The 135,097-nt window shown below is 35.0% G+C and overlaps 4 protein-coding genes across 8 annotated transcripts; all 4 read right to left on the reverse strand.

The window, feature by feature from the left end:
- Nucleotides 1-44,347: 44,347 nt before the first annotated feature.
- LOC120074284 (ribonuclease II, chloroplastic/mitochondrial) lies at nt 44,348-52,141 on the reverse strand. Of its 3 annotated transcripts, none has more exons than XM_039027362.1 (16): nt 51,674-52,139; nt 51,215-51,380; nt 50,958-51,071; nt 50,793-50,870; nt 50,591-50,722; nt 49,288-49,509; nt 49,017-49,199; nt 48,743-48,805; nt 48,431-48,537; nt 48,209-48,358; nt 47,419-47,578; nt 46,784-47,179; nt 46,010-46,234; nt 45,370-45,555; nt 44,890-44,965; nt 44,348-44,610 (listed from the first exon to the last, which is right to left on the reverse strand). In XM_039027362.1, exons 1-14 carry the CDS (start codon nt 51,973-51,975, stop codon nt 45,433-45,435), a joined length of 2,421 nt encoding a protein of 806 aa, XP_038883290.1. In that variant the 5' UTR covers nt 51,976-52,139; the 3' UTR covers nt 44,348-44,610; nt 44,890-44,965; nt 45,370-45,432. The 3 variants fall into 3 exon arrangements, with proteins under 3 accessions (XP_038883290.1, XP_038883291.1, XP_038883292.1); XM_039027363.1 differs by having other exon boundaries at nt 44,348-44,613; XM_039027364.1 differs by lacking the exon at nt 44,348-44,610 and having other exon boundaries at nt 44,704-44,965; nt 51,674-52,141.
- A 9,279-nt stretch (nt 52,142-61,420) lies between these two features.
- Nucleotides 61,421-63,911, reverse strand: LOC120074032 (UPF0161 protein At3g09310). Of its 3 annotated transcripts, none has more exons than XM_039027006.1 (5): nt 63,622-63,905; nt 63,476-63,535; nt 63,175-63,356; nt 62,978-63,067; nt 61,421-61,692 (listed from the first exon to the last, which is right to left on the reverse strand). In XM_039027006.1, the coding sequence occupies exons 1-4, from the start codon at nt 63,812-63,814 to the stop codon at nt 62,981-62,983; spliced, it is 522 nt and encodes a 173-aa protein (XP_038882934.1). In that variant the 5' UTR covers nt 63,815-63,905; the 3' UTR covers nt 61,421-61,692; nt 62,978-62,980. The 3 variants fall into 3 exon arrangements, with proteins under 3 accessions (XP_038882934.1, XP_038882937.1, XP_038882935.1); XM_039027009.1 differs by having other exon boundaries at nt 63,216-63,356; nt 63,622-63,900; XM_039027007.1 differs by lacking the exon at nt 63,476-63,535 and having other exon boundaries at nt 63,622-63,911.
- A 986-nt stretch (nt 63,912-64,897) lies between these two features.
- On the reverse strand, nt 64,898-68,948 carry LOC120074713 (uncharacterized protein At5g02240). The gene is made up of 7 exons (XM_039027933.1): nt 68,614-68,948; nt 66,731-67,002; nt 66,617-66,653; nt 66,434-66,531; nt 66,053-66,114; nt 65,528-65,651; nt 64,898-65,304 (listed from the first exon to the last, which is right to left on the reverse strand). The coding sequence occupies exons 1-7, from the start codon at nt 68,879-68,881 to the stop codon at nt 65,185-65,187; spliced, it is 981 nt and encodes a 326-aa protein (XP_038883861.1). The 5' UTR covers nt 68,882-68,948; the 3' UTR covers nt 64,898-65,184.
- Nucleotides 68,949-71,397: 2,449 nt separating this feature from the next.
- On the reverse strand, nt 71,398-77,119 carry LOC120072819 (uncharacterized protein C24B11.05-like). Its single transcript, XM_039025330.1, has 8 exons — nt 76,895-77,119; nt 76,462-76,527; nt 76,266-76,363; nt 76,118-76,155; nt 74,505-74,592; nt 74,109-74,393; nt 72,977-73,042; nt 71,398-71,783 (listed from the first exon to the last, which is right to left on the reverse strand). The coding sequence occupies exons 1-8, from the start codon at nt 76,956-76,958 to the stop codon at nt 71,622-71,624; spliced, it is 867 nt and encodes a 288-aa protein (XP_038881258.1). The 5' UTR covers nt 76,959-77,119; the 3' UTR covers nt 71,398-71,621.
- Nucleotides 77,120-135,097: the final 57,978 nt, after the last annotated feature.

Below are 135,097 nucleotides of genomic sequence, written 5' to 3' on the forward strand. Positions count from 1 at the left end.
GCATGAGTAACTAAATTTATCGAATGGGTTGAGAAGAACTAAGCTAACATAACCTAGGATCTTCATTGCATGCAATTATCTTGTTTTATGTTGTGCCCAACATCCCTTTAGAGCTACTCGAGAGAGAGTCTGAAGAAAGAACCTAAGACTTGAGAGAGCTAGGTTAGAATCTAGACTCGAGAGAGCAAGATTAGATCTGCATAAGCGAGAGATAGGGACTTAGAGATAAGCTCTATTTGCCAACCTGCATTGCATGCACCCTAGAGATAGGTTATGATATTATGTGGTCGTCTTATTTGTGTGTGTGTCATATTGTCATTGCATAGATAAGAATAGAGGTTTATGTGTAGGGCCTATACACTCATCGCATATATCGCATGCGTTCTAGTACTAGAAGCCTTAGCATCTTCGTTGAGAGATGATTTGCTATTGTATGTGTGTTGCACGATCGCATAACATGAACGCATCCTAGGAAGTATCAGCCGAACCCCTTCTCAACCTGTTCACCGCATACTCATCGCATCTTCCGTATTATAACCTCTTTTCGAAACTCCGTCGCATACATTTATTTTCTATCGCAAACAACAACCCAAAAACAACTATTTGATTGATTGGTTACCACAAAGTCTTCTTAGAAATTATCAGCGCATACCGTTTTCCTTAGTCTCTGAGTTCGGCTCTAGACTTACCAGGAAACTCAGTGGGATTTATACTTGGATTCCGCTGAGAAAACTTGTTGCTCAACGCATTTCCATCACCGCATATCATTCCATTATTTCATCACATAAAATAACGCATCAGCGTCCAATACAAAAAGTTTGTATAAGAACTGACCACGAAATGTTAACGTCTAGTTATATAACACCATTCATAACAGAGACTTCACTTCATTAGGATGACTATAGGTAACAAGACCTCAATCCTGAGTGAGTTGGGAACTCCTGCCATTGAGGGCGGTCCTTTGATTTGTATGGGTGTGAGTGGCCAGGTCGCCGATTTAAACCTACCATTTTGGGGATTCGTCTGATTTAGGAGCTGGGAACTCAGCTACACAAGATGGAATTCATTTCTTCCCCGAGGCAGTGGTAAGTAGATAGATGGCTCCCTTAAGAGCTGATTTCGGGGCTTGAACGATGTGGCACCACATACCTTCTCTTGGCCCAAGAGATGTTCACACATAGTTGGACTATTTTGTATTATTCATTAGAGGAATCAGTGGTACTTAAGGAGTAAGATGTAACTACAGGGGCAAAATGGTAAATTGGCCCAACTGTACTTACGAGCATCTGTGAAGGGTCATCGTTCTCATGATTGGTTATATCCGATGGGCACAGAAAAATATTTGTGGTAAGAAGAGTTCTGCTGTTGGTCTTTAGTGGAATCATTGACAGATTAACGGATGGTGGATCTCGTGGCTAAAGAATTTAGTCAGCTATTCACATACCGTTGGAGCTTCGAGCCATAGGTCCATTAGGTCAGCTGGGTAGCTTGGATAAAGTCGAGAACCAGTGTTTGGGTTAATTTGAAATGTTCAAATTGACTAGAGGAAGTTCAATTATATATGATATAATTGGACTGGTTAATTATTATGATATAATTGACTAAATGTATGAGATACATTATTTTGGAGGAAATTAGATATAAATATGATTTATATCAAGTAGAGGAGAAAATACTATAGTAGATATATGATATCAAACTATAGGATATAAATATAATATGATAATATTTATTAATTAAATTATTTGATATTTAATGGATTTATCCACGTTCGGACGTGGGAAGTGGGGCTGCGATGGTTATGGTAACCGGCGAATTAAAACAATGAAAATCGTTTTCATTTTGATCAATCGTGCATTCGTATTATTGTGCGCCCAAAAGAATCCATGAAAGCGATCGCGAGAGCCTATACGATAGAAGCTCATACGTCTAAACTATCGTCTGCCTCACGTTTTCTCTAAACGACCGTACACGTTTTTCCTAAACGATCGTTTAGTTTTTCCTACACGATCGTGTAGCTCTATTATACGATAAGCATTTTCGCTATACGATAGCAGAGTTTCATCTCCCACTTCCTTATCGTCTACATGATGTATTCTCCTCCATCCTCTACTAAACTCACCAAAGCCCACTTTTTAGGTTTTTGACGCCGAGGATACCTTTGTTTCTCTTGTGGTGGTGTGTCCCCGTTGCATTGTTCATGTACGTTCTGATCGTGCTGTTGCAGTCGATATGCTTGCCGGGTGCTGGTAGATCCGTTGGAGGTTGTCCGCTACTTAGGGTTTAGACAATCGAAGAGTGTCTTCATCTGGTATGAACCCTTGCCATGGTTATTATTGTATTTTGAGCATGCCGATAATTAGATTATATGCATAATTATTTGTGTTGAATGTATGTCATTTATGTTTCAGTCACTACGAAATCGGAGCGATCTAAACCCACTCATGGAACTCTCGGTATGAGATCATTCAAATGGAATCAGAGCCAAGTTTCTGATACTCCGATTTTATCTGTTGCAACGAAATACTGTATACATTCATGGTGGGTGCATTTCTACACTATTTTAAATGTTAATTCTGTTGTGGATGTGCCATATTAATGGATGTTTTCGGGATGAATTGCCTCGGTGTGTTTAATTCCTTTTACATTTTCGGTTGTTTGTAAAGGCTCCTGCGTTTTTGGGCATAAATAATCGTAATCGAGTCTGTATTCAAAATGTTTAAAGTCTTAAGTCATTCATTGAAGTCCTAGGCAAAGGTTGCAGCTCTTCGAGGAAGGGGATGATATAGGGTTGATCGCATCGTGCAGAAGAGGTTCTATGCGATCGTTGTCCATCGCATCGTGAAGATGAAGGTCTATGCGATCACGGTTGAATGCATCAGTTAAACGATGGGGTATGCGATCAAGAGTTGGTTGTATCGGGTTGACGATCGGGCACGCGATCGCAAAGTATCGTTTAATGCACGCGCGCGCTAGACGATAGTTTAGGTTAGCAAGCTTCATCGCTTAGTAACTGACTAAACGATCACTTAGCATCGCAAGGTAAATCGTTTTCCAAGTTGAACGCATCGATTAGACGATGAGACATTCACATATCGTTTAAAGCACGCTAGACGATCGTTTAGGTTAGCAAGCTTCATCGCTTAGTAACTGACTAAACGATGCTTAGTAACTAAGGGTAAATCGTTTACCTATCGTCGCGCTACGATCAGGCTTCCAGCCTCCTCCTTGTCTACACGATCATTTGTTAATGTTCCTATCGTCTAGTGCGCGCTGAATGATTATCTACCTGCTAGAGTTTGCTACACGATGAAGACCTCCTGGCGNAGTATGCAATCAAGGGTTGATCGCATCGTGCAGACGATAGAGTACGCGATCGTTGTTGTTCGCATCGGTTAGACGATGGAGCACGCGATCACTGTAGATGATGGGAGGCTCGCGTATCACTTAACGCGCACGTGCACTAGACGATCGTTTAGGTCAGCAAGCTTCATCGCTTAGTAACTGACTAAACGAATGCTTAGCATCGCAAGGTAAATCGTTTACTAAGTTGCACGCAATTGTTAGACGATCAGACGCTCGCATATTGTTTAAAACGCACTAGACGATCGTTTAGGTCAGTAAGCTTCATTGCTTAGTAACTGACTAAACGATCGCTTAGTAACTCAAAGGTAAATCGTTTACCTGCTAGAGTTTGCTACACGATGAAGACCTCCTGGCGATTCAAGACCTGGTTCGCCTGTGAACCGGTTTGCTCGAAAAATGTAATAGATAGGGTTTTTCATTTCGGTTTTTTGGTTTAAAGGCTCATCCCGATCCATTAATCTCTTTGTTTAATACATGCGATGTATGTTTTATATGTCATATGGTATGCACATATAGTAAATCTCACTTTAGGTTATGCAATGATCATGCATCATCTCTTTATTGTAATTGTTATAATTTAGAGAAGCATGATTTTTAATTATGTAAGTACATGCTCATGCATCATATAATATAAGAGTTATATTTATGCATGCATAAAAAGCATTGACATACATCATCTTTTTATTATAATTGTTATAGTATAAGGGTGAATGATAGCATGTTTGTTTGGTTACTACGCGTAATATAAAAGTTATATAGTAATGACATGACATTGCATGAAACATGACATATAGATTACTTTATAAATGTTATAAATGCCTCGTTATGCGCAATGCTTTTTAGTTGTTTCTTTTTAAGAGTTAAAGAGAAATTAGAACTAAAATAAATAAGAAAGACATGCATGCTCACTTAGGTTTAATTCATGGTTTTAAAATGTTTAAAACTTGGATCACATAGACCTAAGATCACGGTTCTAATATGATTAGCAACCCTAAGGCTTTAATCTTTTAATCAGTTTAATAGGATTAAATTGGCTAATAAAAGGTTAAAGTGTAGCAAATCTATCTATAAGGGACCTTTTGTCTAAGGCGGGTTTTGTCTAGGTTGGGGTATTTAAGTTGACGAAAACGTAACACCCTACCTGGGAACTTACCTAGAAAGGTGAATTAGATAGATTTGATGCATGCATGCAAGTTAAGGACGGTCCATTAAAGTGTTTAAATGTGACTACTTGAACCTATTTATATTTCATAAACAAACGTTGTTTATGAGCAGGCTTTAAAAAGACCACTTAGACTAAAATCAGTAGCTGGATTGTCTAGGGTAATGAATTTCTAGGTAGAACATTCAGTGGGAGGTACTTGAGGCATAAGATGCTTCACTTAAACCTTTCACTTTTCTCCTAAAGTCCACACCGTGAGATTTATCCTCGGCCTCGCGGCACCTTTGGCGTGTCCCCCCAACGGATGGTATCTTGGTAGGTCAATATCAAGGTGGATGGAGAAAATGTTCATAGTAAGTGGGAACGGGAAGTGCGACAGCATATCCCTCGGTCTCCCTTATTAGGTTAAATAAAGTTTCTGCGCATCGCCTTGAGGCACCCTGAGAGTGTCCCCCTAAAGGATGCCAGTTTTGCACGTTTCTTTATTTGATCTCCTGGAAGAGGATACGGTAACTTAGTCTCTTGTCCTAATCTGTCTTTTTCCTACGGTAAGCGCATTAGGGTGGGACTCTGGCACCAAAAACGAGGGGTTACACTTACACAGAATAGTTAAAGGTTAACTATTCTAGACCGAAAAATAGTGGTCTTTAGGTTCAGTTCAAAGAGTTGGTTCTGCCTAATGGTTGAAAATGTCTTATTCCGGTGAAGGGACAACTGATAACCCCACCGGTGGCATTTGTCCTGACTCACTGGGGCATCATTGCAAAATAGAAGTCTATAACTTAGGGTACTTGAAACTGTTTTACAAAAAAAATTGGTTTAAAAGTGGTTTACCAAAATCTAATAAAGATTTTTTCATATTTTCAGCAACTTTTTCAAATGGCTACAGCCACCTTATCATTGTTAAGCGCCGAAAAATTAACTAGCGACAATTTTTCAACATGGAAACACATGATCACAACGATCCTAATCATCAAGGATCTCATGTTCGCTCTCACGGAGGCTTGTCCTCCTATTCCAGCTCCAAATGCCGCTCAAAATGTTCAGGAGGCATATGAGCGATGGACAAGGGCGAATTAGAAGGCCCAAGCCTATATCTTGGCAAGTCTTTCTAACGTCTTGGCCAAGAAGCATGAGTCTATGGTCTCAACCCGTGAGATCATGGAGTCCCTGCGGGGTATGTTTGGACAACCGCCTGAATAGTTTATGTATGAGGCTCTTAAATACATCAACTCCAAAATGCAAGAAGATACCTCTATTCATGAACATGTGCTAAACATGATGGTCCATTTCAATGTGGCGGAGTTGAATGGGTCTACCATCGATGAGGGCAGCCAGGTTAGCATAATCCTACATTCTTTGCCGGAGAGCTTTCTACACTTTGTTAGCAATGTGATTTTTAAAAAAGTGAAATATAACCTTACAACTCTCCTCAACGAGTTGCAGACATACCAATCTTTACCGAAAAGTAAGGAGAGGCAGAAGGGTAAGGCAAATGTTGCATCATCTTCAAGGACGTTCCATAGAGGTTCGACCTCATGAACGAAGTCTGCACCTTCTACTTCTAACTCTTTAACGGGGAAGAAGAAGAAGGGTGGTAAGGGAAAAAGGAAGGCACCTGCTAACCCACCGCCTGTCGCCCCGGGGAGGCGTCCACCAGTTGCTAAGGGAAAGTGTTTCCATTGCAACCAAGATGGACATTGGAAGAGAAACTGTCCTCGGTATCTGAAGGAGAAGAAAGTAGCAAAGGTGGATAAAGGTAAATGTGATTTACTTGTGCTCGAAACTTGTTTAGTGGAGAATGATGATTCTGCCTGGATAATTGATTCAGGCACTACTAACCATGTTTGTTCTTCTTTTCAAGGGATTAGATCTTGGCGGTAGCTGAAGGCTAGTGAGATGACGATGCGAGTAGGCAACGGACACATCGTCTCAGTTGTGGCAGTGGGAGGACTCCAATTAGCTTTACAGAATATGTTTCTAATTTTAAATGATGTATATATTGTTCCTGAACTAAAAAGGAACTTTATTTCTGTAAATTATTTATTGCAATGTAAGTATATTGTTTCTTTCAATTTGAGTAAAGTGTTTATTCATAAAGATGGCGTCTTTATTTGCACAACAAATCTGGAATCGAATTTATATGTGCTAAGGCCGTTAGCCATTAATTCCCTCCATAATACTGAAATGTTCAGAACTGCCGTAACTCAATCAAAACGTCAACGAATTTCTCCAAAAAAAAATGCCAACTTTGGCATCTACGTTTAGGGCACATAAATCTCAATAGGATTGAGAGATTGGTGAAGAATAGATTTCTAAGTTAGTTAGAAGAAAATTCCTTACCCGTGTGCGAATCTTGCCTTGAGGGTAAGATGACTAAACAACCTTTTACTGGAAAAGGTTCTAGAGTCAAGGAGCCTCTTGAGTACATTTTGACCTTTGTGGTCCTATGAATGTGCGAGCCCAAGGTGGCTATGATTATTTCATCAATTTTACTAATGATTACTCTAGGTACGGGTATGTTTATCTTTTGCAACGGAAGTCTGAATCTTTTGAAAAGTTCAAAGAGTTCAAGGTTGAAGTTGAAAACGCATTGGATATACGAATTAAAACACTTCGATAAAATCGAGGTGGAGAGTTTTTGGACTCCGCATTCTAGGACTATTTGATAGAACATGGAATCGTTTCCTAACTCTCAGCGTCGGGTACACCTCAGCAGAATGGTGTAGCGGAGAGGAGAAATAGGAACTTGTTAGACATGGTTCGCTCGATGATGAGTTATGCTTCCCTACCGGACTCGTTTTGGGGCTTCGCAGTGGAGCTGCGGTATACATACTCAACTGTGTTCCCTCAAAGAGTTTTGCAAGAATACCTCTGGAGTTGTGGAATGGGCGTAAAGTTAGTTTACGTCATTTTTGCATTTGGGGTTGCCCTGCACATGTACTTAAGGCTAATCCCAAGAAGTTAGAACCACGGTTGAGGTTATGCCTCTTTATAGACTACCCCAAAGGTACACGGGGGGGTTATTTTTATGATCCAACGAAAAATATTGTATTTGTTTCAACAAACACTACTTTCCTAGAGGAGGATCATATAAGGGAGAACAGTCCACGAAGCAAAGTCGTGTTGTGTGAGCTTTCCAATGAAACTACTGAAACTTCGACAAGAGTTATTGATAATCCTATTGCATGAACAAGAGTAATTGATGGGAGTTCATCCAGTCGGTCGGATCCACCTCAAGAGTTGAAGGAACCTCGACGTAGTGGAAGGGTTGTAAACCCACCCGTTCGCTATCTGGGTTTCACGGAAATCCTTGCTATGGTAGTAGATGGCGACGTTGAGGATCCGTTGTCTTATAAGAAGGCAATGGAGGATGTTGACCGGGATGAATGGGTCAAGGCCATGGATCTCGAGATGGAGTTGATGTACTTTAACTCAGTATGGGATCTTGTAGATCAGCTTGATGGGGTTCACCCTATAGGTTGTAAATGGATCTACAAGTGCAAACGGGGTGCTGATGAAAAGGTACAGACCTTCAAGGCTTGACTTATGGCAAAGGGTTATACCCAGGTAGAGAGAGTTGACTATGAGGAGACTTTCTCGCCTGTTTCCATGTTAAATTCGATCCGCATCCTCTTGTCCATTGCAGCTTATTATAATTATGAGATCTGGCAAATGGACGTCAAGACGGCCTTTCTAAATGGAAATCTTGAGGAGACCATTTATATGGTGCAGCCCGAGGGATTCATAGCCCAAGGTCAAGAACAAAAGGTTTGCAAACTGAATCGATCCATTTATGGATTGAAACAGGCGTCTCGATCTTGGAACATACGATTTGATGCTGCGATCAAGTCATATAGCTTTGACCAAAACGTTGATGAACCTTGTGTCTACAGGAGCAAAACGGTAAATTGGCCCAGCTGTACTTACGAGCATCTGTGAAGGGTCATCGTATTCATGATTTGTTATATCCGATGGACACAGAAAAATATCTGTGGTAAGAAGAGTTCAGCTGTTGGTCTTTAATGGAATCACTGACAGTTAACGGATGGTGGATCTCGTGGCTAAAGAGTTTAGTCAGCTATTCACGTTTGGAGCTTCGAGCCACAGGTCCATTAGGTCACCTGGATAGCTGGGATAAAGTCGAGAACCAATGTTTAGGTTAATTTGAAATGTTCAAATTGACTAGAGGAAGTTCAATTATATATGATATAATTTGACTGGTTAATTATATATTGATATAATTGGCTAAATGTATGAGATACATTATTTTGGAGGAAATTAAGATATAAATATGAATTATATCAAGTAGAGGAGAAAATACTATAGTAGATATATGATATCAAACTATAGGATATAAATATAATATGATTATATTTATTAATTAAATTATTTGATAATTAATGGATTTATCCATGTTTGGACGTGGAAAGTGGGGCTTGCGATGGTTATGGTAACTGTTGATCGGAAAATGAATTTCGGAATAAATGGAATGATGTGCTTTGTTGCGCTGGACTATAGGGTTTTGAACGCATCCATGCGTTAGACATGGCTTAAACTTATGCATTTACACTCATGCGTTGGAGGTCATGCGTCGAAGTGAAAATGCACTAAATCTAGTATGTAATGACCGTGTGTTCCTATCACAAGTTTTTCTTACGCTCGTGCCAAGTATAATGCGAACACAAGTTTCTCGGTAATCCAAGGTCGAACACAGGGACTGTCACTCAATAACGCTTAGTGAAGTAATGCATTTGAGGCGATGAATAAAAATGAAAAGAATTTGAATGGATTTACATGCTACTCCTACTCCTAACTACTGAGCGATGGAAGATATGCAATGAGAAATAGGTAGAGGTGCAACAACTTTTAACGCCGTGACAATATTTATGATATTAATCGCTCGAGAAATCCCAGCTCTCCACACTAACGCATCACACCTCTCGGTGTTCATCCGCATGCTTATATCTCTATAATGCACGGGTGCGTCGTGCTTAAGTTTGTGTCTATCTCTAGGAACAACGCATACTTTGCTTCAGTGCGTTTCACTATTCACCCTCTTAGGCTTCTAGTTGCGGCCCAATAGCTCATGGACAAGCTTTGTAACAGCTTATAGACAAGTGTTGCCACAGGCTCACATTTGAGCAAAGAAGATTAACTCACTATACTCGCACAACTCACACCTCTTGATGGGTTCTTACATGCTTTCTATCTCTAGGCTACACAAATGAGTATGCGATTGTCTTTAATAATCAAACGATGGAAGTGAATGATGATAAAGATAAAAGAGGATGAAGGAGATGGCAATGAAGGAATGAAGTTATGCATTGATTACACAATGAATTAATGTCTTAAATCAGAATGCAATACAATATTGTGGTAAGGAAGAGAAATGGAAGGTTTTAGATGAAAACAATCTCTTGCCTTTCATTTATTAGCGCGTCAAGGATGCTGGTGATGCCATGGATGAATGACGGAGAAGTCTCTCTCGAGCTCTATCTTCGGCGAAAGCTCCGGTTGTCACTCGGAATGGATTATGGAGGTGAAGAATCCTCAAAGAAAATCTCGCTCATGCTCTCATTTGTGATCACAAATATACTTCCTAAGGCAGAAGTTCGGATCCCTTGAAGTGAAGATCGAAAGGGGCTATTTATAGAAGTTGGACGCCGACAGCTGTAATGATGAAGGTATGGCTCACTGTTGCTGTTGTCGCGGTATGGGCATTGTCACATCGTCTTATCTTATTGATACTCCTAAGGCGTCATGCGTCCGAGCTTGGTCCAGCTGAAGTATCAATGCATCCCATCTTGCGATCGCCCTTCTACTATGGTTATTGCTCTGTGGCCACAATTTCCAAGTGATTACCGCATTTGCTTGATCACTGAAACTTTGGTGCATTGGACGCAACTTCCATGCAATGGACGAATACGATCACAGTGCTTTGTTGCGTTGGATGTATGCGATCGACGCAGGCGTTCATCTTTAAGGTAACTCGGATTCAGCTCATGCGTTTGTCTACGCGTTCTCCTGTCTTTAGCGCATGCGTTTGTTTGCGATAGCTTACTTTCATCGCATGCATTTGACTCCTACGATAGCTACAAAAATAGGCACGTTGGCACAGAATAACGCATAATATTTAGGTTAGTGAGAATTTAGGTGCTAATCGACGCAAAACTGAATTTTACATGAATTCTAAGTATCACCGTATTTTCTACTTATCAGCCCTCATAATTCTAAATAAAAGGCTATAATAACTTGTATTTTTACGAGTTATCAGTAACCGACGAATTAAAACAATGAAAATCGAGGGAATGTGATCGTCATACAGGTAGCTTCAGAGCACAACGTCGCTAATCCGTTTATAAAGGCCCTCATAGCTAAGGTATTTGAGGGTCACCTGCAGAGTATGGGTCTATAGGACAGGTCACATCTCGACTAAGGCAAGTGGGGGATTTGTACAAGGCACGTGTTATTATGCCCTAGTTTATTATTTGTGTACTTTGTATTTTAATTATATTGTACACCCCAGTATTTTTAGGTCAAGTGGGAGATTATTAGATTGATGCCCTAAATCTCGTAGGGTCCTATAGTTTGTAAATATTTTGTATAAACTCATTGTTTATTTAATAAAATATATGATATTTTGTTCCTTATTTTAGTTTCATTAACCACAAACCAATAAACTAACATCCAAGGTTAACTTGTAGCTTAAAAAACATGTATGTAGAGACATACGGGTGGATCATGTTTAAATGATAACCTAAATGGTCTGTAGTAGATGGATAAGGTTGGGTACTTTATCCTTGTGACACTATGAATATGGATATTTTATCAATACTCGTAAGGATAAATTGGTTAAACTAGCATACACTACGAGTATGGATAAATTGGCACTGTTGATTGGTTATATCCAATAAACATAGAAATATATCTATATTGTGAAGAGTGCAGCTGTCAATCTTTAGTGGAGTGGCCAGCATTTAATGATTGTTGATTAATTTAATTAAAAAGTTTAATTAATTAATCAAGTATCATTGAAGCTTCAATCTATAGGTTCATAAGATCCCGTTGTTAGCTCCATAAGAATTAATGAGAATCAAATTAATTTTGAACTAATTTGAATTGTTCAAATTAATTAAAGAGAATTAATTATATAAGATATAACCAATATATTATATTTTATAATATAAAGGTTTGATGAGATAAATAAATATTTGTATTTGATTCATATTAATTATATGAATGTGATTCATATAAAAACTATAGATTAAAATTAATATGAATATGATTTATATCAATACTATAATTTATACGAAAGAATATTAAACTATAGATTATACGATAAAATGAACTATATGTTATATATTATATGAGATATAATATATAGTTTAATTATATTAGGTGATTAATATAATTAAATCAAAATTGATTTTAAATTTTGAATTTAAAATCAATAACTCCTTGTGGAGTTATTTTGATAGAGTGGGGAGTTATTCTCATTCTTCTCTCATATACGTGAAATACATAGAAAGTTCAACTGCATGATTATTCTTCATTATCTTCATATTCTTCCTTGAGATCTCTATGGAAAACATTCTTTCAAAAAATTTCCTCCTTTCGTAACCAAAACTAATCAATAGAAGCCCACACCTCTTTATTGATTCTCATCATAGAGAATAGCTCGGACTCCTACTGTGTTCGAGGTTTTGGTGTCGATTTCCAGAGATCTAAAAAGCCGAGTTCTTGCTGTGAACGAGATGATACGTGAAGATATAGTTCTTTAAGCGTGTGTTTCTAAATCCCTTATCCTCTCTGTAAATTTGGTAGAAAGCATGCTTAATTATATTTTCTGTTTATCCATGTTTTCTTCCCTCTGAATTTTATGTTTTCTAAAACAAAACTAGAGACATAATTTTATTCGATGTCTTCCCCTTCAGGCTATTCCAAACCCTTCAATTGGTATCAAAGACATCTCATGTCTCTAGTTTTCGTTTTTGAACATCATTTAGAGTTTTTGATGGGTGTATGTTCTGCATTTTGAATGTTGATGGTTTGCGCTTGGATGTTTCGAAATTGGCATAGTTGTTTACTACTTTAATCAATCGATTTGTAAGGACTCGGTGTATTTTAGGCGTTTTAATTCTGCAATCGACTCTATAATTATTTGTGTCATTCGTGACGAGGTTCCAGCTTCAATTTGGAGTAATTTGGAGCAAAATAGGAGCAATTCAGATGAAGAATCGAAGCAAATGAAGCTTTTTGCCTCCAAGCGTAACGCACAGCATAATTACACTATGCATTACGTTGTAAGGCAGAACGCCAGTGTAGTTACATTCAGCATCACTATTGCAGTGCTGATGCGAAGCGTAGCGACGCTGCATACAGTGTAACACTATGCTTTAGCAAGGAAAAAGGCAACCTAGCTATGTTACATGCAGCGTAGGGCTACCTACGGCAAAGGAAAAGGCAATGTAACGACGTTGGCCCAGAGCATTAGTATGCTTTTGAACTTGTTGTGTGCACGTCTAGCAACCTCCAGATCGTGGCTTCGAGTGTGACAAGCAGTTTCAAGTAGTTTTTTATCGTTTATTTAATTATTAATCTGTAATAAGTATTATATTAATTTAATTAATGGTTAGGATGTCAATTTTTGTCCAATGTTGCTTTTATATTTATTATATATGTGATGTATGGTTTAGTTATTATATTGCATAGTGTATGTCATATAGTATAAAAATCCCACCATAGGATAAATATTATTTCATGCATTATTTTAATATAAATGTTATCTAATATAGTTGCATATTTAATTAAGTATGCCCGTGCATCATATTTAATATAATTGTTATATTATATGATTACATGCATTTATAACATGTTCATGCATCATTTATATTATAATTGTTATAATATATAGTTTAGATGATGGATGTATGATATGTATATTTTCGTTACTTTATTATATCAATTTTATATTTAATGTAATAAAAATGGAGATGCATGAAGCATGACACAACTTTAGAAAAGTATAATTGTTACATTTTTAAAGTATGTCATTAGATGCATATATAGGTTTTAATTATTTTATTAAACTTTATAATTGTTATAAGTTAGTGAAATTTAAATTAAAATCTATAATCAAGAGTTGCATGTAAACATAGGTTAAATTAATTATAAATGGTTTTAAATTGATTTCACATAGAACTGTGTTAATAATATTTCTATGAGGTTAAAAATAAGTTTGATCTTTTAATTCTCTTTTAATAGGATTAAATTTGTGTAAATAAAAGATTAAATTTATAATATAGTATCTAAAGGGACCTTTGTCTTAGGAAGATTTTGTTTAGGTTGGGCTATTTAAGCTGACGGAAACATGATACCTCTACCTGGAACCACCTGGAAGTTGAATTAGATAAATACATTATAAGCATGCAATGAATGATTAAGGTTTATTAAAGTATTTAGTAAATAGGAATCATTATTGTTAAACTATCCAATATAAGAGTTTTATTGGGAAAAATTTAATATTCACATAGTAAAATTAATTAGTTGAATTTGCTTCGTGGGAGGAAAATGATGTATATGATACTTTAATTTCTTTTCACGTTTCTCCATAAATAGTTCACACCGTGAGATCTATGCACCACCTCGAGGCACTTTTGATCGTGTCCCCTTACAGATGGCATTTTGCATAGGCCAATAACAAGGTTAATGAAGAGAGTGTTTATAGTAAGTTGGAAAGAGACGTGTGTCAACACAACCCACTGTCTCCTTCATTGATTCGGTGTAAAGTTTTATGTTCGGCCTTGAAGCACCTTTGCTAGTGTCCCCCTACGGATAGCATTTTGCATAAAATTTTACACTAACTCCAGAAATAGATAGGACTCTTTTAGTTTTTGCCCCAATCAATTTTTCCCTACGGTTGGCTCATTGTGGCGGAACTTTAGAATCTAAAATGAAGGGTTACACTTACAAGAAATTGTTAAGTTAATGTTTTCTGGACCGAAAAAGGGTGACTAATCGTTATAGGAATAAGAGTTATTCTAGTGTAATGATTAGTTGAGATTGTCTCAATTCATTGAAGGGATAACTGATCACCCTACGGTGGCTTTTATCCTGACTCACTAAAGCATCATTACAAAATATATGCCACATAGGGTACATTAGAATTTTGCTAAATTGATTGGTTTTTCATGGATAATGCCTTAATAACTAATATAAATAATTTGTATGTTTCAGCAATTCGCAAGATTAATAGCGCTGCATTTAATTTGATAAGTGCTAATAAACTAAACGACGATAATTATACTAGTTGGAAGAACATTGTAAACACTGTGCTAATTATCGATAATCTAAGGTTCGTCCTTGTTGAAGAATACCCTCAACAACCCGCTACTGGAGCATCACAAAATGTTTAGGATGCATATGAAATATGTGTCAAGACGAACGAAAAGGCTCGAGTGTACATCTTGGTTAGCTTGTCTGAAGTTTTGGCCAAAAAGCACGAAACCATGGTCATTACACAACAAATCATGGATTTGTTGAGGGAAATGTTTGGACATCTGTCGCCCAACTCCAACACGATGCTCTTAAATTCATCTTTAACGCCCATATGAAAGAAGGGACATTTGTTCGAGAACATGTTTTGAACATGACGGGCTTTAACGTGGCTGAGATGAATGGGTCTGTCATCAAAAAAGCCAGTCAGATTAGCTTTATTCTAGAGACTATACTTGAGAGTTTCCTCCAGTTTTGTAGTAACGCTGTTATGAACAACCTAGACTACAACCTAACCACCCTTCTTAGTGAGCTACAGACTTATCAGTCTTTGATGAAAGTCAAGGAGTAGAAGGGAGAGGCAAATGTTGCCACTTTAAAAAAATTTCATAAAGGTTCGACCTCTAGAACGAAGTATGTACCTTCTTCTTCCAATACCAAAAAGTGGAAGAAAAATAAGGGAGGTCAGGGGAAAGCTAACCCTATTGCACACAAAAGGGCAGAAAGGCCAAGGTTGCCAAGAGAATTTGCTTCCATTGCAACTAAGAAGGACACTGAAAGAGGAATTTTCCCAAGTATTTGACAAAAAAGAAGAAAACCAAATAAGGTAAATGTGATTTACTAGTCCTAGAAACATGCTTAGTGGAGAATGATGTTCAGCCTAGATAATTGATTCAGTCACCACTAATCATGTTTGTTCTTCTTTTAAGGAAATTAGTTCCTGACAGCAGCTCAGGACTGGTGAGATAACTATGTATGTTGGAACTAGGCAAGTCATCTCAGCTGTAGCAGTGGGAGGCCTCTGATTATCTTTACAAAAATTTTATTTATTATTAGATAATGTATATGCAGTTCCTAATTTAAAGAGGAACCTGATTTGTGTAAAATGTCTACTTGAAAAAAAACTATTATATTAATTTTAATGTAAATAAATCATTTGTTTACAGGAATGGCGCTTTTATTTATTTAGCAAACTTAGAAAATAAACTTTATGTGCTAAGCCCGTTAGCATCTAAGGCCCTTCTTAATACTGAAATGTTCAGAACTATAGTAACTCAAAATAAAAGACAAAAAGTTTCTCCTAAAGAAAATGTCCAACTTTGGTACTTAAGATTAGGTCACATAAATCTCAATAAGATTGAGAGGTTGGTTAAGAATTGTGAAATCCGGATTTCCATTTTCCCTACTTATGCAGGAAATAAAAGGGATTAACTACTTATAAGTTAAATCCTATGTTAAAGAGTAGGAAAATTCTAAATGTTTAAATAGATTGTTTAGTAGTTTCTAAATAAGCCGTAACTAGTGAAAATTTGGTTAAGTATGAATCCAAAAAGAACTATGCGTTGAAGGCTAGAAAAAAAAAGCTAAGTATTAGACAATGCGTTGATCTTGTGTTGTGCCATGCGTTGGCCATTAGAATTTGAGAGGTTATTTGGGTATTGAAAGAGGCTAAAGTGTGGCTGAGAGAAAAGGCTATGCGGGGACAAACATGCGGCAGCCAATGTCTTGAGAGGTTAGCAAAGCATGCGGTAGCCTCAAGTTGCACGGACATAGGCGTTGGGCATTGGAGTTGTGTGCGCTGGTTGATCGTGTACTAAATAAGCAGTGCTACACGATAAGGTAGACGATCGTGTAGCAAAACGTGCAGCGCTACACCGATGGGGTATGCAATCGTATAGTAAGTGAGCGGCGCTACACGATGAGGTAGGCGATCGTGTAGGCGGGCATTAGACGATCGTAATACCAAATGCATGGAACTAAGCGATGCGGTAAGTGATTGTGCGAAACGGTGAGGCGCTAAACGATAGCACTATGCAATGGACGATAGTGCTATGCGATGATGCGCTAGGCATTGCGATGATGCGTTGTACGATAGCCATGATGCGCTACACGATGAGACAAGCCATGAGCAACAGGCGCTATGCGACGGTGTTATGCAGCGGCCTTGCTAAACGATGAAGCTAGGCGATGAGACAAGCCATGGGCACAGGCGCTGTACGATGGTGCTATGCGGCGGCCTTGCTAAAAAATGAGCTAGGCATGAGACAAAGCCATGGGCACAGGCGCTATTAGCGATGGTGCTATGCGGCAGCCTTGCTAAACGATAAGCTAGGCGATGAGACAAGCCATGGTGAACGCATGGTGAATTGTCTTTTCGTTGCTAAGCCAAGCGGTACATAAGGCTTGTAAGGTTAATTGTGTTGGTCTTGAATAAGAGACTAAAGATGTTGACAAGCAATTAAGACATACATGCGATGGTCATGAGGGATGCATTAGCAAAAGGCTAGGCGATGGTAAGTTATACCATGAGGCGTTGAGTTGAGACTTAGCTTGACTCAAGGGTTGACATGCATTGAAGATGTGCTATATGCGTTGGACATCCGAGGGCATGTGGGCGCATAGGATAAGGCTAATACTATGCGTTGGCATTGAACGTATGGTGTGAACTATGCGACCTACTATATGCATTGGACATCCGAGGGCATGTGGGACATAGGAAAAGCTAATAATATGCGTTGGAAGAGTGTTGGTCATAATCCTAGTTGAGCGCATAGGCCAAAGGTAAGCCATGCGGGAGAGGAAGGTATGCGGCCAAGGATGTGATACCTTGAGTTTTGACTCAAGTGATGCATTGATGAGAAAGCCACAAGTTGATGATGGCTAACCAAGAAAAGGATATGAACGGCAAGAAATAAGGTCAGGATGAGCCTTGCGAGCATCTAGCATATATGACCAAGATGCGACAATTGGATGCATAAGGTAAGGTTGCGTTAATTAGAAATGGCACAATCAAGGTTTCTAGGTCTCATATGGGGAAAGATGCTAGGCGGCAATGGCTTGAAGGGTGTTACGTTGAGATTTAAAAAGACACTCAAGGGCGCAAAGATGGATGGACGCATGCGCCCAAGGGGTGGTTCCGAACATAGATATGTTGCAAAAAACGATTGGATGGACGCATATGAGGTTGGATGGACGCATTTGTGATGCATATGAGGTTGGATGGACGCATTTGTGGTAGATGGACGCATATGAGATTAGATGGACGCATTTTGTAGACAGGCGCATTGAGGTAGGATGGGCGCATTTGAGGTTGGATGGACGCATTCAAGGTCGTCATTCGGACATGTGGCCTGTTGGGGAGAAATCTTGGTCCTTAAGCAAATGAGGTGGATGCACAAGAAGACATGCAAATTTGAACGTATGTGTTGGCTAATGGAGAAGAAGACACCTTAGATTGCGATGGCATGAAGGTTGTGTTGATAGTGTGTGGAAAAGACACTTAGACATGTGGCCAAGTAGGAGGTGTCGGCCTTGGAGAGATTTTGGATGCCTATAAATAGGCCAAGGACCTCTTCAGACCATAACTCGAATTCTCTTCAAAGGACATTAGGAAGAGCATACGAGGGTCGAGTGGGAGGAACTATGCGTTAATGGAAGAATGCATGCGTTGGTAGCAAAAACCATGCGTCGGTCAGGAAGTTCCAAGAGGAGGAGATGCTGTCGGACAAGAAGGTCTAGAAGTAGCATCAATTTGGGACGAGGATATCTCCCCGAATACTCATGAGTTTGGAGTGATTTTAAAGCCACCTGAAATCTCTAAGAGTCTAGTTTTTAGGGTAGGGCTTCTAGAGAAGAAGCTTCAAGGAATCGGGCTGAAGAATGAGGAAAAGACAGAGGGGTCGAGCTGTTGGGTAAGCTTGGGCCAGCCTTGATGTTTTGATGATTCCAGCCAAACCACGAGGAGTTCTAAGCTAAGATTTTAAGGTAAGCTTTCTGAGACATTTTAGAACATGTTTCCAAAATAAAGTATCTTAAAATAAGTTCTATAACTATGAATAATCTAAGCTGATAATTGAATCTGGAATTTAGGGGTTCAAAAGGGAAACCAAGGAAATCTAAGGAACTTCGAAAAGGAAAGTTCCTAACCAACCAAGGTGAGTGGTTATTCCATTGTTTGAATGGTTGATTTCTATATATATATGTGTGATTATATATATAGGTTGTGTTTGAAATATTGGCATGATTGGGAAATTGTTTGTCTAGATATTTGATTTGTATTGTTGTCACAAAGCGTGTATATTTGCATTAGAAAATGGGATACATACCCAGGATAGTGTTAGTGTGCTTGATGGGACACTTGGCTGGGATTGTTAAAATATCTGGCTGGGATTCTCAGCGTACCCAAACATGGCTAACAAAGAATGTCGACATGTGCACAGTCAACGAGTTATAGGGTATTGAGCTTGTGTCCACGAAGGTCATCACGGGTTATTCGCGGAGAAAACCCGGGAAAAATACATAAACATATCAGGATTGTCCAGCTGACAGGCTGGGGAGATTACATTTTGCTATATGATTGTTGTTGAATGTGGAATTGTTTTCCCAAAGATGAATTTCTAAAAGCAAACTTATGTTCGTTTAAAATTGCCACTCACTGAGCTTTGTAGCTCACGTTTCTATGTTTTATGTCTCCCTCCCCCCCCCCCCCCCCCCCCCCCCCCAGTAGCGGAAGGTGAAGAGTTCCAGGGTGCTGCTAAGGTCAAGGTCTACCACAAGCCACAGTTACACTTCCGAAGGGTTTTAAGAATGGTTGTTGTAAACTTTATAATTAAGTCTTGGAGTTGTATGAACATTACATTGTTGTAATATAAAATGGGCCTACTTAATCAGTTGTTGTTATCTCTTTGACTTAAATTTATTGAGTGTAGTAAAGAGGTTTAGTTGGATAGTAGGTATCATAAAAGGGTGGTATCTGTGGTCCCTCACGCGTCTCCTCGGGCTCAGGAGTGCGAACACAGGGCGGGGTGTGACAAGAATGGACATCTAAACGAGTTCAAAAAAAGTTGAGGCAAAATTACTAAAAAAATCTTTTACTGGAAAAGATCAAAGTGCCAAAGAACCCTTGGAATTCGTACATTCGAGGCTATGTGTTTCTCTAAATATTAAGCCAGATGAGGGTTTGAATATTTCATCTTTTTTTTATAGATGATTATTCTAGGTATGGGCATTTTTACTTAATGCAACATTAGTCTGAAGCTCTTGAAAAGTTCAAGGAGTACAAAACTGAAGTTGAGAATACATTAGGTAAAACAATTAAGATACTTCGAATTGATCGAGGTGGAGAGTATATGGCTTTGAGATTCCAAGACTTATTTTATAGAATATGGAATCGTATCCTAACTCTCAGCACCTGGTACATCTTATTAGAATGGTGTATCAGAAAGAAGGAATAGAACCTTGTTAGACATGGTTCGGTCTATGATGAGTTATACTCATTTACCTGACTCGTTTTGGGGTTATGCGGTAAAGACTACAGCTTTATTTTGAACTATGTTCCATCAAAGAGTGTTTCTTAAACACCTGGAATTGTAGAATCGTTGTAAAGGTAGTTTACGCCATTGAAAAATTTGAGGTTGCTCAGCACAGGTGCTTGAGGCTAATTCTAAGAAATTGGAACCTCGTTCAAAACTATGCCTATCTATAGGCTATCCCAAAGGAACGAGAGGTGGTTACTTTTACGGTCCTTAAGATAATAAAGTGTTTGTGTCAACAAATGCTTACTTTTTTAGAAGAGAACCACATTAGGGAGCATAAAACATGTAGTAAGAAAGTGTTAAACGAACTTTCTAACAGAACTACTGAAACTTCAACAAGAGTTTTTGAAGCACCCAATACATCAACAAAAGTTGTTGATGTCGGTTCATCTAGTCAATCACATCCACCTCAACCGTTGAGGAAGCCTCAAAGCAATGGGAGGGTTTCGAACCCACCTATTCATTATATGGGTTTTAACAGACACTCTGACCATCATATCAGATGACGACGTTGAGGATCCATTATTCTATATACAAGTAATGAAGGATGTGGACAAAGATGAATGGGTCAGATCCATGGATCACGAAATGGAAGCTATGTACTTCAATTCAGTCTGAAATCTTGTATATTAATCTGATAGTGTTAAAACCATAGGTTGCAAGTGGATCTACAAGAGGAGAAAGGGTACATACCTTAAAGGAAGACAGATGGCAAAGGGTTATACCCAGGTTGAGGAAATTCACTATGAGGTAACTTTCTCAACTATTGTCTGGTTACTTCTGTTGATTTTTGCATATTATAACTATGAGTTTTAGTAAATGAACATCAAGACTGTCTTTCTGAATGGAAATCTTGACGAGACCATCTATATTCAACAACCATGCGGATTCATTTTCAAGATCAAGAGCAAAAGGTTTGCAAGCTTAATTGGTCCATTTATGGAATGAAAAACGCATCTCAATCTTAGAATATAAGATTTGATACTGCGATCAAATCATATTCTTTTTATCAAAATGTTGATGAATCTTGTGTTTACAAGAAAAACATAAACAGTTCAGTAGTTTTCTTAGTATTGTACGTAGACGATATCTTACTCATTGGGAATGATATAAGTCTACTGGTTGATGTAAAGTAGTGGTTAGCGGCTCAATTCCAAAAGAAAGATTTGGGAGAGGCGTAGTTTGTTCTAGGAATCGTAAGAACAAAACGCCGCCTTGTCTCATGCCTTATATATTAACAAGATGCTTGTCCAATTTATGATGCATAATTTCAAGAGAGGTTTATCATCTTTCAAACTTGAAATTATCGTGTCTAAGGAACGGTGTCCTAAGACACCTCATGAAGTTGAGGAGACGAGATGGATCTCATATACATCGTTTGTTGGTAGCCTGATACATGTAATGTTATGTACTAGACGTGACATTTGCTATGTAGTGGAGATAGTCAGTAGATATTAGTCTAATCCAAATTAGATCACTAGAAAGTAGTTAAAACCATCCTCAAGTATCTTTGGAGAACAAGGAACTATATGCATATGTATGGGTCTAAGGATTTGATCCTTACAGGATACACTAACTCTAATTTTTAGACTGATAAGGATTCTAGGAAATACTTCAGGATCAGTGTTCACTATTAACAGAGGATTTGTAGTCTAGAAGAGCACTAAGAAAGGTTGCATAGCTAACTCTACCATAGAGGCAGAATGTGTAGCGACTTGTAAAGCTGCCAAGGAGGTTGTATGGCATAGGAAATTTCTGACTGATCTGGAAGTTGTTCAACACATGTCAAAATCCATCACTCTTTATTGTGATAATGGTGGTGTTGTGGTTAATTCCAGCGAACCTAGAAGCCACAAGCATGGAAAGCAGATTGAGCGCAAGTATCACCTGATACGGGAGATTGTGCATCAAGAGGACGTGATCGTCATAAAGATAATTTCCAAGCACAATGTTACTAATCCATTTACAAAGGCTCTCACACCTAAAGTGTTCAAGGGTCACCTGAAGAGTCTAGGTTCACAAGACAAGTCTTCTCTAGTCTAAGGCAAGTAGGAGATTTTACTGGTCATGTAATGTATGCTCTGGTTTCTTTTCTTTTTTTTTTTTTTGTGTATTGTACCTTGTAATTTTACTTTTTATTTGTACGCCCCACTAATTTTCGAACAAGTGGAAAATTTTTTGGGTTGATGCCTTGAATCACATGGTCTTGTAGTTTGTAAATTGTATTTGTAACAACATATTATTTATCTAATAAAATAAGTTATATTTTATTTGACATTTAGTTTTCATAACCCATAACCAACAAAACTAAGATCCAAGGTTATTAGATGTAACTTAAACATGTATGTGGAAACATGGAAGTGTATCATGTTTAAATAATAACGTGAATGGTTAGTAATAGATAGATAAGGTCGTGTACCTTATCCTGGTGACATTACGGATACAACTCACTTTGTAGTTGTTACAATTGAATGTTACCTTATCCTGATCATTCATATGAATGTTGGGTTGATTCCCTATATCACGTAGGGTTCTGTAGTTTGTAATTGTATCATACAAAGATTTTATTTATTTAATAAAATATGAGATATTTTATTTGACATTTAGTAGCATTAAATCCACAAACCAAAAAAGTAACATCCAAGGTTCTCATTTGTAGCTTAAACATGTATGTAGAGACATACAGGTGGATCATGTTTAAGTGATAACCTAAATGGTCTGTAGTAGATGGATAAGGCTAGATATCTTATCCTGGTGACACTACGAATATGGCCCACTTCGTAAATGTTACAATTGTTGTAAAGTGCTACAAATGATCTAATCTTGATCATTCATGTGGAGACATATGAGTGAGGGTATTTGATGCGTTGTGAATATGATGAAATAATGGTGTATATTGCGATGGTGGTGTATGCGTTGTGCATGCAAGTTTTCCTAGCAGAATCCAAGTATAAACCCTACTAGGTTGCCTGGTAAGCCCAGGGTCGAACACAGAGACTATGGAGATAGTATGCGACGGTGATTTCAGATTACTTTACGGTGACAAATAATACAATGAGTTGGTTGGTATTGTTTGTTTAAGGTATATATTCTATGCGGCGGACTTGAGAAAAAAGTTAATAACAACGAAAGTTACAATGAGTATGCAGGGGAACGGGTTGAGAAGGTATTTAGCTAGTGCTTCCTGAGATTGCGTTCAAGCTATGCGATCATGCTAAACACATATAACAGCAAATCATCTTCCAATGCAAATGCTATAGCTCCTAGTTTTAGGACGCATGCGATGTATGCGATGATGTCTATAGGACTTATTCCTAAGTCTCTATTTCTTGCCTATGCGATGATGAATGATACACACAGATACAAGGTGACCGCATACCATCATATCCTATCTCTAGGGTGCATGTGATGCATTAATAGCAAACAGAACTTATTCCTAAGTTTCTATCTCTTGATTATGCGGTTCTAATCTGACTCTCTCGAGCCTAGATTCTAATCTAACTTTTCCAAGCCTAGAATCTATCCTTAGACCACCCTCCCGAGCATCTCTAAAGGACGAATGATGCATACATAATACAAGATGATCGCATAAAGTGAAGATCTCAGGTCATTCTAGCTAAGTGCTTCTCAACCTATTCGACAGTTTAGTTACTCATGCATAATGTAAAGAGAGTGAACAGATGTAGAGATGTAATTTCCATTTTATAGATAAGATCAGAATACCGAATGACAATGGAAAATAGAGATATAGAGCCTGGTAGCAATGTCTTGCTCCCCAAGGCTTTTACACTGAGTTTTTCTTTACTCTGCTCAAAAGAATGTTCTTCTTCCACAAGAGTCGGCCCTCTCTCTGTTCTCAACACTTCCCGGCACTCTTCTGAGCTAACCAGGACGATCCTTCAGCGTTTTCTCTCTTCACTCGCCTCCGTCTTCTAAGTATATAAAGTTACAGACTACGGCTATCTATGTATATGGCGAAGAAGAACTCTAAATTCTGAATAGCGGAACCCCTTCAACGAAGGTGGCCTTTGGTATTTATAGAGCTTCAGGGTGAAGATCTTTTCTCTCAAATGACTGCACTGATGGGATGTCATTAATTCTCTGTCTGATGCGCCGATTAATTGTCACCGAAAAGTTCAGTGTACTTGCTACAGTGTGTCGTTAACGGCTTGTCAACTTAATTCGGATTCGACCGTCATCAGCTTTCTGTCCCATCATGATTTATTAAGCTTCCACCTTGATGTGCCATCTCTATGCGGCCACCTTCTTGAGGTCGCAATCTTCTTGACCGTCATCAGCTTCTTCGCGAACGCATACAATCACATAGCCTTGCGGTCGCAATCTTTTAATGCACTCGGACGCTGAATTCCTTGGATCGCAACTCTGCCTTGCACCAATGCATTTTCCTGCACAAAATACATAACTTGGCTGCTTTAATGCGATGGGCGCATGCGATCGCAATGTTCTAAAATTAATGCTTTTGGACACGATTTTATATATTTTTACCGTCGCAATCCTGCATTGTTTTATATCTTTACGTTGTAATAATGTGCATTTTTGCCCGTTATCAGTATTTTATATAAAAGAGTTTGTATAAGATTAGACCACGAAATGACTAGTTTCATTATATAACATCGTTTATAATAGAGACTTACATTTCACCAGAATAACCATAGGTGACATGACCTGAATCTTGAATGAGTTGTAAACTCCTACCTATGAAGGCCGTCCTTTGATTTGTATGGGTGAAAGTGGTCAGATCGCCGACTCAATAAGCCTACCATTTTAGGGATTTGTCTGATTGGGGAGCTGAGAACACTCCTTCCTAAAACGGTACGGAATTCACTCCTTCCTAAAACGGTACAGAATTCACTCTTTTCTCGACGTCAAGGTAAGTAGATAAATTGCTCTCTTAATGGTTGATTCCTAGACTTGAACAATGTGGCACCACACTCTCTCCTAGCCCGAGATGGGTTTTGTCATAGTTGGACTATGACTTATTATTCATTAGAAGGATTAGTGGTACTTAAAGAGTTAGATGTAACTACAGAGGAAAAATGGTAATTTTAGCCTAGCTGTACTTATGAGCAATTTATGAAGGGTCATCGCACTATTGACTGGTTATATCCAATGGACACAAAAATATATCTGTAGTGCGAAGAGTACAGTTATCGATCTTTAGTAGAATGTCTGCTAGTTAATGGATGTTGAATAATTTAATTAAAAGAGTTTAATTAATTATTCAAGTACCATTGGAGCTTCAATCTACAGGTCCATGAAGTCCCCTCTATAACTCAATAGGGATTTAATGAAAATAAATTTTGGATTAATTTGAATTGTTCAAATTAAATGAGGGAATTAATTATATGTGATATAACTTATTTAATTTAATTACATATGATATAATTACAAAAATATATTTGATACATTATAATATAAAGGTTAGTTCAGAGGAATAAATATTTGAATATGATTCAAATATTAATTATATGAATTAAATTTGATTTATATTAAATACCATTAATCTGAAAATTAAAACTATAGGTTATATTGTATATGGTACAATATTAAACCATAGGTTAAATGTTATATATGATATAACATATATATATATATCTGTCTCTTATACACATCTAGATGTGTATAAGAGACAGTATATATATATATATATATGTATGTAATTAAAATTAATTTAATTATTATTAATTAATTTTAATTTTGAATTTTAAAGGGAGGGAAATAACTTCCTTCCCTTTAATTCTCTCTTGATCTCACGATCAAAGTGGTGGAGTAGGATATACCATTTCTTCCTTCCTTTTGCAGTTTTTACATAAATCAAAGTTCTTCTTCACATAAGGTTTTTGCAAAAAGTATTCTGAGAAAAACTCTCCCTCTGCTCTCCTCTCAATCTCCTTTTTTTTTCCAAAAATTCTAAAAGCCCACAAAGCTCCTTAATGATTCTCATCCTAATAGAGAATATAGGAGATTCTTTTCATGATGGTGGCCATTAGGGTTCAAGTTCGTGGCAGTATGTAACCAATTTTGGAGAAAAGGAAATACGTGAAGAAATTCATTCTTCAAGATAAGGATTTCTCAAATCCTAATTTTCCTTTTCTTTAATTTTATTAAGATGTTGTAAATTTAGTTTATGCATGTTTTATTTACTATAGAATTGATATTCTGTGAAAATAAAATTGGGACTGATCCCCACGTTTTCGCTCAAGGCCTTCACAGGTTCCTTTAATGAAGACATGTGAATAGGGGTATTCTATTTAAAGAGTTTTTATAAGACCAGACCACAAAATGAATAGTCTTTATATATAACACCGTTGTTATAAGAGACTTACATTTCATTAGGATGATCATAGGTGACTTGACCTTAATCTTGAGTGAGTTGTGAACTCCTGCCTATGAGGGCGATCCTTTGATCTGTATGGGTAAGAGTGACCAGTTTTCCTGACTCAATATACCTACCATTTTGGGGATTCGTCTTATTGAGGAGCTGGGAACACAGCTATACAAGAAAGAATTTATTCCTTCCCTATTGTTAGGGTTAGTAAATAAATTGTTCCCTTGAAGGTTGATTCCGAGTCTTGAACAATGTGGTGTCATACTCTCTCTTGGTCCGAGAGGGGTTTAGTTATAGTTAGACTATGACTAATTGCTCATTAGAGGGGTCAATGGTACTTAAGAAGTTAGATGTAACTACAGGGAGAAAACGTGAAATTTTGGCCCAACTGTACTTACGAGCAATTTGTGAAGGGTCAACACATCGTTGATTGGTTATATCCAATGGACACATAAATAAATCTGTAGTGCGAAGAGTGCAGCTGTCGATCTTTAGTGAAGTGACCGGCAATTAATGGAAGTTGGTTAATTTAATTAAAGAGTTTAATTAATTAGTCAAGTACTATTGGAGTTTCAATAGTATGTTCATAAGGTCCCCTCGGTAGCTCAATTGGGATTAATGAGAATCGAATTAATTTTGGATTAATTTGAATTGTTCAAATTAATTAGAGGGAATTAATTATATAAGATAAAACTAATATAATGTATATGATACATTATAATATAAAGTTTTGATAAGATAAATAAATATTTGAATTTGATTCAAATATTAATTATATGAATATGATTCATATAAAAACTATAGATAAAATTTAATATGAATATGATTTGTATTAATACGGTAGTTTATATGAGAGAATATTAAACTATATGTTATATTCTATGTGATATAATAAACTATAGGTTATATATTATATGAGATATAATACATAATTTACTTCTATTAGATGGTTAATATAATTAAATCAAATTTGATTTTAAATTTTGAATTTAAAATCAATAACTCCTTAGGGAGTTATTTTGACAAAGTGGAGAATTATTCCCATTCTTCTCTAAGGAGTTCAATTCCATGATTATTCTTTATTATCTTCATCTTCTTCCTAGAGATCTGTGTGAAAAAAAAATCTCTTAGAAAATTTCCTCCCTTGGTTACCAAAATTAATCAATAGAAGCCCACAACTCTCTATTGATTCTCATTCTAGAGAATAACTCAGACTCCTTGTGGTGGTGTCTCCTTACTGCTGTGTTCAAGGTTTTAATGTCAAGTTCTAGAGATCGAGAAGGTCTAGTTCGTGTTGTGAACAGGAGGATACGTAAAGATATGGTTGTTCAAGGATGAGTTTCATAATCCCTTATCCTCTCTGTAAATTTGGTACAAAGTATGCTTAATTATATTTTTTTTGCTTATCCATGTTTCTGTCCCTCTAAATTTTATGTTTTGTAAAACGAAATTAGACACACAATTGCACTTTATTGCTTCCGCTTCGAGGTATCCCAAACCTTTCAAAAAATAAAAGCTTTTAGAAAAAAACAAAAACAACAAAGAACTTTTTATTTGTGTTTAAACCACCCCTAATATTTAAAAACAAAAAATTAAGTAATCAAATCCCAACAAAAATGAACTTAACAAATTTAAAAACTACCCAAAAAAAATTGCCTAAATTTGTGGGAAGATATTCACCCTCCTTATTTAACGCCACCAAGAATGAAGGGTAAAATTAAATAAATAAATAAGTATAGAGATGGGACCATCTGCACAATGCAATGGTCATGAATCTGAAATTTTAAAAAGAGATTTTTACATAAAATATCCTCTTTAGATCATATATTTAAAAATGTCTTTAAATTTGAATTTTTTCAATAAAGGCTTTTAGTATTATTTTAGGACAATTTTACCCTTTTTTATTATTTTTATTCCCGATTTTTATATATATTTCTCTGGAGAGAGAATCTGCATTTATTGTGGAATTGTGGAGAGAGAAAATTTATTTAATATAATTTTTTCATATTTTCAAATGGAGAGAAAAATGCATTTATTGTTAAGATTTTTCCCTTTATTTAATTTAATTGGAGAGAAAAAATGCATTTTATGATATTTTATTTTTTATTTATGTTGGTTTTACATTTTTTTTTAACGGATTCATGGCTATTTAAAATATACTTCAAAACATTTTGTTAGGTATTTGAAAATATTTTAATCAATATATGAAATATACCACAGTATATAAATTAGAGATTGATTCAATATTTGACATAAATCACCGTATAATCTAAATATGAAATATACCACAATATATAAATAATATTGACTTAATGTTCGACATAAATCGAAGTATATATCATAAATTTCATTTACAATATATATATATCCATTTAAGTAATCAGAAATCCCAACACATCAAAATTTGTATATATCATAATATACATAAAATCTAAATATATAAAAAAAAAAAAAAAAAAAAAAAAACTATCAAATAATTTTTATATTCTAACAAATACCTTAAAACATTGTCAATATACCTTGGAACATATACAAAATTAAGATCAGTAGATATTACAATATACAAAATTAAGATTATATATTGTTTAATCGAATTTCTTTATCATTTATCGTACAGTATATAAATCACATATTGACTTAATATTCAACATAATCACAGCATATATCAAATAAAAAAATAGTATATACAACAATATATAATTCACATATATCAAGTAAAGGAATGCATATTCCCTTGGGGTTTATAACATATATATTTAGGGTTTAAAAGAAAAAAAAAAAAAAAAGTTCTCCTCTGTCTTGGTGCGGCGAATCTGTATAGGCTGTGACACCCCGCACATATTTTTAGTAATAATGTAATTTCAGTAACTTTATTATTTGGAATTTCAGTGATTGTTATTAGTTGGAGGGTATTTTTGGAACTTTGGACTTCAAGTGTAAGCGCAGGAATTTAATTGTTGGCGTGAAATTATTCAATTTGAAAATTAATGACAGGAATTAATTTTCTTTTTAAACGGAAAGGAATTTAATAGTATAAAACAAAAAGGAATTTAATAGTATAAAATGGAAAGGAATTAAATGTAATTATATTTATTTCTTCTTCTTCTTCCTCCTCCTCCTCCTCCTCACGCACCCGTCGGCACCTCTCCCCCTTCAATTTCTTCTTCCTCCGGCCGAGACCCTTGCCGTCGTTCCAGCTGTCCTCGCTTGGCTTGTCACATCCGGTTGTCGATCTCTTCTTCAGCCTATCACAGCAACCGAAACCCGTGGCCAGTCGCCAGAATTTTGGACCTTAGGAAAGATTCGAGCACTGGTGGAATTTTAAGACCTTATCCTTCAACCTAAACAAATAACATATTAAGACCTTAAGGTCTTAATGTGTACCTCTTTCGTACACATGGTTACGTATACACCTTTTTCGTATACACATACACCTCTTTTGGGTTGAAGGATAAGATCTTAAAATTCCACCAGTGCTCGAATCTTCCTAAGGTCCAAAATTCTGACGACTGGCCATGGGTTTCGGTTGCTATGATAGGCTAAAGAAGAGATCGTTGGCCGGACGTGACAAGCCAAGCGAGGACAGCTGGAACGGCGGCAAGGGTCTCGGTTGGAGGAAGAAGAAATTGAAGGGGGGGTGCCGGCGGGTGCATGAGAAAGAAAGGGAAAGAGGGTTTTAAAAATAACAATAATAATAATAATAATAAAACAAAAAAAGAAATAAATATAATTACATTTAATTCCTTTATGTTTTATACTATTAAATTCCTTTCCGTTTTATATTATTAAATTCATTTCCGTTTAAAAAGAAAATTAATCTCTGCCATTAATTTTCAAATTGAATAATTTCACGCCAACAATTAAATTCCCGCACTTACACTTGAAATCCAAAATTTCAAAAATGCCCTCCAACTAATAACAATTACTGAAATTCCAAATAATAAAATTACTGAAATTACATTATTACTAAAAAAATGTGTGAGGTGTTACATAGGCGGCACGAACAAAGTCCATCTTCATCTCTCCATCTTCATATGAGGTTTATAACATATAACCCTCCATCTTCATCCCTTATCTTCTTCATCCATGGGCACCACAGATCTGTATAGGCGATTGGATCTCTGTGCACGACACAAACTAAGAGAGCAAACTGTGAATGGGAGAGAGAATCAATGAGAAGATGGCGGCTTACATCAGCGACTCATGGTCGGCGATCGAAAGTCAACGATGATGTAAAATGGTTGATGAACAAGGACAAATGATCGATTTCGACGGGCAAATGACTGATGAATGAGGACGAATGGCGCATAGTGGTCAAATCCGACGAGAGAACGACGGACTGGTGGACGGGGACGACGACAGTCGACCAAATCCGACGAGCAAACGACAATAGCAAAGGGTTGAAATCGCCAAAAGGAGAAAAGAGAGGGAGGAGGAAGAAAGAGGAAGTGGAGGAGTCAATGATTTTTCTTTTTTTAAAACATTAATGGGTATGAAGCCTTAAGCCTGTGCATGGAGGAGAGAGAATCACAATTATATATGTGTGTGTGAGACCAAGGGGTTAAATTTTAAATAGCCACAGACATTAGTGGGAAAACAAAATCAAATAGGCCTTTTCTATTAAAAAAAATAAAAATTAAATGTTCAAGACATTAATGTAATATAACCCCTATTTTAAGGTCTTTTACGTCAAAATCTCTTTTAAAAATGAGTCATTTATCCAAATCGGAGTCTTGTGGCCATTATGTACAATTTCTCCCGAAGATTTTGCATTTGAGCCCATCCAAGGCCCAAAATGCATTGGATTCTCTCAGATTGGGCTTTCTACTCTGGCCCATTCTAGCTTTTCTACTTCATAACACATAGTAAACATCGCATGCAACTACAAAAAAAGAAAAGTGCCTTTCAATTTCACTTTTTTTTCTTTTATTCTTTTTTAGAATGAAAAAATAAAAAAGGTTGATTCACTTGTTTGATTTGTATTTCTCCAATTTTTAATTTGATAATTTTAAACTACCATTATCCACTATGAATTATTGTGGCCTCCTTTCTTGATTTTGGTATAGTTTTAATTTATAGATGCCTAATAAAGTAAATTAAAAATGAAAGGAACTTTTTAATTAATTTTTTTTTAAAAAAAAAAAAAAAAAAAAAAAAAAAAAAAAAAACCAATGCCTTGATCATCATGAATTTGGAGGTCTATGACCAACATCCAACATAAATGTAGTTTGGTTGTTATGTAATTGATATATAGTCATTTGTTTGAGGTTTGAATATATATATATATATAAATAAGTAATTGATGTATATATTAATTAGCCTAAAACTTTTACAAAATTGAGAGATCCAGTGGAATAATGAAAATTGTAAGAGGCATAGATGGGATGCTACCAAATCCAAAAATAAAGTTAAGAGATTGATCAAAATCTGTCCACATATACATGTTATCATTTGGAGATAATTAACTAGCTTTTGATAGGCAGTTTAGCGTCAAAAAGAAAGTGGGTTCCTTTTTATTTATTTATTTAAATTTGAGTTTTTGTTTGGAATAACTTTGCTACCAAAGAGATTTATATGCTAGGGCTTTCAGGGAAGCTTTCAAATTATAGTTGTGGTGGAAGTATGGTGAAAGTAGAAACTTTTCCTACATGTGTACTACCATCGCTACCCATCTAGGCTGGTGGATTTGGTTAATCATGCTCGCGTATAGAAGAAAATAACTTTTTACTATTTTTTTTTTTATTACCATTTTAATGATTTAGTGGATCCGAATAAATTCTTAAAATTAATCCTCATATCTTAAAAACAACGTTTTATTTTCCTTTTTCATCAAGTCTTTGTTGTTTGGTCTCGGAGATATAGAAATTTCAAATTTCATCATCTTTTTCTTCCTCTCTGTTTTCTGAGCTTTCTTCCATATGATTTCAATCCATTCTTCGATGAGTGCACGTCAAAGTCTGGCTGTTGTGTTGATTTTTATGAGAAATTAGCTTCTTGCGATTTAGCACTAAGGACGCATCGCTTTTCCTTTCAAAGGTAGGGATTCTCCGGGACACAACAATATGCATTTGGTCCTATCAATTTGAAAGCAAAAAATCTACATTCGTTATTCGTTTCAAATGTCGATCAAGAATAGTAAGATGCTTCTCAATCTATCAAAGTTGGAACTACTAGACGAATCCAATTATTGGCACTGATCTCAGAAGCTCCTGATTTTCTTACGTCCTCACCTTCGACAGATCTAACAAAGATAAGGCTATCGTGGTGATCAATATGGACAAATCTAAAGTTGCAAATCCGATAGATTAATTAATCCAAATCTATTCCCATCACAAATCTAGAATTCTACGAGAAAGACAACAAAACAATCTATGATCATCTCCTCAACCAAATTAATGATTCACTATTTGATCTGTTCATGTTCCAAAAGTCTGCAAAACCAATCTGGGACACTTTGGAATCTAGATATGGAGGAGATAATGCAGGCAGGAATAAAAATATGTCAGCAAATGGCTACAATTCTAGATGATGGATAAGAGATCGATTATGGATCAGGTTCACAAGTTCCTAATTTAAAAAATGGGTTAAAATTGTCTTCTTAAAGACTATTTTGATGTGTGAAAAGTACCAACCTCACATTTTTTTATTATGGAATAAAAAGTCTCTAAGAAGATGGAGGGGATTTTAACTGTAAAGGAGGTGTTTTGCTCACCAACATGAGTTGAGTTGGTATAACTCAATGTTTGGCTTACCAACATTAAATAATGGTGGAGTTGAGTTGGTATATTTTACCAACTCACCCAATTCTCCCTTCTTTTAATGTTTACAATGACTACACCCATCGGTCACTGTCGACGATTATCACTGCCACACTCCAGAAACCAACTTCGGGCTTCGACAACTACCTCCAATGACAACTCCGACGACTAATTTTGGGCTCTAGGAACCACTTTCGATCACAACTTCGGTGACCCAACTCCGATGACCACCTTCACGCGACCAATTCCGACGACCAATTTTGGGTTTCGGCAACCACATCCGACAACAAACTTCGATGATCAACTCCGAAAACCACCTCTGACTACAAACTCCGATGAAAATCACCTTCAATTATCAACTTCGATGACCACCTTCAAGCGAGCATCTCCGAAAATCAATTTCGGACTTTGATAACTGCCTCCAACAAAAAATTCCAACAACCAACTCCAATACCACCTTCATGCGACAAACTTCAGAGGCTTCCAATTTACAAACTTACAATAAAAATCATCTTTATGATTGAATCAACTTCGACAACGTCCTTCTCGCAAAACCAACTCTGTACAGCCAACTCAAGCTCCAAAAAACCACATTCGACAAAAAACTCTAGTGATCAACTCTAATACCACATTCTATGACCAACTTCTAGACTCCGACAACCACTCCAACTACAACTCCAGTGAAAAATTCATTTTTGGTAATCAACTTAAATTGTTTAGGGTTTGGTTTGAATTAAATAAATAATAGTTTTTGTCTTAGATTAAGTGCAATATTTATACATAGAAATTTTGTAAAAATTATATTTATTTAACTGAATTTATCATATAAATGAGTGTTAATAATTATTTGAAAAATATATATATCTGTAGTTGTGTAATGCATACAATTATATTATATATATATATATATTATATATATATATATATATATATAATGAGGAATTTTTTTTCTTGAAATATTTTCTGGCAAGAATTAGTGAACAATGTAAATTTGTTCTCTGATAATCCTTTGAATTTTGAAGAATTGAAAGTGAAATTGTTGGAGAAATGTGGTGGCCTTTCATTGGCTACTAAGAATACGGGAGAGATTCAATTGAAATTTGGTCGTGATAGAATAAAAATAGAGAGCAACAACATGAAGAAAAAGAAAAAGAAGAAAATGATGATGAAATTCATAGAGAAAGAATAGGAATCAAAAGTTTTGATTTCTCTTTTGTCTCCTATTTTATTTAACTATATTGCTGCAAGAAATGTAATGATCGTTTAATTATTGTTCATTACCAAAAAAAAAAGAACGAAAGAAAAAATTTTAAAATTAAAAGAAAAATTGCAGTTCATATTTTATTCAACACAAATATCGATATAATTATTGAATACAAAAGTTTCAAAACAAAAATAGTTATCATTCAAGCAGGTTATTTAGAGTTCCAAAAACTGCACTAGATACCACAAACATATGAACCGAACTCTACACCCTAAACGCAGACAAACATATGAATACCACAAATATATAAACTTCAAATATTATATCTCAATTCAACGCCCCAAACAACCACTAAATAACAAAATTCAAACATGTGATGAATTATAATAGGCCACTCCATCCACTTGGAGTCAAATATTCAAACACGCCTTAATCTCTATCAAGTATCAACCAGCCAGCATCTCGTAAAATATGTATCCTAATAGTTATGAAAATGTTCACTTCCTAACTTCATTTGCACTTGCCTTCAATTACCGTTGATGGTGATTAAGAAAATCTATCTATCCCTAATAAATACAAAATATAAATTTGGAGTAACATCAGTGGTGAGAAACTACTAGCCACATTGTGGCGGATTCAGCTAAAAATTTCTAAAATCACTTTTTATTTGTCTCTTCATGGACTTAGTTTGTGGTCAAGAGTGTTACGAATTAATATTGTTGTTACAATTTATTTCATTCCAAAATAATAGTCAAAATCATTTACATAAATAATTGTTGTGCATCAATTGGTCATGTCAATTTATACGAATGATGTTAAAAATACTTGTCATCACATTAATTTTATCTTATTTTAAAAAAATAAAAATGAAACTTTTTCAAAGTCTAGAAATATAATTGATACTTAAAAATAAAATTTCAAAAAAAAAAAATCATGAATATTTTATAATGTCAGGTTTGTTAAGAAAAATATGGAAATAAGGGAAGCTATGAAGCTGAAGGGTTTTGATGGACAATATCCAATAGTTAATTCCTAGACGTTTGAGATTAAAATCTACTTAACAAAAAATTTCCATATGTTACCAGCAGGAGAAGCAAGCAAATTTTTTCCTATGCCTTTCTCCCTTTGATGGCTTGGCTACACCTTCTTGTAAACATACAACATTTCTTGAAGTCCCCACTGTTTTACCTTTTTAGTGAATTTCAAATATACCTCTGTTTAAGATGATTTCTTTTTCTTCTCCTCCTTCAATGAGAAACAAACAAAATTTCCCTCGTCTTCCATTTCAGGTGGTAGAGAGAAACAGTGAGAGAGAGTTTCAGTGGTGAAGAGAGACGTGTGACGACCAAAAGATGGAAAACCCTAACTTTAAGGGACAAACGAAGGTCCGATCCGAACCAAACCAGCTCGACTCAGATCAGTTCGGTTTCGTCCTACCCTTTAATAAAAATGACTCAAACAAAACGGAAAATTCGGGTCAAGTCGGTTCACTTATTTTAAAACCATCATTTGCTACAGTATTTACTATTTACTACAGTTTTTACTATTTTACATTCATCATTTTTTTTATTATTTGCTACAATGTTTACTATTTCCTTCTTAAACTAAAACAGTTTACACCTCACACACATATTATTATAACCCAAATTAAAATAATTTATACCCCACACGCAAACTATCATAACTCAACTATAATAACCTAAGACTAATAACTAACTCATTGTCTCAAATGTCCCTTTGTTTTTTGTCATGATCAAGTGAGCAAATCTATTTTAAGGAATATGTATTGAAAATCATAAATTTTCTTTTTGTTACTATTATATATTTCATTGTTCTCTTATAATTAGTATAATGTTACTTCATTTATTGTAACGATTGGATCCTTACACATTATGATCTGACCGCTACGACATGCATACTTAGACTTTTCTATAATGAGATGAGTTTTGGTAAAAATCTCAAAAGAACATTTCTAAGATTTTATTAATTAGATAGAAAAACTCTATAAATAATTTATTTATCAAAACACCAGGATCCATAAAACATTAGCGTGGTGGTACAAAATGCATGTGCCTATAATAGTGAGTTTGATGGTTAGCCATTTGTAGCAGGACGTCCAATTTCTGTATCTAGGCTGTGTTCCTTACCTACAAAGTCTGTAAAAATATGAGATGAGTTATCTATAATTATACCTTAGTTAGTAGTTCTCAGTGTAGGTTTAGTTTACCAAATGCAACAATCCACAAGCAATGTCATTGAAAAATATGTGGTGGACGAAAACGTTATAATAAATTGTGGTGGTGGTTATGCTTCCACATAATCTCTCCCCCTGATAGGAAGAATGAGGACGCTAAGCGAAACTTAACCCATCTGATGATTAGCGGGTCATTGGCAGTCAGTAAGGGCTAGAGTCGCCATCCCACATCACCATATTAGCATAAAACGAATATTGGACATAGAGGGTGCAACATCATACCCTGCTAGTCCCTAGCATAAACATAACGTAAATTTTAGGCCTGGAGGGGTGCAACCATACATGCCCTTACCATCCCGAAAGCATAAATTTTCTCCGCCCTGATAGGAAGATTGAGGACTTAAGTGGAAAACTAACCCATCTGATGTTAGCGGGTATGCAGTCAGTTAGGGCCAGAGTCGCATCCAAACATTCAACCATTAACATAAACGTAAGATTAGACTGGAAGCATAACTTACACTTAATTAAAAACTTTGATTTTAACGTAATCGTGAACAAACATAATGCATGGGGTCCCTTGTAGAGAAACGTGTTCTAAACATGTAATGCATATAACAAATTAACAAAACCATGCAACATAATAAAGGTACACTACCATAGAACACTTAAAAGAGAGGGTGAGATAAACTACTTACTGTGATCTAGTTATTCTTTTTTATTCTTTATGATTTGATCAGTAGAGCTTTCCCTTTTTAAACTAGAAGGAAATTTGGGCAGCACCTTACCCGAGCTTTTCTCTTTTAGCCTTACAGAACTTCCTCACTCACATTTACTCTTTCACACAATTCTTTGTTACTGAAATTTGTTTGAGAATAGGTTAAATCTTCGGCAAAGGGTTCTATTTATAGTAGTTTTCAGCTCTTCTCAATGTGACAAATCATAGTACAGGTGGCTTCTTTAAAATTACTTAGGGTTTAAGGATTCCTCTCAATAAGACACCTAATCTTGGCTAACGTTTGCCCTTACGTCATCATTCTTTGTTTGTATTCAATTTTACGGTTTCTCTATGTATAATCTATAAGATCGTGGCCAAATTCAACGCATAATCCACGCTTCTGTCCAAATCTAGCTCTCTTTGTTCTCAGAATCTCGCTCTCTCCAGCTTTCTCGCTGGTTTGGCTCTCGCGACTCCCGCTCTCGCTCTTGCTCTTGCTTTCACTCTTGCTCTCGCTAAGAATCTCGCTCTCTTTACTCTCGCTCTCTCCAATGTTCTCTCCAATCTCGCTTGTTTTCACGCGTGGTTGCCTTCACTGCTTGTGGATTCCACTTCCTCTTTTTAACTCTTTCAAATTTTAAAAGTATATGGACAATTAATTCACCTCCAATTCTTCCAATGAGCAGTGCCCAAACAAAAAGTTATCTACTGCCCGTTGTCTCCTGAATTAGCTAGCGTCCAACTTCTAATTAATCTTCCTTGATTCTGCTCCCTTATTCATTATTTTTTGGATAATGAATAAATTTCCAATTTCCAATTATTCATTTTTTTCCTTCTAAATTTCTGCCCCTTTAAATAAAATTTTGTCCTGCTTATTATTTGACATTTAATTTTCTGTATGCGTACAAATCTAAAAACAATTATTGATTAATCAATCATATGTTTATGTTTGTTATGTCGAAATTAAAATATATATATATATGTGTGTGTGGAATCTTATGCTTAAAAAATTGTTAATCGACTATAAATAGTAAATGAATTAATTTATTAATCATCAATAATGAATTATAAATTAAAAGGTAAAAGTAACTTTTAATATAATATGAAATAAAATTATTAAACTCATTTTTTAATGCGTTTGAAAAGTTCATCACATAAAAAATAAAAATAAAAATTAACTTGAAAATCTTTAGAATTCAAGTAGTTAAAAAGTTAATGCTTCCGAAATGAGCCAAATAATTTAATAGATCCTTTAAGAAAAACATTTTTAAGATAAAAAAATGTTAGTACTATATATTTTAAAAATGTTACATTAAAACAAAAAATGTAAACAAAATGTATGATGATGTGATTTTAATAATTCTACAGAGATTAAATAATTAGAATGTGAAAAGCTATAATAAATTAGTTCTAAGTATAGCTTTTTTATCTAATTGTATTTAATCATAGCATACGAACAACTTAGAATTAAGTTATAATCTTTTAAGTTTCTAAATTTATCTGTTCTATTAATTTAGAACAATATGAAAGCTGAAGAAAATATTTAAGACTTTAATGACAGAGTAAAAGATAAAATTCTTATAACTCTTGTTAGTAATTATTTATACATAAACAAAAATTTAACTCTATATACTTTGTACAAATTTATTTTTCTTTTTGTTCATAATGATGATGAGTTATAATATTACATTTTTACAATTGCATTACTTATTAATAATAAAATAATTTTATCTATTGTATAATATGTAGTGACTTATATACATAAAACTACAATTTCTTCTTATAATATAAAACAAAGTAATAGAAATATATATCACGTAGTTAAGCAAAAAGATTGATTTTTTACTAATAAAATTAAATGATAAACTTATTTTTATGGACTAAAATGAGTCATTTAAGAATGAAATCTTCCTGCATAAATTTATGTATTTAAAAAAAAAAAAAACCTAACGTTTAGGTAATAAATTAATTAGAAAATAATTATTAAATTACATGTTCGGAAATGATTTTAAAATCATCAAGATCACTTTTGTCATTGTTCGACAAGATTTCCAGAGAAATTTAATTCATGGGATTTGAACTTTGCATTTATATTAATTTTAGTATAGTATAGTGAGTATCATCTCTAATACATGATCCTCTTATACTTTCTCTCGAAAATAAACTTTAATCTTCAAGCTCGTTGATCTTCCTGGATGATCGGCCTTCGGACTTGTTGATCTTCTTGGAGGATCAGTCTTTGGACTTGTTGATCTTGTTTAATAACTTGGACTGGCCTCTAGCTTGTTTATCATCTTGGAGAATCAACCTTTGGACTTGTTTATCTTGTTGAACACTTTGGATCGGTCTCTGGCTTGTTGATCAACTTGGATCGGCCTCTGACTTGTTGATCAGTTTGGATCGGCCTCTGACTTGATCAACTCGAATCAGCTTCTGACTTGTTGATTAGCTTGGATCGATCTCCAACTTGTTGATCGGCTTGTGAACCTTTTCTTAAGTTTGAGGAGATTGAACTTCAGGTTGTGAAGATATAGTTAATTTGTTGAAGTCTTCTAATCTTTGAAGTTTCAAATAGTTTAGATCTTTAATTCTTCAGAGTTTGAGTGTCTTAGTTTTCGAAACTTGAGAAACTTCAGTCTTGATCCTTGAGAGCTTGAGAGTGTTGGTTTTCAAGACTTTGAAGCTTCAAATTTTGGAGCTTGAGAACTTAGAAGCTTCAAACTTTAGAGCTTGAGAACTTGGAAGTTTCAGCCTTCAAAACTTGAAAGCTTGGAAGCTTCGATCTTCAATTCTTCAAACTTCAATCTTCAAAGTTTCTAATCTTCATAGCCTCCTATCTTCACAGCTTCCAACCCCACAAAATGAGAGGGAAAAACCTCTATTTATAGAAGTTCCTCATGGGCTTTACATGGACTTGGGTCTAGTTGCTTGTTGGGCTTGGGCTAAAGTTGGGCTTGGGACCAGTCTTTCCTTTGGCCCAAGTTTTTGTCATCGGCTTAAATTGGGTGTGGACTCTAGACCCAAGTGACTTTAAATTACTCAACCCCATCCAATTTATAATTTTCAAATAATTTTGAGCTTTCGTTGTGATGAGTGGCAAAATTTAATTGGTTGAAATTTCTTATTCAACAAATGTCCCTTTTCGAGATTTATACATAGACAAGTGAATCTCAAAAAAGATCCTTTGAAATCAAAGTATGATTTTGACTTCTTTAATTTGATGCATCATCTTGATCAAAATATGATAATTCAACTCAAAAATTTGATTTGAAATTTTGTTTGCTTGACAGATTTTTCGTCAAATAAATAAAAGATGAATTTTAGTGTTTGACTTTCTTATTACCAAGTAAACTTTAATTTGAACTAAATTAGAATTTATATTCCACTTTAATTGCAAATTAAATTTTGAGTAGTATCCCAAATTCTACCAATATTTTTCTTTTTTTGACTTTGGAATATACTCAATTCTTGATGCAAATTTGATGTAGAATTTCACTCCAACTTTGGTTTGGAGAATTTTTGGAGTGTGTTCATATTTTGATTTAAGAAAACACTTAAATTACACCAAGGTTGTGACATTAGGATAAAATTTTGTTGGTACCCATATCTTAGGCTTGGATTTGAAATGCTAATTTTTGTATTATTCCAATTTTGACTTGACTTTGTCAAACTTTGACTGGAGAATATTTAATTTCGAAAATAATTTGAATTTAATCCAAAATTTGGCTTGAATTTGAAATAAACTCCATGAAGCTTTGAAATGTTGTAATACATCTCCGTTTTGCCTTGAGCTGAGATGAAGGGTCAAGCAGAATTTCGGCTTGGATTTAATTTGAATTTTACTCCAAAATGAGTGGAATTTGTGACCTACCAGGATAATTTGAAATTTTTCCTAAATTTTGGCTCAGTAAATGAAAAATATTAAACTTTTAATCTTGAACATTTGACTTGAGAGTAGAATCACAATTTTAACTCAAATATAATCTCAACTAGGGTTGGCAACAGAGTCGGGGCGGCGCAAGGGGACTCCCCGTCCCCGTCCCTGCGAGGGTATTTCTCCCATCCTCGTCGGGAAAACGGGTCCCCACGGGGACCCATCCCCCGCTTTTATATATAATAAAAAAAAATTAATCAGGGATGGGAACTTAGGGACCCAATTAGGAGATCGGGGATTCCCCGTTGTCAACCCTAATCTCAACTACCCAAACTTTGGAAGATTTGGTTGAAAAAAAAAATCTAGTCCAACAATTTATTAGAGTTCAAATGTTGGTTGCAATTCAATACTCCCTCCTATACTATGAAGCACAGATACTTCATGTGAGGCAAAGAATCCGTATCAGACATGTATCAGATACCGATACTTCCAGATACTTTCCAAATACGTATCTAATATGTGATTTGACGTATCTATTTCCACGCATATTTTTTTTTAAAGAAAAAGACGAGCAACTCATCTAATCTATTTCAATCTAAAACTAGGCAACCTATTTAAAAACCTCAATACTCGAGTCCAAAACTAAAAGGAAAAAAGAATAACAGACCAAACCCTAGACTAGAATCATCTAATCTCCATCTTCACATTCAAGTCCCCACAAAGTCCACCAAAATACAAACCATTTGGATATCTTCAACAATTCAATGGAGAAGTTCTTCGTTTATCTTCATATTTCTCCCTCTAATCTTCTTCTTCTTTTTCTTCTTTGCAATATGAGTCATTTTTCTATTGCATTTTATTAACTATTATACTTCAACACCTTAGATGTTGGTTTTTGTATTGTATTTCAATATTTGTATTCTATTTTGTACTTTTGTTATTAATTTGTATGCTAAACTTATCTATATCATGGATTTTTTTAAAAGAAAATGTATCTTCAACATATCAGTATTCTCGTTTTTTAGAAATATATATATTAAAAATATATATATATAATGACGTATCCTTAGACGTATCCATATCTTAGTATTTTAGAAATTGACGAATCGTCATATCCGTATCGTATAGTCATATCTGTGTTTGTGCTTCATAGCTCCAATATATAGATGTCTACATTGGTATTGAAATCTCAAATGAAAAGGGAGTTCTTCAGCCATTTTATTTGGTTTGACCAATAAACATTTTTTCGATTCTTTTGTTTCAGAACTTCTTCCACTACTTTTTTAAATCTTCTTCTTCTTCCTTTTTTTTTATTTCATCAGCAAGCTTTCAACCCCTTTTTTTTCTTCATCATCTCTTCTTTTTGTTTCAAGATGTTTATTTTCTCTTTTCAATTTTCCCTTTTTTTCTATGCTTTTCATCATTCTTTGAATGCTTTTTTTTTTATTTGAGTGAAATTTCACCGGGGTCATAGTTTGCCTGGAGGATTTGGTTGCGATTTCATATCCACCATCTATCAATAGGAATGGATACAACCGAAATTCTTCAATTTTTCAAGCAATTAAAATGTTTGATCCTTGTTGAGAAAAAAAGAAGGAAAAAAAAGACTCCCTCTTTACTATTTTCTTTTTCTTTTTTAAAAAATTTTTCTTTTATACAACTTCGAAGCTTGCTACCGAGAAACTCATTCACCTCTCAAATTTTCTTCTTCTTTAGCATTAATGTGCAACCTTTTCCTTTTATTTTAGTCTTTTTTGGTTTCTTTACTGAAAGTGAAGCTCGGCCCTTGGGAACTTTGATCTTCAATTCTTCTTAACTTCAATCTTCAAAGCCTCCTATCTTCAGAGCTAGTCTCCACATTCAACTCCCCAAAATGAAAGGGGAAAGCCTCTATTTATAGAAGTTATGGATTTTATATGGGCTTGGGCCTAGTTGCTTGTTGGGCTTGAGCTAAAGTTTGGCTTGAGGCCAGTCTTTCCTTTGTCCCAAAGTTTTTGCCATGAGCTTGACTTGGGTGTGAACTCTAGACCCAAGTGACTTTAAATTACTCAACCTGATCTAATGTATAATTTCTAAATAAGCTTCGGCTTTCGTTGTGATACATAGCAAAATTTAATTGGCCAAAGTTTCTCATTCAATAGTCATTTTTAAAATCACTCAACAAAACACTTTTAATCACTCAAAATTAACTTAGTTTTCAAGTTCACACATCTAAATGCAATTTTCATGTCATCAAAATTAGTTTTGAAGGATTAAAAATATGTTTCACGATGATAGAAAATGACAAAAATGATTTTAGCCATTTTAAAATCAAGCATGCCATGAAATTATATTCACATTAGCTCACAGAAAATACAAAAAATAAAGTATTTTAAATTTGGTATATTAGTTGACTAATATATTAAAGAACGTGGGTTTGTTAAAAGGGCAAAATTGAAATATAGAATAAATTTAAATTTAAATTTGAGAATTGTCATATCTACAATTATCCGCGCCCCTAATTATACATTTAAAACTTGCCGCCCAATGCAATTTCCTTAAAATTAATCTTATCTAATTTTAAAATAATATATTAAATAATATTTTGTCCAAATTATTATAAAATTATATATTTCAATTTATTTAGAAAAAAAAAACTACACATGCACCAACACGTTGTAAAACACTAGTAACATTAAATGAACCAAGGTACATAAAATGGAGTTATTCAAGCCCCGTTTGATAGTCATTTGATTTTTTGTTTTTGTTTTTGAAAATTAAGCCTATTTCATCCACATTTCTTATAATAATTTACTTCTAAAATATAATTGTTGAATTCTTAGCCAAATTCCAAAAATAAAACTTTTTAAAAGCTATTCTTTTTAGTTCTCAAAATTTGGCTTGATTTTTTAAACCATTGGTGAAAAATAGAAATGAAATGAAAATAATGTCCATAAGTTTCATTGTCAAAAACAAAATAGTTACTAAACGGGTTATTATATGACACCCATCCCGTTATTTAAAATTATTATATATTAAAGCAGATGAAGAAAAGATGAACAATACCCACACAAATACCTTTGAACGAGATTATGAGAGCATTGAATCAGCAATAGCAACCGTCTGGAAAATGCTGTCGCCTTTGACTGTCATCTTCTTTCCACGTTTCAATTGATCTCCAAAAGTCGGCATGGCACCTACTAATTTTTTATTAGCTGAAAGTATAATTCCCTTTATTTTCTATCAAATATAAGGCAATAAACTATTGAAAAGCTCCATGCAGTTTTCAGTTACCTACAATAACAATATCGATATGTTTTCTTCATCAAAGATAATTCATTTACAACCTACTTAAGAAAATACAGTTGTAACTCACGATTTTTGTGGTTGTACTTGATCTAATAACAAAAATCACCGTGTAACAAATTAGAAGATACAAAAATGGCAGCATGGCTAATAGCCCAAGTAATTCCCACCTCCTAAACGTCCCAAATTTCTACAGTACGGCTGGACATAGGGTCTCTTGGTGAATCCCTCATCATCGCATCAACCCTGCAGCAAACGTTGTTGAAAGCTGTCTAATTTACTTGATAATAGCACGAGCACTTTTAAGTAATTTAATAGAGTAGCCCATTATGCATAGTTAAGAAAATCGGACAAAGTAATAGGACTCCGATCTAGCATGGTCCATAAATATTTTGTTCTTAGTTCATGGTCTTAGAAATATAAAACATATCATTAACCATGTCGTAGTCAAACTAAACAAATGGTTTTCCGTAGTTTTTGTTAAATGCGGCTAAAGTTTCACAAGGGCTACTGACAAGTACAAAAAAAGTAGATAAAAGATTATTAGTAAACAATTGGTTTTCTAAAAACAGAAATAGAAGCAAAAATTGCAATCAAGTTCATTCATTTTTCCATGAAAAGTGGCTTCAAATTTGGGGAAGAGTACCAACCGTGCAAGTTCGGGGAGTAACACCTTGTCTAAAATATTTTTGACTTGAGAGAACGTCATATATCTACTGAATGATCTCCTTCAGAGAAAGAACATCATCACGTGGATGGGCGTTCTCCACTCGAACTTGTACTTCATCTCCAATTTGTGCTCCAAGAGATACCCACGCAGATGCTTGAATGCCCACCTACAAATTCCGAATACATAAGATACAAAATATGATGATATTTATATTTAGAGAGACTATACGCACCTATAAAACTTTATACACGTTTTATTTTATTTGAGCAATGGATAAACGAAGGAATCTGACAGTGAAACTGATGATGGGAGAAAAGAAAGTCATTTCTGCATGCATTTGATATTGTCGTATGCTTATAAAGCATCACGTGGGGGCAGTTTATCTCTTGGTTCATGGGCCAAACCCATTAACCAGGAGAGGCTATTGACAGTTGTCAATAATCAGCAGGATGCAAAGAGGCGAGCAACCAGTGAAAGAAAAAAAAAATCAGACGAGGATCAAATCAAATTCAAACATGTGGAAAGATGAGAATTTCCTTTTTTTCTTCGTCAAGTGCAAGTCAATCTTTAAGAATGAGGCTTACATCAAGATCAGAAAGCTGTTATCAATCAATCCTCACCTCAACCAACAGCAGGGCTGCAATTCGATCTTTAATAAACCGAAGAATCAATGCCCGATATCTATTTTCTTTTGGTTGCCGTCTCAAGTACTCTAATACCCAATAACGAAGACTAATGCTTGAGAGCTTCTTTGCCAATTTAGTATTTATATTTACAGTTGATGCCATCCCTTCCAATTGACCATGGGAGTACGGAGGAGAGTCGCCTCTTAGGAATGCCTTAACCTACGAATAAATATAAGATCAAAACCAAGTTAAAAGAACATAAACTCCATCTACATAGTCTTGAAATGAATGATTACTAATTATGCAACCAAAATCATACGCATAACAAGATGATATTATGAGTATGGTTGCAATGGTAGTTAGTGAATCAACGATTGTAAACTGAAATTCCTGACGGTAATGAGCAAGTAATACAAAACTAATACGTTAAAAAAGATGACACTACTAAAGCTGCAAGCTTCAACAGTTAGTTCCCCGCAGATTGCAGGTGGCAGAGAGAACCAGGGAACCATTAAGTGTGAGCAATAAATGTGTTTCAGACAACAGAATCGTCTATGAGGAATGAGGTCCAATAATATATAATATTTACATAAATGTACATGCATACATCTATTACTATATTGCAATGCGGACAACATAATACTGTTCTCATCTTTTCTCAAGGAAGGACAGAGCATGTCCACGACAAACGGACATTGCAAGCTTGATTTCCAAAAAAAAAAAAAAAACAAACGGGGTCCGCGGACCATAGGAAATTAGAAGAAATACCTGATAATGTGCAAGAAGATCCAAATACCTACGGATGGGAGATGTAAATTGAACATAACCAGGTATTCCTAAAATCCCATGGCGTATAGGCTTCCTGAAGTCAATTTCAGCAGCACGCATTGTTCTAACTATTGCAGAGCTCCTAACAGGTCCTTCTGGAAGATGTGAAAATGCAGATACATCTACGTTTGTTTGAGGTTGTCCTCTGTAAGGTAACGGAATGTTATTGCGAGATCCAAAAGTGGCTATAACTTCTCCACATAGGATCATCATCTCAGAAACAAGTCGCATGGCAGGGTCAGCTTGGTTTTCCACATAGAGATTGATTTCAGGATCCACGTCTTCTGGATTTGGTACTTTTATTCGTGTCTCCAAAGAAGCCATGTCGATTGCACCCTGAAATTTTTATAATATGACACCAGAACATGGAAGGCAGATAATAACTTGCATCAAAAACTAACAAAAGTAAATCTTCTAGGAACAAAATCCCATCAAACTTGTCTATAAGAAGTCCAAAAGGGTTTCTAATTAAACAGTCCTTAACAGAGAACAATTATTAAACAACCAACATTCTCGCCAATACTTTAAGCCACTATGAACCCTTGAATGAAAATGATATCTGGCTATTAAGGTACCTGTTGCCTCCGCCAAGCTAATCGCAAAGTTGCAGCCTCAGATAGAATTTTAAGTTCGGCCTCCTCTTCCAAGTTCAAACTAAGCAGCTCCGACGCACTTTCATATGTCAGCATGTAAGTTGGTTTGATGATTGAGTTTTCCACAGAGTATTCTGCAATGCTATTAAGGCAAAAAGTGTTATCGTTTACATGTTTGCTTCCTTAGTAAAGACATCTTCATGAATGCCATAGTTTCAAGAAAGCAAAAATTCCATTCTACAGTATGAGCAGATAAAGATTTTTCCCCATCTCTCTTAAATAAAAACTCAAACAAACAAAAATGGCAAGCACGAACAGGAAGAGCACGGCAATAGAAAGTACACAGATAAATGCAATTAAGAGATCTCTAGAAAGAAAAGGAAAGAACAATAATGTGCCAGCAACAACAGTAAAACTTTCACATATGATTTTACTATTTGAACACATAGAACCACGAAATCTTCTAGTTATATGATATCAAAAACAAACTTCACAAACTGCAAAACCCAACAGAAAAAGTAAATGGCCAAAAATAGCTTCTGAAAGGCATACAACCATAGACAATGTTTCTTTTTTTCAAAACTGAAATTTAGTGGGACGCCACGCACCTTATGAAAATTTGTTCCCTAATATAACATTTCCAGTAAAGTATTCTCACATATTAAAATACAACAAGTTAAGCACAAGCTTTGTTTTCCATCAGAATAGCAGACAACAGCATTTCTTGGGAAGAAGTCTCATAATAAAAACTAGGCACGTAAACAAGCTTCACCTTCCATCAGAATGAAGGACAACAGATACAGTAACTGCATTGCAAATCTCTCCCTGTTTTAAACTCATTCCATCCATTGCAAGTTTCTCTGGAAACATAGGATATGTGGCTGTTGGAAGAAATATAGAAGTTCCTCTTTTCATGGCCTCCCTATGAATGATAAACAAAAGGAAAGTCAGCATGGTGAAAAACACTACAAGAAGTTTAAGCTTTAAGGATCACCTGTCTACTGTGCTTCCTGGTCGAACAAATCTAGCTGGATCAGCAACATGAATCCATATTTTAATTCGACCATCTGATAGTCTCGTTGCACTCAAAGCATCATCAAGCTAAAATATAGCATGATAAGAACGTGAGGTGGAAATCTCCGAAAATTTCATGCAAGAATTATACAAAAGTAGAAATTCAAAATCATCACATTCAGAGTGAATAGACTAACTAAATGAAAATTACAGAATAAATTATAATTGAATTAAAAAAGAAAAGGAAACAACAATCCAAATAGGATATACTTTATAATTTTAATACTATCACCTCATCTGCTTCATCAACATCAATGGCATAAACCTTAAGATGTGTGAGATTCTTCCTGTCAACCTAAACAAAGAGGGGAACGTATGAAATTAGCAGTAAATCATGAACTACTAATGAAGATTTACAAGCCTTGGATGGGATTTAACAGTTGACAAATTTATAAGGTTCTATCATGTAACACACAGGGAAGCAAGGGAGAATCTCAAATGACACAGACATAACATATTATATTATTATCACATGTAAAAAAATCAGTGATGGAACCTGACACTACCTCATCGGGATCAGATGCCTCCAGTAAAAGTGATTCTGCAGCTGCTATAATCTCATCTGAATGAACTGTCCGAATATTGAGCTTCAGAAGATCAAGATTAACATGGCGAGGGAAATACCCTATGTCTATGAGAAGATTTACTGCTGATAATGCTGTTTTCACCAGTCCCATTGCCTTGAGAATCTAAAGAAGAGATTATCAAACATACTAAGGGCAGTGAATGATAAAAATGTACTTTTCAATCATCAAGCAAATCACATTAAAGGAGTACCATCCCAGCTGTTTTCCTTTGTTCAACATCCCTGCAAGCATCAATAGCATAAGCTTCAAGAGACTCAATCTTGTGTCTGGTTTTCTCTTCAGCTGCCCAGAATGATTTAGGTAGTTTGGACTTCAAAGGCATTGCCTTGGCAGATTTCAATAATTCTACAAACTCTTGTAGTTCTTTCTCAGCTGCCTCCTTCACAAGCTTTTTACGTTGAAGTTCTTCAACCTGGCTTTCAAACAAAAAGTTAGAAAATATGACTCAGAAAAACACTGAATCATCAACGGATGATTGATAAACAAATGCATTAGCCCAAATATTGTCCATGTGACAGATAATTTAATGTAAGACAAAGAAGAAAGAGTGAGATGTAAAAAAGGATAAAGACGATTCATTAATGCAACTAAAAACCTGTTTATCACCTATAAAAAGCTTCGAGCAAATTATCGGTAAAAAAAGAGTACAAAAATAGTTGAGCTATCATAAAATTCTAATAAAGTACATTGACTGATGACTCTGCATTGAGGGATGAAACTACACAGGGATTGGACTTAGGGCAGTATTATCTGATATCATTATGGATCCGTTCTACTGCACCACCATCATGTCAAAGGAGCATAGAGGAGGTTATGTAACAGGAAGCAATAATGTGACAGAGCTTTACAAGCAGAGAGTAACACCAATATGATGCAAATGCACAAAATACCAAAGAAGAATGAGAAATTGAGAACATTAGATTTAGTAGTAGGGCACACGTGCGGACGTACCCCAAGAGACCTAAAATTCTTAAGGGGAGTGTGTGTGTGATTTCCAGAAGTTGCTTTGAACATATTGTTTTATATGGTAATAAAAATCAATTTCTATATAGCCTTTAACTTAAATTATTTTCAAATATACCTTGTTTAATGATCTTTGAAACAGGTAGCAGTAAAGTAAACAGGCTTGGAATCAATGATATTGCCAATGGAGAGAGAAGAACGAAGAAAAATTATAAATCTTACATTAGAAAACATCTCTTTAATGGGTACGAGAGATGGCCTTGGAATCAATGATATTTAATTATCCAGGATTGATAAATTGGCACCACATAAACTTAAGAGTAAACTCAAGAAAGCTCTAAATACTTTCTACCAAATTATCATCCTTTACAATCTGCATTTGAACATTCTATATCTTTTGAAAGAAGCAATTATTAGTTTCCAATTGTTCTTAGAGCATGTAAGTTTCAGAAAGCACCACCATAAGAATCTAGTAGCTGGGATCTAATCGTTAAATAAAAGAAAGTTTTGAATTAAAATATAATGCGTACTTGGTCAGTAGGCCTTGGACCATAAAAAGATCGCGAACCTTTTGTCTGCAGAACAGTGAAGTATAATTCATCTCTTGATAACAACAGATGTGCACAATAGCTATCAAGAGGCTCTGCACTCCCAAATATGATCTGTCGAAGGAGCTATAGTTAGTGATAGAACGATTGCCAAATGATCTAGGACACCCAGAAAATAGATAACCTCAGCTAATTCTTCGGTAGTCACTGCCTTATTTTGTTCAAGAAGCTCAAGCCATGCAAACTCCAGTAGTGTCGGGTCCTGCACTCATAATTATTGGCTCAAATCAGACTGTAAATCACCACCAGTCAGCATGACATTGGGTTTATTTTCAGGCAAAGAACAAACCAAGTTATCCTGAGCTTTCTTAATGAAGTCTGCAATTTCTGTATGCTCAAAATTTTCAACACCTGGAACAATGTATGTAATTTGTTGTGGCTTTATAGATGATGTGACACCATTCTGCCAAAGAAAAGTGATGGACCAAGAGAAAATTAGATTTATGGACTGAATAATTTGCTGCAGCTTTTAAAAATTATAATAATAAGCCATGAATCAACCTAGTAGCCTATTCAAAATGGTGCGCTAGTTGTTTTTACTAGAACCTGATCGAACACCGTCCAGTTTTTTTTCCCATCAGGTTTCTGAGCAACTGCAAGTAATACCCTCTCCGAATCCTTCTTGAACTCCAGCAACAGTCCCTTTTCCAATGTTCGGTTCACAAGCTTATCTTCAATAAGCTCTCCACTGCCCATGCCCACCAATCCCATTCTGGATACATAAATTTTCTCTTGCTCATTATTGGGAAATAAATTGGGGGGAAAAAAACCTGTTCTAAATGCTCAATTTCCAGATGATCATACGAAACTCAAAACAGTATACTCTTACTTTGAGAAATTTATTGCGGTTATTTGACAAAATAACAGAGGGAAGATGAAATCCAAACCATAGCACATATTTCAGCTTAACTATATAAGAAGAAATAGAGAATGTATCATCAAAGCAAAAACTGAATGCACAAGATACTAGAAGGAAAATACAAGAATTGAGGAGCAGAAACGTACTTAGCGAAAGCGGAAACTCTCTGTCGCCTGCGCAAAGCTTCAAGCTCTTCGTAAACGTTTTCGACAATACTGTACAAGGAGTAGAATCGACCTCCGCCATTCCTAAAAACTTGGTGTTTATGCCATAATACAGGAGACCTACATCTTAATTTCGAGCTCCAACGGAACTGAAGGTTGCTGGGATTGAAGAGGCAGCATCGGAAGGCAGAGAGAGGCGGAGATGATGCAGAGCGGATGACCGAGCAAGTGTTAACAGCTCGCAACGCCATTATCGTTTGTGAAAGGAGAGAATCGAGGCTCATGCAGTTAAGAAGATTGAAGAATAGGGATTTATCGTTGTTCGGCGTCGGCCTGGAGTTGACATGGATTTGATTTTCTACACACAGAGAGAGACTGAGAGAGAGGGAGAGAGCGAAAATGTGAAGCAGAAGAACCGAGTTTGCACAGCTGATGATAAAGGCGCGCGATGGCTATGGTAGCTTTTGTTTATTTTTATTTTATTTTTCCGAAAAATGGATTTTTCCCCCCTTTTAGTTAAATCATCAAGGCAGCTAATTAGGTGATTTTTTTATCCGAATCACCCCTTTGGTACCCAAATGAAAATTAGTCTAACCTTTAAATACAAATGAATTTTGACTCTCTTTTTTTCCCATGTAAAATTACTACTTTGATCATACTTGAGGATTTTTGCTCTCGCTTTTCACTTCTTACTCCTTGTTATCCTCCTCAATTCACTTTTCTATGATCATAAATATTCTCGCTTCTCGCCTCCCTCTTCTTGTTTCTCGCCCTTCGATCCTCCTTCTCAATTCGCTTTTCTATGATCATAAATCTTCTCGCTTCTCACTTGTTCTCATTATTTCTAAAAAAATGCAGATTGAGCCTAAGAAGAATCGAAAGAATCAATTAAAGAAGAAGAATGATATTATATATATATATAGATATAGATATAGATATATTTTAATAAAAAGTTGCATAGTAGATTTAAAAGGGAAAAAAAAGTTGCATAACAAATAAGGAAGAAGCATAAGTTGAAATTTAGAACGAAGAACAATTTTGGTGAATGTTCACTTTCTGGTATTTTTCCACATTGCTAAAGGAATGCGGGCCTTTGGCCATTTATACAAAGAATGCCTGGGGCTCAATAATAATTAAAATAAATTTACAATAGAATAAAAATATCACAACAGTATTGGTAGAAAGGAATATTCTCTTTAACCAATTTGTACCCGCAAATCCTTCCAAAAGAATTTCTAAGATTTATCCCATTTGATTATTTTGGCATCGTGGCATTCTCCAGGTAAGTTGTTGACTATGTAGCTGATTGGCTTAGGTGTGTCGACATTCTTGACATCCTTGATACCTTCCCTCAAACAAGTGGATACTTCCAGAACACCGAGTTCGGAACGAAAGACATAAGAACTGGGAATGTGTCAATGGTCTCTACCAATTGACCTGAGGTAGGTACACATCTCACATCAATAAGTCCTTTGAGAACTCGATCTTGAATGAAATGGATATCTATCTCGATATGTTTTGCCCGGGCATGAAACATAGGGTTGACAGCTAGGGCCCCTACACTCAAATTGTCACACCATAGCACTGGTTTACCTTTTGGAGATATGCCTAATTCATTGAGGAGTTGGATCATCCAAGTGATTTTCTGCTATGGCATGACCTAACATCCTGTATTCAAATTCCGTGCTCGACTAGGCCACAATTGTTTTCTTTTTGGATGACCAAGAGACTAAATTATTCCCTAGAAATTTCAGTGAGCAGTTATCGATTTTTTGTCATTAATGTCGAAGGTCCAGTCAGCATTCGAGTAGGCTAATGTCACACCCTCTCCCAGACTACTCTCTTAGCGTAGGAAAAGACATGACTGCAGCAGTTATCAACTCTTTTATGACACTTACTGCCTACTAACTCTAGCGAAAAATAATCTGATACCAACATGCAATCTCATACACAACGGCTGCCTCTATGGCCAATATAAACATTAATTATTAAACACAAAACATTTACAGAGATTACAATACAAGTCTCATAAGTTTCGACACCCAAAATCTTAGTTCTTACATGAACAACTATAATATGTGTACAATATTTACAGTAACCACCTAGCTGACGGGTTACAATAACTCTTGTCTTTGAGTGACAGAGCAGATGCAGAGCTACCTTCTGAGGATTTGACCGCTACCTGGTGGAAAGAAAAACATTTGAAAACGGAGTGAGCTTGCTAGCCCAATGAGTGGCTTAAGAAAGAAAATTGATTCTCATGCATAAGTCTCAATAAAGAGATTATACTAAAACATAAATCTTTACAGTAACCTTGTACTAAAATAAAAAAAAAATTCCAAGCATAAAGCATGTAAAGTTGTTTTCATCATGAAACATTAAATTGTTACTTAGTCGATAATAACCCTGTTGTGGTTAAATCCCAACATCAACTGCTTAGTCAAGAGAGAACCCTTTTACTCAATCTCTGACTTTAAACTACCTACATGTACGTGATTATAAGTATCGTCATACCTTAGGTACTGCTGCTAAGATACCTTCTCAATGTCCCTCAGTATCGAGCTGCTCGGATACCTTCTCAATGTCTCTCAGTATCAAGCTTAAAGTATACTAGTCATACTATGACTTTCTATTTAAAGCATGCAAAGCAAAACGCATAGAAAACATGTCTTTAAAGGTTCTAACGCATGCTTTGTGTATTTAAACACATAAATAGTTTTTCAATAAACTTTCATACATGGCATGCATTTGAAACATAACTCATAGTTTGCTTGGAGAACTACTTTGTAAAACTAGCTAGCATGAGAATAATCTTTCTTAAAACATAGTTTCTTTAAAACATTGTAAATATCTAATCACTCACAACTTTTAGGATTACTCCTCAAAGGTTGATATGCTTCTAACACTAGTGTCAATCCTATGGACACAAAAGTATATATTTAGTTACTAGCATTGGTCTCCCTTTTGAGACTAACCCTCAAATAAGCTTTGCATTTTGCCTTCACCTAGAAGACTTTCACTCAAACGAATACCTTGTTGTAGATCTAGTACTTAGAAATTTCCTTGAGATTTTGGCTCTTGTCAAGCGTCCAAACACACTTCACAAACGCATCCCACTTGTTCAACCAACACTTGCTCTAAGTGTTCCTTCAGCCGCACATGGTCATCCACAAAGGCTGCTTATGCATCCAATACTTCAATGCAAGCCTTCCTCAACCCACATAGCAGGACCAATGCATAGGAGTGTTCAACCCTTTGGTCTGTCCGAGCGTCTACTTTGAGCTTCCAACTTACTCAACCCAAGCAGTTGTCTGCTTGTCCAGGAAATTCCAGATTCAACTTATGGAATTAATAACTCAAATTCTAGAGCTCATCTCAAGAAATTTCCTTCTATAAACTTGTTTAAAATTGTCTTAGGAAGCTTACCTTAAAATTTCAACTTCAAAATATTTGTGGTTTGTCCTGGAGCCTCAATTCTTCATCGACGGCCCGGATTCACCCTTGAACTAAACCTCTAGTCATTTTTTCCCGTCTCTGCCCTTATTCCGGTGAGACCTTCTTCCGGCAGCGTCATCTCTGAAACTAAACTCTTATAGTTTTCCAACAACACCAAGATCTCTCAATCTGCACGAAGGAATTGATCAAACTGAGCTTTTGAAGTTCAGCCTCCCTTTTTATACAGCTTCCTACCGCTTATCATTAAAGTCTGGCATGACAACTTCAGCTTAAATGGAGTTAAATCCAGTGCTTAGGACAGTTGTTGCCCTTAATTGATGGTTAAGACTGATCAATGCATGCTTCAATCATTTAGCCCAGAGCCCATCGCATAGCTCATCGTTCAGTGATCTCTCGTTGTCGCTTATCACCCAACGATCTCGCTGTCGCTCATCATATAGCNTAGCCCAGAGCCCATCGCATAGCTCATCGTTCAGTGATCTCTCGTTGTCGCTTATCACCCAACGATCTCGCTGTCGCTCATCATATAGCGCATAGCCTATCGCATAGCTCTCACTACCACTCATCGTATAGCTCTCGATGTTGCTCATCATGTAGCTCTCGTTGTCGCTCATCGTGTAGCGCTTATGCCTATCGTCTAACACATCACCCATCGTTTAACGTATCACCCATCGTCTAGCGCTCACGTCTATCATGTAGTGCTATCGTCTAGCGCATCGTTTAGCGCCGCATGTAGCTACATGATCGTCTGCGCACGCAACACTCCAACGCCCAACGCCCAACACCCACGCTTGTGCACACCTAATTCTGCTGCATGCATGCTAACCTCCAAAACTTGGTTGCCGCATGTCTTGTCCAACACATGGCTTTTCTTCACTCGGCCACACTTGCCCAACTAACCTCTCAAATAGGTAAAGCCAACGCCCTTGACTCAACTCCAATGCCTAGCACAAGGCCAACGCATGGGCAAACAATTAGCCAATTTTTTAGCTCCACCCAAGAGTCAAGCTTCCAAACTTAAACTTTTCTTCTAACATTTTACCTTTTTCCCTACAATTAAACATTAATTCTCACATTAACCTACTCACCATACTGGTCTCAGTAGAGAACATACACAAATAGAGAAATTAGGGCTCAGGGTTTACAACTAAGGTATCAAGTCCCGTGTTAGGTTGAAAGAGGATACCGAAGGGTTTAGTACTACTAACATATCACAATACCCTCTTAACAGATTGTCAGTGGACATCAAAGGCCTTTTGTAAGAATTGGCTTAGGTGATTTATCATATAGGCTACGTCAAGTCGTGTATTTGTGAGGTATTACAATGCTTCGATGGCACTTCGATAAATGAACAGATCATCCAAGGGTGTCCCATCTATGATAGAAATATGCTTCCCCATCATACTTGGAGAAGGAACAAGTTTCAGATCAGTCAGTTTTAGCTTAACAAGGAGATCATCAACATATTTTGCCTGATTGAGGACCAAGCCAGCATCCAAATAATGAACCTGTATTCCTAAAAAGTAATTCAGAGTACCTAGATATTTTAAAACAAACGTTTTATCTAGTTCTTGGATTAGCTGATCATTAGAGAGTCATCATTTCCTGTTAAGATGACATCGTCAACATAGACTAAAAGCAGTAGTGTTTTACTGGAGAAATTGAAAATATATAAGGAAGTGTCTGACCTGGAGTTTACAAATCCCTATTGTAGAATAGTGGTTTTTAATGTGTTGTTCCAAGTGCGCGATGCCTGTTTAAGGCCATAGATTGCTTTGTTCAGCTTGCACACATGCGTAGGAAACTTCACACTTTCATATTCGGGTGGTTGCACCATGTATACATCTTCTGTGAGAACACCATTTAGGAAGGCATTATTAAAGTCTAGTTGTCGTAATTGCCACCCGTTCGTTACCGCCATACTTAGAACAACTCGAATGGTATTTTCCTTGTCGATGGGACTAAAGGTCTTGAAGAAATTGATCCCAAGGATTTGATGAAAACCTTTTGCAACTAACCTGGCTTTTTATCTTTGAATGGACCCATCGACAATATGCTTTATCCGAAAAATTCATTTGTTTTCTACAACTTTGAAGTTGTCGAAGGAGGAACAAGTTGCCAGGTATGATTTCTAACAAGGGCAGAGTACTCACTGTCCATAGCTTCCTTCCACTGTGGAGTAGTAAGAGTGTCTTTAATTCGTGTTGGTTTAGTTGTGGTCCAATCACTCTTGGTCGTTAACATCCATGCCTTGGGTTTAAATATGCCCGCCTTTTCATGGAATATCATCAGATGAGAGGGCAGAGGAATTGTCAAAGAAAGAACCACAGGGGTACTCAGAGAGTAAGGAATAGGCTTTGAACAATAAGAGGTTTGGGTGGGAGATTCGGATGTATGTTCAGTGGGGCAGCTAGACAAAGGTGAGTGTGTAGGTGTTCTTGGATTATGTTCTGGAGGTGGGCTAGGACAATGTATTATTGGGCTGGGGCATGAGAAGCCCATGTTTAATGACGAGTCAAGTGGGAGTTGGGTTGGACTGGGCGTGATTTGAGTTTCTTGGGCTAAGGAGTTTATGGTTTGGTTGAGTTGGGATTCGTGGGCCTCAGGTGGGGATAAAGGTGGAGTTGGGCTTATTGGTATGGGCTAGTTGAGTGTGTTGGATATGATGGGTGGATTGTGTTGGTCAATTTAGGGTTGGGCTTGAGATATATTGTTTAGATGACTGTCGAACCCATTTGCAAAGGGGAATTCCTCCTTATTGAATTGGATATGCTGAGCGATGTAGATTCTTCTAAATTCATCAACACACTTATATCTTGTGTGCAGGGGACTTGGTCCTAGATACACACATTTCATAGAGTGATTTTGAAAGTTGTGTTTTCTGATATGGTCATAAGCAAGGAAAGCATGTGCATCCAAAAATTTTTAAACCTGAAACATCAAACTGATTGTTAAACATCAATTCAACCAGTGACTTACCTTGAATAACAGTAGATGGTAGTCCGTTTATTAGATATATTGACGTCTGAAATGCATCCTACCAGTAACGAAGGGATAAAGAACCTTGGGCTAAGAGTGTAAGACCCATTTCCACAACTTGTCTATGCTTATGTTCAACCTTTCTATTTTGAGCCAATGTGTACGGGCAAGTCAAACTAGACTTAATCCCTGGTGAACTGTACATTTTATGATCTTTAGTTTACTCTCCCTCATTATCGGATTGTAATGGTTTACTCATGGTATTAAACTGAGTTTGCACAACCTTTGTGAAGTGAAGAAACGCATCTAAAGTGTCAATTTTTTGTTTTAACGGATATATCCACATGTATCTACTGTAATCATCAAGAAATAATGCATAGTATTGAAAGCCAAAGGTTGACAGAATAGGGGCTGGTCCCTAGAGGTCAATATGAATTAGTTCAAACTTAGCCTTTGTTCTTGAAACGAAATTTGGAAAGAGTAGGGGAACTTACCAATTTGGCATAAATCACAAAAACCGAGTTCATTATTTCCTTTAACAGAGAGATTACACTTTTTAACTATTGAATTCAAAACTTTAGTGGATGGGTGACCCAACCTTCTATGCCATACAACTTTAGAAACTACAATATTAGCACTCATGTTGGATAGAACTAAGGCTATAGTTGCATTATTTTTGTTCAAAAGCTACAATTCCTTTTGTATTCCTCCTCTACAAGCATCAACTAACTTAGGCATCTTGAAGGCAATATAGACCATCTCTAAGCACTCCCTTCAGCATTGTGTTTCCCGTACCCTTGTCCTTAACAAGACAATAATTCCCTTGAAATTCAATGAATATATTATTATCATGAGCTAGCTTAGATACACTGATCAGATTTTTCGCTACTTCAGGTACACAAAAAACATTTTCAAGGCTAAAAGTGTTTATCCCATCCATTAGACAAGAGTTTCCTACACATTTTATCTTTAATTCTTTACCATTACCTACTGTTACAAATTTGTTACCTCTATATTCAGTTGGATTAGCTATTTTGATGTAGTCAACAGTGACATGATTCATGGCTCCGCTATCGACATACCAACTAGGATCATTCACCATTCCAGTGTTTGTTAGGAACCAGCTCCTTTGAGTGGACACAAGAGCTGTGGGATTTGAATTGCTAGAAGAGCCTTGACCATAAAAGTTTGAGGAGTTGTTGCGTTTCCCTTGATTTTGTTGACCACCAAATTCTTTGTTATACCTATTGTAACATATGTCAGCGGTGTGTCCAATTTTATCACATACCTAGCATATAGTTTTGTTGGTACCTCTTCCACCACCTCTGTTTCCATTGTTATTGCCTCTGTTCCCATTAAAACGTTATTGATTATTGTTTCATTGAGATGTTTGTCTATTTTCACCTGAATTTCTGCTATAGGCTACATTCACAGCAGCATTGTGACTAAAATCACCACTTACCTTTTGAGAATTTTGGTGATCTAATCATTTTTCATAAGACAGTAAATCACCTTGCATATCTAACCAGGATATAGCACCCTTACCTTAGATTCTAACTACTACTGGATTGTATTCCTCATTGAGTCCTAGTAAAACTTGTGACACCAAGGATCATGTACTCATAGGGCTGCCAGCCTGCCCTAGGTTGTCAACATGAAACTTCATTACATTAAGGTAATCACCTATCTTCATGTTACCTTTTCGTGTCTGTTGGAAGACTTGTCAAAGGAGTCTTCTTCAGCTCTCGATTGAACTTCGAACAAACTTTGAATAGCTTCCCATAGACTCTTTGACATTTCATGTCCTATCAATTGGATAGTTACTTCTGGTGTCATGGAATTGTACGACCACCCAAGGAGAAGTTGATCTGTGGTCATCCAAGCTTCATATAGAGGATTCACAATGTAGGTGGTGCTCGAGCTTGATGCTCCACTGCTGACTATCGTTTTAGAGCCTCCAGCATCTTCAGTGTTTCCACCAATAGTTGGGTTGGGATTCTCACTTGCTGTTTCTGTAAACATTGGAGGGCACTGTTTTGTACTGAACAAGTGGCCTTAGAGACGATAGCTGCGAAGGATGGGAAGAGTTAAGGTTTTCCATAGAAGATAGTTTCTCCTGCTCAATTTGATTTAGGAGTTGATTCAGCAGTGGGATGCTGAAGGATGTCGTCCTAGAGTTTTTGGTGTTGGCCATTTGTGAAGCTCTGATACCAAGTTGAAATTTAGAACGAATAACAACCTTGGTGAAATTTCACTTTTTGGTATTTTTCCACACTACTAAAGGAATACGAGCCTTTGGCATATATACAAAGAATGCCCATTATTGAGCTCAACAATAATTAAAATAAATTTACAATAGAATACAAATGTCACAACAATATTGGCAAAAAGGAATACTCTCTCTCACCAATTTGTACCCGCAGTTCCTTTTGGAATTTCTCAGATTTATCCCATTTGATTGCTTTGGCATCGTGGCATTCTCTAGGTAAGCTACTGACTGGTATATGTGTGTTGACATCCTTAACATCCTTCATAGCGTACATTTGAAGTTAAAATGGTAATTTCACATGGCACTGACATGCAGAAGGCTAAAATTCCTTCATTTTCAGACTCATGATTAATCTTTAGAGGCCTTCTGTATAATTTTCTCAAGAATTAGATGGATGGAGAATTCATCCGAATGACTATGGTTAACAACTGAATTTTTTTATGGAGTACTTTGAAAACTAGTTTAATTTTAGTCCTTGTAGAAAATCTGAAATTCAGTTTTTTTTTTCCTTTTTTCTTCCAAATTTGGTTAAATAACAATGATGATTTTTAATTATATATAAAAATAAAAACTAATAGAAAAGTTTTAAAAATCAGCAATGGCTCCTGCTAAATTTAAGATCTATTGAGATTTATTAGAAATATAAGGACTAAAATACGACATTTAAAAATTCATAAACTAAAACGGAACAAATTTCAAAGCATACTAACGATGTTTTAACGTCAAGTTAAAAAGACCTAAGAAATGTCATAGTTCTTTAATTCTTTTTCTGTCAACCATAACTTATTGGTTAAGACTTACAGTCCACCAAAATCAGGTCAAATCCCCACTGGTTAGTTGTTATTGATCTAAAAAAAGAAAGAAGTTTATTTTGAAGGAATTTAACTACCTTTCTTAATTTTTTAAATCTAAGTTCAATTTTACATCATAGACTACCTTCTCCTGGTTAATTATGCAATTATTATAATAAATAATAATGATTGTTGAACTAACTCCTCAAAAATCGAAAATGTCAAATGTTGAGCTACTGAAAAATACTATATAATGTACAAATTCTAATCAAAATCAGATATATTATACATTAAATATGATTTGTATAGCTAAAGTGAACATGAACATTAATTATATGTGACATGTATTACCTCCATGGAGGTTCAAATTTCCGCATTCCCTAATTACAAAAATATTGGTGTAACATGCCAATTTCTACAACATTCTTCATTCTGCATAGGGAATTAGCTCCCACAGATTCACCCCCAACAGCACGACAATCAACCAACACATTAGCCAATACAACCTGCATAATTATTTGTGTGATGAGATTGAAAGAACCATAAAAGCTCAGCAAAAGAACCGAACTAAACTAACTCTCAAAATGGCAGAAAAGAGGAAAGAAAATATGGATTTTCCACAATAGCTCAAACATTTGATCTAAGAGTGATTCATCCTCGCTTCAATTTTATGTGCCGATGTCTATTTTAAATCTAATATCTATGTGTGAGTGAAGGTATTAGAAACATGTTAAATCATAAATAAACACCCAGAGTCTGTTTAGGTTGGTTTTTCAAATGCTTAGAAATGAAGCTGTTGGAAAGTCAATCTAAACATGCCCCAAATAGCTAAGCTATTTGATCTCACCAAGTCTAGTGGCAGTGTAATAGCCCAACAAAAGAGCAACAAAGCATAGGAAGGGAAGATATCTTCCTTTCATATAATCTCCAAGGAAGTCATCATCATATGTAACATTTAATCTAAACCTATTAGTAATGATAGGATTACTTCGAGATTCCATCAATCAGATTGATTATGGAAGGATTACCAATTATAACCTCTTTGCATCTGAATAATGAATGATAATTAGTACATAATCCATGGTTTTAAGTTCGTCAAAGACAGCAATTGGACTAGCTTCTACAGAACTGTCTAACATATGTCATATGAAGATGGGAAAGCTTGCGCCTGCTTCATTAATCAAGTGTTATTAAAGGTCTAGCGAGCCTAAATAAGGGAGTTGCAAGGAAAAATGGCTCTATTTTAACACCTGAAATTGTCTATTTTACAGGTGGGGATACCATGATACTGTGCATTGTGCAATCTATTCAATACAAAATATGTTTATCCATGAGTTGAATCGATTTCAATGGGAATCTTTCACCATTTTCACATCCACACTATCAATCCTTCTGCAAGTCGTTCCACCGAATATCAAAACCCTCCCTAATTTGTTGTCAGAAAATTAACTTTCATGAGGACATATTTAGAAGTAATTTTGAAATTGTTAAACTACGTAATGTTCAAAATCACACTGAAATATGTTTTCAATTATTCAAACTCAATGTCCGTTCTATTTAAAATGTGTTGAAAAATGTAAACTCAAACATCAAGTCGATTCTAATCTAAATAATTAAAAGCGCGTTTAATAGTGATTACAAAAATGATTTTAATCATTTCAAAACTACTCCTAAATGCACCTTATGACTGCAGCAATTTTCATCACTTCTTCAAAGAATGCAATTTCAGGAAAGAAAACTGAAAAACTCATCGCAGTGAACTCAAATTATTGGTCTGCATCATATACTTACAAATTATATGCAACATTTGAAATTGTCAATCTTCTGGTTCGGGCAAGCTTTCTTCATCAAACCACCGAGGAGGATCAAACCCAGATCCACCTACAAGGAAGGAATGGCCTAGAATGAGTATTGCACAAAATCAAAAACCAAAGATAAAAAAACACGGACGAATTTCCTTCCTGAAGGTTCAAGAAGATGATTCTCACTCGTCTCGCGAGTTCCCTTTGAAGGAGAGCAATGTCATTACCAAGGGGATTGCAGCGACAGAGACGCCAAGCAGTCAAGATAGTACCCTTCGCAACACCATATTTCTTGTAAGCTTGCATGGAATACTCACTACATGTAGGTAAATAGCGACAACTATTTGGCAATAGCGGCGAGATTTCTCCTGCACACATTTACCAAATCAGAACTTAACGGTATGCGTTATCTTCAATTGTATCGAATTGTGACATAGTTCTTCGAATTAGAAGCCTAAAACCGAGCAAATAACACCACTCTACTCACGTTTGTAGAATTTAAGCATGGATAATGCAGCTTTAACACCCAAATTGTCCACTTCGCCATCTGTGAAGACGATTCAAATGCCCTAATTCATCGAAGTCTATATGTTGACTTTATAAAATACGAAGGAATGAAGAAGAGGCAAGTACCTTGGTCGCTGTTTGAGCTTGAGTTCGATGTGGCGCGCGTTTTGCTTAGGATTAACGGCCGACGGAGGTTCCGGCGATTATATTGAATACTGAAGTCAGCAGCAGAAAAGGGCCGTTGATGGCAGCGGCCGGCGAAGAAGCTTGGATTTTGGTTTTGGAGTTTGTGGCAGTTCGTCGTGGAAAGAACCGCCATCTCAATCTGCTTCGGTTGTTCTGCCAATGCTAATGGAGGTTGGAGATGTAGCCCAGTTTTTGTTGATTAAAGGCAAATGAGGTGTGGTTTGTTAATTATATTCCTACTATATCCAAAATTAAAACACTTCTAAAAATATTAAACCAAATATTGAATTAACTTTTTTTTTATTACAAGGGGTGTACATCAATCTGACCAAAACCGATCGAATTAAGGTCGGTCGGTCGGAGTTAGGGATCGTTTGGTTGGTTTTCTATTTTCTTAGGAAAAAAATTAAAAACCGACCCACCGATGTTTACATATTTGTTTTGTTTTTTGTTTTTTTTTTTAAAAAAAAAAATTAAGTATAAAAGCAAACCCATTACCATCAACCCAAACCCAAACCTACTATTTTAGTATTGATTTATTATTATTCTTTATGTTACCTAATTTTCAAATCCATTATATGATTTATTTAAATTTTTCCATTAAAAAATGATTGATATAAAATTAAAAAAGTTGCTAATTTTATTAACCTAAAACTCATTATCAATTCATCTTTCATTTTCATTCATCTTGACTCCTCTTTAAAAAAAAACCCGATGGTCGGACGAATTTCACACTCTTTTTTTGGTCGATTTTCGGTGCCCGTTCTCACTGATTACAACATATTCAAAATTGAATATGATATCGACAAGTTTAATTAGTTAAAATTACTTTCAAACATGGTTAACTTTATGATGTGAAAAATCAGTTGATATCTTGACCTTGAAAAGCAATATTAATATATTACACTTATCACATGGTTGATTATGATAACCCTTTAATTGTCCAAAGATTTAACTTTTTCTTTCACTCTAGAGATTATAATATAAATACTATACTAATTAAATTAGTCATTTCCTTCATTTTTGTCTGAAACATACAATCAGCTAGATTGATGGTTAAATTACATAGACGTATGCCAAATTTGTGTTCGACTGTTGCTAGAGGACACTCCAAATCTCAAATCTAAATCCAACGTCTTTGACGGCAGTCACATCATAGCAATCTTATTAAATAATTTTTCAAGACTAGTACGGCCGACCGGAGAAGAAGAAAAAAGAAATTAATAAATCATCCAGTTCATTAGAGAAAAAAGCAAAGTCATACATTACGACATTCTCCGGGACAATTTATCTGAAATGCAGACTGATGGCATGCCAATCAAAGCCGCAAATTGAAAGAGATTAAGTAACCTCTAGTTCTAATGCATCATTAACCTAAGATCCTTACAGCCTCTCCTCTCCCACACCTATTGAAAGATCACAGTTCAAAATTTAATAGCAGCACAACAATTCAGGACAACAATGCTTCATTCGGAAAGATTGATATTACAGACTCTACCCAAATCAGAAACTCGTTGTCACTTGAGCGAACAAGGCCTTGAAATCCTTCGTCGGCGTGCCTACTCCCTCAGGCTTTGAGGCTAGATCAAATGCCTTGAATTTGGCCTCCTCAAATTGCAGTGCCTATTCAAGAGTTCAGAGCTTGGATTAGATGCTAAACAGGAAGGATGATGGACTGTCCTTTGAGGAATAATGTAAGTAGTGTTAGATTTTGATTTGTCAGATTCCGAGTGTAAAAACTAATGAGTACATTTCCTAGTTGTATTGATGGTTCAATGCCTGATTGTTCTTTTTAAGATCATTCTCGTTCACTAAGTTCTTGATACTAATTCCTGTAGACAAGTACCTGAAGGCAGACTTCGGCAACATCGGCTCTGGCAATGGTTCTCGTCTCGGTTTGAAGAAGTTCATCGTCCTTCCCGATCAGCAGCTCTCGGATCCCACCATCCTTATCCTGCAGACCTCCAGCCCTGAGAAAGGGTAGTCCAATCGGGTAAGTTGACAGGTTTATGGCATTTACTTGTAGTCAAATATCAAACACTCTAACTAGGGACTGATAAAAGAGGAAAGTTTGGATTGAAGATGAAACATTATATTGACATCCACAAAACTAGATAAATTCGTAAACCATCGATCAAATCATTTCAGGTCAGGATGTATCTAATATGATAAAGACTTTGAACCAAAGAAAGATCTTCAAATTCCCAATAAATGCTTTAATCATGCTTAATCCAGTAATTTTAACAATGATCCCAACTAAAGGAGAAGACAAGAAGAAGCAGTTTCTGAGAATTTCAAGTGTTTATGATTTGAGCGAAGGCACATAACTCTTTGTGGTGAAGATGAATATGAAATGCAATCAACGACGTACCTTATAATGGTGTATGGAACACCGGAGTCAGCCAAATACTGCTCAGCCTTCCTTTTCCAAACCTATTGTATAATAAACAGTTTTTAGACTCTTTTCAGGGGAAGAATAAATTCATTTGGCGAGCTAGTTTCTTCGCTAACAATAAGATTTTTAGAGACGTGGAGAGGTTGTGTGATGAACTTGAGAGGTGACAAGGTTCAATACCCTTGAGAGCGTTGGTCAGGAATCCTTTTTGTAACCATGATCTTAGTTTGATTATGTTGGATTGGAAACTCTTTAGCTCCTTTTTCTGCTGGGCTTACTTTTTCTAAGGCCCTTGTTCATTTTTTCATTTCTCTCTATCAAACTCGGTTTTGAAGCAATTGGAAAGAGAATACTAACCAATATGTTCCCATTACCCAAACTGTTCAAAGGATGGTTGATATTTGTTCCACCCATAGAGCCGACCAAAACGATTTGTTTAACGCCAGCAGCCTTGGCTATTTTGAATCATTAGATAACTTTCAGCATTTTAAACTCGTGAAAAGAAAATGGTAGCAAGAAGAAAGGAGCATCATCACTCACCAGCATCAATCTGATTCTTCTGGCCAATCCAGTCAACCTATGGCAAACTTCCATCAGAGAAGGAACTACATAAAAGATAGGTAACCAAGAGAAAGGAAGAGAAAGTTGAGGTACCTGTTCAGGATATGCTCCATCCTCGAAGTAGAACTCAGGCCTGCCCCCTTTGGTAGGATCAAAACCCGGCTTCATCTTTGGCACGGCACTCGTAAGAATGATGAGAGCGTCAATGCCTTGAATTGCAGGACCAAGGCTATCTGCATCCCTTATATCGCCAACAAAAAGATCGTCTGCTCCACCAATACTTTGCTTGCTCTCTTCAGTTCTAACCAAACCTCTTGCAACATACTGATCCGATCTCTCCTTCAATTTCTTGTAAACTATTTGACCTGCCAAAAAGGACCAATAAAGCCATATTGAGAATTGGTCCGATAGTTTTTTTTTTCCCTTGGAAATCTAGATAACCGAAATCAGCCTGAAGTTATAGATAGCATAGATGTTTGTCCTGAAGGAATTTATAAGAACCTTTGAGAATAACAAAAATTCAGATAAACTATGTTTGTTTTCTAGGATTTGTGTATGAGAATATTTTAAAATTATGTGTTATGATTATAATGCCCTCGTTGAATGCTAAAGTATTGTGCAACTATTAGAAAAGTAGAATAAAATGAATATTGCATTTTAACTTCCGATTGAAAATAAATCGATATATTCTTCAATTTAACTAAAGTTTATTTTATATCGAAATGTAAAAATTATAAAAATAAATAATTAAATATGATCGTTTTTTAATAGATAAATACGTTGATGTGAAATAAAGAAAATAGATGAATATATATATATATATATAAAAGAAAAATGAAGGGCAAACATGTAACGATCTGAGTTCAGGAGGGGTATATGAATGAACTAATATCACATCCTAATGAGAGGGATCATGAGGACATGGATGTATAGTTAAGAAAGGCTTAAAAGAATTGAAAGTTACTACCTATACCAACAAGGTGCACCTTTCTTTTTGGTGGCTCAATCATAAGAGCTCTAAAGTTAAGCGTGCTTAGCTTTGAGCAATCCTATGTTGGGTGACCTCCTGGGAATTTTTTTAGGACGGGGTGTTACAAAAAATGTCCCAAGACGATTCTCTCGTCATGGGTATCTCGCAATATCTTGCAAACACATGATTCAAAAGCACATCCAAAATTGGTTCCATGCTTCACGTATGAACATCTCAAAATAATGACTTATCATATCTTCTTACAAAAACAAACAAACATAGTATCTAGATGCCCATCAAATGGAAATCTTGAATTCCCACCAAACAAATGACCCATTCGAGAGAAAGAACATCATCCAAAGTCTTCTCTCATCTTTGCCATCTCAAGTAAGCCCTATGCGTAAAGGATATATCAACCCTATAGAATACGAACTTAAAAACATCATCCCTCAAACGTACGTGGTGAAAACTTGAGAACTTCAACATCCATTTATGTCAAATTGGACTTCCATGACCTCCACAAAGTCGAGCTCATAAACACTCGAAAGACTGAGAATTAAGATTCTAGCAACCAATTTCAAAGTCTAATGTTTGGGAACAAGCAAAACTAGGTGCACAGCTAAAAAATGTTTTAATCCACGATGGTATCGGGATAAGAACATAATTTGAAGCCTTTCAGTAAAATCCAAAAAAAAAAAAATGTTGTTATATAATGGTTTGCCCTAACAGCATCGTTATCCTGTAATATGAGAAGTATTAATATTGGATGTCCCAGATTCCCATGTGTGGTGTGAAGGAATTAAGTCAGCGGCTCCAATTAATATATCGGAAATCAAATCGTCAACAGGGAAGATAACAATTATAGAATATAAAATTCCACACCCAGAAGAAAAAATCGAAACCCCATTACTCATTTCGTCTTAAATTTCCCTAAAATTCTCCCAGCAGCCAAACAGAAGCCAAACCAACGATAAACATGCAAGCAAATAGAAAACGGCAGAGTTACCGGTTCTGCCACCGGCTCCGGTGACGAGGACGGTGGAGGGACCAGAATCCGCCATTGCAACAACCGAAAGAGCAGGGACTCGGCGCCTTCTGAAACTCTTCTGGGAGGTCGGGGAAATGGAAGAGCCAAGGATTTGAAGCGACGGAGATGGGATTGAATTAGAATTGGGTACGAAACAACATTTATGGCATTGATGAAAAGCTAGTGGTGGAGAAGAGGTAGACCTTGAGGCGGAGTAGACTAATGGGACACGTGTAAGCATCGCCATGGCCCGAGACTTGAGGACGCTAACAGGGACTGGTTTCCATCTGGAAACCTCTGGTTATGACATATAAAGCTCTTTCCTGAAGCAGTGCGCGCAAGAGAGAGATGGAGACATTTTTGTACGGATAATTCAAATTTCACGGTCGAGATAAAGTTTCATCCTTTCACGGTCGAGATAAAGTTTCATCCAAATTTTGAAAGCAAAGATGTATAATTTTTGCTTGCATCATGTATTGGCATTTACGTTCAAACTCAACTAATTCAATAGATTAGTATTCTCACACCTTAGACTCTTCCTCTTTCTCTCACACTTCTCATTTCTTGTTCGAGTTCATGTTCGCAAGTAATTTGTGAAAACAACTAAAAAAAGATGTTAAAATAGTTTGTGAATAATTATAATGTGAACAAAATGAAGAATTCCATTCAATAAAATAAGAGTTACAAACTTTCTTTCTTATAGATAAACTGCAAACTTGGTCGGAACGGATTTCGTCGTCCAAATTCAGATCAAATAATTTTACTATAGTCACTCAAAATGTGAAAACAACTAAAACAATGATGTTAAAATAGTTTGTAAATAATTATTATGTAGAAAAAGAAAAGGAGAGAATAACATATAGTGAACAAAATGAAGAATTCCATTCAATAAAATAAAAGTTACAAACTTTCTTTCTTATAGAGAAACTACAAATTTGGTCGGAGCGGATTTCGTCGTCCAAATCCAGATCAAATAATTTTACTGTATCCACTCAAAATTGATGTAGTAGTGGTAGCACATATCGAACTCAGGTAGTCCTCGAATTTCTCAATTAAACAATTTGCAGTCTGAGGGTAATCAAAAGGGGAGTTTGTAAGTTGTTTTGTTGCAAATAAATTTAAATGCATACAATAAAAAGCATAAAGTAGAGCGTTGAAAGTCTATGTGAGAAAGTCTAGCTTGAGTTATGACAGAATTCTCCTATTCAATGTATTTGATCATAGAATTCTCATTACCAAAATCATGTAATTGTTTATACCTAACCAAATTAATTGGAAAAGCCAGTTAATTCGTCCAAATCAACTAATTAGTCCAATTCAAATTGATGAATGACATGCAAATTCAATTTGGCCTAATTGCATCAAGGTCTAAGACAAAGTTAGTTAAATATCTAATAGAAAAAACCTTAATTAAATATTGTTGGTTTAATTCTAAGTCAGTTAGAACAATACTAATCTAAATTGATTCGCAAGCTAACCCAACTTATTGATTCTAGATTGATTAACACAAGATTATATATCACGTATCAAATGTTAATAATAATAAAAAAAACTATAATTATAAAAATTTCCAAATGTCCAATAATATAATCATAATCAATGAGGAACAAAATTGAATCCCACAATTACAATAATCTAGTTCAAAAACTCACAAATACATAGGAAAAATCTTAAAACCCAAGCAAGAAACGAATATCTTAGCCCATAATATTAATGAATAACGCCAAGGAATTGTTTTGATACATTCTCATACTAAAAGAGAAGATAAGAGGAAAGAAATCGTGTGGGAATTAGCTAGAATCGGCAAATCAAGCGAACTCCTAACCTAGGTGGCTAAAATCATTATTTAAAAAATCGTGGCAGTGTAGCGTCGCAATGCTAATGGAAATATTTGTGCGTCTAAGTTTGGAGCATTGCGGTGCCATAGAGCACTAAATTTAGGGATACTGGAAAAAATGCCATGCGCTAGCACCGCTGTGCTGTACATTGTGCCTCCAAGAGCATTTTGGTCATTTTGGCCTTCTCTTTCCTGATTTATACAATTAAGCTTTGTTTTGACATGTTTTAACTCCACTTCGTTACTACGTCCCATTCTACCTCTTTAGTGCTCAAAACCTATAAAATAGTCAAATAAACACATAAAATCCAAGAACAAACTCAAATTAAGCCGAGCTAGATAGCACATTTTTGGTGCTATCAAAACTCTCTTACAACTTATAAGAAGACACTTTCTTTATTTTATCTTACAACTCATTTGATTTTGAGGTTTGAGATGTAGTGCCAACGATTAGTACCTATTTATAATCCACATTAAACTTGAGGGTAATTGTTTTAATGACAAAATTGCTTAAAATATTTTCAAATAGTGATAGACAATGGTAGATAATGATAGACATCTATCATTGATAGACATTAATAGATATTAATAGATGTCTATCAGTGTCTATCACTGTTAGACAATGATATTTTGCTATATTTGTAAATAAATTGACTCATTTTGCTATATTTGAAAATAACTCTAAACTTGGTCATCAAGCAAATATAATAAGTCCAAATTGTCCTTGATCAATGTGAATCTAATAGTCACAAAATTGCCTTGGACAAAGTGGAATGGTTTATAAATTGATGTTGGACAACGTGTAAGATTTAATAGCCACAAACAACCTTCAAAGAAGCCTCTTAAACTAACAATCTTAAGGATACTATTTAACCGTCGTTTTGAAGAGGAAAGCATCTATAAATTTTGAGAACTAGAACAATATATTGGAGCTTAGGAAGGCTATACAACATTTCATTTATTATTGTTAGAAAAAAGCCAAGAACAGAGGATGGATTACATTTGATAATTTGTACACAACAAACAAATCACAACCACTAGAAAATCATATTAAAATGTGAAGGACTGAGGATTGAACAGCAATTTTATTCAACTTTTGACATAGAATATTGTTATTATTATTATTAAGTCCAAATAAAGATATGATTTGTTATGCTGTCACAGAAGTCTCCACTGCTACATTATTATTGGCTGAGTAATTGAGTTCTGATTTCCTTAATTCAACTTCACCAAGCTCTGGTATTGCTTCCTTTATGTTGTGAATGCTTTCAACTGCATAATCTACTGCTTTACTTCTATGGGAAGTGCCAACCTATACATACCAAAAAATATATATATATTATATATTACGCCCTCAATCTTGAGATTTATTTGTAAAACGAACCGTTAGAAAATCAATCTAAATACGCTCCTAATTTTTATTTTTAAAGTTCTTTGAAAAACTCGTGAAAGTTAATGTTATTTTGAACATTGAAATTATTATTTACAAATCATAACTTAAGAATCAATAATGACTTCATTTATTTTTTTTTTAAAGAAAATAGACGTTAAATGTTAGGAAGATCATAAATGTGGAGTAAGGAGGGCACTATATCTTTATAATATAATAGGTTCTTCTAGATATTGTCCAAAAGAAATGATAAATTTAGACAAAATAAATAACATTATAGCAGAGTCGTGTCTAAAGGGCAAAGAGTTGTCTTCTTAACTATGGAAATTTAATCTAAAATAAAAAGAAAATTTTCAAAAATGAAAGATAACGAAAACTATTTGCGCAAAATAGTAAGATTTATTCTTTGATAGAGGTTGATAAAAATTGATAGAAATCTATATACTGTGTAATAGACGCGGATTAAAATCTATCAATGTCTATCGGTGTTTTTTTCTTATTTTTTTTTTACTATTTTACAAATAGTTTGACATTTTTTTTATCGGTAAAAATTTTTCAAATAAAAAGAATAGTTTTTTTTTCCCTTTTTGAAACTGAATAAAAGATAGATAAGATTATTATACAAAATGCTCCTTAACTTTTGGATAAGTTTCAATTATGCATCTAAATTTTAAAGTGTTTCATTTTATACTTGAATTTTCAAGTTTGTTTAAAAAAAATAAAATCCCTAAGAGAGTTTTTTTTTGTTAAAATAAATTAAAAAATTAGCATTTCGGCTAATGAGTAAAAATTGTAAGTCATACATAACATCACTTATAATATCATTTATGTAAATTGACATGACAGTTGATGTGATGATTTTAACGATAGCTTTTGATAATTGATAATAATGACCTTAATCTTATATACGGTTGTAAATAATATAATGTTTACCTTTGAATTTTTATTTTTATACTTCAATTATCAGGACAATTTTCATTCTTTAGTTTAACAAAAAAAAAAATATATTTTTAAAATGGAAAGATATTTTTTCGAACAAATTTCAAAGATCAGAGTTTAGAGTATTGTGTATAATGTAAGCTAAAAATCTCACTCTTAATTCACAAGCAACTTACCAACACAGTTTGAAGCCCAAGTCGCTTGCCTGCTTGAATGTTCCGAAGGCTATCTTCAAAAAACAACTGAAAAACAGAACAAAAACAACATAAAAACAACACAAAAACATGAGAATTAATCCAAAAGCTTTTAAGTAGATAATTACAGTAAATTTAATTCTATAAATACTCGTGACTTAGAAAATTTGTAAATTATCTAACTAATACGAATCAATATTAATAAAGGTAGAATGAACCATTATAGAAGTTTGAACACAACATCTCATACTTTGATACTATGTTAAATCACAACCTAATCCAAAATTTTTAGCCAATGGATTACGGTAATATAAGGTGTGTTTGAAATACCTTTTCAATTGTTTAATTAAAAAATTAAGTGACTTTGGAAAAAATTCAAGTGTTTGGCAACTACTCAAAGTGGATTTACAAAAAATGAGTATAAAATAAGTTGGTTTAGAATAAACACTTGAAACTACTTTTGAAAAATGAATTTTTAGTGTTTAATAGTTATCTCTGATTTGTATAATTTTTAAAATTACCATTAATGGCGGCCAACTTTGATGACCACCGTTAGCGGCCATTTTTTGGCAACCACCTCTGATCAATTCCGGCCACAACATCCAGAGATCGCCACTGGTCACCACTTTCGAGGACCATCGCCGATCGACCTCCAACCACCACTTTTGGCGACTGCGACTGGCCAACCTTCGGCCACTATTTCCAGAAACTGTCATCATCCAACATCAACCATAGTCGCTAACAAACTCCAGTGACGGCCATCGTTCAACCCTAACCACCACAACTGGCCACCAACTCCAGTAACCACCCTTATACGACCAACTTTAACGACCATTATTTTAAAATATTAGTTCATAGTATTTTATGGTCGTCTTAATTTGACATTAATAAAAATCCTTTTCTAACAAACTTACATACAAAAATATTTTTGTATTTTTGAGAAAGAGTTGTCAAACACATGTATATTTTTATTTTAAAGAGTTTTTATTAAAAATATTTAAATAAAAATAAATTAAAAAAAAACATTTTTTTATGTCATTCCAAATATGCCCTTACTTATATAAATATCTAACACAAATTTTACCAAATCTAAATTTCAAGATAATTTTCTTACTGTTGATTGAGGGTCAATGTTGGCAATCTTGAGAGCCCATTCAATGGCAGCTTCTGATGGTTTGCAGACAATAGGTGTAATTGGCAACTCCATTAGAGGATTTGGTTGAAAGAAATGGCCAATTATGTCAAATATTTCAGTACTTGGATGCTCTTTTTCATCTAAAACAGGACTTTTTTGTGTAGGATTGAGGGTTTCAAAGCATATAATGCCTTCAAAACAGTCTTCTAATCCAAGTTTGTTAAGTACTTTGGCAGTGTGATCTTTGTCTGCATTGGTAAAGATCTAATTTTTCACACAAAAATCAAAGAAGGGTTTGTTAGAGAAAAATGAAAATATGAAAGAACATGTGAATTAATTGGAATATCTAGTTCCTTTTTTCTTTTAAATACTTACAAGTTTCCTATAAGGGAGGCTGAGGAGAAGGTTTCTTAAAATGGGATCAGGTTTTAGGTTGTCATAAGGCAATCTTCCATGGACAAACCTGTCATATGAAGCAATTAATTGATGGTAAGAAATGAAGTAAGAAACTCTAAATTTCTTGGAATATGGGTCGTCTAGCATCATGTTTGGAGTGATTTTGAGTGACTAAAATCACTTGATAAATATTTTTAATCATTCAAAACTAATTTTAATAAAATGAAAAATACATTTCAGAGTGTAAAATTAAACATTAAATTGATTATGTTTTAGAAAATGACAAAAGTGATTTTAACTCTTTCAAAGTCATTTATAAACAAAAGTTTCACATAAGTTAGTAGAGAGAATGAATCTAAGACATAAACAAAGGCAATTATTGAAATCATAATATTATTACGGAGCACCACAACTTTGAAGATAAAGTTATGAAATTCACATTTTCTAGGACTATTTTTAAATATAGAAAAATAAATCAAAATATTTACAAGATATAGCAAAATTTTAAAACTATCGATGATAGACTCTGATAGACACTACTAGACTTCAATCACTTTCTACAAGATATAGCAAAATTTTAGAATTATCAATGATAGACACTGTATTTTCAACAGTTTTACTATTTGAAATAAGGATAATTACAATTGGTAACATTTTTAAAAATAATAACCAAATGTATAACATCATTTAAAAAAATTGTAAATATAGATAAGTATATCAACGGTAGACTTCTATCGTTGATAGACTCTTACCAGTGATATGGTTTATCACTGATATATTCCTACTAATAATATGGTCTATCACCTATTTAAATTTGATCATATTTGTAATTTTTTTTATATTATGTTATATCTGCTAATACTTTGAGTCTAATGTCTATATTTATAACTGTCTCTGGAAATAATTTCCCTTTTTTTTTTAACACATTTTATTATTATTATTTTTTACTATTGATATAAATTCTTCCTTTTTTTAATATGGGATTACAATCTTACCTCTCTCATATTACATAGTGGAATTACTTTATGTAATCTGAATGACATTCTTTGCCCTTTTGTAATAATTCAATCAATCAAATTCAATTTCATTGTTTCTCACTACAAAACAAAAGCTCAAAATTTCGTTACATTCAATTAAAAAGTTATATTTATTTTTTTAAAAAAAAGGTATCAACAAAACTATAGTCTAATGTGTTTTTTTTTGTCTAATTAATGATGTGAGATTCTAATAACACTAAAAAACTCCGTTGATTTGAGAATAAATCTTGAATATTAGCTAGGCTGCAACCATTTTCTTTTTTTGCTTGCAGCCCGACCCAACCACACAGCAACAACAACAAAAAAACTTTAAAATTTTCATAAAAAGAAAGTGTCACGTGGCACCATGTGATTAGGCCACAAGTTTGGGTTACAAAAAATGTCAACTACCCAGCTAGCAGCTAAGTATTACTCAAGAGGTCTTTTAGATAAAATCTCAAAGTAAATTTAATTGTCAATAGATTATATTACCAAGGGTTCATGAGCTAGAAGAACATTTTTCTAAATAGTCAAAACAGAGGAAAGAAAAAGTTGACAGTGGAGGCACAACCATACCTGTGATATTCATCATAGTCAAATTCATAGCCAATGGCCTGCAAAACAGAAACCAAAAGAAACATAAACTTGAGATCCTTTTTGATAACGTTTATGTTTCTTATTTCATGTTATTAGATGGATTTTTAGATAGAACAAGAAAACTTACTCTGAGACCAGCCATTGTTGTTCCATAATTCTTGTAAAGTAAGTTGCTCAACTCTGGGATTTTGCTGTTTTCTATCTCAAGCTTTTCAGCCATATAAGCTACAATTTAAAAAAAAAAAAAAACATATTTTTTTATAAGAAAAATGAAAAAAAAAAAGAAAAAGAAAAAAGAAGAATATTTGAGACAGGGAAGTCACCATGTATGTTGTTTTTGCAAGCTGTTGCTAAGCCAGAGCTTAATGGATACAGAGTGTCATCAAGATCTGTAAGGTTTTAAAACACAAACTTATTAAAATTCTATCCCTTTCAATCAATTTCCAATTGTTATGAAAATGGAGAGGGAAAAAAAAAAAGTAGAAAAACTACTATAATAAGGACCTTACATTACACTACAAGTTTTTCAAGATGGATTATAAAGAATTCAAAACTTGGATATGGGACTTTTGTCGAAATGGAATGGTTTTATCTTTTAATTACTATTTCTTCGTTAACGGGTAAATGGTGATTCCGTTATATAAATTAGAGTCAATATTTTTTTACGCTGCATAATTCAGCCTAATTTGGACAGAGAATCATCGAGCAAGTACAAATTTTAGAAGTATATCAAAGTATTCATCATATCAAACTTACCAAAAAGAAGACAATCAAAATTTGGAATTTGAGCCTTTGATTTGTAACACTTATCATATTCCATTTTTATATTTTTCTTGGTGGTAATGAATTGTAGAATGAGAGAGAAAATGTTCCTCACTTGAGAAAATGGGGAATAAGGAGAGAGATAGAGGAAATATAAGAGAGGGTTTGAGAAGAAGAAATTAAAGAACTTAGAGAAGTTAGAAGGAGAAGGGGGAGGAGAAAGAGAGGGATATGATGGTTTAAATAGGCAAAAGTTTGCTTTTTTTAAAAAAAAAAAAAATCAGGACTCTTGTTTAGAAAATTCAACTTGTTTTTCTACTCATAATTAAAGGGTTAAATGGTAAATTTAGTCCATATGATTTGGCTATTTACGAGATTTTTATCCTGGACTAAATTCTAACATTTAAACCTTCTAAGGACTAAATTCTAACTTTCTTCAAATCATAGAGATAAAATTTACAATTTAACCTAATTAGAGCTGTAAGCTTTGACATTTGTTTTAAAACTATCTCTATTATTTTAAAAGTTGCAATTTTTTTTTAAATGTTTCAAAACTATTCTTGGAGTAGAATTATGCAACCTTAGAATGTTGAATAAAATTTGAACTTGAATAAATTTTGTTCTAAATCAACTGTCGCACTATTTTATATTTTATTTTTTATCCAATATTCTAACAAATATCTAATGTATTGTAAAAAGATAAGTACAACCTAAGAAGCACAGACATAGATACGAATACATGATATGGATATGATACGATACGACGATACATTAATTTCTAAAAAATTAAGATATGGATACGTTGAAGATACGTATTATATATATATATATATATATATATATATATGTATTGTCTAATTAATTTCTATAATACATATTTTAAGTTAGATTATAATAGATTCAAGAAGAGAGTGAAAACTTGAAAAAAATCCAGTAACATCGAGTAATTGTTGAGTGACTAAAGTAGACGATAAGAAAGAAGTAGAAGATGAAGATTGAATAATGAAGTTGAGGATGAAGAAGGTGTGAATTATGATTTAAATAGTGAGAGAGAATGGAAGAATGAAAATTTAATTAAGTTTTGGGTTTTTTTTTTTTTTTTTTTTTTAAATTTTTTTATGTTTTATCATTTTTAATTTATTTTGTTTTGGATTGCTCAATTTAAGTGGACTTTTATGTTTGGAAGTAATTTTAAAATGGTTGAAATCACTTTTGTCATTTTCAAAATCACCGTGAAACATATTTAATTCTTCAAAACTAATTTTGATGATATGAAAATTGCATTTAAAAGTGTGAAATTGAAAACTAAATTAATTTTGAGTAATTAAAATTGTGTTTTTGAGTGATTTTAAAAATGAAAAAAGTGATTTTTGATGATTTTAAAATCACTCCTAAACATGCACTAAAATAAAATGGGTTGTAGGTTGGGCTTTTTAAATGGTTGGGCTTAAATTTGAAACAAAAAATTAACTCACGTATCCCCTTCACGTATCTAGAAGTAGATACGCGTATCTGAAAATTAAAAATAAAAATAAAAAATCAGATACTTCAAATCACGTACAGATACGTATCTACCACGTATTCGTATCTGATACTGATTTTCTGCACAATTAGAAATATCTGTGCTTTCTAGAGTACAACCTAAGATATACTTTGTATTGAAATAATAAAGAAGGGGAGAGAAAACATCCAAGCTGTTTCCTCATGGTACTTAATTGGACTTTGAACTCTCTTTTCTTCCTTCTTAAAGACCCCAATACTTTTCAACCCACCAAGGTCCTAAAATATTGCCCTCTTTTCAGTCATTGGAGGCCAGCTATTTCTAAAGCATTGCTTTTCAATGCAATCTTTGTCACATCTTTCATTCCTAGGGCTACTTTTCTTCAATATTATTTAAAAAAAAAAAATTGAGAATTGAGATAGTTGGTTGATGTTATCATTATTTCATTACTATTCAAAGACTCGAGTTTTTTTTTTCGGTTCAACGGAAGTTGTTGTTCAAAGTTAAAGTGGAACCTTTTCCTTTGAGATCGAAAGTTTGACTCCCTTCCATAATGGTTGTACTAAAAAAAATGTAGTAAAAAATTTCTCGAGTTGAATAAGCTTTTCTTCCTCAGAAGAGCAAAGAGTATATTTCTCAACCTGCCAACCTATCTGTCTGTCCCTAATATGCTTGCCAACAACAGTTTTTTCCAAGCAAGATGCTTGAGGGGACGAGCGTGTCTCAGCTCTTAGACAAGATGAAGAAGATTCGAAAAAACTTAAAAAAAAAAAAAAAAAGTTGTTCAAAGGAAAAACGTGTATAAAAATGTAACTTATAGTATATTTCACCAAATGGATTTTTATGAATAGAAAAAATCACATCATTCTATCCCGTTATTTATACGTTACAACAATTTGATTATCTACGTCTTTATTAAAATATAAACGTGTTTAATTAACTAGTAATTTAAATACTTCATAAAGATTCAACAAATTATTGGAACATTATCTAGAAATAATTAAATGAATATTGATTGTGTAATTTAATTATAATATACATTTTTTTATTAATATAAAATATTTCTTATCTTAATTGTGAAGGGTTCAAGAGTTTGAAATGCATTATAATATAATGAAGATCCAATTTAGATAATTAAAAAGAAAATTACATAACTATTTAAAGATAAGGTTATACTCTTCTAAGACAAATCATCAACCACTAAATTCAACTCTATAATTGATATGGAAAAGAAAAGGAACCACAGTTACTTTTTAGTACATAAAAAAATCTGCATCAATAATATCATTAGCTTTTAAACAATAATTGCTTTTCATTTTTTCTCAAATAATAATAATAATAATAATAATAATAATAATAAATAAACAAACAAATAATTGGTTTCATTTTCTCTAGAATAAATTCTATCCACCAATTCAAGAAGCCCTTGTGTTTAATATTGGAGAGATATCTACTATATTATTGGTAGACTTGTCGATGGGAGATAGGTCAATCCAATTAATATTTAATTATCCGCTCATTTTTTAGTGGTTAATAATTTATTTATGATACTTTGTTTTATTTAAAAAAATATATAAATTATTTCAGTTGCTTTACTTTTACATATCAATAGAAAGATTTTGAAGAGATTCAAACTACATACTTGTGGAGAATATATATTTTATATTATATTATATATATATATATATATATATATATATATATTATTTATTGGTCTAAATTTTACATTAAATTAATTCATATTAAACTTTGATATAGTATATCATATACTCTTATAATTTGAGTTTGAATCTGAAGTCATATGTTTATTGATTTTTAATACATAATGAATTAAGTAACTACATAAAAATAAGAATTTCCACCTTATTTTTGGACCATCAAAAGAGTTCAAAATTATTGGTTAACTTTTTTTGGGAATTTTATTTTTCGATCAAAGTGCTGAATGTTGACACATGATAACACTTCCAATGTTGTGTACTACTCCATCCTAAGATACATTTGGCTACGAAATCAAATATTTATGCACACATCACTATTACCAACAATTATTGGTGACTTTACTCCTATCCATAAGTAAAAGTGACAAAACAAATAAACAACACGATAATAAAGCTCGTAATTGACATGTATTCTATTCTTTAAGGTCAAATGGTCAAATCTTCAATCTTTCACTAAAAAAAAAAAATCAGATAAACACCATATGAATGATAATTCCTTTAAGAAAAAGTTTCACGATAAAAGTACAAGAACAACGTAAAGAAAGCGGTGGATTTTTTTAGATGGAAAGTCTAGTTGCATATTAATTTTTTAAAAAACATCATTATGAATAATATACCGCTAAACACATTTATGAAAATCTAAGTTTAAACTAATAAACCATATTAGAAATTGATTGTTTTTTTTTTCTCTTTTTCCATAGACTACAATAGAGAGAGAGCTCTATAGTCTTAAAAATGTGTATGTTTTATAATGAATAAATGGTGGGCCTTTATGAGACGACAAATTCCTTCTATGTCATGTCATTTGAGTATGAGGTCCATGACCTTGTAGTATTTTATGTAATGATAATTGAACTTCATATAGAGCCCATTTGCTCTCCATAATTATCATAAGATTTGTTCTCTTAAAAAAATATTTATTTTACTTTTTAAAAAACTAAAGTCATAAGTGAAATTGATAGTAAAAATTGATAATAGATATATTAAATTTATGAAAAATGAAAACAACTTGTATTTTTATGTTTAATGATAGTTTAATATGATATGAAAGCAAGATTTATTCTAATGATCTAAGACGTAAACGTAAAAACAAAAGTTAAAATGGTAGATAGTACTAATTTAAAAGGGAAAAAAGAGCTAATAATTGATAGATTTATAATTAGAGTGTTGAGGTTGGAGATTAGGTTTGAGCTGTGGAATTATTATTAGAAGGAACACAAAGGGGTTTTGGTTCCTTGACCCTTATGGGGAAAACTTTACAAATAATGGAAGTTCATAATTATAGTGTATATGTGCAATGAATGATATAACAAGCCATTATTTTAATTATTTGAATATTATGAAAGCCTCCATTTTTTTTTAATTCCTATATAAATTTTAGAACCATTAATTTTCTAAAAATATATATAAACATTCTTAAACTTTTGTTGTCTTCAAAAAAATTACAGATTACTCTTAATTTTATAAAACTTTCCTTGAGATAGAAATTCCTTTGAATTTAAAAGTTTTTGTTAAAAGGCCACCACTACACATCCTAATTTTTGCCTAAAATCTTTAGGATTTACTTGGTAGGTAATTCAAAATTTATTTTATGCTTCCAAATTTACTAAGTTTAACGAATAATGTAGGTGACATATATGTTTTCTTAAAAACTTGTTAAATTTTGTAATTCAAATTGTGCAAATTCATATCACAACATTTCTTTTTTATTTTTCATTGTATCCAAATTTTGAATTTAAAATTTTAAAATAAATATTTATATTTAAAAGATTAAAATTTTAATAAATGTAGTATTTCAAGTTATAGATTCAATCCTCTTTTAGTTTTTCAAAAAATTATTTTTTGTAAGATCTAAAATTATTTTTTGTAAGATCAAGATATCTTTAATATAAAAAATGGTAATTCCAGGTTATAAACTCAATCCATTTTTAGTTTAAAGAAAACTCAATTTATTTTTTGTAAGACTAAAATATCTATAATATAAAAAATCTATGATGTTGTGAAATAACAATTATACAATTTTTTTTTTTCAAATAAGCACTCCATAAATTAATTAATAATAGTTTATAATCAACCTATTATTTATTAAATAGATGTACTATAGCTAATTTTATGATTTATAAATATATTATATTAATTACTATTTAAACAAGTTTAAATTGGGTTCAAATTTTTGAATTGATTGCTAATAGTACATATTTGAAAACACTAAAGTAAAATATTGTTTACATATCAATAGGCTTTAAAGGATTTCTATTCCAATGGTGATTTTTAGACTTTTATAAAATGTCAAGGGGAATATTGAAATATTTTAAAGTATATGCGTACTTTTTAAACAAATGAGAAAGTTTAGGAGTTTTTTATTATGGGTGACTTTTCAAATAAAATCGTAACTAAAAGTCTAAATTGCTTGGCCTTTGTAAGTGTAGATGTTCAATGGAAAATTAACAAATATAAAACAAATTTAGGGGGTTAAAAGAATTTAGAGGGAAATTTATACAGATAACCTCTATTTAAGGGCCCACTTGAAATTTGGTCTCACTTTAAAAAACGCTCGAAATTTGGTCTTCTGTTTATGTCAGTCGCGTATGAAAGTACCGTTTTGACCCCATAACGCATGTGAGGCCAGGCGAAATCTAGATTTCTCGCTCTTTCCTCTTGTTCCTCCATCTCATTCCTCTCACTCCATCTCGTTCCCCAATTCACTTTGCTCTCCTTCATTTTTTTCCTTGATTTTTCCTTCTTTTAAATTCTTCTTCTTACTTCTTCCTCTTGCTTCTTCCTCTCACTTCTTTCTCTCGTTTCTTCCTCTAGCTTATTCCTCATCAATTTTATAGTTTTTTCTTTGAGTTTTTTTTTTCCTTTATTCGAATTCTCACTCTTACTTCTTCTTATTCATGCTCCAACTTACATCTTTGTTTCGAGAAGAAAAAGAAGACGTTGACATAAACAGAAGAAATCATCGGAAAAGGAAGGCAACTGAAGAAAAGAGGGTGGGAAGGAAATCTCGTCAAAAAAGAAAAAAGAAAAATCGCTGAAAAACAAAGGGTGTCATTAATAGAAGAAATCACCGGAAAAGGAAAAAAAAAAGAAGAAGAAAAAGAAGAAGAAAGGTAGAAAAAAGGGGGGAAATTTTGCAAAAGGGAGGAGGAAGAAAGAAGAATGAAGAAGGGTTAAAATGGTAAATTCACAAGATGATGACAACAACAGAAGGCCAAAAATTGAGCAAATTGAAAAGTAAGGCTAAATTTTGAGATGACTCTTAGGCCATCGGTACCAATTTCCCGAGTTTTGGGATGAGTTTTTAAAATAAAAATTTTTGGGACAAATAGACACATGAAATGTCCAATTGTCCCTTAGGTGTATTGAAAAAACCTGATGACCCAAAAAACCAATCAATCCAACCCAACCCGTGTGGTTTAGGTTGGGTTGGGTTCAAATTAGGGTTTGGCAATGGGGCCGGGGCGAGGCAGGAGGCGTCCCTCGTCCCGGCCCCGTGGGGGAAATTCACCCCATCTCCGCGGTGGGGACGAGGCGGGGATTCCCATACTAGTTTCCCCACGGGGAATCTCCTACCATATTCAATTTAGGGCCTTTTTCTTTTTTAGTTTTTTAAGTTTGGGCTTGGCTTCTTGGGCTTAAAGTTAAAAATTGGATATTTAATATTGGGCTTTAATCCAACACTATACATTTAAACATATATATAAATAAATTATTTTATATATTATAAATATATATTTATAAAATATAAATATATCAAATTGGGGTCGAGGATTAATCGAGATCGGGGACGAGGTCCAAATTTTTTTTCGGTTTGACCCATCCCCAGTCAAACCGGGGATTCCCTGCCTCGATCGAGGCTGGTTTCCGCGGGGAATTTTGCCAACCCTAGTTCAAATAAATAAAAAATTTATGGGTTGGGTTGGTTCATGGGCTCATCTAAATAACCTGAACCAACCTGATTAACTTTAAAACGTATATTTTTGTGTACTTACGAGATATATATATATATATTAGTTTCATTTAGTTTCTTTATGCTTTTTATAATTTATTCTTCAACAACTCCTAAAGTAGGTTTGTAGCACATTGGAAAGAAATTTTCATTATGTAAATTGACATTGAGTTTTGAATTTTAATTCAATATATGAAAACAACTAATTTTTTTTACATATTAACATTTTACTTATTTTTAGAAAAAAAATTAAATAAATAACCTGAGTAATCCGAACCAACCCAACCTAACCATTTTCATGGTTGGGTTGGGTTGGATTGGGTTTATTTTTTTAATAAGGGTTGGTTGAAGAAATTTAAAACTCAAACAATTGGGTTGGGTCTAAAATGTCCTGAAACCCAACCTAATCCAACCTGCGAACACCCCTAATTTGATGTTTGAATTATGCCTAATTTTTAAGATTTTGTTGGATAATAAATTTATTTTGAATTATTTTTAGATAAACTTCGCTAGTTTACTAATTATTTCGTTGTTTAGATACCATTTGTTAATCATTTGGATTTTTTTTCTAGTTTTGAAAAATTAACCTAGAAACATTCATTTTCACCTTTAAATTTTTTGCTTCGTTGTCTATTTTTTTTATCAATATTTTAAAAAACATAGCTAAATTTGAAAATTAAAAATAGTTCTAAACAACTTGTTTTTGTTTTTTGAAATTTGGTTAAGAATTAAATTTTTTTCACTTAAGAAATATGACAATCGTTAAGGCAATCATTATTAGGCATCCAATTATTAAAATGATCGAAATTGAAGGAAGTGCACGTTTAGGATAAAGATTGGCCACGACTACTTCATCTTAATTTTAATTTTTTAGAAAATAATTTTTTTTAACATATATATTACTGTGTGCATTTACACTCTTGGATAATGAGATTTTGAGTTAAAGTACCAAGTTGGCTCCCAAATTTTCAAATAACATTTTTTGCCACGTCTTGTGACCATTTTGTTTTGTTTTTTTTTTTTGGAAAAGAGTACGCTTACTTTAAAAAAAAAAACACCAAAAATAAAATAGTTAAAAAACCGTAAAAATAAATATTATAAGGTCAAAATTATAAAGACAAATTGTCAGAGATTTAATAAACATTATTTTTATTTCTTTTAAAGAATTTTTATCAAGTGAACTATAAATTTTCAATCTTTAACCATTTTTTTGGTTATTAAATAAAATTTCCTAAATTTTAATCTTTGTCCTTGTTATTATTATTAGTATCAACATTTAATTAAATAAGATATTAGGTCCCCATGTTATTTTTTTTTAAAAAATTGATTGTTGACTGCATAATCTTAAAAATAACATTCAAGAATGTAAAAAAGTATTAAAAATTTAATTAAATAACATAATAATTAAAAGTGATAGTTTTAATTCCTTTTTTTTTTATGAATTATTATTACTATTATTTTATCTTCTTATTCATGGAGATCTATCTTCAAACATGAGCCACCTACTATTTATGAGTATTTTTCTATAGAAGGAAAAGTCAAATCAACACTATTGTAAATGACATAAAAATACATACCACGGGAGGATTGAAAAGAATCACATAAAGGGCAACAACTGCCCTTAAAAAAATGCCCCATATGGCCAAGTGTCATGGGCTGGAAGCGCGACTATGCATATAGTCTAAAATTTTTCCCATGCAGCGTCAAGGCAGCCTTGACGAGCCTAGAGCGTGGACCCGGTTCTTCCCCAAACAGGAACCTACTAAATCTCATGAACCCTATAATGGGTTGTGTGGCTAACTCACATTTAGAAGCGATGGAGAGAGTACACTTATGAAAATAACTCTTTATTCACAAAGGGTTATAAAAACCACAACAGGGGGGGCACTAATTACAAGACCAACTTAGAGAGTTTACAAACAGAGAGTAATTCATTAAATACCTAAAGTGAATGTGATGTCTTGATAATCCCAAGACTATCACTATTTATATTAGTGGCAGGAGCCTAAAATCGTGGAAGTAGTGGAGGAGTGACCCAAGTGGGGTTTAACTGCCCACTTTCCTTACCTTTAGGGCCACTACCCATGTCCCACGTTCTCTTCCTTTTAGGAAGGGATATGCCCACTAATTTCTTTATTTTAGCTCCCAAAATCCCACTTACTAAATTTAGGACACCACTACCCTATTTTATAGGAAGCCATTATCCTAATAAATGAGTACTAGTCCTTAGAAGCCTTCTTCAATGTGTAACTTCAGCCCACGCTTGGCACATGGTCTTCACGCACTTGAAAAGTCACCTAACCCTTCAAGGGTCATGTGCGCATCAAATGCATTACTCACGCGTGGCTGCAAAGATAACCATCGAACAACATCTCTCATGCACATTGCTTCGTGCATGTGCTGCCATTCAGATGCCTGGTGCGTGCCTAGGACACCCGTGTGTTCGCTTGGTGCGTGCGCACCTAGTGTTGCCTCATTATGTGCCACATCATGTCCGTATGGGCATATGCGCCATGCGCGTGCTGTTGGGTTTTATGTTCTAAAACTCGTGATTTGTAAATAATAAAACTTATTCTGAAAATTCAATAAGTTGTTGTTGTATATATGTTTTGCTTATTGGAAATCCAATAAACTTAAAAGACCCATGACTATTACATGAGTACTTGAACTTTATGTAGAGACATAAAAGTGGATCAGATTCGAGTAAATAATCAAAATAATCTATAGTATATGAAAAGGTTGGGTGTCTTATTCTGGTAACACTATTGGACGCGGCCAACTCTGTAGTTGTTACAAACAGTTCTAAAATGCTACAAACGAAGTGATCCTAATTCGTACATATAATGACATGAGGAGTGGGAACTAGGTTTGTACAAGATCGGACCACAAAACCAGTCACTCTTACTTTATAACGCTGTTTACTATTTAAGACTAACTATTTCAAAACGATGACCTAGGTAACTTGACCTTAATTCTAAGCTCACTATGATCTCCTGTTTATTCGGGATTATTCTTAGATTTACATAGGTGAAGGTTGGCTCAATAACGCCGGCTCAATAAACTTCCATTCAGGGGTAAGACCGAGTAGATAACTGGGGAAATAAGGTGCAGGAAGGAATTCACTCCTACTCGTTTTTAAGGATAGTAAAGAGGTTGTTCCCTTAAGTGCTGACTTCGAGTCTTAAACAAGGGGCCTCACCCTCCCATTGGCCCGAGAGGGACTCGGTTTGTTGATTGGATCACAAATTAATTGTTCATTAGAGAATAAGTGGGACTTAAGGAACAAGAGGTAATGTCACATCCTGCCCCGTGCCCGCACTCCTGAGCCCGAGGAGAGGCATGATATTAACTGATGCTACTTTGATTAACCTACAAGTTTCTTTTAATAACCTTACTTATAACAGCAGTGGGAAATATTACATGCTTTTATTAGAAACTAGTTTACAAACTCAAGTTACATTTACATGAAAGACCTTATCCTGACAACCAATCTCATTTAATACTATTTCTAGACTTGTGGCAGACCTTAACCAACATCGCAACTTGGACTCGCCAGCTACCTGCAAGAGAAACATAGAGATAAACCATGAGCTTTACTGTAAACTCCTGAACTTAGGTTCCTTAGATAAGCATTTAGCCAAAGGAATGTTATATTACATATTTATTAAATAGAAATTCATGTTGTTTATAGGAATTATGAAGGAAGGAAAAAAAAAAAATATATCAAATGAAGAAACTCAATCATTAGTCTGCTAGAGGCACTAAGTGTGGAGTGACGTGGCAATTAATTCCTTGAACTCAGGAAGCGGCAAGAAGATTAAAAAGGAAAGTGAAACTTCAACAGCATGGTTTTAGCAATCGACAGGAGTAAATTTAGCGAATTCAGTGCCATTTGAAAGCTGGGAGAATCTAGTTTTCAAGGTTGTTCTGCTGGAGAAAGATTACAAGAGGAGAAGAACAAAAGTGGAGAATTTGCAGAACCATGGATTAATCAAGGCCTGAGGTGAATTTTGGAAGTTCCAGGTCAAATTATAAAGAATTATGGGCTGAAATTTTAAGGTAAACTCAAATCTAAACAAGTTTGTAGAAGGAAGTTTCTTGAAAAGAGCTCTGGATTTTGAGTTATGAATTTTTGAAATTATAACAGGGAATTGGTGCATAAGCAGACAGCTGCTTGTGAGGAACAAGTAAGCAGTTCATCAGGGAGAATTATAGCGAGATTTGGGCATGAGGATCTCATTTATAAAGGAAATCTCGCTGATTTTGTAAGGAGGATCTCGCTCTAGGGGGAAATCTCGCTAGGAATTGAGGTGAGTATCGCTAAGAATTTCACAGGAAAAGCTTGATCTCGCTCTAGAGGATCTCGCTGGTATCGCTCTAGGGGATCTCGCTGGTATCACTCTAGGGGATCTCGCTAGCATCGCTCCAGGGGATCTCGCTAGCATCGCTCAGGGGATCTCGCTAGCATCGCTCAGGGGATCTCGCTAGCATCGCTCAGGGGATCTCGCTAGCATCGCTCAGGGGGATCTCGCTGACCTCGCTCAGGAGGATCTCGCCAGTAGAGCTGTCTGTATTGATGGAAGTTCCTTTAATAAATGAATTATTTGAGATATTTTACTAGGAATTCTAATTAGTTTAATCGGGAATTATATCTTTTCAGGCCAAGAAGAGCTAGGGGAAGCGTATAAACCAATAAGAGCCTGACAAACTGTGAGTAACTCCTGTCTCTTATACACATCTAGATGTGTATAAGAGACAGGCACGTAGGAAGTTATGAATGAGAAACCGAAGTATGGGTTTCTTGGTTGGTAATAAAGGTTTGGGAGCTAGAGCGTTTAGGCTCGTTCTCAACTAGGGAATAATAATGTTTAATGATGTCTGAGAATGGTTTACAACGACATATAGAGACAAATGCTTGAGTTTACGCATTGGTATATTTACATGTTTATAGTGATGCTACGCTTGTTGCATTATAATTCTATAGTCACTCACTGAGCTTTTAGCTCATAGAATTTCTGTGTTTTCTTTTTTCAGGTAGCGGCCAGTTTCCTCAAGGTTGATTCTACTGCTGCTTGCCACCGAAAGACTCGGCTTATTAAAAAACATAGGTTGATAATCCGTTTATGTACACATTTTTTGTGAGGGACTAGGGTTTCTATAGAAATTTTTGGGCCACCTGTGAATATTTTTCTATAAAAGTGACGTTTTGGCTGTATGCTTGTAATTATGTAATCTTCGTAAGAACTTAAGGGGGAGGTTAGCTGTTTGCGTATATTACTAATTAAATGAATAGGTTTGTATCTAGATTAGAAGGCTTGGGTGGTGAGTTCTGGCAGTAGGGCTAGTAGCTACCACGGTCATATCCTCTTCTAGAATAAAAGGGTAATCTGGGAGGGGGTGTGACATTTACAAAGTTCAATGAGTGGTAAAACAAATACAAGTCTTTCACAAGCATTATCACGAGATTCTCAGGCGACCCCTACCATACCATGAAGCTTTCAAAAATCCACCTACACACACGGTAGATGGTTAACATATCATCACTAAAATATCAACCTATGTGCATATAGTTCTCCCTTTCATGAGCTTAGAAGCTAGGCTCGTCAGCCCTCTGACCATCCCATTTCAAGGTTTCTCTATCCCACAGGCTCAGACACTAGACTCCTCGGTCCCCTGATCATCCTGTAAGGATTCATTTTGGGCTCAAGTTTTAGGTCCTTAGACCCCCTGACTATCCCAACGTCATACATATCTCATAGCATAACCTACAACATATTAATTCATAATATGCTTGAAAAAACAAAGGAAGAAACCACTCATCGTGATTTGGTGAGAACTTTCTTCGTAGTTCACCCGGTTTCCCTTGTTCCACCGTTGGACCCTATTTCAGGTTTAACTTTAAGCTTAGATTACTAACTCTTTCGAGCCTTATCTCAAGGCATTCTCTTTTCAAAAATGTGTGAAAATGTTTTAACTATAATACCTTAAAGTTTCACCTTGAAATTCCTTGGCGAAAGTTCCGAGTCGCAAGTTTATTCCTTCTAAGCACCTCTCGGTTTTCCTTGAATTTTACAGCCTTAGAGTTAGAATTGTGTTGAGGCAGCCCTCACACTGAAACTACACTTAATTTAGAAACTTTTTGTTCAAAAAGCACCTGATTTGCATGAGTAGTTTGGAAAAGCTTCTTGTTTAAAGTTAGCCTATGCATCTGTCCATACTACCTTGCACCCTTTGGCACCTTTGCTTGTGCCTCCGACCGAGCACTGCTTTCTCTTCTTCGAGTGTCTCTTATCCTTTCCTTTCTTTGTGGTTTCTAAGTACTTAATTGATGTGTGGGTGGAAGTGAGGCATTCTCCCACTTTTTTTTTTTTTAATGGCGTATCCATGGCTGGCCGAGGATAACGTACGAATGCCTTTACTCTTTTACCCGACACCTCCTCTTTTGATCACATCTAAGTGTTTTCCTTAGCAGTTGCCAACTTTCTGCTCCTATCACCTCCTGCTTGAGGTGTCTTCACCTCACACTCATCAACCGCAACCCTTTCATCAATGCAACTTTTTGTGTCTTCCTTGTAAGGGACCCAGATCTGTACGCATACAGGAAATTAAATATCAAATAATAAGCAGGACGAAATTTTATTTCAAAGGGGGTGGATATTAAGAAAAAAAAATAATAATAATAATAAAAAATAAATAAATTGAAAATTGGAAAACTTATTCATTATCCAAAGAGTAATGAATAAGGGAGCGAGCGGGAGCGAGAAAGTGGAGAGAAGCGAGAGCCACACCAGCGAGAAAACTGGAAAAACGAGATTCTGAGAAGAGAGCTGCGCGATCGAAGAAGAATTGGAGAGCGAAGAAACCCAGCGAGTGATGCTAGCGAGATTGAGGCTTGGTGAGAGTAGAAAAAGCGAGATCCTCCTGGAGAGAGAGCGTATGAAGGCTCAAATGAAACATTGAGAGGCGAGAACTGTAGTAGAGCTAGTTGCTACGTAGTTGGAGAGAGAGCAGAAGTATAAAGAGAGCTATTCTTAGGAGACCAGTAGAAAGAGCGGGAGCGAGAGCGAGAGAGGAGCGAGAGCGGGAGCGGGAGCAGGAGCGAGAGCAAGAACGAGAAAGCTGGAAGAGAGCGAGAGCGGGAAAGTTGGGAGAGAGCGAGACGGAAAGAAAAATTTGAGAGAGCGAGAGTGGAGAGAGCGAGAATTTTCAGCAAGAAAGCTCCAGTTAAATTCCTAGCGAGAAAACGGGAGAGAGCGAGATTTTAAGAGCAGAGTGAGCGAGATTTGACAGAAGCGCAAATTATGCGTTGAATTTGGCCACGATCTTATAGATTATAACATGGATAAAACCCTGAAATTGAATACAAACAAAGAATGATGACGTAAGGGCAAACATTAGCCAAAATTAGTGTCTTATTGAGAGGAATCCATAAACCATAAGTATTTTAAAGAAGCCACCTGTACGATGATTTGTCACACTGAAGAAGAGCTGAAAACTACTATAAATAGGACCATTTGCCGAAATGTTATAACCCATTCTCAAAACAAATCTCAGTAACATAGTATCGTGTGAAAAAGTAAGTGTGAGTGAGAAGTTCTGTGAAGAAGAGAAAGCTCGGGTAAGTGTTGCCAAATTTCTTCTTTTGATTTAAAAAGGGAAAACTCTGCTGAGAAAATCATAAAGAATAATAAGGAATAATTAGATCACAGTCAAGGTAAGTAGTTTATTCTACCCTCTCTTTAAATGTTCTATGGTAGTGTACTTTATTATAATTGCATGGTTATGTTAATTGTTATATTGCATTACATGTTTAGAACACGTTTCTCTACAAAGGCCCCATGCATTATGTTTGTTCACGATTACGTTAAAACCAAGTTTTAATTAGGTGTAAGTTATGCTTCCAGGTCTAATCTTAAATGGTTATGTTTAATGGTTGATGTTGGATTGCGATTCTGGCCCTACTGACCTGCATGACCCGCCAATCATCAGATGGGTTAGTTTCCGCTAAGTCCTCATCTTCCTATCAGTGCGGAAAGATTTATGTTGAAAGCATAACGTTATTGCTAATGGTTGATGTTGGTGATGCGATTCTGGCCCCTACTGACTGCATGATCCCGCTAATCATCAGATGGGTTAGTTTCCGCTTAAGTCCTCATCTTCTTATCAGGGCGGAAAGATTTTATGTTGGAAGCAAATTTTTATGCTAATGGTTGATGTTGGATGCGACTCCTGGCCCTACTGACTGCATGACCCGCTAATCATCAGATGGGTTAAGTTTCGCTTAGGTTCTCATCTTCAATCAGGGCGGGAGAGATTTATTGGATACATAACCAACCACCACATGTATTATACGTTTTCGGTCCAATCATATGTTTCATGACATGTTGCTTGTGATTGTGCATTTGGTCACTACCCTACGTGAGAACTACTTACTGGGTATATTATGTACTTATCCTATATTTTTACAGACTTTGTAGGTAAGAACACATGTAGAGGGCGAGTTGGACGTCACTCGCAAATGGCCAACCAATCAAACTCACTATTAATGCACATGCATTTTGTACCACCACGCTAATGTTTTATGGAATCCTGGTGTTTTGATAAAATAAATTCTAATAATAGGTTTTTCTAATCTAATTAATAAAATTTTAGATATTTCTTGTGGAAATTCAAGCCAAAACTCAATCTCATGATAGGAAAATGTCTAGAGTATGCATGTCGTAGCAGTCGGGATCATAACGTTAAGGATTCAGCGGGCTTACATTCCCCTCCATAGCCAACACTTGAGGCTTAACTTTGCATGTCTGCTCGTGCACCACCTCATTTTTCTTAAGGCCTAAGACTCCTTCCAAACAACCAAACATGTCTGGATGACGTCCTTCATATACGCTCATCCTTCATATTGCGTCCATCCAACTCAATATGCGTTCAACTAGGATGATGACCAAAACCCCTTTCAATGCATACTACTAGCCTTGTACTATGTGCCTACAATGCCCTCGGATATCCAACGATAGCATATCACCATCGCATAGCACCCTTGGGTCAACTTGGTTCTCAACTCAACACCTCAAGGAATAGCTCACCATACCTAGGTTCTTGCTAACGTATCTCTTATGACCAACGCAACCACTTATGAAACCTTGGTACCGCAAGCCCCAACAATGCAAGGGCAAATCACTATGCGTCCATCTTAGCTCGTTCCATCGCATAGCTCATACCTTAGCAAGGCCGCCGCATCCATCATATCCATCGTATCCATTGCCGTAGGCCATCGCATGCTACCAATGCACTCATTCGGCCGCATATACACATACCATCAGTCGCATCATCACATGCCCTTGGCCTCACACTCTCGAGTAGCAAGGCTGCGACAGGCCACTAACGCATAACACTGTCGCATGACATCAACACATAGCACCGTCGCATGTCATCAACACATAGCACCGCCGCATGTTATCAACGCATAGCGTTGCCACATCCTATCGCATTGACGCATAACATCAGCGTGTGACATCAATGCATAGTGCTACCGCATACCATCGACGCACACTTTCGGCCGCACATTTGAAAACGTGAGCTAGAATCCCAGTGAATGACTTAATAAAACATAAATCTCATGCTTAAACTAAAAGCTCGAAAACATAATACTAGAACTAAAATATACCAAGCAACCGTGTACATAAAACCTTTACAACCATTGTATCTGAAACCTGAATCTTAATTGAGACCCTTACTTCGATCTCTTCATACTGAGCTATTGTTAGGAGGGACCCTATGTCGATCTCTTTAAAAATATATCGATGGGCACCTTAAGCAACTTCCTCTAAACATTAGCATTGATAACTACTCTTAAACACCATTAAACATCATTATTTCTTAGTTGAGAACGAGCATACCTCGCTCTAGCTCCCAACGTCTATTATCGGCCATGAGACCCATGCTTCGGCCTCTCTTTGCTGGTTTATGGCCTAGGAGACCTATACTTCAGCCTTTCCTTCAAAACTACCCACGTGTAAGTGGAGGTTTCTATGTACCGTCAACACCTTAGGTACATTTATTCATATACCTTTCTTACCTTCAGTACTCCTCTTTATTGTGTTTAGGAATATCAACGCATGTACTTTAGCAATCTTAGGTATATAAACATAGCATATCAAGCTTAGTTTTAACCCCAACGCATGCTTCATACTTTATAAAATAAGTTGGTTTAAATCGTGTTGAACTTGCTTATAAAAACTATTAGCATGCTTTAGATATGGAAAACATACTTGAAAAATTCATACATTAGTAACATCATGCGTTGATAAACATTTATAAGCATTAGCAATTTCAAACTATCCTTCTAGCCTAGGAGAAGATATGACTGCCTTTATCCTTAGTTGAGAGTGAACTACTAGATCTAACCCTCAACGTCAACCTTAGTCGGGGAGAACCCTTTTGCTCAATCTCTCAATGTCAACCTTAGTCGGGGAGAACCCTTTTGCTCAATCCCTCGACGTTGTATTACCTACGTGCACGTGGTTATAACTGAGTACCATCATACCTTGGGTACTTCTATTCAGATACCTTCTCACATGTCCTTCAGTATCGAGCTGCTAAGATACCTTCTCAAACGTCCTTTGGTATTAAGTTGGTCCGGTACCTTCTCGAATGTCCTTCGATACCAAGTTGGTCAGATACCTTATCAAATTCCCTTCAGTATCTGGTTGGGCGGATACCTTCTCAAATGTCCTTCGGTATCGCGTTTTAGGTAAAACTAGTCATAAACATTTAGTTGAACACTAAGGCTTAATGCTCAAATCATCATACTAGTTCCTCCATCATACTAGCTTATCATAAAAATGGAGTTACTTAAACATCCTGAAAGTATTTGGACAAGATAACATATTTACATCATGTCAATTCCATGGAAAACATGCTTTACTTAGCATGAGAAACAGTTTCACAAATACGTTGCTTGGCACTTCATTTAAACACTTAGCATGAGGAATATCTTCAAAGAAATCATTGTTTCTAACACTTAGCATGAGAAATAACTTCAAGGAAATCATGGTTTCTAAATCATTAAAACATCAATTCATCACATAGTCACTCACAGCTCGTTGGTCTCTTAACGGGTTATACACCTCTCCTAGCTCTTTTTGGCCTGAAAGGACATAATTCCCGATTAAACTACTTAGAATTCCTAGCAAAATACCTCAAATAGAACTTTCATCATCAAAGACAGCTTTACCAGCGAGATACTCGTCATGAGTGAGATCCTCATGAGCGAGATCCTCCTCATGAGTGAGATCCTTTCATCCTAGTGATACTCACTTTTCCAGCGAGATTCAACCCAATTTCTAGCGAGATTCCCTTCTAGAGCGAGATTCTCATCACAAAATTAGCGAGATTTCCTTCATTAGTGAGATCCTCATCATAAAATCTTCTTATAATCTCCACGGTGAGCTATTTGCTTGTTCTTCCCAAGCAGCTGTCTGCTTATGCACAGATTCTCTGTTACCACTTTAAAAATTTATAACTCAAAATCCAGACCTCTTTTGAAGAAACTTCCTTCTATAAACATGTTTATAATTGAGTTAAATTTTTTATCTTAAAATTTTAGCCAAAAATTTCTTATAGTTTGGCCTAGAGCTTCCAATCTTCACCTCAGGCCTTGATTAACCCGAGATTCTGTCTCTTCTATAATTTCATCACTTTTTGTTCTTCTTCTCCTGCAATCTTTCTCCAGCAAGATAACCTTGAAAACTAGATTTTCCCAGCTTTCAAATGACACCGATTTCACTAAATTTTCTCATGTAGATTGCCGAAACCAAGCTTTCGAATACCTCTTCCTTTTAATCTTCCTGCCGCTTCCCGAATTCAAGGATTAACCGCCACGTGCTAAACCAATAAGTGAGTTTCCTTATTTAATATTTTTTTCTTTTCCTTTCTCCATAACTTCTATAAATAACAATAATTTTCACTTATTAAATATTTAATATATCATTCCTTTGGCTAAACATACTTGTTTAGGAACTTAGAATTCGGGGTTTACACTTAGCTACACAAGAGCTTATTTCTTCTTGCTTCCATCCTCTAACCCTTCTAAGATATGGCTTCATTTAACTCATTAGGAGACATCTCATTACTTACTCTTACTTATAGTAATTAGGGTTTGGGTTTTATACATCTCTTCGGCCGCAAACCATCGACCGCATTGCAGTACCACCGTAACCAACGCATGCCTCGCGTAACACTGCTACATACCGTCGTGTCCATCGCAGCCCTTGCACCCCATGCATTGTTCTAACCTCTCAATAGTGGCTGCCGCATGCGTTGTTCTTGGCCATACTTCAACTCTCTCCATGCCCAAATAACCTCTCAATTCTTCATGGCCAACGTATGGCACCACATCAACGCATAGTCCCACACTTAGTCATTTCCTCCTTAGCTTCCACCACATGGTTATACTTAGCCAAATATTCACTAGTTATGGCTTATTTCCAAAGTTTTTAACAAATCCTTTTTATCATTTAGAAATTTTCCTACTCTTTTTCTTAGGATCTAACTCATTCTTAGTTATCTCTTTTATTTCCTGCTATGAAAGGGAAAATGGATTCCAGGTTTCACAAGTAATCTCGGGGGTAAAACAGACATTTGACCCATCCATTATTACGAACAAACCTGTGAAGGGTTAACTTACTAATCATGGTTATATCGAGTGGGCATAATATATCTACAGTGAGGGGAGTTCAACTATGAGCTTTAGTGGAGTGACCCATTAGTTAACGAATGGGGGTTAATTCGGTGTAATGAGTTTAGCCAGTTAATCTTGGATCATTGAAGCCCATGATTTGTAGGTCCGCGAGGTCTCCCTACTAGCTCGTAAATGGATTAGCTTTAGAGTAGCGTGATAAGTTAATTTGAAACGTTCAAATTAAAATTAAAGAAATTCGTAATTATATGAGATATAATTACATGTTTAATTTTAAGAATTAAACGGAATATGAGAATTAATATTTAAATATATGAAGGTGGATTTGTGTAAAATTAATTTAATATTTGATATTAAATTAATTAGAATTAATTAAATTGTTTAAATAATTATTTATTATTTTTATTAGAATTTTGAGAAATTGATAATATTTTTAATTTGAAATCATTTGAAAAAATTGAAAAAATTGAAAAACACAAAATAGAATTTCCATTAACACCTTCAACTAGCTCACATTAAACCCACTTAAGTTTGGCTTCAATAACTCCAAGCATAAGCTGCATCTCATGCAGCCATCTTCTTTGCATGAAAGTTCTGCAATATATTGAAGAGATTGGAGTGAAATTGAGGCATGCATCTATAGAGTTTTTGCTGAAAAATTCGAGTTGAAGAAGTTATTCTTTAAGTGGGTTATTGCAGTGAGTTCTTCTCCAAGTTCCTTTCATTCAAGCTTATTTTGAGTCCCACAACTCAACCTAGAGCTCCAAGAGAATAGTAGAGAAGATCTTGAGGTGGTCTACAACAAGATTTGGAGAAGTTTACAGTTGAAAATCAAGATTTCAATAAGTTCTACAAAGGTATGTCTTGAAACCCTCTTGTTATTGTATGAGCATGTTTTGGTTATTGTCAAAATTAATGAATTAGAGTGCTTATTGATCCTTGTTGCTTATGCTGCTTGATGATATACTCCAAAAATTGGTATCAGAGCATCATTTAAGCATTCAATTTGGTTTAATTTTGGTGTGATGGGTATTTTTCATGAGTTATATGAGAATGGTGCATTGATATGATTTTCTGAGTTTTGGCATTTATTTTCTCTTTGATTTCTTGATTAAATTTTTAATTGGCTCTTGAGTGATGAGTTTTTATGTGTTCTCAAGAGTCTGTAATTTATTTGGAGTCATTAAAGTTGAAATTAAGATGTAATTGAAGAAACAAGTGAAAAAGGTCGAGCAACAGATTCCAGTTCTTTAGCCTCTCCTCAAATCTGAGCGTTGAAGTGTTGTGCGCTAGACGATCGTGTAGCTACAGGCGCTGGGCATTGAAGTTTTGTGCGCTAGACGATCATGTAGCTATGGGCGTTGGGCATTGAAGTGTTGTGTGTTAGACGATCGTGTAGCTATGGACAATGAATGATGTGAAAAGGCGCTAGACGATAGCACTACACCATCGGTATAAACGCTAGGCGATCGTGTATCTTTGTGCGAGTGTTGGACGATGTGAAGAGGCGCTAGACGATAGCACTACACGATCGGTATAATCACTAAGCGATCATGTAGCTTTGTGCGATGCTGAACGATGTGAAGAGGCACTAGACGATGGCGCTACACAATCAGGCAGACACTAGACGTCAGCGTTACACGATGAACCAAACGACACTAGAGCTAGCGAGAGCAGCCGATTCGACCAGTTTTCTTTAGGTCCTATCTAGTTTAGCCTCAAAAGGGTTTTGGCTGGTCCGGTTCAGGCTATTCTGGTTTGGTTCGAGCGGTCCGAAAGCGGTTTTGAAGCTGTCACTGGTTTTTTTGTAATAATTAGGTTTTGTTTGCTTGTTTTTTTGCCAAAACTTAAACCATATCAGTCTGTGTTTAATTATTTATGCATTCGATGTATGTTATAATTAGGTTCGGAAGCTTTTTTGTAATAATTAGGTTTTGTTTGCTTGTTTTTTTGCCAAAACTTAAACCATATCAGTCTGTGTTTAATTATTTATGCATTCGATGTATGTTATAATTAGGTTCGGAAGCTTTTTTGTAATAATTAGGTTTTTGTTTGCTTGTTTTTGCCAAAACTAAAACCATATTAGTTTGTATTTAATTATTTATGCATTTGATGTACGTTATAATTAAATAAATCTTGTATGAGCATACAATATGCCATGTAGATTTAAAACCCACCATAGAAAGCATGTTACATGCATTGAAAATATGTTATAAAATGTTATAATATATAGTTTGCATATTAGGGTTTCTTTTATTTAATATAATTGTTATATTAAATATTGAACGCCTTTAATGTATGTTGTGGATGTTTAGCATGTCTAAAATTTTGTAAGCTGTTCTAAAATTGGGTTAGACATTTAAAATCCATAACAAAGAACAGTTGCATGCTCATGTAGGTTAACCACTCGTTTTAAAAGTTGAAATAGTTTGTTAAACTTGTAAAACTCGGGTTACAAACTCAACTGGTATATAATCCTGTTGAAAGCTGGAGGTATTTAAGTTGACAATCTGGAAATTATGGCCGAATTATTGAGAACCGGTTTTATAAGCATAAGTGAGCAATGTGAGGTAATAAAATGATTTATCGGCCAGACATCGTATGTTTAAATCTATTTATAAGTGTTATACTTGGATAAACCACATAGACTTAGGGTGGTTTGTTAGCCAAAATGAACCTAAGTATAAATTTACCCAATTAATAGAACAATTCAATGGGAGTTTAATAACTTCTATATGATAAAGTTATTAGAACACTTCAGTGGAAGATTAATAATATATACGATACGTTATTTTTAGCTCTCACGTCCCTAAGAGTTCACAATCTAGATTTAAGCGATACTTCGTGTCATCCTGGCAGTGACCTCCATACGGAAAGTATTTTTAGCATAAATCTAGATTTCGGTGAATAAGAGGAAGTTGTTCAAACATAAATCAATTATATGACATATAGATTTCAACTGTCGCGTCTCCACATAGTTTACACTATGAGATTCATATGATGCTTCGTGTCTCCCTGGGAGTGACCTCTATACGGAAAATGTCTGTATGAGTCAATAACAAGGTAAATGGGGGAAGTTGTTTATAGTAAGTGGATGAAGGATATGTGTCAATATATCTGCAGTCTCTTCCGTTAGTTTGGACCGTGAGATTCTTATGTTGCGCCTGCTGGTTTGCTTTATGCAGCCTTTGCTAGTCGTTTAACGACGGCTATCCCCACGGAGGGTTGTAACATAGGATTCGGAACAATCAAACTCTAGAAATGGATAGGATTTCTTAGGTCCATTCCCAACCTTGGCTCTCCATTTTGGTAGCATAGTTGGGGCCGACCTCTAACGTCTCAAAACGGAGGGTTACACTTACAAAATTATTAAAGTGTTAGTAATTTCTAACCAAAAGTGATAGCTAAATGACTATCGGAATATGATTTATTCTGGAGATAATATTTAGTCAAGAATGTCTTGCTGTAGTATTGTTGCAAAAATAATTTTGGTATATTATTACTTTGCTAAAACTTGATTGGATTTAAAAGCAATTCACTTATAAAATTTGTTTATAATTTCAGAATGACAAGTTCACTAGTACAATTGTTGGCGTCTGATAAATTGATTGGGGATAATTATGCAACATGGAAATCAAATTTGAATACTATACTAGTGATATACGATTTACGGTTCGTCTTAACAGAAGATTGTTCTCCCGTTTAACACAAATTGAACTGTTCAGGATGTATATGATAGATGGATCAGGGAAAATGATAAAGCCCGTGCTTATATCCTCGCCAGCATACCCGATGTTTTGGCGAAGAAACATGAGGATATAAGTAATACCAAAGAGATTATGGAATCTCTACGGGAGATGTTCGGGCAACCGTCCTTCTCCTTAAGGCATGATGCTATAAAGTACGTTTACAATTGCCGCATGAAATAGGGAGACTCTGTTCATGAACATGTCCTGGAAATAATGGCACACTTTAATGTGGCAAAAGTAAATGACGTTGTTGTTAATGAGAGAATTCAAGTCGGTTTTATTCTAGAATCTCTTTCGAAGAGTTTTATGCAGTTCTGCACGAATGCACTCATGAATTAAAATTGAATACAGTTTGACTACTTTGCTGAATGAGCTACAAGCTTACCAGACTATGTTAAGAAATAAAGGTCTGGAATCAAAAGTAAACGTTACTATCACTGAGAAGAGAGGAACGTCCTTCAAAAAGCTGATGTTGCTTCCTCTTCACAGAGTAAGAGTATTCCTGCTAAGAAGAACAAAGGGAAAGGGAAGAAGAAACTCGCTGGAAAGAAAGGCAAGAATAACATTGTAGACAAAGGAAAGTGTTTCCACTACAATGAAGAATGGCACTGGAAGAGAAACTGCTTGCAGTACCTTGCTGAGAAGAGAGTAGAGAAAGCAAAACAGGAAAACTAGTTGTAAACCCCAAACTCTAGGTTTCTTAGATAAGCATGTTTAGCCAAAAGAATGTTATATTACGGATTTATTAAGTAGAAATTCATGTTTATTTATAGGAATTTATGATGGAAGGGAAGGAAAAACATATTAAATGAGGAGTGACGTGGCAGTTAACCCTTGAACTTTGGAGGCAACAGGAAGTTTTTAGAAGAAGAACTTCAAAAGTTTGGTTTCGGCAATTGACATGAGTAAATTTAGTGAAATTAGTGCCATTCGAAAACTGAGAGAATCTAGTTTGCGAGGTTGTCTTGTTGGAGGAAGATTGCACAAGGAGAAGAACAAGAAGTGAAGAAAATACAGAGGAGGCAGAATCTTGGGTTAATCAGGGCCTAAGGTGAATATTGAAAGTTCTAGGCCAAACTATAATGAATTCTTGGCTAAATTTTAAGGTAAGAAAGTTAACTTAATTCTAAACAAGTTTGTAGAAGGAAGATTTTTGAAAATAGCTCTGGATTTTGAGTTATGAATTTTTGAAGTTATAACAGGGAATCAGTGCATAAGCAGACAACTACTTGGGAAGAACAAGCAAACAGTTCACCGTGGGGTTATAGAGAGATAGGGGGATGGGGATCTCGCTTATAAAGGAAATCTTGATGATCTCACTTTAGAGGATCTCGTTGACCTCGCTCAAGTGGATCTCGCCAGTAAAGCTGTCTTTGTTGATGAAAGTTTCTTTAATAAATGAATTAATTGAGGTATTTTACTTAGAATTCCAAGTAGTTTAATCGGGAATTATGTTCTTTCAGGCCAAGAAGAGCTAGGAGGGGCATATAAAGCATTAAGAGCTTGACGAGCGGTGAGTGACTAAGTGAATTAATGTCTCTAGTACTTATGCATATAAGATCAAGTAAGTTATAGTGACATAAATGATAAATTTATACTTCTTCAAGCAATAAATGGTTAAAGAATAACTTAACGCATGTTTCTCGGCTTGTATATGTGTAGCACAGGCCAAGGTATGTCATGTAGTCATTACAAAAGTTAAGTTCTAATGTTGAAATATGCTTCCTAGAGGAAGGTTATGAGAAAATGAGTTCTTGTTTAGATGGTAGGTAATGGAACTTAACTTGATGCTATAAAATACCCCAGTACCGAAGGACATTTGAGAAGGTACCTGACCAACTTGATACCGAAGGACATTTGAAAAGGTATCTTAGTAGCTCGATACTGAAGGACAAGTTTGAGAAGGTATCTGAGCGGAAGTACCTAAGGTATGACGGTACTTAGTATGGCCACGTGCACGTAGGCAGTTCTGAATGAGAGGCCGAAGTATGGGTCTCTTAGTCGGCAATAAACATTGGGAGCTAGAGCATTTAGGCTCGTTCTCAACTAGGAAATAATGATGTTTGATGATATCTAAGAATGGTTTAAAGCTACATTTAGAGACAATTGCCTGAGATGCTCATTAATATATTTACATGTTTATTCGTAATGTAATGCATAATGTTATATGATTTTATAGTCGCTCACTGGGCTTTTAGCTCACGGAATTTCTGTGTTTCCCTTCTCAGGTAGCGGTCAGATTCCTCAGGGTTGATCCTGTTGCTGCTTGCCACTGAAAGACTCGGCTTATTAAGAGGACTTAGGTTGTTGTTCTGTTTATGTACACATGTTTTGAGAGGGACTAGGGCTCTGTTAGAGATGTTTGGGCTCATCCGTGAATGTTTCTCCCCTTAGATGTTATATCATAGCTGTATACATGTGTTTATATAATTTTTTGTTGAACTTATAGGGAGGCGTACCATATTCATACATTATTAATGTTTAGCAGGTTGGCATTTAGATTAGAGGGCTAAGGTGGTGGGTGCTGGCAGTAGGGCTAGTAACTACCGCGGTCATATCCTCTTTTAGTTTAAAAGGGTAATTTAGAAGGGGGTGTGACACTAGTTCCTGAGGATCGCTTGCTCAGCTTAACCAGTGGGAGATGTTGTTGTCTAATGATAATCTTACTTGCTTTTGTTATCTTGTAAAGAACAAAATGTATATATTTCTGTTGTAAATGAAATGTTCATTTTCGAAAATTATGTTTGTTTTATCTCATAGCAACTTCTGCTAAGAATCAAACTAGTTAAAAGTCATTTGTAAATATTCAGATATTTAAAACGGCTAGAAATCAATTAGATCAAAGTATAGAAAGTTTAAAGATTTCTAGATCTATTTAATTAACTCTGTTAACAAGAGTTGTCAAGACAGGTCAAATGTGTCTTACTCAAAAAGTTTAGAGTACCTCAATGTAGTGGGAGGAAAGTATGACTTCCTGGTCATTATTGAGAATAAGATGCATTCATCATATAGTTTAATAAGAAGTCTATTATACGCTAACATGTTTACAATGATTCTCTCGGCTAAAGTGTTTGAGAATCACCTAGTAAGACTAGGAATACTAGGTTAATATCCTAGGGCATGTGGAAAAATACCGGGTATGTGATACCGGAAGGTAAACCATGGGTATGTGATGCACTAGTTTATTGTATTTCTCTATAAAACTCAGAAACTCAGTCTTATATATTCGTATATATAAGTTACCACTAGAGCTTTAGTTCAAGTGGGAGTTCGTTGGGTTTTATGTCCTAAAACTCATGGTTTGTAAACAATAACACTTACTATAAAATTTTCATAAGTTGTTATTGAATATATGTTTTGTTTATTAGAAATCCAATAAACCTAAAAGACCCATGACTATTACATGAGTACTTAACTTTATGTGGAGGCATAAAAGTGGATATGAATAAGGTTGGGTGCCTTATTCTGGTAACACTATTAGATGTGGCCTACTCTATAATTATTACAAAGAGTTGTAAAATGCTACAAATGAAGTGATCCTAATTCGTACATGTTATGACATGAGGAGTGAAGGCGTCCTGTGCAAATGGGTTTGTACAAGATCGGACCACGAAATCGATCACTTTTACTTTATAACGTTGTTTACTGTTAAGACTGACTATTTCAAAATGATGACCTAGGTAACTTGACCTTAATACTGAGCTAACTATGAACTCCTATTTATTCGGGATTATCCTTAGATTTGCATAGGTGAGGGTTGACTCAACAGCGTCGGCTCAATAAACCTCCATTTCAGGGGTAAGACCGGGTAAATAGCTGGGGACATAGGGTGCAAGAAGGAATTCACTCCTACCCGCTTTTAAGAATAGTAGAGAGGTTGTTTCCTTAAGTGCTAACTCCGAGTCTTGAATAAGGGGCCCCACCATCATTTTGGCCCAAGAGGGACTCAGTTTGTTGATTGGATCACAAATTAATTGTTCATTAGAAGATCAGTGGGACTTAAGAAACAAGAGGTAATCTCGGGGGCAAAACAGACATCCGTTATTACGAACAAACCTGTGAAGGGTTAACTTACTAATCATGGTTATATCGAGTGGACATAATATATCTACAGTGAGGAAAGTTCAACTATGAGCTTTAGTGGAGTGACCTATTAATTAATGAATGGAGGTTAATTCGGTGTAATGAATTCAACCAATTAATCTCTATTCGTTGGAGCCCATGATCTGTAGGTTCCCGAGGTCCCCTTACTAGCTCGTAAATGGATTAGCTTTAGAGTAACATGATAAGTTAATTTGAAACATTCAAATTAGAATTAAAGGAATTAGTAATTATATGAGATATAATAACACGTTTAATTTTAAGAATTAAACAGAATAAGAGAATTAATATTTAAATATGATTTAAATATATGAAGGTGGATTTGTGTAAAATTAATTTAATATTTGATATTAAATTAATTAGAATTAATTAAATTTTTTAAATAATTATTTATTAATTTTATTAGAAAAATTAATTTTGCAAAATTAATAACATTTNAAATTGTTCATTTGAGGATCAGTAGAAATTTAAGGGACAAGACGTAATCTTGGGGGTAAAATAGACATTAAACCCAGCCGTTATTATGAACAACCTGTGAAGGGTCGACTTACTAATTATGGTTAAATCATGTGGACATAATATATCTACAGTGAGGGGAGTGCAACTATGGGCCTATGGGCTTTAGTGAAGTGACCCATTAGTTAACGAATGAGGATTAATTCAGTGTAAAGAATTTAACAAATTAATCTTGGATCGTTAGAACCCATGATCTGTTGGTCCACGAGGTCCCTCTACTAGCTCGTAAATGGATTAACTTTAGAGTAGCGTGATAAGTTAATTTGAAATATTCAAATTAGAATTTAAGGAATTAGTAATTATATGTAATATAATTATACGTTTAATTTTGGAATTAAATGGAATTAAAGAATTAATTAATATTTAAATATGATTTAAATATTAAATTCATAAAGGTGAAATTTGTGTAAATTTAATTTAATGTTTGATTTTAAATTAATTAGAATTAATTAAATTTTTTAAATAATTATTTATTAATTTTATTAGAAAAATTAATTTTGCAAAATTAATAACATTTTCAATTTTTGAAATCATTTGGAAAAATTGAAAAACATAAAATGGAATTTCCATTAACACCTTCAACTAGTTCACACCAAACCCACTTAAGTTTGGCTTCAATAACTCCAAGCATAAGCTGCATCTCATGCAACCATATTCTTTGAATGAAAGTTCTACAATATATTGAAGAGATTGGAGTGAAACTGAGGCATGCATCTATAGAGTTTTTGCTGAAAAATTCAAGTTGAAGAAGTTGTTCTTCAAATGGGTTATTGCATTGAGTTCTTCTCCAAGTTTCCTTCATTCAAGTTTATTTTTAGTCTCATAACTCAACCTAAAGCTCTAAGAGAACAGTAGGGAAGATCTTGAGGTGGTCCACAACAAGATTTGGAGTTTACAGTTAAAAATCAAGATTTCAAGAAGTTCTACAAGGGTATGTCTTGAAACCCTTTTGTTATTGACAAAATTAATGAATTAGAGTGATTATTGATCCTTGTTGCTTCTGTTGCTTGCTTATATACTCCAACACGTGCGCATGCCCTGTCGTCGGGCCTCACGCGCGTACCCATTGACACTTGTGAGTGAGCGCCCATATGTGTGTACGCGTGTCTGCCTACCACGTGTGCCATGCTTGTTCGAGTTGATGTCTTAAATATCATAGGGTCATGTAGTTTATAATTTAATTGTACAAACTTTTTGTTTATTTAATAAAATATGAGATGTTTTATTTGACATTTAGTAGCATTAAACCCATAAACCAATAAATTAACATTCAAGGTTATCATCTGTAGCTTAAACATGTATGTAGAGACATATAGGTGGATCATGTTTAAGTGATAACCTAAATGGTCTGTAGTAGATGGATAAAGCTGGATACCTTATTCTAGTGACACTACGAATACGATCTACTTTGTAGATTTTACAATTGTTGTAAAGTGCTACAAATGATTTGATCCTGATCATTCATGTGGAGACATGTGAACGGGGGTATTCTATACAAAGGATTTTGTATAAGACTGGACCACAAAATGACTAGTCTCATTATATAACGTCGTTCATTATTGAGACTTACATTTCACCAGGATGACCATAGGTGATATGACCTGAATCCTGAGTGAGTTGTGAACTCCTACCTATGAAGGTGATCTTTTGAATTGTATGGATGAAAGTGACCAGATCGCCAACTCAACAAGCCTACCATTTCGGGGATTCATCTAATTGGGGAGCTAAGAACACAGCTACACAAGACGGAATTCACTCCTTCCCCAATGTTGGGGAAAGTAGATAAATTCCCCCTTAAGGGGGACTTGAACAATCTGGTGTGATACCCTCTCCTGGCCTGAGAGGGGTTTGGTCATAGTTAGACTATGACTTATTTTTCATTAGAAGGATCGGTGGTACTTAAGGAGTTAGATGTAACTACATGGGTAAAATGGTAATTTTTGCCTAGTTGTACTTATGAGCAATTTATGAAAGGTTATCACACTGTTAACTAGTTATATCCAATGGGCATTGAAATATATCTGTAGTGTAAAGAGTTTAGTTATCGGTCTTTAGTGGCGTGCCCGACAGTTGATGGATGTTGAATAATATAATTAAAGGAGCTTAATTAATTATTCAAGTACCATTGGAGCTTCAAGATACAGGTTCATGAGGTCCCCTCCGTAGCTCAACACAATCAATGCGATTTTAATCATATAAAAAACTTAAAATTTCTCCTAAAGAAAATGCTCATCTTGGCACCTAAGGTTAGGACACATCAATCTCAATAGGATTGAGAGATTGATCAAGAATGTATTTCTAAACGAGTTAAAAGAAAATTTTTTACTAGTGTGTGAGTCATACCTTGAAGATAAAATTCAAAAAGACCTTTTACTAGAAAAGGTCATAGGGCCAAAGAACCCTTGGAGCTTGTACATCAGACCTCTGTGGTTCGATGAATATTAAAGCAAGAGGAGGGTTTGAATATTTCATTACATTCTGATGATGATTCTAGATATGGGTATGTTTATTTAATGCAACATAAGTCTGAAGCCTTTGAAAAGTTCAAAGAGTTTAAAGTTGAAGTTGAAAATGCATTAAATAAAGTGATTAAAACATTTCAATCTGATCGAGGTGAAGATTTTTTGGATCTTACATTCCAGAACTATTTGATAGAACATGGAATTATTTCTCAACTCTCAGCACCTGGTATACCTTAGCAAAATGGTGTATTAGAAAGGAAAAATTGAACCCTATTGGACATGGTTTGGTTTATGATAAGTTATGCATCCCTATCAGACTCGTTTTGGGGTTATGCAGTACAGACTGCAACATATATTTTGAATTGTGTTCTATCCAAGAGTGTTACCAGAACACCTTTGGAATTATGGAATGGTCATAAAGATAGTTTACGCCATTTCAGGATTTGAGGTTGCCCAACACTTGTGCTTGATGAAAATCTTAAGAAACTGGAACCTCGTTCAAAATTGTACCTATTTGTAGGCTATCCTAGAGGAACGAAAGGTGGTTACTTTTACGATCTTAAAGAAAATAAAGTGTCTGTGCCGAAAAATGCTACATTTCTAGAGGAAGACCATATTACAGAGCATAAGGCTCGCAGTAAGATTGTGTTGAATGAACTTTCCACGGAAACTACTGAACCTTCAACAAGAGTTGTTGAAGTTGGTCCATCTAGTAGGTCATGTCCATCTCAAGTGTTAAGGGAACCTCTATATAGTGGGAGGGTTACAAACCCACCTGTCTGTTATATGGGTTTAACAGAAATCCTAGCTATGGTAGCTGGCGGAGATGTTGAGGATCTATTGTCTTACAAGAAGGCAATGGAGGATATTGACAAGATGAGTGGATCGATGCTATGGATCTCGAAATGGAGTCTATGTACTTCAATTTAGTTTGGGATCTTGTAGATCAACATGATGGGGTAAAATCTATAGGGGATTAAATAGATCTACAAGAGAAAATGAGGTGTTGATGGGAAGGTACAAACCTTCAAGGCTAGACTTGTGGCAAAAGGGATATACGCAAGTTAAGAAAAATCGACTATGAGGAGACTTTCTCACCTGTTACCATGTGAAGTCTATCCGGATCCTCCTATCCATTGCCTCATATTATGACTATGAGACTTGACAAATGGACGTCAAGACTGTTTTTTTGAATGACAATCTCGAAGAGACCATTTATATGGAGCAGCCTAAGGGATTCATATCCCAAGGTCAATAATAAAAGGTTTGCAGGCTTAATCGGTCCATCTATGGATTGAAGCAAGCTTTTCGATCTTGGAATATAAGATTTGATAATGTGATCAAATCTTATGGCTTCATCAGAATGTTGATAAGCCTTGTATATACAAGAGAATCATCAACAATTCAGTAGCTTTTTTAGTGTTGTATGTAGACGATATCCTACTCATTAGAAATGATGTAAGTCTACTGACTGAAATTAAGAATTGGCTAGCAGCCTAATTCCAAATGAAAGATTTGAGAGTTTATTTTGGGCATTCAAATCTTTAGAGATTGAAAGAACAAAATGCTAGCTCTATCTCAGACATCGTATAATGACAAAATACTTGCCAAATTTTCGGTGCAGAACTTTAAAAGAGGTTTACTTTTGTTCAGACATGGAGTTATATGTCTAAGGAACAGTGTTCTAAGACACCTCAAGAAGTTGAGGAAATGAGACAGATCTCCTATGCATCGGCTATTGGCAGCCTAATGTATGCGATGTTATGTACTAGATCTGACATCTACTACGGTGGGGATAGTCAGTAGATATCAATCTAATATAGGATTTGATCATAGACTGTCGTTAAGAACATCCTCAAGTATCTACAGAGAACGAGGGACTACATTCTCGTGTATGGTTCTAAGGATTTGATCCTATAGGATACACAAACTCTAATTTCCAAACTGATAAGGATTCAAGAAAATCCACATCAGGATCAGTGTTCACTCTTAAAGAAGGGGTGGTAGTCTAGAGGAGCACCAAGCAGGGGTGCGTTGCTGACTCCACCATGGAGGCTGAGTACGTAGCGGCTTGTGAAGCTGCTAAGGAAACTGTGTGGCTCAGGAAATTCCTGACTAATCTGGAAGTGGTTCCAGACATGTCAAAACCCATCACCTTTTATTTTGATAATAGTGGTATTGTGGCTAATTCTCGAGCCTCGGGGTCACAAATGCGAGAAACACATAAAGTGTAAGTATCATCTCATCCGAGAGATTGTGCATCAAGCAAATGTGATCGTCAAGCAGATAGCTTCAGAGCACAATGTTACTGGTCCATTTACAAAGGCCCTCACGACTAAGGTGTTTAAGGGTCACCTGCAGAGTATAGGTCTACAGGACAAGCCACATACAGTTTTTTGGGTTGTATATCCTAAAACTCGTAGTATGTAAACAATAAACATACATGAAGTTTATTCAGACAAATGTTGTTGAATGAAAATGAATTGATAACTCTAAATCCAATAAACTAAAACTTTTGGCTATTGTAATGAATACTTGGACATTTTGTGGAGACGTAAACTGGATCAAGTTCAAGTAAAATAGCCTAAATAGTCTATAGTACTTGGATTAGGTTGGGTACCTATTTCTGGAGATATTGTTGAATACGACCCACTTTATGATTGTTACAAATGTTGTAAAGTGTCATAAACAATGTGATCAGTTCGTTCATGTAGAGACATGTGAGCGAGGGTGTTCTACACGATGAGATCGTGTAAGACTGACAACGATATAATCACTGTTACTTATTAGCGCCATTTACTGTTAATACTGATTAATTTCACTTCTTGATGACCTAGATAACTTGATCTGAATCTTGAGTTATCTATGAATTCCTATTTATTCGGGATTGTCCCTTAATCTACATAGGATAAGCTCAATAACGTTACTCAATATGCCTCCCATTTCAGGGATAAGATCGGGTAAATAGTTGGGACATAGAATTTGCAAGATGGAATTCACTCCTACCCATTTCAGGGATAGTAGAAAGTTTGTTCCCTTAAAGGCTATCCCAAGTCTTGAACAAAGGGCCCCATCCTCTCGTTGGCCTGAGAGGGAATGGATTTAGTGATTAAGATCCTAATCAATTATTCATTAGAAGGATAGTGGTACTTAAGAAGAAAAAATGTAACTTAGGGGTAAAATAGTAATTGACCTAGTTGAGGTTACAAACAACCTATGAAGAATCAACTTATCGATGACGGTTATATCAAATGGACACATAATATATTTATAATGAGGGGAGTGCAACTACAGGCTATAATGGACAGTTCTGTTAGTTAACGAATATTGATTAACTAGGTTAAAGAGTTTGACCAGTTAGTCTCGTATCGTTAGAGCCCATGATCTGTAGGTCCATCGGGTCTCCTTGCTAGCTCACTACGGACCAAATTGAAGAAGTATGTGAAGTGAGAATTTGAAATGTTCAAATTCGGTCTTCAGAGAAAATTGTATTTTATATGAGATATAATTTACATTTATATAATTAATTATTTTTGGAGAGTATGTTTTAAATAAAATATTAGTATGAAAGTGTTTGAAAATTGATTAATGTGATTAATCAAAAACTAGGTATCAAAGATAATTTAATATGTGATATTAAATTTTTTATTTATTTAATTAAAATTATTTTTATTAAATAACTTCTAAAATATGAAAATAGTATTTCATATTTTTTGTCAAATTTTTTTTTATTATAAAATTTATTTTAATAAAAAATTAGTTAGTAGAAAAAATCCAATTGTTGGATTTTCCCACTAATTAAGTGGGCTTTGAAGTGGCTTATGCTAAACTTGACACATACATTATTCATGCTAATGGAGTTTGAGGTGGAAGCCATGCAAAAAGGGTTTTTGCATGTGTTTTGTTTATAAATAGGTTTTGTTTTTCAAAATTTAAAAACTAATGCTTCCTTGAATATTCAATATATTTCTTCCACAAATTCTCTTTGACTCTCTAATTTAATTAGTGAAACTCCCTATCTTTCACTAAAGTTTCGGTCTCACAGTCGTGTTTTTCAAATGGAGAATAGCGAGATTTACCATTGGTGGTGCCGATTGATCGTGGAGACGAAGATTTTTGTGGAAACTACAGAGGTTGTATCTCTAACTCTCTATGCATGCTTAATCCTTGTTTATTTAATGTCATTAGAGCGTTAATGATGCATTACTTCCACTGTGCATACTTCTTTTTTTCCAATATGAAAATGATTCAAATATTAATTATGTGTATTGGATTCATATAATTAAATTTAATATAAATGGGGTTTATATTACATATTGTTGTTTAGAGAATTAAATCTATAATATTTTTCCCAATCTCTCTTTTCCTCTCTCAATTCTCATTCCCTCTTCAATAATCATAGAGCCCACAAACTCCCGTGATTCTCATCCCAGAGAATATAAAAGGCTCTACTTGGTGGTGTCTAAATTAGGGTTTTGAGTCCGTGGCCACTTAGTAATCATTTTGATTGTGATTTTCCAAATCGAAGAGGATTCATTTAAAGAAGGGTTTTTCAAAGGTAAGGGTCTTCTTATCCCTTTGCTATTTTATTCAATTTCATTTAGCAAGCTGTAACTTTTATTTTGTTGCATGATGATTCTGTAAAAATTGTGAGTTCTGTAAAATTGGGATTTAGGTCTGATTTCCACTTCCGCTTACGAACCTTCATTGATTCCTTCAATGCTAACCTTCAAGCACGGTGTTGGGTTTTATGTCCTAAACCTCGCAGTTTGTAAAAAGATAAACATAATCTATAATTAATAAACTTATTATTGATTCTATAAATTGCAGTAAAAGTCTAAATCCATTAAACTAATATCCATGGCTATTATATGAATACTTGAACTTTATGTAGAGAAATAGCGATGGACCAAGTTCGAGTAAATAGCCAAAACGGTCTATAGTACATAATTAAGGTTGGGTACCTTATTCTGGTAACACTATTGGATGTGGCCTACTCTGTAGCTGTTATGAGTTGTTGTAAAGATACTACAAATGAAGTGACCCAGATTTGTTCATGTATTGACATGAGGAGTGGGAGCATCTTATGCAATGAGTTTGCATAAGATCGGACCAAGAAATAAGTCACTCTTACTTTATAACTCTATTTACTATATAAGACTAACTATTTCACTTAGATGACTTAGGTAACTCAATCTTAATCCTGAGCTAACTATGAATTCTTGTTTATTAAGGATTATCCTTAGATTTGCATGGGTGAGGGTTGGCTCAACAACACCGGCTCAATAAGCCTCCCATTTCAGGGGTAAGACCGGGTAGATAACTGGGGACATAGGGTGCAACCCGATTTAGGGATAGGAGAAAGGTTGTTCTCTTAAGTACTGAATCCAGGTCTTGAATAAGAGGTCCTTCCCTCTCACTAGGCTGAGAGGAATCTAGTTTAGTGGCTTGATCACAAACCAATTGTTCACTAGAGGATCAATAGGAACTTAAGGAACAAGACATAATCTCGAGGGTAAAACAGACATTTGACCGAACCGTTATTACGAACAACCTTTGAATGGTCGACTTACTAATTATGGTTAAATCATGTAGACATAATATATCTACACTGAGGGGAGTGCAACTATGGGCTTTAGTGGAGTGACCCATTAGTTAACGAATGGGGATTAATTCAGTGTAAAGAGTTTAGCCAATTAATCTCAGATCGTTGGAGCTCATGATCTGTAGATCCGCAAGGTCCCCCTACTAGCTCGTAAATGGATTAGCTTTAGAGTAGCGTGATAAGTTAATTTGAAACGTTCAAATTAGAATAAATGGAATTGGAAAATTAATTAAATATTTAAATATGATTTAAATATTAAATTTATGAATAGGGATTCATGAAGGTAGAATTTGTGTAAAATTAATATTTGATATTAAATTAATTAGAATTAATTAAATTGTTTAATAGTTATTTATTATTAATTTATTAGAAAATTAATTTATGAAATTAATTTTTTAAAATCAATAATAATTTTATTTTTGAAATTAAGTTGATTTTGGAAATCAATATTGAAATTAGAAATTGGAAAAACACAAACTTTGGAAATTTGGATTTCTCCACCATCATTCTAGTAGCTCACTCAAAACCCACTTAAGTTTTTTGCTTCAATCTTCTAAGCATGAGGTGTTCTCCATGCAGCCTTCTTCATTGCATGATTGTCCTGCAATAAATAGAGAAGATGGAAGTGGAAATCGGACATGCAAATTGTTTGAAATTAATGAAGTTTTGTTGAAAACTTGAGAGGTCGAAGAAGTGTTCTTCAAGCTTTTGCAGTGAGCTTCTTCTCCAAATTCCCTTCATTCAAACTTACTTTGAGTCCCACAACTCAATCTAAAACTTCAAGAGAATAGTAGGGAAGATCTTGATATGGTTCACAAGAAGAATTGGAAAATATTTGCAGCTAAATTCGAGGTTCAAAAGGTTCTACAAAGGTATGACATGAAACCCTTTTATTATTGTATGAGCATGCTATATTTACAGCAAAAATTAATGAATTAGAATGCTTATTGATCCTTGTTGCTTCTGCTGCATGCTGATATACTCCTTCATACGAGACGTGAGCCGCCTTCCCACGTCGTGTCTCTAGTGTCCAACTAACCTCCTAGGTCAGCCCTATGAGCCAACTTGCACGTCCAACACCTTGGATGTGTCTGTCTTAGCTAACCTCCCATTAGCCTTGGGCGTGCTCTCCGCCCATCGGACACGACCCATCTATCGTGTCATATGCTTCAAGTCTTGGGGGTCTAACACCAAGCCTACAAGTTGCGCCATACACTAGTCTTTGTTTATATTAATATTGTAATATCTTTGAAAATTTAAATCCTATTTGATAATTAGTTAGGCATGATTTTGTGTTTAATTTTCTATTTTTAAAACATATATTTGTTTCTTCTCAATTTTTTTAGTTGTGATTTTACCCTTATTAAATAAACACTTGAATTTATTGTAAAATTCAAAAAATAAAAGGACAAGTATCAATTTATACCTTTAAACTTTGAGGTTGTATCAATTTAAACCCTATACTGATAATTGAATCAATTTAAACTTTGAATTTTGGAGATTGTATCAATTTAAACACTTAGTTAATAATTGTATCAATTTAAACTCTGAACTTTTGAGATTATATCAATTTAAACCCTAAAGTTATTTAGGTGTATCAATTTAAAATTTTGACTTTGTTTTTTTTAAATATTATTAGAAAGTTGTGATAACAAGACATAAAAATTATGAGCAAAAGTATATGTTTATAACCTTAATTTAAAATGAAAAAGAAAACGAAATATTTAGGGAATTCAGTAACCATTTGGTTTTTTTCTTTATGAAAATTTAGTCTATAAACACTTATTCCACCTCTAATTTATTGTTTTATTATCTACTTTTTACCAATGTTTTCAAAAAGTAAGCCAAGTTTTGAATAATTAAAAATAAAAGTCTTCATCTTGAGATTTTGGCTAATATTCAACTCTTAACATAATATAAAAATACATTATAAAAAAGAATACAAAATCATAATAATGTATTCCTAAAAAAAATGTTAGAACCGACTAGCTTCAATGGACAAGATTTGACAGCAGCGAACAATCACAAACGACAGTCATCAGAAAAATGGAACCTGCAAAACAGAAACTTGTTACAGGCTGAGTTGCGGATCTCGCTCTCTTTAAGATGTTTTGTGGCTTTGCCCAAGTGTGCAAGCAGTTTTACGAAATTGCCACGTCGTTCCCAGGATAAAACAACCCATAATAAATAAAATTGTCTCGATCGGAGCTGCATTGTACCCGGTCGAAAAACTCACACCCTTCAGGACTAAGATGCTCAAAAAACCAAAACAGAAAGGAAGAAGAGGTCGAGAGAGAAAATGGAATATTATGAAGATGAATTGAGATATTTGAAACGTTGCACCTTTTATAGGCCCGAAGGCCAACATCAGATCCGAAAAGTTGCGCGAAACAAGTAACTGGCATAAGAACTTTTAGGATGGACAAATGGTGGCGGCGCGCGTGTGAGATGTCCACCATACCCACATTTGCCTATCTCCTCACTCCCTTTAAGACATGAGTACCCCTTGTAGCCCAAACCTATAACTCAAGGTGGGATTATAAGAAGGAGATTCCACTTCCCAAACTAAGCAATGTGGGATTCTAAACAAGCCTTTTTTTCCTTTAAAACTTAAATTTTCACCAACAATCCCCCACTTGAAAATTTAAAAAACATAAGAAAAGTATTTTTCATCGAGCAATATCAATCTATACAATATTGTGCATAAACAAATGTGTCTTACGACTTGAACCTTTACGTAGTGTAGATGATTCAGAATATACTAGAATAACTCATGGTTTTGAACTCTATCTTTAACAATATCTCACACACAACATCATTAGGGTGTAGTTCGAAGGCCTGTGCTTTAACACCTAGCACGTGTATCCCGATTTAGTGAACGCACTAGAGAGTTTGCCTAAAACTCCGTAGGAAACGACCCCCACTTCCACATTCACATAAGTGAGTCTATCAAAAGCACTTTTGTAGCTAGGTACCCCACTTGATATCACGTATAGATCTCATTAAGAACTAAGTTCAACCTGTCTTACGCTTTAAGATATCATGCTCAGACTATAGATCATAGAAGAGAACTCTGTGTTCTTTTTAGCATGATTCACTTCATATCACTTTTGATCAGTTTTTACTCATTGAACTTGTTTCTTGGGATCTCCAGCCTACAGGTTGGCTTTTCCTTACAGGTGATTCATCTCTCTATAGGCATGAGTCCCATCCTTTTTGAGGTTTTGAAAACCTTCTCTCTGGCCAATTCTTTCGTTAAAGGATCTGCCAAGTTTTCATCAATCCATATATGATCCACTCTAACTGCACTAGTAGTGAGGAACTCTCTAATAGTACTATGCTTACGATGTATTTTTCGTCTCTTTTCGTTGTAGTAATGTATCTAAACTTTTGCAATTGTTGCAGTACTATCGCAATGGATCAATATGGCTGGTATCGGCTTTTCCCATAGGGGAATCTCTGATAGCAGACTTTTAAGCCAATCTGTTTATTCACTAGCTATTACTAGTGCTATCATTTCTGACTCTGGGCTAAAGTAGTCTGTTTCTTGGACTTCCAAGAGACAACTTTGCCTACTATATTAAAGATATAGCCACTTGTAGCTTTTGAATCATCCGAGAGGGAGTTCCAGTCAGCATCATTGAACCCTTCTAGACAATAAAAAACTTCTAATAATGTAATCCTAGGTTTTGGGTTTTCTTCAAGTACCTCATAACCCTTTCTATAGCATTCCAATGCTCTATACTAGGTCTGTTTGTAAACCTACAAAGTAATCCTACAACCTAAGCTATATCCAGCAAAGAGTTTGTATAAGATCGGACCAAGAAATTAGTCATTCTTACTTTATAATGTTGTTTATGATGGAATGTAGAAGCATGCAATGGAAGCAATCAGAATCAATAAGTACTCTAATTACATTTAATTTGAGTTCTAAAAGCATGCAAAACAGTTTTTCAACAAATCGAAATTGTTACCTTTGAAGAAATCCTTTGAATCCAAATTTCACCCAAACTTCCTCTTCCATCTGAGAAATTGGAGAGTTTTATGTATCTAATACACGTATCCATTAAACCATAATGTTGAATGCTACTTTAATTGGCACTTGGAAGTGGGCTAGGTCTAGGTTTGAGATCAATCCACAAAGCACATCAAACTTTTGTGGATTTTTTCACTAACCAAATCCAATTTCAAATTGATTTAGTTTAATTCAATTTTGAATTAAACTAAAAAACAATTTCTCAAATTGAATTTCTAATTTTGGAAATTATTTGATTTAAAAATTAATTAAACAAATTTAATTAATTAAATAATAATTTAATGTAAAATATTAAATGAATTAAACACCTAATTCGTACATGAATCCTATTCATGTGATTTATTAATTAAATCAATATTTAAATATTTTAAACTCTCTAGTTTCGTTTAATTTCAGCAAAATTAAACTTTAACTATATCGAGTATAATTATTCAAACCCTAACTGAAAATTTGAACATTTCAAATTGAAAACCCTAAATTCAATTTGAACATTTCAAATTGAAAATCTTAATTCTTGATTTTGAACATTTCAAAATCACTCAATTCACTAATCCAAAGTGTTATTGTTTTATAAGCTAGTAGAGGGACCTTATGGACCTACAGATCATGAGCTCCAACGATATGAGATTAATTGGCTAAACTCTTTAAATCAAATTAATCAATGTTTGTTAACTACCAAGACACACCACTATAGCTCGATAGTTGCACTCTCTTCACTGTAGATATATTTCTGTCCACTTGATTTAACCATAATGAGTAAGTCGACCCTTCACAGGTTGTCCATAATAATGGTTTGTCAAATGTTGTTTTACCCCCGAAATTACATCTTGCTCCTTAAGTTCCACCGATCCTCTAATGAACAATTAGTTTACGATCCAATCATGAAACCGAATCTTTCTCGGGCCAATGAGAGGGTGGGGCCCTTATTCAATATTTGGATTCATTACTTAAGAGGAAAACCTTTCTCCTATCCCTAAATTGGGTAGGTGTGAATTCCGTCTTACATCATATGTCCCCAGCTATCTACTCAATCTTACTCCTGAAATGGGAGGTTTATTGAGCCAGCACTATTAAGCCAACCCTCACCTATGCAAATCTAAGAATAATCTCAAATAAACAGGAGTTCATAGTTAGCTCAGAATTAAGGTCGAGTTACCTAGGTCATCTATTCGAAATAGTCAGTCTTAAACAGCAAACAGTGTTATAAAGTAAAAGTGACTTATTTTATGGTCCAATCTTATGCAAACTCATTGCATTGGATGCCCCCACTTCTCATGTCTCCACATGAATGAGTCAGGATCACATCGTTTATACTATCTACAAAGCGGGTCGCATCCGATAGTGTTACCAGTAAAATATACCCAACCTCATTTGTATACTATAGATCGTTTTGGATATTTTGTAACGCCCGGATCCTTACACCTTATGATCCGACCGCTATGACATGCATACTTAGACTTTTCTATCATAAGATGAGTTCTGGTGAAAATTTTAAAGAACATATCTAAATTTTATTAATTAGATAGAAAAACTATATAAAAAGTTTATTTATCAAAACACTAGGATCCATAAAACATTAACGTGGTGGTACAAAATGCATATGCCTATAATAGTGAGTTTGATGGTTGGCCATTTGAGCGAGTCCAATTCTACCATCTACGCTGTGTCCTTACCTACAAAGTCCGTAAAAATATAGGATGAGTATATAATATACTCAGTAAGTAGTTCTCACGTAGGGTAGTGACCAAATGCACAATCACAAGCAACATGTCATGAAAACATATGGTTGGGATCTAAAACATATTATAACATGTGGTGGTCGGTTATGCTTCCAAGATAAATCTCTCTGCCCTGATAGAAAGATGAGGACCTAAGCGAAAACTAACCAATTTGATGATTAGCGGGTCATGCAGTCAGTAGGGCCAGAGTCACATCCAACATCAACCATTAGCATAAACGTAATATTGGACTAAAGGGGTGCAACCATACATACCCTGCTAGTCCCTAGCGTAAACATAACGTAAGATTAGGCCTGGAGGGGTGCAACCATACATGCCCTGCCAGCCCTTGAAGCATAAATTTTTTCGCCCTGATAGGAAGATGAGGACTTAAGCGGAAACTAACCCGTCTGATGATTAGTGGGTCATGCAGTCAGTAGGGCTAGAGTCGCATTCAACATCAACCATTAACATAAACGTAAGATTAGACTGGAAGCATAACTTACACCTAATTAAAACTTGATTTTAACGTAATCGTGAACAAACATAATGCATCGGGTCCGTTGTAGAGAAACGTGTTTTAAACATGTAATGCAATATAACAATTAACATAATCATGAAACATAATAAAGGTACACTACCATAGAACATTTAAAGAGAGGGTGAGATAAACTACTTACTTTGATCTAGTTATTCCTTATTATTCTTTATGATCTGATGAGTAAAGCTTTCCTTTTTTAAACTAGAAGGAAATTTGGGAAGAAATTTGGGCAGCACCTTACCCGAGCTTTTCTCTTTTAACCTCACAGAACTTCCTCACTCACACTTACTTTTTCACACGATTCTTTGTTACTGAGATTTGTTTGAGAATGGGTTAAATCTTTAGGCAAAGGGTTCTATTTATAGTAGTTTTCAGCTTTTCTCAGTGTGATAAATCATCGTACAGATGGCTTCTTTTAAAATTACCTAGGGTTTAAGGATTTCTCTCAATAAGATACCTAATCTTGGCTAACGTTTTCCCTTACGTCATCATTCTTTGTTTGTATTCAATTTTAGGGTTTTTCCATGTATAATCTATAAGATGTGGCCAAATTCAACGCATAATCCATGTGTCTGTCCAAATCTCGCTCTCTTTGTTCTCAGAATCTCGCTCTCTTCAGCTTTCTCGCTGGTTTGGCTCTCGTGACTCTCGCTCTCACTCCCGCTCTCGCTCTCGCTCCCGCTCCCGCTCCCACTCTCTCCCATTATCTCGCTGAGAATCTCGCTCTCTTCAATTTTCTCTCCAATCTCGCTAGTTTTCACGCATAGTTGCCTTCACTGCTTATGGATTCCACTTCCTCTTTTTAACTATTTCAAATTTTAAGAGTATATGGGCAATTAATTCACCTCCAATTCTTCTAATGAGCAGTGCCCAAACAAAAAGTTATCTACTGCCCATTGTCTCCTGAATTAGCTAGCGTCCAACTTCTAATTAATCCTCCCTGATTCTGCTCCCTTATTCATTATTTTTGAATAAATTTCCTATTTTTCCCTTCTAAATTCCCACCCCTTTAAATAAAATTTCATTCTGCTTAATATTTGACATTTAATTTCCTATATGCGTACAAATCTGAGTTGTTACATATTTACTCGAATTTGATCCATCTTTATGTCTCTACATAAAATTCAAGTATTCATGTAATAGTCATGAATCTTAGTTTATTGAATTTAATCTTTATAAGTGAAATTTACAGATTCAACAATACTTTAATTGAATAAATGGCAATAACATTTTTTTTGCTAAAAGAAAATGTTTAACTTTACAAACTGCAAGTTTTAGGACATACAACCCAACAGTTTACTGTTTAAAACTAACTTTTTCACAGCGATGACTTAGGTAACTTGACCTTAATCCTGAGCTAACTATGAAATCCCATTTATTCGGGATTATCCTTAGATTTTCATAGGTAAGGGTTGGCTCAACAATGTCGGCTCAATAAGCCTTCCATTTCAGGGGTAAGACCGGATAGATAGCTGGAGACATAGGGTGTAAGATGTAACTCACTCCTACCCGCTTTTAGGGATAGTAGAGAGGTTGTTCCCTTAAGTGCTGACTCCGGATCTTGAATAATGGACTCGACCCTCTAATTGGCTCGAGAGTAAAACAACTTTTGACCCAACCATTATTACGAACAACCTGTGAAGGGTTGACTTACTGATTGTGTCCATTTGATATAACCATAATCAGTATACACAATCTCTTGTGTCAAGACTTGGATTCAGTACTTAAAAGGACAACCTTTCTCCTATCCTTAAATCGGGTAGTGTGAATTTGGTCTTGCACCATATGTCCCCAGCTATCTACTCGGTTTTACCCCTAAAATGGGAGGTTTATTGAGCTGGCATTGTTGAGCCAACTCTCACCTATGCAAATCTAAGCAGCATCCCGAATAAACAGAAGTTCATAGTTGGCTCAAAATTGAGGTCGAGTTACCTAGGTGTCAATCTCTTGTGTTATGAGATAACATGCTGAGATTGAACAAAACTAAGGCTGGTTGACTAGAAATATTGAGCATGCACGAGTGTTTTTTTGCTAAGTTTCAAATGAGGAAGAGTTCTTCATCTTGAAACTAAAAACCAAAATTTTCCCTTCAAAATTCCCTAAAAAAATTAGTTCATCTTGGGTTTCACCACCCAATCTATTTCCTAGAGAATAGTAAGGAAGATCCAGTGGTGGTCCACAAGCTTTTGAAGTCAAGATTGAAGCTGAATTTGTGGATTGAAGAAGGTCTACAAAGGTATATCAAAAACCCTCTTTTCTATTCTATGAACATGCTTTCGTAGTTGCTAAAATTGATGAACTAAAGTGCTTAATGGTTCTGTTTTCTTCCGCTAATTACATGCTAATTCCAACACACTACCCATGTCCCATGTTCCCTTCCTTTTATGGAGGGACATGCCCACCAATTCCCCTATTTTAGCTCCATTATCCCACTTACTAAATTTAGAACACCACTACCCTACTTTATAGGAAGCCATTAAATTTGGGACACCACTACCCTACTTTATAGGAAGCCATTAAATTTGGGACACCACTACCCTACTTTATAGGAAGCCATTATCCCACAAACTGAGTGCTTGTCTTTGGAAGCCTTTTTCAACTTGTAACTTCATCCCATGCTAGGCACATGATCTTCACACATTTGAGAAGTCTCCCAACCCTTAAAGGGTCATGTGTGCACAAAGTGCACTGCCCACTCGCGGCTACCAGGATGAGCATCAGACAACATCTCCCGTGCATGTGTCGTCGCTTGGATGCTTGACACACGTCTAGGACACCTATACATCCGCTAAACGTGTATGCGAGCCCAGTGTTGTCTCATCGTGTGATGGGTGCAATGCACCTTGTGTCATGATCGTACTTCTCCAACCGAGCGACATTATGATTCACTCGTCATCTTCGTCAACCTTAAGGGAAGCTTAAGTCCTAATTCATTTTTTGCTCGACTCTTTGAAGCTTCGTCGGACCTTAAGCGAGGTTATTCCATCCTCAACCAAACTGAATCATGCAAAACTGAACTTCATTCGGTCATAACACAGTCGTCCGTATGTGTATTTCCCTCATGTGCAACTCTAACCGACTTGCCCTACTCTAGGCCAAGTCTTGAGGCTCGACCTTGTCCATATATGAGGCTAGGTCATCACAATGCAACGTCACATCTCTCTCTGTCATCTTGGTTCCCAACAACGCATCCTCCATACTTCTGCATCGCTTCGAAACTTCATCAGGATGAGTTTTGACCCTTCGTTAGGCCAAAACAGGCTTATAACCCTTTACTAGGGATTATGGGTGATTCAGACACTTATTGAAGCTTTCCAGGACATAACAATGCTTACTGGAGTTTACTGGCCCACTTCATCGTCTACTAGGCTTCTACCGGCCTAATGGTCTCCTACCGGGCTTTACTTAGCCATGACAATGCTTATCAAGACAACTTGAAGAAGTATTGGGCCAATTGGAAACTATCAAGCCCCACTGATGCTTTAGGATTCCATCCCGAGTGTCAAAATTTCATCAGCTTTCTCTCCTATTCGGGCACGCTTATCAAGAATCATCATCAATTGACCCATGGACATTTATCCAACTCGGGAATTTTTTGGACATCCATCCATCCGGATGTATCGAGACTTAGACCCTTCCAAGTCCTTGTTGAATTAAAACGACATACCAGATGCTACCTTGAACCTCTGGCCCATGGGAAGAGGCACAATGTTGGCACACCCGTGTCGTCCGACACTGTCCATGAGATCCCATTCTCGATGGAAGATGTCCAAGACACTTGTCTTGTAAGTCTCGTCGACACCATGACACACGCATGTGCCATGGGGTATCTCACGTGGGCCATAAGGCCCAGGGGTGGTGGAGAGTTGACACCATGCCTCCCCCTATAGTGCATTCTGAATATTTTCCTCTTTGTCACCCATGTATATGAAATGTGGCGAATGGTCACTCACCAATGTAGAACGCCCGTCTAAACTCCCATTGACATGAAATTCGACGTGTTTTCCTATCTTATCAATATGCATCTAACTCTAGAGCCACCCATCCAAAATTGCGATGGAACCCCACCTTTCGAGGTCATGACTCTAGGGCCCATCTGGCCCCCACTAAGCTTGTTACTGACACCATTAATGACATGGTTGCTTGTCTTTCTACTTAATATTCAACATGACATGTTTTCCCACTTATGTTGGTGTGTCGGATGATGCACCGTCCTCCTCGGTCGCATCATGGAACTTATCTTGGCCCTCTGTCTTTGCCAAATGTGTCAACACTCACGTGTCGCCACTTTACTGTCTGCACAAGTAAGTTCACAATCTACTTAGATTGTGAGACCATGCGCGCGCACATGCCCTGTTGTTGGGCCCTGCACGTACGTTCTTGATGGTGCATGTGGGCGAGCACCCATGCTTGCCTGTCGTGTGTGTCGTGCTAACCTCCAAGCACGGGGCATGGGCCACTTGCCTGCCCATGTCATGCCCCCAGTGTCCTGCTAACCTCCTTGGGTCAGCCCCTTACGCCAGCATGCATGCCCAACACCTTGGGTGTGTCTGTCTCGACTAACTTCCTTTTAGCCTTGGGCGTGCTCTCCGCCCATCGGACACGACCCATTGTCGTCTCATGTGCTTCAGGTCTTGAGGGTCTAACACCAAGCGTACAAGATTTGTTATACACTAGTCTTTGTTTATATTAATATTGTAATATCTTTGAAAATTTAAATCCCATTTGATAATTATATAGGCATGATTTTATGTTCAAAGTTTCTATTTTTAAAACATATATTTGTTTCCTCTATATTTTTTTAACTATCATTTTACCCTTATTAAATAAATACTTGAATTTATTATAATATTCAAAAAATAAAAATGGCAAATATCTATTTGCATCTCTGAACTTTAGGGTTGTATCAATTTAAACCCTATACTGATACTTATATCAATTTAAACCCTTGAATTTGGAGATTGTATCAATCTAAATACTCGATTAATAATTATATCAATTTAAACCCTAAACTTTTGAGATTGTATATATTTAAGCCTTAAACTTATTTAAGTGTATCGATTTAAAATTTTGACTTTCTACTAATATTTTAAAAAACGAAGTCAAAATTTATACTGATACACTTAAATAAATTTAGGGTTTAAATTGATATAATCTCAAAGGTTCAAAGTTTAAACTAATAAAATCATTAGTCGAGCATTTAAATTGATACAATCTCCAAAGTTCAAGGTTTAAATTGATACCATTATCAGTATAGGGTTTAAATTGATACAAACCTAAAGTTCAGAGGTATAAATTGATATTTGCCCATTTTCTTTTCTTTTTTTTTTTTTTTTTTTTTGGATTTTACAATAAATTCAAGTGTTTATTTATTAAGAGTATAATCATAATTAAAAAAGTTGAGAGGAAACAAATATATGTTTTAAAAATAGAAAATTAAACCCCAAATCATGCCTAAATAATTATCAAATGGGATTTAAATTTTCAAAGATATTATAGTATTAATATAAACCAAGATTAGTGTACGACACAACTTATAGGCTTGGTGTCAAAACCTAAGACCTGAAGCACATGACACAAAAGGTGGGTCGTGTCCGACGGGCGGAGAGCACGCCCAAGTCTAACGGGATGTTAGCCGAGACAGACACACCCAAGGTTCGGGTGTCAGGACTGGCGCACGAGGCTAACCCAAGGAGGTTAGTCGAACACTAAGGGTACGACGTGGATAGGTAGCCCACATCTTATGCTTGGAGGTTAGCACGACTGACGCGGCAGGCAGGTGCACACGCGACACACGGACACGCGCTTGCTCACGAGTGCTACTGAGCGCGTGCATGAGGCTTAACGATAAGGCATGCGTGCGCGCATAATGCACAACCCAAATGAAAGCAACATGGCACACGACGAGGCAGCACTAGGCGCCCACACACCAAGCGAATGCACAGGCATCCTAACCGTGCAATAAGCATCCGGGCAACAGCACATGCGCGAGGTAAAACGAACGAGAGATATTGTGTGATGCTCATCTTCGCAACCACGAGTGGGCAGTGCACTTAATGCAACGTGACCCTTGAATGGTTGGAAGACTTCTTAATTGCGTGAAGACCATGTGCCAAGCGTGAGATGAAGTTACACGTTGAAGAAGGCTTCAAAGACAAGCACTCACTTAGTGGGATCATGGCTTCCTACAAAATAGGGTAGTGGCGTCCTAAATTTAGTAAATGGGAACATGAGAACTAAAATAGTGGATAGGTGGGCATGTCCCCTTCCTAAAAGAAAGAAAATGTGGGACATGGGTAGTGGCCCTAAAATTAAGGGAAGTGGGCGGTTAAACTCTACTTAGGCCGCTTCCCCACTATTTCCACGATTTTAGGCTCCTGCCATCTATATAAATAATGGTAGTCTTGAGATTGTCAAGACATCACATTTACTTTAGGATTTAGTGAATTACTCTCCACCTATAAACTCTCTAAAGAGTTGGGCTCTTAATTAGTGTCCCTTTTGTTGTGGTTCTCTTGGCCCTTTGTGAATAAAGAGTTATTTTCATAAGTCTACTCTCTCCATCGCTTCTAGATGTGAGACAACCACATAACGCACTCTAGGGTTCGTGAGACTTAGTAGGTTCCTTTCTGGGGAAAAACCAGGTTCAAGCTTTAAGCTAGTCAAGGCTTCCTTGACGGCGTACAGAAAAAATTTAGACTATACGCATAGCCACGCTTTTGCCTCTTGACACTTGGCCATATGGGGCATTTTTTAAAGGACAACGGCCGCCCTTCATGCGATTCTTTTCAATCCTCCCATGGTAAGTATTTTTATGTCATTTACAATATTGTTGATTTGGCTCTCTCTTTTATAGGAAAATTCTAAAAAGTAATAGGTGGTTCATATTTGAAGGTAAATCTCCATGGATAAGAAGATAAAAATAAAACAAAAAAAAAATTCATAAAAAAAAAAGAAATTAAAACAATGGATTTTAATTATTATATTATTTATCAATTTTTTTTTATACTTTTTTATATTCTTAAATGTTCTTTTTTAGATTATGCATTCAAAAATCAATATTTTTTTTATTGAACAATATGAGGACCTAATACCTTCTTCAATTAAATGTTGATACTAATATTAAAAGTTTATAGTTCACTTGATAAAAATTTAAAAAATTAAAAATAATGTTTATTAAATCTCTGACAAATTATCTTTATAATTTTGACCTTATAGTATTTATTTTTATGGTCTTTTTTTAACCATCTTATTTTTTGTTTTTTGTTTTTGAAAACTAAGCCTATTTTTTTTTCCAATTTCTTACCATGGTTGTCATATTTTTTAAGTGAAAATTTGAATTCTTCGCCAAATTTCAAAATACAAAAACAAGTCTTCAAGAATTATTTTTTAGTTTTTAAATTTTGTTATGTTTTTTAAAATACTGGTAAAAAAATAGAAAACGAAGCAAAAAATTTAAAGGTGAAAATGAATGTTTCTAGGCTTAGTTTTTCAAAAAAAAAAAAAATCAAATGATTAACATATGTGATATAAACAATGAAATAATTAGTAAATTAAAGAAGTTTTTATATCTAAAAATAATTCAAAATAAAGTTATTATCCAACAAAATCTTATAAATTAGACATAATTCAAACATCAGACTAGGGGTATTCGTGTGTTGGATTGGGTTGGATTTAAGTGCTTTTCAGATTCAGTCCAATTGTACGGGTTTCAATTTAGATAACTCTTATTAAAAAATGAACTCAACCCAACCTAACTATGAAATGTTTGGGTTTGGTTGGTTCGGGTTACTCAGAGCATTTATTTAAACTTTTATTCGAAAAAGAAGTAAAATGTTAATATATAAAAAATTGATTTAGTTGTTTTCATATATTGAATTAAAATTAAAAACTCATTTTCAATTTACACAATAAAATTTTTCTTACCAATGTGATAAAGCAACAATTTTTAGAAGTTGTTGGAGAATAAATTATAAAAAATATAAATAAATTAAAGAAAACTAAAATAAATATATGTATGTATAATTGTATCATAAGTACACAAAAGGGTTTTTTTTAAATATAGAAAAATGAACCAAAATGTAGCAAAATTTTAGAACTATCAATGATAGATACTCATAGATGCTGATAGACTTTTATCTATCAGTGACATTGATGGATACTGATAAAAGTCTATCGGTGTCTATCAACGTATATCATTTGATAGTTCGGGTTATCAGTGACATTGATAGTTCCAAAATTTTGTTATATCTTGTAAATATTTCCAACAGTTTTACCATTTGAAATAATTCCCTACACAAAACTTTAAAGTTAACGATAAGTTCGGGTTGGTTCGGGTTATTTAGATAAACCTAAGAACTAGCCCATCCCATAAAGTTTTCATTTATTTGAACTCAACCCAACCAAAACCGCACGGATTGAGTTGGGTTGATCAGTTTTTTCGGGTCATCAGGTTTTTTGAACACCCATACATCAAAAAATATATACATTCATTTGATTTTTTTTTTACGAATGCATTATTTTGATTTAGTATTCTTCTTTATAATGTATTGTTATATTATGTTAAGGGTTGAATCTTTGCCAAAACCTAAAGACAAAAACTTTTCTTTTAATTAAACAAAACTTGGCTTACTTTTGGAAAACATTAGTAAAAAGTAGATAACAAAACAATAAATTTAAAGGTGGCATGACTGTTTATAGACTTAATTTTCAAAAATAAAAAATCAAATGGTTACCAATGACCTAAACATTTCTTCTTCTTTTTTTTTCATTTTAAATTAAACTTATAAACATATACTTTCACTCATAAATGTTTATATATTGTTATCACAATTTTCTACTAATATTTAAAAAAAAGTAGTAAATATTTTCAATTGATACCATCTCAAAAGTTCAGGGTTTAAATTGATACAATTATTACTCGAACGTTTAAATTGATACAATCTCCAAAGTTTAAGGTTTAAATTGATACAATTATCAGTATAAGATTTAAATTGACACAACCTCAAAGTTCAAAGGTATAAATTGATATTTGCTCTTTTTTATTTTTTGAATTTTACAATAAATTCAAATGTTTATTTAATAAAGAGTAAAATAATAATTAGAAAATTAAGAGTAAACAAATATATGATTTAAAAATAGAAAAGCCTAAATAATTATCGAATGGGATTTAAATTTTCAAAGATAATACAGTATTAATATAAACAAAGACTAGCATATGACACAACTTGTAGGCTTAGTGTCAGACCCTCAAGACCTAAAGCACATGAGGTGTTCAATGGGCAGAGAGCACGTTCAAGGCTGATGGCAGGTTAGTCAAGAAAGACACACTCAAGGGGGTCGTGCGGGCTAGTGCAAGGGGCTGACCTAGGGAGGTTAGTCAGGCACTAAGGGCATGACGTGGGCAGGCAGCCCATGCTCCATGCTTAGAGGCTAGTACCGCACAGGTGGCAGGAAGGTGCCTCGCAGCACATAGACACACGCTCGCCCCACAAGCGCCATCAGGCTTGTGCATGAGGTTCAACGATAGAGCGTGCACACGCGCATGGCACACAACCCTGATGGATGCGATGCGACACTCGATGAGCCAGCGCTAGGCGCACACACGTCAAGCGAACGCACGGGTGTCCCAGGCATGCACCAAGAATCCGGCAGTGGCACATGCACGAGACAGCGCATACGAGAGATCCTTTTCAATGTTCATCTTGGTAGCCACGAGAGGGCAGTGCACTTGGTGCACACGTGACCCTTGAAGGGTTAGGAGATTTCTCAAGTGCATGAAGACCATGTGCCTAGCGTGAGATGAAGTTACATGTTGAAAAAGGCTTCCAAGTACAATCACTCACTTAGTGGGATAACAATTTCCTACAGAATAGGTAACGGTGTCCTAAATTTAGTAAGTGGGATCATGGTAGCTAAAATAAGGGAATTAGTGGGCATATCCCCTCCTTGAAAGGAAGGAAACATGGGACATAGGTAATGGCCCTAAAGTTGAGGGAAATAGGCTGTTAAACCCCACTTGGGCACTCCCTCACTACTTCCACGATTTTAGGCTCCTGCCACCTATATAAATAGTGATAGTCTTAGGATTGTCAAAATATCGCATTCACTTTAGGCCTTTAGTGAATTACTCTCTATTTGTAAACTCTTTAAAGAGTTGGTCTTGTAACTAATGCCCCTTTTGTTGTGGTTTTCATAGCCCTTTGTGAATAAAGAGTTATTTTCTCAAGTCTACTCTCTCAATCACTTCTAAACGTGAGTTAGCCACACAACCCACTCTAGGGTTCGTGAGACTTAGTAGATTCCTGTATGGAAAAATAATGTTGGGGTTGATGCCTTAAATCTCGTAGGGTCTTGTAGTTTGTAAATATATGTATGAACAAACATATGGTAATTTATAATATAAGATATTTTATTCACTTCTATCTATGAAATATGAGATATTTTAGTTGCATTAATCACAAACCAATAAACTAAGATCCCTAGTTATCGTTGTAACTTAAGCATGTATGTGGAGACATACAAGTGGATCGTATTTTAAGTGAAAAGCTAAATGGTCTGTAGTATATGGATATAGGAGGGAAACCTTATCCTGGTGATGCTACGAAATATGGATATGAATGGGGATGCTCTATATGAAGGAGTTTGCATAAAACCAGACCACAAAATATTTAGTCTCGTTATATAACGTCATTCATGACAAAGACTTTCATTTCACTAGGATGACCATAGGTAACATGACCTTAATCCTAAGTGAGTTGTGAACTTCTACCTATGAGGGCAGTCCTTTGATTTGCATGGGTGTAAGTGGCCAGATCACCAACTCAAACCTACCACTTTGGAGATTCGTCTGATTGGGGAACTGAGAACTCAACTAAACAAGACAGAATTCACTCCTTCCCCGAAGTAGAGGTAAGTAGATAAATTGCTCCCCTAAAGGCTGATTCTAGGGCTTGAACAATGTGGCGCCACACCTTTTCATGGCCCGAGAAGGGTTTACTAATAGTGGGTTTATGATGTATTGTTCATTAGAGGAATCAGTGGTACTTAAGGAGTTAGATGTAACTACAGGGGCAAAACGGTAAATTTGCCCATCTGTACTTACGAGCGATTTGTGAAGGGTCATCGTACTGTTGATTGGTTATATCTAATGGACAAAAAATATATCTATAGTGCGAAAAGTGCAGCTGTCGGTCTTTAGTGGAGTGCCCGACAGTTAACAGATGGTGGATATCGTGATTAAAGAGTTTAGTCAGTTATTCATGTACCGTTGGAGTTTCAAGCTACAGGTCTATAAGGTCCCCTTGGTAGCTCAATGGATTCATGTTGAGAAACAGTTTTTGGATTAGTTTGAAGTGTTCAAATTAACAAGAGAGAATTTGATTATATATGATATAATTTAATTTATTCAATTATATGTGATATAATTGATTTAATGTATTTAATACATTATTGGAGAAATTAATATAAATATGATTTATATTAAATGCCATAAAGGAGAAAAAGAACTATGGTTTATATATTGCATATGATATGATATTAAAATTACAAGTTATAAATATAATATGATAAATTAGTTATTATATTCATTTACAATTAAATCAATTATAAGATAACTGAATTTCGATTTTTCTCCTAAAAATCGACTTAGTGAGAAGTTTTAATTAGTTTTTGATAATGATGGATAAAATGAAAAATGTTTTCATTTTTTCAGAATAAAACGCGCAAGAAGCAAAAGCTACACATAGCTTTGAGAGAGTAAACGATCAAGGAACGATTATTCTATACAATAGTCACTCGCTACTAAACGATTGATCGGGTACCCAAGTCTATACGATAGACTTCTTCATTCTCTCACTTACTCGATCATTTACCCGATTGTTGAGTTCCTCCTTCCCTCTACCAAATTCATATAGAGCCCACACCTTTTAGATTCTCACACCGAGAATACCAAGGTAGCCTTGTGGTAGTGTCGAGTTTGCATTCGAGGGTCGAGTATCGAGTTTAACTCGAATGTGATTGAGTATTCTCTAGTTCGTGTTGTTCACTGATTTTCTTGTGTTGCGTACGTGTTGTTGGACGTTGTGTTATTGGATCGAAGAAATACTAGAAGAAAAGTTCTTCAAAGGTATGTTTACCCGTTCCCTTTATGTTTATTCTTTTGAAGCATACTGTAATTTAAACTTTATGCATAACTGTTATTGTTTGATTGTAAATGTCTTATTCTTTCACAATGGGATTTGGAACGATCTGTTTCCACTCATTACTTCTCTAGTTTTAGAGTTCCTTCAAAAACTGGGTCCAAGCTCTAGGCTAGTGAAGGCTTCCATGACGCCGCACAAAAAAATTTTTAGACTATACGTATAGTCGTGCTTCCGCCCCTTGACACTTAGCCATATGCGGCATTTTTTCAGGGGCAGTTGCTGCCTTTCATGTGATTCTTTTCAATCCTTCTGAGATAGATATTTTTTATGTCATTTACAATAGTGTTGATTTGACTTTCTCTTTTATAGAAAATTTTCATGAATAATAGGTGGCTCACATTTGAAGATAGATCTCTATAATAAGAAGATAAAAATAAAAAACAAAAATAATTCATAAAAAAAGGAACTAAAAAATTAATTTTAATTATTATATTATGTATTGAAATTTCTAATACTTTTTTGTATTCTTAAATATTCTTTTTTAGATTATGCATTCAACAATCAATTTTTTTAAAAAAATGTGTATTTATGTCATGATAGTAGACTATTGCTGTCTATTGTGGTCCTAATACGTTCCTGAATTAAATGTTGATACTACTAATAATAACAAGGATAAAATTAAAGTTTAGTAAAATTTATTTAATAACTAAAATATAATTGTTAAAGATTAAAAATTTATAGTTCACTTGATAAAAGATCTTTTAAAAAAAATAATAAATAATGTTCATTAAATCTCTGACAAATTATCTTTATAATTTTGATCTTATTATATTTATTTTTTTAACCATCTTATTTGTAGTTTTTTGTTTTTGAAAACTAAACTTACTTTTTTCCAATTTCATAGAACGGTTGTCACATTTCTTAAGTGAAAAACTGAATACTAGTCAAATTTTAAAAAACAAAAACAAGTCTTTAAGAATTATTTTTTAGTTTTCAAATTTGGCTTGGTTTTAAAAATTTTGGTAAAAAGTAATAACAAAGCAAAAATTTTAAAGGTGAAAATGAATTTTTCTAGACTTAGTTTTTCAAAAGTAGGAAAAAAAAACAAATAATTAACAAATGGGATCTAAACATCGAAATAATTAGTAAACTAATGAATTTTTTACATCTAAAAATAATTCAAAATAAAGTCATTATCCAGCAAAGTCTTATAAATCAAACATAATTCAAACATCAAACTAGGGGTGTTCGTGGGTTAGTTTGGGTTGAGTTTAAAGATTTTTAAGAATCAACTCAATTGTTCAGATTGTAAATTTCTTCAACCCAAATAACCCTTATTTAAAAAAAAATGAACACAACTCAACCCAACCATGAAATATTTAGGTTGGGTTGATTCGAGTCATTTATTTAAATTTTTATTTTAAAAAGAAGTAAAATGTTAATACATAAAAATTTGATTTAGCTATTTTTATATATTGAATTAAAATTTAAAATGGTTGTTTTCAAATATTGGAAAAAACTAAATATTTACAAATATAGCAAAATTTTACTGTCTACTTGCGATAAACCACGCAGACAGCAATAGACTACTATATGATCATGATACAGATAGTAGTCTATCACAATCTATCGCAATCTATCCCAAATAGACTATGATATTTTACTATTAATTGTAAATATTTTTAGTAGTTTTGTCATTTAAAATAATTTCACAATTAAAAACTCAATTTCAATTTACATAATGAATTTTTTTTCCAAAGTGCTAACAAAACTATTTTTAGGAGTTCTTGACGAATAAATTATCCAAAACATAAATAAATGAAATGAAACTGTGAAACTTGGATTTTCATTTTCCCTACTTAAACAAGAAATAAAAGAGATTAACTAAGTACAAGTTAAATCCTATGTCAAAGAGTAGGAAAATCCTAAGTGTTTAAATAGATTTGTTAAGTAACTTTGAAAAAAGCCTTAACTAGTAAAAATTTGGTTAAGTATGAATCCAAAAAGAACTATGCATTGGAGGCTAGGAAAAATAGCTAAGTATTAGACAATGTGTTGGTCTTATGCTAGCGTTGGTATTGTGCCATGCGTTGGCCATTAGAATTTGAGAGGTTAGTAGAGCATGTGGTTGCCTCAAAGTTGCAGACATAGGTGCAAGGCGTTGGAGATGTGTACGCGGGCTTATCGTGTATGTGGCGATGCTACACGATGGTATGCAGCAACACTATGCGATGGAGCTATGCGGCAACACTATGCGATGGTGCTATACGGCAGTAGTACTAAACGATGAGCTATGCGGCGATGAGACGAGCCATGGTGAACGCATGGTGAAACGTCTTGCATTGCTAAGGCTTGCGGTACATAGGGTCGTTATGTGCTGATAATGTGCTATGCGTTGGACATCTGAGGGTATGTGGGCGCGTAGGACAAAGAAAATAGTTGCGTTGGAAGAGCGTGGGTCATTACCCTAGTTGAGCATATAGGGCAAAGGTAAGCCATGCGGTAGAAGGCATGCGGCCAAGAAGGAGCCTTGCGAGTGTCTAGCATATGCGACCAAGTTGCGTCAATTGGATGCACAAGATAAGGTTGCGTTAATTGGAAATGGCACCATTAAGGTTAGTAGGCTGCATATAGGGAAAGGTGCTAGGCGAAAATGGCTTGAAGGGTGTTATGTGGAGATTAAAAAAAAAGAAAAAAACATCGCAAGGGTGCAAAGATAGGATGGACGCATGCGCCAAGGGGTGGTGTACGGACATAGATATGTTGCGTCAATTGGATGGACGCAAATGAAGTTGAATGGACGCAATGGTGGTAAATGGGTGCATATGAGATTGAGTGAATGCATTCATGGTCGTCATCCGGACATGTGGCCCATTGGGAAGAAATCTTAGGTTGTAAGCAAATAAGATGGATGCACAAGAAGACATGCAAATTTAAGCATTAAATGTTGGCTAAGAAAGAGGAAGACACCTTAGGTTGCATTGATATGAAGGTTGCATTGATAGTGTGGGAAAAAGACACATCAAATAGGAGGTGGAAGAGGCTGGGCATTGGTAGAAGGTGAGAAATACACCTGGATGTGATCAATGGAGAAGGTGTCGGGTAAAGGAGAAGGGTGAGATGCCTAAAAACGGGGCACAACACTTTACTTTAACCCACAAATCATTTGAGTCTATAAAAACCACAAAGAAAAGAGAAAATAAGAGATATTCGTAGTTTGAATGAGGGAAGAAAGGCGTTGATCGGGCGGAAGTACGAGTAGAGGTGCCGAAAGAAGCTGGGTATACGGACAGACGCCTAGGCTAAATTCAAACGAGAAGTTATTCCGGATTATTTGTGCAAATCAGGTTATTTATAGACCAAAAGTTTCTAAATTAAATGTAGATTCAGTGTGAGGGTTGCCTTAATGAAATTCTAAATCTAAGATTGTCAAATTCAAGGAAAACCGAGAGGTG

Source organism: Benincasa hispida, chromosome 3, assembly GCF_009727055.1.
Source record: "Benincasa hispida cultivar B227 chromosome 3, ASM972705v1, whole genome shotgun sequence".
NCBI lineage: Eukaryota > Viridiplantae > Streptophyta > Magnoliopsida > Cucurbitales > Cucurbitaceae > Benincasa > Benincasa hispida.

Bases quoted from the DNA above. Each gene is read 5' to 3' on its own strand.
- LOC120074032 (XM_039027006.1), bottom strand. From the start codon at position 63,814: ATGGCGGTTCTTTCCACGACGAACTGCCACAAACTCCAAAACCAAAAT. The intron at 63,357-63,475 runs GTGAGTAGAGTG...AAATGTGTGCAG, and splicing joins CATGCTTAAATTCTACAAAC to GAGAAATCTCGCCGCTATTG. The intron at 63,068-63,174 runs GTGAGAATCATC...CCTTCCTTGTAG, and splicing joins AAAGGGAACTCGCGAGACGA to GTGGATCTGGGTTTGATCCT.
- LOC120072819 (XM_039025330.1), bottom strand. From the start codon at position 76,958: ATGGAATATGATAAGTGTTACAAATCAAAGGCTCAAATTCCAAATTTT. The intron at 76,528-76,894 runs GTAAGTTTGATA...AAAACCTTACAG, and splicing joins TTTTGATTGTCTTCTTTTTG to ATCTTGATGACACTCTGTAT. The intron at 74,394-74,504 runs GTAAGTATTTAA...GTGAAAAATTAG, and splicing joins GCCTCCCTTATAGGAAACTT to ATCTTTACCAATGCAGACAA.
- LOC120074713 (XM_039027933.1), bottom strand. From the start codon at position 68,881: ATGGCGATGCTTACACGTGTCCCATTAGTCTACTCCGCCTCAAGGTCT. The intron at 67,003-68,613 runs GTAACTCTGCCG...CCTTTTTGGCAG, and splicing joins CGGAGCCGGTGGCAGAACCG to GTCAAATAGTTTACAAGAAA. The intron at 65,652-66,052 runs GTACGTCGTTGA...ACCCTTTCTCAG, and splicing joins GTTCCATACACCATTATAAG to GGCTGGAGGTCTGCAGGATA.
- LOC120074284 (XM_039027362.1), bottom strand. From the start codon at position 51,975: ATGAGCCTCGATTCTCTCCTTTCACAAACGATAATGGCGTTGCGAGCT. The intron at 49,510-50,590 runs GTACGCATTATA...TTTGAAAGCCAG, and splicing joins GTCCAAGGCCTACTGACCAA to GTTGAAGAACTTCAACGTAA. The intron at 48,359-48,430 runs GTGATCCTTAAA...TATCATTCATAG, and splicing joins CCAGGAAGCACAGTAGACAG to GGAGGCCATGAAAAGAGGAA.